General features: G+C 49.7%; 2 protein-coding genes across 4 annotated transcripts; both read left to right on the top strand.

Annotated features, from left to right (window-relative positions):
- Nucleotides 1-76,890: 76,890 nt before the first annotated feature.
- LOC100352912 (uncharacterized) lies at nt 76,891-85,606 on the top strand. 2 transcript variants are annotated; one of them, XM_089307374.1, is made up of 2 exons: nt 76,891-77,143; nt 85,345-85,606. In XM_089307374.1, the coding sequence occupies exons 1-2, from the start codon at nt 76,904-76,906 to the stop codon at nt 85,453-85,455; spliced, it is 351 nt and encodes a 116-aa protein (XP_089163500.1). In that variant the 5' UTR covers nt 76,891-76,903; the 3' UTR covers nt 85,456-85,606. The 2 variants fall into 2 exon arrangements, 1 of the variants encoding a protein (XP_089163500.1); XR_016216040.1 differs by lacking the exon at nt 76,891-77,143 and adding an exon at nt 77,919-78,057 and having other exon boundaries at nt 85,345-85,472.
- Nucleotides 85,607-85,617: 11 nt separating this feature from the next.
- NKX2-2 (NK2 homeobox 2) lies at nt 85,618-142,023 on the top strand. Of its 2 annotated transcripts, XM_089307373.1 has the most exons (3): nt 85,618-86,021; nt 86,879-87,190; nt 141,882-142,023. In XM_089307373.1, exons 1-3 carry the CDS (start codon nt 85,763-85,765, stop codon nt 141,905-141,907), a joined length of 597 nt encoding a protein of 198 aa, XP_089163499.1. In that variant the 5' UTR covers nt 85,618-85,762; the 3' UTR covers nt 141,908-142,023. The 2 variants fall into 2 exon arrangements, with proteins under 2 accessions (XP_089163499.1, XP_069907540.1); XM_070051439.2 differs by lacking the exon at nt 141,882-142,023 and having other exon boundaries at nt 86,879-87,578.
- Nucleotides 142,024-142,670: the final 647 nt, after the last annotated feature.

Genomic DNA, 142,670 nt, shown 5'->3' with positions numbered 1-142,670 from the left:
TCCTTGGGCACCTGCACCTGCGTGGGAGACCCAAAGGAAGCTCCTGGCTCCTGGCTTTGGATTGGCGCAGCTCCGGCCTTTATGGCCAACTGGGGAGTGAACCAGTGGATGGAAGCCCTCTCTCTCTCTCTCTCTCTCTCTCTCTCTCTCTCTGCCTCTGCCTCTCTGTAACTCTGCCTTTCAATAAATAAATAAATAAATCTTTTTTAAAAATGCCATTGTACATGGCAACTGTGAGCCATTCAAGAGGGCCCAGGCTTGGCTATTTGCACATGAATATCCCCTCTGCAGGCCTGACAAACCAGTGTGCTGTGTGGCTCAATAAGATGTGCTTACTTGGTGTTTCTATTACTGTTATCACGGTGGATCAAAACAGACAGAGGCACTGACTGGTTTCCCTCTACCGATAATCAAAAGAAACAGTTTATAAAATCAGATTATATGAAAAATTGCCTAATGATAATAATTTATAAGCTCATTGTGGAATAATGATGTATTCAAGAGTCGTCGTTGTAGGATGAAAGAAAGGTAATATGAAAGATTTTCCCTGTGAAGAATGACTACGGATGAATTGCACTGAGATACAATTCTCTGATACGGGACAATGAGATCCTCTAGAACACTTAATAACAGACTACTCAGGGTGAATTGAGGATTGCAATAAAAGCCTATAAATTAAAAAGTTTCCATATGATTTCTGATAAAAGACACGCCAAGGTGAAATAAAGAATCACTGGAATCAACCGATATCCTGCCTATAGCCAGGAGGTCGTGTTGGGGAAATTTCTAGGAAACCCAGTAAAATATATTTTTTTAAGCTTGCAGTTTTCCAAATCGAGGTTTTGACTGCACCTGCTTAGAATTCTTTTGCTGATGAAAATCTTAGAAAAGAAGTAGCAAAATGCTCCCCTTCTCATGTCTACCTCAAGCCCTGGGAAAACTTGGTAGGTAGACCCTGTACCACAAGTGCATCTTGTTGATGTATGGGCTGTGGATGGCTTCAACAAGCTCACATGTTCACAGGGTACCAGTGAGGAAACCAACATACCAGGGAAGCTGAGCAACAAGTCCAAGGTCACAATGTAGACCCAGGCAGGTTAACAGTATGTAGGTCAAGGATTTGTAATCACTGCTCTACAGTTGCCTGCATGGGACCCACCTGTTCCATGCCCCGCTATGCAGCTGATAATAGGAAGTGGTAGAAGCAGACATTCTCATGGGGGAAGTTGCCCAAAGCATCAAGTTAAGAGAAAAAAAATAAAACAGGTAAGGAAAGGAAGTTACAGAACCAGCATATGACCAAACACAAGAATCAAATAAATCCTGAAAGCAGGACTGTGCTTTTTCTACGTACATATTTGTGTATGCAAATACATAGAAAATGCATATCCACCAAATATCTAGACCATTCACCAAAATGTAACAGCAGGTACCTCTGAGAAGGGCAGCAGAGAGAGAGAGAGAGAGGGTCGAGTGGGATTTTCGCTTCTTGCTCTGCCTTGTTTTTATTGTATGATTTCTTCTGCAATGATACATTCTCAAATTAAGTGTGAATTAAAAGAATAGCACATATTCACAAGTAGTTATTTATATATCTGAACAAAAGTCACAAACTCTTTCAAAACAGTGCTCATTTGTATAAAAGAGATAAACAACACCCCATGACCTGCCGGACAGTACAATTCTTCCAGCCAAGTTAGCAGCACTTTGTCCACGTGCAGGTCCGACCAAGGGAGGGGTGAGATGGTTCAGAGAAGCACGGACTAGAACAGGCCCAGGCCCTGTCATGGCGCCCTTGCCTCCAGGACCTTCTCTGTGCAACAGGAAGCGGTAATCACTGCCCAGCAAGAAGTCTGGCACCCAGGTCTTGAAATCATGGGAAGGTAGCAGCAGGTGTTTCCTGGAGTAGTCTGGGCTGTGTGGTAGACCAGCTGGCCCTCCTGCTCTCCTAGAGAATCTTGACCTATTTCTTTATTTATTTTATCTACTTGAAAGGCAGAGTGACAAAGAGATACCAGTTATTCATCTGTTGGTTCACTCCCCAAATGCTCACAACAGCCAGAGTCGAGCCAGGCCAAAGTCGGAAACCTGGAATACCACCCAAGCACTTGAGCCACCATCTGCTGCCTCCCAGGATGAATTAGCAGGAAGCTGGATCAGAAGCAGAGGAACTGGGACTTAAATCAGCACTCCCATATGGGAGGCAAGCGCCCCAAGCGGTGGCTTAACACCCTGTGCTGTAACACCCATCGTAAACTACCTATTTTAAGAAATCTTTAATTCAAGATCTTTCGATCTCATCATTACAGATACGGGGTGAGGCAGAGGGGGCTGTGGCATATACCATAGGATGTTTATTTGCCAGCATTGGTAGTTTCTACCCACAAGGTGCCAATACCATCCTTCTCACTTGTGATGATCAAAAATGTCACCAGACATTCCCCATTCCCAATTGTCTCCTGGGAAACAAAATATTAGTTAAGAACCACCGCCTTAGGTTATTATTTGGGAGTGCTTCAAAGCACTCGATGAAGCAAGCTTTGGGGAAGACACTGATGGGGATGCAATCACCAGGTGCAAACATCTGAGTGTCAGAGTTCAATGCCAGGCTCAGCTCCTGCCTATGGATCCCTGTGGATGCACACTATGAGGGGCAGCAGGCAATGGCTCCAGTAGTTGAGTCCCTGCCACCCACATGGGAGTCCTGGATCAAATTCCCAGTTTCCAGTTTTGGTCCCCAGTCCAGCCCAACCCAGGCCAGCTCAGCTCAGCTCAGCTCAGGGCCATTGCAGAAATGTGAAGACTGAACTAGATTTGGGAATTCATTCTTTTTCTCCCCCTTCAAAGAAATAAATTTTAAAAAATTGAAAAAGAATTCACAGGCATAGGGGATTATAAGTGAATGTGTACTTTCCATGAACTTTTTGAAGACCCTTGGTACCAGCTAAAGTTGCTATCGACCCATCTTCTTTTAAGATTTATTTATTTATTTGAAAGTCAGAGTTACAGAGAGAGGAGAGGCAGAGAGATGGAGAGAGAGAGGTCTTCCATCCGCTGGTTCACTCCCCAATTGGCTGAGACAGCTGGAGCTGAGCTGATCCGAAGCCAGAACCAGAAACTTCTTCCAGGTTTCCCACGTGGGTGCAGAGGCCCAAGGACTTGAGCCATCTTCTAGTGCTATCTCAGGCCATAGCAGAGAGCGGCATGGGAAGAGGAGCAGCCAGGACCCGAACCGGCATCCATATGGGATGCCAGCACTTCAGGCCAGGGTGCTAATCCACTGCACCACAGCACCGGTCCCGTTATCAACCCATCTTTGTGCAACCTCCTGAGAAGAAGATCCCATTCTTAACCCCATAACTAAATGCAAAACTGCTTCCAAGCAGAAATACGTGGTGCCGCAGATTTCATGTATCAGCCAAAGTTCAATTCCAGGAAACATAAACCATCAGAACTTAATTTAGCAGAAGCATTTACTTATAGGAATTGGGGATTTCGAACACTTTTGCAAGGGCTGAAGAAGCAGAATCTGAGCTGGGCCTCCAAGAGATCCTCTGCCCAACACCAAGGATCTGTTTCACCAGGGCCAGCACCAAAGCTGTAGGGATCAGGATGACAGGGAATTCTGCTGCCTCCAGCCCATGCTGTGGTGCAGTGGGCCAAGCCTCCACCTGCAGTGCCGGCATCCCATATGGGCACTGGTTTGAGTCCCGGTTGTATCACTTTCAGTCAAGCTCTCTGCTGTGGCCCGGGAGGGCAGTGGAGGATGGCCCAAGTGCTTGGGCCCCTGCACCCTTGTAGGAGACCCGGAGGAAGCTCCTGGCTTCTGGCTTCGGATCAGCTCAGCTCCAGCCATTGTGGCCAATTGGGGAGTGAACCAGCAGATGGAAGGGTTCTCTCTCTGTATTTCTCTCTCTCTGCCTCTCAAATAAATAAATAAAAAATTTTAAAAAATAAAACTTGTCCAGGAGCACACCACCTTGTCCATGATGTGTTTTAGACCATTTTTCTTTTTTTGACAGGCAGAGTGGACAGTGAGAGAGAGAGACAGAGAGAAAGGTCTTCCTTTGCCGTTGGTTCACCCTCCAATGGCTGTCGCGGCTGGCGCGCTGTGGCCGGCGTACCACGCTGATCCGATGGCAGGAGCCAGGTACTTATCCTGGTCTTCCATGGGTGCAGGGCCCAAGTACTTGGGCCATCCTCCACTGCACTCCCTGGCCACAGCAGAGAGCTGGCCTGGAAGAGGGGCAACCGGGACAGAATCCGGCGCCCCGACCGGGACAAGAACCCGGTGTGCCAGCGCCGCAAGGCGGAGGATTGTCCTAGTGAGCCGCGGCGCCGGCCCATTTTAGACCATTCTACATCATTACCCCTGAACATTGGAAAGCCGGACTTCTCAGGGCCCAGATTGGGGTCCCCTGGATTGAGGCTTCCCCCATGCTAGCAGCCAGCAGCCATGGTGCCATTCCCAGCCCTGCTACCACCATTCTGGGTGCAATCTTCCCCCTCATCCTTGTGCTTCTTCAACTGGATATGACAAAGCCCTGCAGGCTCAGCTCAGATGCAGTCGTCAAGGTGCCATCCCGAGTCCTTCGGAAATACAACAGGTCCATTCACGAAAACAGCAAGTGAGGCCGGTGCCGCAGCTCACTAGGCTAATCCTCCGCCTGCGGTGCCGGCACCCAGGGTTCTAGTCCTGGTTGGGGCGCCGGATTCTGTCCTGGTTGCTCTTCTTCCAGTCCAGCTCTCTGCTGTGGCCAGGGAGTGCAGTGGAGGATGGCCCAAGTTCTTGGGCCCTGCACCCCATGGGAGACCAGGAGGAAGCACCTGGCTCCTGGCTTCCGATCGGCGCAGCCATTTGGGGGATGAACCAATGGAAAAAGGAAGACCTTTCTCTCTCTCTCACTGTCTAACTCTGCCCGTCAAAGAAAAGAAAAGAAAAGAGCAAGTGAGACAAAGGAGAGGCAGAGGATGACTTTAAAATCAGAGCAGCCTGTGGGGGTGATTCCAGCTCCCCTGGGCAAAGGGGCAGAGAGAGAGCAGGAACACAAGAGGTAAAGCGTTCGACGGGAGGGTCTCACGTCCTTTCTGTGCTGGCGAAGGCCGTGTTTGCTCATGGCCAACCAGTCAGGGAGGAGAATGATTTATTAGAAGCTGTTGCAGAATATATTATGCATGGTACAGGCATGGAAAGGTCTTTGATATGTATCTGAAGGAGCGTCAAACCCATAAAAGAGATAAATTTGGTATGAAGAGTGTCACTGCAGGGCCGGGGGTGGGGGTGGGGGGGCAGGGTCTCCAACACGTCTTCATGTCCCGGGGAGTAAGGAAGGGCTGCTCCGCACATGCAAACCAGGCGCTAATTTCACTCAGAGGCCGGCGTTAGCATACTGAGGTACCTGTCTTCCCGCTAGAGGCCATCTGTAGTGACCATTGTCAAGGCCTTGGTCCATGGTCAAGGTGCAGAGTGGGTGTTTTCTTGATGGTTTCACCTCCAAATGCTGATGTGACCTCTGAGTCCTTTTTTTTTTTTTAATTTTATTTAAGGAATACAAGCTTCATGCATTTCATATATACAAATTTAGGAACATAGTGATTCTTCCCATCATACCTCCCTCCCACCTGTTTTCTCATCCTTCTCCCTCCTCCCTCTCCTATCCCCATTCTTATTTTTACAAAGATCTATTTTTCGGGCCAGCACTATGGCACAGCAGGTTAGAGCCCTGGTCTGCAGTGCCGGTGTCCCATATGGGTGTTGGTTCTAGTCCCGGCTGTTCCTCTTCTGATCCAGCTCTCTGCTATGGCCTGGGAAAGCAGTAGAAGATGACCAAAGGCCTTGGACCCCTGCACATGTGGGAGACCTGGAAGAAGCTCCTGGCTCCTGGCTTTGGATTGGTGCAGCTCCAACCATTGCGGCCATCTGGAGAGAGAACCAGTGGATGGAAGACCTCTCTCTGTGTCTCTACCTCTCTCTGTAACTCTGTCTTTCAAATAAATAAAATAAATCTTTAAAAAATTAAAAAGATCTATTTTCAGCTAACTGTATACTCTAACCCTACCTGAAGTTGAGAGTTCAACAAACAGTATGAAAAAAAAGCAAAAAAAGCAAAAACAAATGAAAAAACATTGTTCTGCATTAGTCAAGACAAGGGCTGTTCAAAATCATTGCTTCACAAAGAGCCAATTTCACTCCTATAGATGACCTTTTAGGTACCCTGAATCCTTTCAATCCTTCAAAACCGCAGTATGAGCCCAGCAAACTCATTTCTTTTGCTTTTCTCCTAACTCACAGCTTCTGTGTAATTCCCAGATTCTCACCAAACCTCCTGGAACACAAGCTCCCGTGGCCTGGGGCCTGGGTATGTTTTTCAGCTTCAATGTCATCTCTTGACTCGTTTAAGGGCCTGCTGGCAGGGCCCTGGGTCCCCAAGATCTGCCTCCTACAATCCAGTCTTCTTTCTCTGGCCAAGCTTTAGGTACAGGAGGTAAGAGCTCTCCGAAGGCAGCCTGCGGCTCTCTGGCTCACAACTGGTTACTGGGCAGTCAATATACTATTTGTCAGGAGCACCTCTTGTTCTTGAATTGTGGTTTTCTGCTCCAGGCTGCTGCCACTGTGTAAATGGGGCTGCACCTAATTATGGTTTTATTTGCTTTAATAAAGAGACATCCAAGTGTGTGGAGAGTTGCACATGAGACAATAATATCAATGATAACAGTAAAGTGTCCCTGAACACATCTGCAATTAAGGCATCCACTGTTAATTGTGTTCATTAACCTCACCCAAGAGGCAGCTGGTGAGGTTTCCACCAGGAAGAGAAGAGAAAGAGAATCCCCAGAAGAGACTGGGTTTGCAGCTTGCTTGGGGAGCCCACCCAGGGGATGCCAGTCCCCTGTGCTTTCCAACGGAGACACATTTCTGCTGACCTGTCAATCATCCAAGGACCAGGACCAAACTTCCCTGCTGCAGGCAGCATGGAGCATCAAACCCAAAGCACCCCCAGGCCACAGAAGCCTGGAGATCACTGAGGTCCTACTGAGACCCTGGTCACAACAGTAACAACGAAGTGTGACACTGATTCATCCACTACAGCCCCAGGGGCAATCCACTTCTTGCAGGTGGCCACAATGGCCAGGGCTGATCCAGGCTGAATTCCAGAGCCAGGAACTCCATCCAAATCTCTGAGGTGGGTGGCAGGAGCCCAAGTACTTGGACCATCCTCAGCTGCCTTCCCAGGTGCATTCGCAGGGAGCTGGATTGGAAACGGAGCAGCTGACGCTCTGATTTGGGATGCTAGCGTGGCAAGCATTGGCTCATGCCACTGCACCTCAAGGCCGGCCCCGAATCCCAAGCTTTCCCAGGGCATTAACATGATGTTAGCACTGTGCAGAGGCACAGAAGTCATGTCACATCCTCACAGGTCCCAGAGGCACCTGGGCATATGATTTACCTGGGCAAATGGGAAAAACAGCACAACAAGGAGGCATCCACCCTGGCTGAAGACACAGAGTCACTCAGAGCTGGTGACCTGAGTGAGCCTTTGTTTCATGCCCAAGGAGCAGGATTCCAGATTAATCAAAATGTTTTTCTGCATCCAATATAGCAGCCAGAATACTCATTCTCCACATTTGGTACCTTGGCTAACATTAAATGCATTCCATCGGTTAACGATCAAATAACGTAGAGAACGAATTTCATGTTTCAAGTCAACAAATATGTGCTTTGCAGACACATTGTGTCAGGCATTGTCCTAGATACCAGAGGTGCAACAAAAGCAAAATAAAAAGACCTAGGCATGGTACTTCCATGAGGTAGAGGACACCATGAAGAAACTCCCACAGGAGTGTGAACCTACGGCTGGGATAAGCACACAGTCTCCCCTCACCTGCTATAGTTCTCATTTTCAATGGCTTCAGTCTCCCTCAGCCAATCACTGTCTGAAAATAAGGAATGGAGGAGCCAGCACTGTAGCATAGTGGATTAAACCACTACCTGCAGTGCCGTCATTCCATAATGGCACCAGTTCAAGTCCCAGATGCTCCGCTTCCGATCCAGCTCCCTACAATTGTACCTTGGAAAGCAGAGGAAGATGGCCCAAGTGCTTGGGCCCTGGCCACCCATGTGGGAGACCCGGAAGAAGCTTTGGGCTCCTGGCCATTGCAGCCATTTGGGAGCCATTCCAGCGAATGGAAGATCTCTCCCTCTTTCTCTCTCTCTGAAACTCTGCCTTTCAAAATAAATAAAAGTAAATATTTTTTAAAAAAGAAGAAGAAATGAAAATTCTAGAAGTAAACAATTTGCAAGTTTCATTGCATGCTATTCTGAGTGGGGTGATGAAACTTTGCGCTGTCCCACTAGTCCAACAAAGGACCATGACTCATCTCTTTTCCCAGTGTATCCACCCACTAGTCACTTAGTAGCCATCCATTCATCAGACTGGCAGCCATGGGATCACAGTGCTTGTGTTCAACTCACACTTGCAAGGCAGCCTAACGCTGCAACACAATGCCTGTGTCATTCACCCCACTTCATCTCACCACCTGGGCATTGTACCATCTCTCATCATCAGAAGACATATGAGTAAAATATTTTAAGGGCGAGAGAGAGAGAGAGATCACACTTAGACAACTTTTATTATAGGATATTGATGTATTGATTCTATATTATTAATAGATATTGTTTTGAATCTCTTATTGTGTTTAATTTATAAATTAAACTTTACCTTAGGGATGTACATATGGGACAAAGCATAGTCTATATAGAAGTCAGTGCCAGAGAGCTTTCAGATACCCACCAGGGGTCTTGGAACTCATCCCCCAAGGATCAGGGGGCTGGCTCCCTGTACATGGAGAGGTCTACAGACATGTGAGAGGTGTGTGGGCTTGTGAGAGGTGTGACATCACTGAGAAAGTCCTGTGTATATGGGGGAGGGCTGAGCAGGCAAAGAGAGGGAGCCCAGAGCAGTGGGGAAAAGAGACCAGTGAGTGGTGGCACTGACCCCACAGGTCCTGGCCATCCTCGTAACAACAGGAAGTGGTGCTAAGCTGTTGGAGGGTGGAAGCAGGGGGACTCCAGGACCAGGCTAATGTTTGGAGAAGGTCATTCTGATTATGGAATGAAGAATGGATACTGAGAAGCCATCCAGAGAGGGTGTGTGCCCAGAGCAACGGACCCTGAGGGTGGCAGTGAGAAAAAGCAGAAGGCGGCATCAAGAGACCAAAGTGAGAGACTGCACTCATGTGGGAATCAATAGATTTGGTAGAGAGGTAGTGCTGGGAGAGGTGGGGGACAGTGAGGACCCCTAGGTCCATGGGAGTGCTGCTCCCTGTGTTAGGGAGGAAGACTTGGGTGAGGAAGAAAGACGGAGTTGGATTTGGGGCATGAGGAATTTAGGAGCTCCTAAGTCATCCAAGAGGAGACACTGAATCAGATATATGGATTTAGAGTTCCAAGAGACACGTCAGGCAGGACCTGAGTTTGAACATCACCTTGTGGAGATGCAAACTTAAACCTTAGAAGTAGGGGCCAACACTGTGGCGTAGTAGGCTAAGCTTTCTCTACAGTGCCAGCATCTCATATGGGTGCCAGTTCGAGTCCTGGCTGCTCCACTTACTATCCAGCTCTCTGCTATGGCCTAGGAAAGCAGTAGAAGATGGTCCAAGTCCTTGGGCCCCTGCACCTGCATGGGAAACCTGGAAGAAGCTCCTGGCTCCTGACTTCAGATCACCCCAGCTCTGGCCATTTCAGCCATCTGGGGAGTGAACCAGAGCGTGGAAGACCTCTCTCTCTCTCTGTCTGTAATCTGCCTCTCAAATAAATACATAAATAAATCTTTTAAGAAAAGAAAGCACGGAAGTAGATAAGGTAGGTGCCAGGACCAAGTGTGGAGTTCAAAGAAAGGAAGGCTCAGGGCAGAGTCCCAAGCAACTCTGACACTGAATTCTAGGGGAGATGCTGAAGGAGACTTCAAATGACAGAAAGAACGGGGAGCCAGGCAGGTAGCAGAGAGAGCCCACAGGCGTGGCACCCAGCCAGTGAATGTGCCAGGAGCAGGAGACCGAATGGGCTCTAAAGCTCTAAGGAAAGGGACAACTGGGAAATGTCCTTTGGGTCTGATCCCGTGGAGATCACTGGAAAGTCCAGAGAGGGGGAGGGATGGACAGGAAGGGGCCGAGTGGACACAAGGAGAGGGGGTGGGGGGAGCAGGGACAGCGCATCCAGGAGGACCAGGCACGAATGAGAAGGGACCACCCAAAGGGAGGGTACGGGTAGAGGGCAGGTTTGGTTAGATCTCTTTTTTAAGATTTTATTAATTTCTTTGAGAGGTAGAGTTACAGAGAGAGGGAAAGGGAGAGACACACAGAGAGAGAGGTCTTCCATCCACTGGTTCACTCCCCAAATGGCCTCAATGGCAGAGCTGGGCCAACCTGAAGCCAGGAGTCAGAGGCTTCTTCCAGGTTTCCCACATAAGTGCAGGGGCCCAAGGACTTGGGCCATCTTCCACTGCTTTCCCAGGCCATCAGCAAGGAGCTGGATTGGAAGAGGAGCAGCCACGTCTCAAAGCGGCGCCCATATGGGGATGCTGGCACCTCAGGTGGAGACTTAGCCTACTATGCCACAGTGCCAGCCCCTGGTCTAATTTTTTTTAAGAGCAGAGATTTGAGGATGGATAAAAGCTAAGGAAGGAACCTTGCTGAATGGTATAGGTAAGACATACGTGTTTCACTGTTATTGACTTTACTTAACAGAAAAAGAAACAAAAATAATACGGAAACCTACTCAAAGATGCCCATGTGAAATGCTGAGGGAAGAAGTGTGAAATGTCTGCAGCTCATGGTGAAATGCACTTTACAAGAAGAAAAGGGGGGCCGGCGCCATGGTTCACTTGGTTAATCCTCCGCCTGCGGCGCCAGCATCCCATATGGGCGCTGGGTTCTAGTCCTGGTTGCTCCTCTTCCAGTCCAGCTCTCTGCTGTGGCCCGGGAAGGCAGTGGAGGATGGCCCAGGTCCTTGGGCCCTGCACTCCATGGGAGACCAGGAGAAGGACCTGGTTCCTGGCTTCAGATCAGCGCAGCACCAGCCGTAGCGGCCATTTGGGGGTGAACCAGCAGAATAAAGACCTTTCTCTCTGTCTCTCTCTCTCACTGTCTACAATTCTACCTGTCAAATAAATTTTAAAAAAAAAGGACTTGTGGATAGCTGATGAGTAGGTGATGAAGCAATGACCACAAACTCCAGGGGCACCATCTGGGAGGTGAGTGCAAAGGCACTGCCTGTGCTGCTCTTCCCACTTCGCAGAAGGACCAGGAATGGTCCCATTGGCAGAAAAAGGCTATTCAATAGCAAATCAAAAACTGGATGCATGGCGCCGTGGCCCAATAGGCTAATCCTCCGCCTGCGGTGCCGGTACCCCGGGTTCTAGTCCCAGCTGGGGCACCGGATTCTGTCCCGGTTGTTCCTCTTCCAGGCCAGCTCTCTGCTGTGGCCGGGGAGTGGAGTAGAGGATGGCCCAAGTCCTTGGGCCCTGCACCCCATGGGAGATCCGGAGAAGCACCTGGCTCCTGCCATCGGATCAGTGCGGTACGCCGGCTGCAGCAGCCATTGGGGGGTGAACCAACGGAAAAGGAAGACCTTTCTCTCTGTGTCTCTCTCTCACTGTCCACTCTGCCTGTCAAAAAAAAAAAAAAAAAAAAAAAAAAAAAAAAAAAAAAACTGGACGCAGTTTCCCAAGCAGGATGGAGGAGATGAGAACGGTGGAGGCATGCCACTGAGACAGGGAGGTGAGGCGCTTCAAAGAAAAAAGGGAAAGGGGCCAGCGCTGTGGCATAGCGGATAAGGCTGCCGCCTGCAATGCCGCCAACCCATATGGACGCCAGTTCGAGTCCTGGCTGCTCCATGTCCCATTCAGCTCTCTGCTATGGCCTGGGAAAGCAGTAGAAGATGGCCCAAGTCCTTGGGCCCCTGTACCCAGGTGGGAGACCCAGAGGAAACTTCTGGATCCTGGCTTTGGATCGGCACAGCTCCAGCTGTTGCAGTCATTTGGGGAGTGAACCAGTGGAAGGAAGATCTCTCTCTCTCGCTCTCTTGCTCTCTCTCTCTCTCTGCTTCTTCTCTCTCTATGTAACTCTGACTTTCAAATAAATAAATAAATCTTTTAAAAAAAAAAAGGTGTTAAGAGCCTGTTTCCCATTCCCATTGCGAAAACATCAGAGGCCAGGTACTTTATAGGAAGAGAGTCTTGCTTAGCATGCCACCTGTGTTTGAGAGCTGACACTGGCATCCGTGTAGCTCTGGGGAAGCCTCGGTGCTTTGTCCCCTGGAGGTTGACATCAGGGTGACAGCACTTACTTCAGGGAAGGACCCCACAGCAAGGCCAGTCTCAACATCTTCTGCAGGCAGCACCCCCACTGGCCTCATTATCTTGCACCTGGCCCCACCCCCAACGTCTCCACAATGGGGGAACCAAGCTTCCCACTCACCCACCCTTTGGTGCCACACTCAAACCACATCCAAACCATAATGGAGAGTACATCTTCCTGCTGCGGCATCATTAATTCAGCGGTGGAGCCACGGTGGCAGTCCCACAGCTTCATCGACGAGCTGGTTACTTCTTACGTTGAGGATGAGTTGGCATCAAGCCTGCAAGTTAAGGCAAATCCTCCGAGAAACACATCACTCAACATGCCGGAGCCTTTAAGCTCCCCACGGGATGCTCCATCATCCTAACTCCTCTCACTGCCCCTGTCGCAAAAACCAAGGAGTGAAATTCACCCACGCACATCTGAGTTGCTGTTTCTCCACTGTCGGCTCTATGCTCCCACAAGTCACAAGCAGAACAAGATCTGGGACCCACAGACTTGGCCTCAAGTCCCGAGAGGGTCCCTCATTCATTCTGCAACCTCAGTCTCGCTGCTCCTAATATGGGAGCAAGAATCACTCCTACCGCTCCTGCTTACCAATGCGGTTCAATAGCTGGTGGAGGTCTTACATGCATAATGCAATCAGGCCCACTTCCGGCGCCCAGGGAGTGCACACCACAGGGCATTGGTTTCCAACAGTGCAAAGCTACTGCACAATTCATGCACAAGAATGTGCCGTTGTGATCCACAAGACACTTTATAATGTTTGAGAGAGTCGTGGTGCTTACCTTCGGAAATCCCTTTTGCTCTCAGCTCACATTTCAAGCTGCATAAAAAGTGTCCTTTCGGGGATCCCTGATGTCTTAGGTCACGTTGCTCGTCCACATAAAAGCCCATTCGAGAATCATAACAACCCGAGCATCTCTCACCCCTTCTGAGGGGTCCCATGGCTGTCACGGAGAAGTGCCTTGAAGCCTTATTTTCCTCCCCGGGTCAAAGATCCACCTGTGATAATTAACAAGCTTGGTGCTGAGCCCGACAGAGTTGGTGCAGCTCTCCCACCCACGACACCGTGGGACACGCCACAAGGAGAAAGTGTCTCTCTGATTTTTCTGCCCTCTGATCTGAGTGGCCAGCTTCCGTAAGATCCACGGGAAAACTCCAATTCATTAGCTGATTTCAACAGAAAAGAACAAGCTCCCAAGGCCTATTGACAACCGTGGCAGCCATGGTGTAACCTCATCCTTATCTTTCATTATCCTGCTTTTATTAGAAGTGGGGAACAAAAGGCATCTGTTTTCATGGACTTCAAGCTTTCATACCCAAGAAGCGCAAGATAAAACACACGCACAGTTATTGAAGGAACACTAGATACACTTGAAAGTTCCAGGGAAATCTCTCTCTCTTTGTAGAAGTAGTATTTTGCTCATTACGGGCATTAACCGACCTCAGTAGCTCTAGGGTGGGTTCTATGGTTGGGCGAACAGTGTGCGTTTCCCCCAAGGCCCATATGTTAAAACTCTTGATCCCCAGAGAGTTATGTTAATGGTTAATGGATTAGTGTTGATGGATTGATGGTAGAAATTTAATCTGATTATGGTGTCTGAAGGTGGTGGTGGTGGTGATGGGGCCGGGGCGGGGTGGGTGGTGGTGTCTGTGGGAAGTGATTAGATTACACTGATTATCGAGTGAGGCTCTGGGGATTGGATCAGGATGGCTTTAGGAGGAGAGAGAGCACACAGACATGGACCAGGAGCAAGCACCCTGTGTGCCTCCATGGGATCGTCTCTCGATGCACGCCGTGCCATGGCCACCCAGCCTCCCCAGATGGCTGGGAACCTCCCAAACTGTGAGCCAACATAGGCAGTTTGTCTTGGGTATTTAGTTACACAGATGCAAAATCGACTGATGGTCTTGGTTTATGTAGTCTCAGGTTGCAAATACTATCAAGGCAGGCGGTTGGTGCAGAAGTTCAGATGCCACGTGGGATGCCCACATCCCATGTCCCAGCACCTGCTTTCTGGCTCCTTCGCTTCTGCTCCAGCTTCCTGCTGTTGCACACTCTGGGAGGTAGCAGGTGATGGCTCCAGGACTTGGGTCCCTGCCACCCACATGAGAGTCCCAAATTGAATCCCAGCCTCCTGGCTTTGGCCTGGCCCAGCTCTGGCTCTTGTAGGCATCGGGGGAGTGAACCAGAGGGTGGAAGATCTCTGTCTCTCTGCCTTTCAAATAAGTGAAAATAAATCAATAAAAGTTTAAAATATATAGATAGCTCAATGTATGTAAACCCCATGGAAGGTAGAGATTTCAACCTACTACACCTCTATGCTGCCCTCAGTACAGACGAAGTTGGTCCCCAGTATCGGTCCTTTCCTGGAGCAGAAATATTTGGCAGATAATGTTAACAGACAGAAGCAGCAAGCACAAAATACTCAGGGAGGCAGACCACCTGAGCTGCCCCCAGCATCTCGCCTATATCCAAGGTAAGGGACAAGAGCAAACCCAAGTCAAACTTATACTTGTTTCATTTCACTTGCACAATGTTTAAGGCTTATAGATTTTAATTCACTTGTTTATAGTTGAAAATCTCATTATTTCAGATAAAAATCTGAATTTCCAGCTTTCTCATCAAAAATAGGGACTTCTGAGAAAGTAGATTTCCGAGATAACACCAAGAGAGGACACGGTGGTCCTAGACATCCTTGGTCTCCAGCAACACCTTCAACTAAACTTAAGATCTCCGTCTCTATGTGCATCTTCCAGAGAAGTCCCTGATGCCACAGCTGGGCCCCTCCCAAGGGAACGATAACCCCTCCCAGGCTCGAAGTCACAGTGCAAGGGGCAGCTGGAAGGGAGGAGCTGCCCCACAGGCCAGCCTGGCCCCTGGAGGCCACCACTTTTGCAATCTGAGACTGCAGTGATGGACAAAGTAGACAAGGACAGTGTTTTTAAACAGCAGAATTCATGGGTCCAGGACTGTAGCACTGCCTGAGATGAAAGCATCCCCAATGAGTGCCGATTGGAGTCCCAGATGCTCCAATTCCCATCTGGCTCCCTGCTAAGACACCTGGGAAGGCAGTGAAAGATTGCCCAAGTGCTTGGGCCCCTGTCACCCAAGTGGGAGACTCAGATGGAGTTTCTGGCTCCTCCCTTTGACCTGGCCCAGCCCTGGCCATTGCAGTCATTAGGGGAATGAATCAGCTGGTGGAAGTTTCTCTCTCTCTCTCTCTCTCCCTCCCTCTAATTCTGTCTTTCAAATAAATAAATACATATCAATTCACTCAAAATGCAGCCAGTGTGCATTATTGAAGATTCCGTATTTGTGAACTCAACTAGCCCCTAACATTTATCTGTAACCCCATCCCCACTAGACCTCTGTCAACTCTCCAGGCACTTCCTGGTTATTCAAAGACACCTGCAGGGTGCTGGAAGCTCTGAGCTCCCCAGTATGCCCATTTCCAACCCAAGCTGAGCAAGGTGCCACCCTGTCTTCTCGTTCCCAGTTCTCAAACTGCAGGCAAGCGCCCTCTCTTAGCCTGGTTCAAGGGGTTCACAGTATTGTGGATTTGGTGCTTGTTTTAGAGAGTTTGCAATTTGAAATGTCCCCTTGGTGTCACGCTGAAGGGCTGTCCAGTGTTTCCCAAACACGAGAAGGCTGTGACATGGTCTACAGAGAAAATGCCTGTGCCAGGGTGGCGTTGGGAGCAGCAGTTGCGGTGACACTCGGCATGCCCACAGCAGAGTGCCTGGTTCAAGTCTCAGCTCCTCTTTTGGTCCCAGCTTCCTGCTACTGTGCACTCTGGGAGGCAGCAGGAGAGGGCTCAAGTAGTTGCGTCCACGCCACCCACTCGGGAGACCTGGACTGAGTTCCTGGCTCCCAGCTTTGGCCTGGCCGAGCCCTGACTGTATGTCCCTGTTGATGTGTGTATGTGTATGTGTGTGAGTGTGCGTGTGTGTGTGTGTGTTGTATATGTGCCTGTCTTTCAAATACCCTGAAAATAAATAAAGAAAAATCATTTTAAGCCAGCGCTGTGGCGCAGTGGGCTAAGCCTCCACCTGCAGCGCTGGCATCCCATATGGGCACAGCTGGTTCTAGTCCTGGCAGCTCCTCTTCAGATCCAGCTCTCTGCTGTGGCCTGGGAAAGCAGTAGAAGATGGCCAAGTGCTTGGGACCCTGCACACGCATGGGAGACCCAGAAAAAACTGGCTCCTGGCTTCAGATTGGTCCAGCTCTTGCCTTTTGGGACCATTTGGGGAGTGAACCAGCAGATGAAAGATTTCTCTCTCTCTCTCTCTCTGTTGCTCCCTCTCTCTGTCTGTAGCTCTACCTTTCAAATAAATAAGCAAATCTTAAAAATAGTTTTTAAAAATGTTAATGCCTGCATGAGATCAATTTCGCTGAGCATGAGTTAAGGACTACAGGCTGTGAGTTCACTGTAAGTAAATGAACACTGTGTATTGTGAAAGGCATCTTTCAACAGAAGATGAGGATTCTGTATGGACCGGTTCCCAGAATGCGGTGAGCAGGGGCAGGAACCTAACTGGATTCTCACAGGAGCTGTGATTCAGGACAGGGTGACTTACAAAAGTTCATGGGAGAGGAATTAGGAGTCATTTTAGTGCCAAAAATATTGAAATCTGGACACAGAAGAAGTCTTCAGAAAGTTTATGAAAATTTTGCATAGTATGAAAAAAACAGCATGGATTTTGGAATGTTGGTACCAAAATAATCTTTTCATCCCATTTTCCATGAACCTTCCCGAGTCCCCTTGTGTTCACGGTACGCCCATCCATGCTGACTACAGGACACAGCCACTCACCACCACAGCAGCAACGAGTGGAGCTGAAATCTGTGTGCCAGAGAAGTTCACGTTGACACGGAGCAGGAGACATGGGGGATACTGGTGCAGCATCCCAGGAAAATGCCATCCGCCTCAAGACCTTCTCTGCAAGTTTTCAACTGACTTCACATCACCTCAAGGTTTATGCAGACAGCAAAGTCATACCAGTCCTACTACTTCATATGCACTGCAGCTCAAACGTGGGGAAGCCACGGCAGTGACACCACATGGCTAAGTTAGTGGCCCTGGTGTTGACCGTGCAGGTGGACACAACGGCCTCCATGAGTCTGGGACCCAAGGCCAAGTTCAAGGTCCCGGTGGACTTTCCTCTTACTTTCTCTTCTAATTATTAAAGACAAAGATGACCAGGCCTACATCAGAGAGAGTTTCTAGAGATTAATGGCTGAACTCCAAGGTGTCTCAAGGAGTCGCTAGGAAAGCTCTCCACCTGTGATAATTGTACTTCCAGTAACTTCGCAAGCTAAGAAAGCTTAGCTTTGTCACTTAGATAAAGACGTACCCATTAGATTTATGATTTACCTGCACAAGCAGGTGGAGCAGGAATGCATAGCAGCCTCCAGACAGCACAGAACCTGGCAAAAGCTGACTTTCCCTCCCAGCCACTCTTGGCTTACTCTCTCTCTTCTTTGTTTTTTCCAAACATTTATTTACTTAGTTATTTGAAAGGCAGAGTGAAAAAGATCCAGAGAGATCTTCTATTGGATGGTGCACTCCTCAAGCAACTACAATAGCAAAGACTCGACCAGGCAAAAGCCAGGAGTCCGGAATTCCATCCGGATCTCCCACGTGAGTGGCAGGGGCCCGAGCACTTAAGCTGTTTTCTGCTGCCTTCCCTGGCACATTAGCAGGGAGCTGGAACCAAAGTGGAGTGGGAAGTGGTCCAAGATAGGATGCCAGCTTCACAGGCCCTGGCTTAACCCCCTGGACCATGGCCTCGCTCTCTTTTTATAAGGAAAGAACTAAATACCCAAGTCACCTGGGCTGCAATCAAATAGGCTCTAGATTTTATTTCTTCATTTTCCATCAAATTTTGCTGGCTCTTTTTCACTAGCGTCCAAAGAGGAAGTTGCAGTAGGGAGATGAAGACAATAGAAGGGAAAGATTCTGGAAAGAAAAGTATTTGGGGCTGGCACTGTGGTGTAACAGGTAAAGCCGCCACCTGCAGTGCCAGCATCCATATGGTCGCCAGTTGGAGTCCCAGCTGCTCCATTTCCGATCCAGCTCTCTGCTATGGCCTGGGAAAGCAGCAGAGGATGGCCCAAGTCCTTGGGTCCCTGCACCCACGTGGGAGACCCAGAAGAAGCTCCTGGCTCCTGGCTTCAGATCAGCTCAGCTCTGGCCATTGTGGCCATCTGGGAAGTGAACCAGCGGATGGAAAACCTCTCTCTCTCTGCCTCTGCCTCTCTGTAATGCTGCCTTTCAAATAAAAAAATAAATATTTTTTAAAAAAGAAAAATGTTTGCCAAAAATAGCAATAATAAAATAATAAAAAATATAAAGATAAATAAAGAAAAGAAAAACACTTCCCCTGGGTCCATCTCAGGAATCTTTGTCCATTTGCTTCTTCATTGTTGGAGTTACACTGAGGTCCAATGATCCTTGGCATTGCCAGCAGCTGAAAGATTTTACTTTATTTTATTTTTAAAGATTTATTTATTTATTTATTTGAAAGGCAGAGTTACCCAGAGAGGCAGAGGTAGACACACACACACACACACACAGAAAGAGAGAGAGAGAGAGAGAGAGAGAGAGAGAGAGAGAGAGGTCTTCCATCCGCTGATTCACTCCCCAAATAGCCATAACTGCTGGTACTGAGCAAATCCAAAGCCAGGAGCCAGAAGCTTCTTCCAGATCTCCCTCTTTCCCAGGCCACAGCAGAGAGCTGGATCAGAAGTGGAACATCCGGGACTCGAACCAGCACCCATATGAGATGCCAGCACTGCAGGTGGTGGCTTTACCTGCTACGCCACAGCGCTGGCCCCAAGGACAGATTTATTGTACATGGGGCTCTGTGCTGGTCCTGAGATTACATATATTACACAAATGAGGATTTACCCTCTCTGCAATTATTGAGAGAGGAAGAGAGAGAAAAGAGTGAAATTGCACAATGGACACACCTGAAACACAGGGCACATGTAAGGGCAGAAAATGGCCCTGGGGCAGAAGGCAGCCATGTTCCCCCAGCTGGACCCTGGGCAGACACCCCAAGGGCAGGCAGCCGCCAAGGCAAGCACGTACAGCCAGGAAAGCACAGGGTGTGTGACGAGCACAGGGTGATGCTGGGTGCTTGAGAATCACTTGTGCCCATGGACACAAGTGGACCGCAGGGCTGCAGAGGCAAGACAGAGCACTGGAGCCTGTGGAAGGAGCAGGTCACCCAGGAAGGCATGGGCAGGGAGTGGAGAGGGGAGGGAAGCAGAGGAGAACAGGAGGTGGCAACACGTGGAGGCCAGCCCCACAGGGACAAGAGTGGATGGGACGCAGACAGCTACTTCCTTCTCCAAAATCCCTGTGACGCCCTAAGGCGCACGGAGCCCTGTGGAGGAGCTGCAGAGGAAGGAAGTTGGCAGTTGGTAGGGCATAGACACCGCAGAGTCCCCATCAGGACCTGAAAAGATGTTTGGGGGCTGGCGCTGTAGCATAGTAGATTGAGCCTCCGCCTGCAATGCCAGCATCCCAGATGGGCGCTGGTTCGAGTCCCGGCTGCTCCGCTTCCAATCCAGCTCTCTGCTATGGTCTGGGAAAGCAGTAGAAGATGGCCCAAGTCCTTGGGCCCCTGTACCCAAGTGGGAGACCCGGAAGAAGCTCCTGGCTCCTGGCTTCAGCTTGGTCCAGCTCCAGCTGTTGTGGCCATTTGAGGAGTGAACCCAGCAGATGGAAGATCTCTCTCTTCCCCTCTTTCTATGTATTTCTGACCTTCAAATAAATAAACAAAATATTTTTAAAATAGTTGTATATATAAATTATACAGTAAAGTTTATTACGTTACATAATTATAGGTTCAAAATATGACATATAAATTAACTATTTACCTGAAATTTATAAATATTTTTACATTTGTAAGTATGAAATATATACTCATATACGGTGCCAATTTTATGGAATTATATAAGACGTGTGTCATGTGTACATATATAGCATATGTGTCTACATTTGTGTGTGCACATGTACAAAGGAATGCATATGATATACACATACCATTAGCAGATGCATAGAAACGTGTGGAAAATCCTCCGGGAGTATAGCTAAGTGTGGGGTGATGAAAGGAAACTCAGGCCAGCTTGAGGCTTTTCCTCTTAAAACCTGTGAAAACGGAAATGTTCTGTATTTACAAATTCTCAAGGACGCTTAAGCCATCTCCTGGTGCCTGGCATGACAAGCACTCGACACTAGAGGGCGCCGGAGATCGCGAAATCGTCGCCAAGGCGCTTCGGGACCGGGGGCGCGGGTGCGGGCGGTGTGAACCGGGATCCTGGCACGCCGCGGCACGGCGAGGACCCGGGAACCTTCGGGGAGGACCGAGGAGCGGGCCAGACGCCGACGACTCGAGCGGACCGGGGCGCGCTTCGGCAGTGGGAGCCGATCGCCCAGCGGCGGCCGCGGTTGTGCCGGACTTGGAGCCGGGGAACCGGCTGGCGGCGTTTGGGGCTGCCCGGTGGTAGTGGAAAGAAATGCCGGAGCCTGAGGAGGACGAGAGCGGCTGGAGTTTGCAGGATGCCAGACCTGCAACCGGAAACGCACGCTGGGAGCCCCCTGATCACCTACCCTGGACCCTGACTTTGACCCCTGCCTGTAGCCCACTTGACCTTGAGCGCAGCTGGGCAGATTGTCCAGCCTCAGGCCAGGCCATCTAGGCCATTCGAAAGTCTCCCAGGAGTTTTCCACCGGTTTGCAAAACCACGCCCAATGATGGCCAAGGTATGGTGGCTGAGTCACAGGGACAGGTTATTTGTCCTGGATTTGTGGCTGTCAGGGTCACATCCTCCAAGGACAAACACCTGGCTACTTCATCAGGCGGCCTTGTGCCTAGACACCCACCTGCTGGGGGCTGGAGGGAGCTGTGTGCATATACCTACACACCAAAAGTTACATTTTTCTAATATTGCTGTTGGTTCTCTTCTATTCCAGAAAGAACTTTTTTTAATGATGTGTGTAAGTTGATCATGCTATCTATGAATTTCATTTCCAGCTGGGAATGGAATCATTATGAAATATTTGCCATCTCCAAGGTCATCCTGATGCCTTCTGACTGCTGAGAACTTTGATTGCCATCACCCCAAATAGCTTCCTCTCCTGGAGCCGAGTTTCCTCCCGGGAGCTCTGAACAGCCAGCCGTCTGCACCTCCCCACCCCACCCCCCAGCCAGAGATGCCAGTGACCTTGGCCTTGGACGCAGTCAGGGCACTGGAATTTTTTTCCATCCCCAAGTTGAACACCGTGTCTATGCACATCTTCAGACATTGTGCACGAACACCCCCATAGCCACTGCCGCTCCAGGTATGGTGTGGACACTCGCCTTGCCGGCACCACGGGAACCTGTGAGAAATTCAAAATCTCGGCCTGGCACTGTAGCACAGCAGGCAAAGCCACTACCTGCAGTGCCTGCAACCCATATGGGCACTGGTTCGAGCCCCAGCTGCTCCTCTTCCGATCCAGTTCCCTGCTAATGTGCCTGGGAAAGCAGTAGAAGATGGCCCAAGTCCTTGGACCCCTACACCCATGTGGGAGACCCACATAAAGCTCCTGGCTCCTGCCTTGATCCTGGCCCAGCCCTGACCATCTCAGCCATTTGAAGAGTGAACCAGAGAATGGAAGATAACTCTGTCTCTCCCTCTCTCTCTCTCTCTCTATCTGTAAGTCTGCCTTTCAAATAAATAAAATACATCTTTAAAAAAAAAGAAATTCAGATCTGGACACAGATACCAGTTGAATCTGCGTGTCTGAGGGTGATGCCTAGGAACCTGGATTGCTGCCTCCCCCACTGGTTTGCTTTTAATTTAGTTTTAAACTAAGCTTGCAAAATGGAAACCATCAGAGGAGCAGAGTGTTAAGGGAAATGATTTGAGGGAGAAGGAGGTTGGGAGGGGAATAAGACAAGCTCTTCCTTGTTAGTTCTGAGTTGCAAACACTATCTTCCTCCCACTATGTTTTCAGGATTCCTAGATCCCACAACCGATCTTGGCTGCCACCATCAGACAGATCCGACTGCTGAGGCCGTCTACCACGCAAATCTTAGCAGCAGTGAGTTCTCCAGATCTGTCAACTAGATGCAGGAGTGTTTGTTTGTTTTAACTACTTTTGCATGATGAAGTTCCTGCTCACACACACACACACACACACACACACACCTCAGCCTGGGTATTTGTAACTTACCAAAGGAGTCCCAGAGATTTCGTCTCCAGCCACACTTTCCTTCTTAGACCAACACCAGGGCATTTGTAAGAACCAGACCCAAAGCCTTGCTTCTCGCCATGCCTCAGTGGAGAAACGCACCTCCCCAGGAATGAATCCAGCACCAGGAACACCTCCTGCCGCTCTCAGCATCACTCAGGCGTTGTGGAGGAGCGCACGGCCTCTCGCCACCAGCTGCATCTCTCCAGACAAGCCACCAGCCCTGTACTTGGCCGGGCGTTCAGAAGCCGCTGAAGTGTGCCCCTCCTCCAGCCAATGTCTCCTGTCTACCCCCCCGGGGAGGCTGTGCCCTCTGGCACAAGAGCGGCAGTAACCATTCATGCTTTACTGATGCCAGCTTCCTGCACATTGAGCCCACTCATCAGTGTCTGACGCCTCTACAATGGCCAACACTGCAGGGGGACAAAGTATGACTGGCAAAGGAGGCAAAATGCCAGGTCTTCTCCAGCGTGGCCAAGCTGCCACCTCCCACCGTCCTGGCTGACCCTGGAATCAGTTCCTGGCAGGTAACTTGCAAACGCCCACACTCCCCCCCCCAAAAAAAAAAAAAAAGCCTCTTGACCCATCATGGCTCATTTTTAAAATGCTTTTTCCAACACTTCACGAGTAAGCTTGAATTTTGGATTTTTTGTTTCTTTTGGATTTTGCAAACAGGACTACAAATAGACATAAACCTGAAACAGTAATTGGCACATAGTAGGCACTCAATAGTTTGTTGAAATACTGAATTAAAACGTGCATGTGGGCCCAGCGCTGTGGCATAAAAAGTAAAGCTGCTGCCTGCAGTGCCAACATCCCACATGGGCGCCGGTTCAAGTCCCGGCTGCTCCACTTCTGATCCAGCTCTCTGCTATGGCCTGGGAAAGCAGTGGAAGGTGGCCCAAATCCTTGGGCCTCTGTACCCATGTGGGAGACACAGAAGAAGCTCCTGGTTCCTGACTTCAGATCAGCCCAGCTCTGGCCATTGTGGCCATTTGGGGAGTGAACCAGAGTATGGAAGACTTCTCTCTCTCTTTCTCTCTTTCCTTCTCTTTCTCTCCTCTTCCCTCCCTTTCTCTATAACTCTGCCTTTAAAATAAATCTTTAAAAAAAGGCGTGTGTATGTATCTATACACCAGCTCTGTTTATGTGTTCATACATCTGTACTAGGGCATTTCAAAAAGTTTGTGGAAATGGAGCAAGTGTTTGGTGCACAGATTCCACCAAATCACATATCTGAGTACCTGGGTTCAGGTTCCAGCAGCAGCTGATGCCTCAAGTAGTTGGGTCCCTGGCACCCACATAGGGAGACCCTAATTGGATTCTGGACTCCTAGTTTCAGCCCAGCTCAGCCCGGGTTGTTGCAGGCATTTGGAGAGTGACCCAGCGGATGGAAGATCACTCTGTCTCTGTCTCTCTGCCTTTCAAATACATAAATAAGAATTTATTTTCAAATAAAGTTCATAGAAAGTGGACTAAAAAGATGAAGTTCACTTTGATGCAAAAAATTAAATCCATGCCTAGCTTTTGCATAAAGAAACACAATTTTGTGACCTTTTTGAAGACTCCTTTTATGCATGTATTTCAAACTTCTTGCACCAAAATAAATTTATCTTTAATTCCATATGTCCATTAACTTTTTAGGGTTTATACACACACACACACACACACACACACACACACTCATACACTCTGGCCCATGTGACCTACTAGTCAAGTTAATGAGCCCCCATTCTGAGCTGTCCAAGGACATCCATGCATTCCTGCTGTGTTTCATTGGAGTCTTACAACAAAGCCACATACTGACAGTATCCCCTGGGGCCTCATAAAACCATTCAAGAAACATGTTCCAGAGGGAATCAAAGCTGGCCATGGCAGGACATGAGGCATCAGTGCAAAGATTTCCAGGGATACTGGAGGGGTCCCCAACTGAGAATTATTGATTGCATGATTGATCGCAGGTAGGACAAATCACCCAGTGTAGGGGAGGTTTAGGCTTTGGGCCACCTGGATTCGATTTCCAGTTTGCTGGGGTCTTCAGTGCTTCTTCCTCCTGTGCACCTGCTTCCTGGGTCACTCCCTGCAGCCGCAGAGGGGCTGGGGGGAAGGGAGGAGCTCCCTGGAGGAAACTTGGTAATGGAATCAGTCTTTTGTAAGACACCTTGGCCTTGTCAAGAAAGCACACGGGAAACCTGGTTGGGGGAAGCAAGCCATCTTCTCTCATTTTCTAAAGGAAGTTTGCCCTTTCTCCTGACTGCCTCCAAAGAACTCAGTAGGAGCCCCCCATCAGAAGTGGCTGCTTTGTTCATGGTTCGTTTGTCCAGCAAAAAATGAGGTGCGTAGAGGTGTCAGCCTTGATCTCATTTCAACCCAGGCATCTCATCCATCTGCTGTTGACAGCTGCTAAATTCTTGCTTTAGGTGCGTTAAAGGCCACACTGGATTTTTGCCTCTTGTTAAATCCCCGGTCCCTAGCACTGAGCCTGGCCCACAATAGGTGCTCAGTAGATACTTGAGTGAGCTATTGAATTATTAATGTATGATCATAAAACATCATTACCATGTACCATAGCTGTCATCACACACCCAGCTCTCGGGGCTGAAAACTCAGCTGAGGGCTAATTGCTTTCCAAACAGGTGCTGCCTTTACTTCATTTGCCTCCAGGAGGCATCGAGACCATGAAACACACCCCTATGTCAGGGCAGTAAAGAGATGGGCACAGAATAGCACAGCCTATAGCCACAGCCAAGATGCCTACTGGAGATAACCTGTCTCTGGGAGGATTTTGTAATGAAACCTTCCAATTAATTATATAATTTTTGCAAAGTTGTATTTTAGGTGATTTTTATCTATTTGTGACCATCCATTTTATAGGTGCATCATTGTAATTTTACACTGCTAGAATTTTGTAAGGCTGATACTGTATGTAAATTTTAGTATAATGATAGGAATGGCCTTTTTTATGTAATAGGGTGGCACATGTGTAAATTTCACAACCTATAAGTGAGAAATAATGTCAAATCTTGCAGAGTATCTTCCAGAAAATAAAGAGGATGTGTTCTTTAACTCATCTTATGACTTGATGCCAAAATTCATATTAGAAGGGAGGAAAATTACCTACACATGAATATTTATATGAATGTAGGTACAAAAATTCTAAACAAAAAAAGCAATCTGAACCCAGTGATATAAAATAAGAAGATACCTAACTAATAAATTCAGTTTATTTCAAGAATGCAAAGTTGGCTTAGTGTTAGAAAAACAGTCATTGCAATTTATCACATTAAGAATATGAAGCAGGGGCCAGTGCTCTGGCATAGAAGGTGAAGCCTCCGCCTTCAGTGCCGGCATCCCATATGGGCACCGATTCAAGTCCCAGCTACTCCACTTCCAATGCAGCTCTCTGCTATGGCCTGGGAAAGCAGCAGAAAATGGCCCAAGTACTTGGGACCCTGCACCCACGTGGGAGACCCAGAAGAATCTCCTGGCTCTTGGCTTCAAATTGGCCCAACTTCAGTCATTGCATCACTGGGGAGAGAACCAGTGGATGGAAGACTGACTCTCTCTCTCTCTCTCTCTCTCTCTCTCTCTCCTCCCCCCTTCTCTCTCCATATCTCTGCCTTTCAAATAAATAAATCTTTTTTAAAAAGATACAAAGCAAAAACTTCATGATTGTGCCATAGATGCAAAAAATCAATTTATAAAGTGTAACATCCATTTATTACTTAAGATAAACAATGTCAACAAGCTAGAAAATGAGGAGAGCTTATTAACTTGATAAAAGGTAGTTAAAATAAACCTTCAGCAAACATCAAACTTTGTGAAATATTAAATGTGTTTCTTGGGACTCAGAGTGGGGACAAAGATGCCTACAACATCTACCTCCCTTCAACAAAATTATGGTGGAAGTTTTAATCAATATAGTAGGGCAAGAAAAAATATTTAAAAGTGTAAGAATTTAAAATGGAAGGGTCAAAACAAATGCTATTTCCCAGGTACGATTGTAAACATAGAAGATAGAAAGAATCAATAAGATGCCAGAAGGTATAAGAGAGTTTCACAAGGTTATTCATCCCAAAATCAATATGCAAAAATCAATTGCATTTTTCTGTATGATTAACAAACAGCTAAAATGCAAAATTAAAAGAAACCATTTACATTCACATCAGAAAAAATCAAGTAAACAGGAATAAATCTGACAAGACTTCTATGCAGAAAATGACACATTTTTTTCTTAAGAAACACTGAAACAAATGAGGAGCAACACCATGTTCATAACTGAAAGACTCCATGTCATAATAATACCAATCCCACCCTAAACTGGCATATAGTTTCATTGTAGTCCCTATTAAAAGACCAGCCAGTAAATTCTAAAATTTACATGGAAAAGGATCAAAAACAGCTGACATCATCTTTCTTTTAAAAAAATATTTATTTGTAAGTTAGATTTACAGAGAGAGAGACAGACAGACAGACAGACAGACAGAGACAGAGAGAGAGAGAAAGACAGAGAGGTCTTCCATCCACTGGTTCACACCCCAAATGGCTGCAATGGCCAGAGCTGAGCTGATCTGAAGCCAGGAGCCAGGGGTCTCTTTCAGGTCTCCCATGCGGGTGCAGGGGTCCAAGGACTTGGGCCATCTTCCATGCTTTCCCAGGCCATAGCAGAGAGCTGGATCAGAAGTGGAGCAGCCAGGACTAGAACCAGTGACCATATGGGATGCCAATACTGCCGGCCAGGGCTTTAACCTGCTGCACCACAGCGTCAACCCCAGAAACGTTTCTTAAAACAAGACTGACTCAAAAGTACTAAGCATAAACAAATAAACAACAAGAACAAAAAGCTGAATTCTTTGACATTACACACAGGAAGTATGGGCATTTGGTGTCGCAGCTGCAATGCCACTTGGGAGATATCCCAGAGTTCCATGCAGCTCTGGAGTCTCTGCCACAGCCGCCATTGCAAGGCCGCAGCCATGAGTCCACGTTGGCCGATGGCCATGGTCCTCAACAAAGGCCACAGGCTGAGGTGCAGCCCTGGCTAGAGGCGTCTCACACCGAGTGTGCCAAGTTCCTGCGAGACAGGATCCGGAAGCTGTGCGGGCTGAGGCGAAACAGCACCTGCGCCATATTGCTGCTGGGGGACTCCCAAAGGCGAATGGGCTCTCGGGTTCATCAAGGATGGAGCCGCACATCGGCACTAGGAGGAAGCCAGAGGGGCTGAGCGGCGTCCTGGCCGCTGAGGAAAGTGGCCGCCCAGGAGGGAGCCTCTCACCTTGTAGGAAACCCTTCCAGTCCCTCTTGGGGGCTGGAACACGACCCGTGTTGGAATGCCCTGCCTGGGTTAGAGTCCAGCCTCTGCTTCTGATTCCAGCTTCCTGCTAATGAGCACCCTGCAGGCAGCAGTGATGGCTCAACCAGTTGGGTCCCGGTCACTCGTGTGACAAACCTGAGTCCCTGGCTCCTGGCTTCCCCATGGCCGAGCCCCAACTATTGCACACATTGGAGAAGGAAAGCAGCGGCTGGAAGCTCTCTCCGCCTTTCGAAGAAATCAAACAAAAATTGTTTAAAAAAAAAAAAAAAAAACTTCTCCCATCAAGAGACGACAATAAGGGTAAAAGAGAAAATATTTGGAGCACATATAATTAATAGAGTTCAAACTAGTTAAGAATTGCCTCTAAATCAATAGAAAAGACAGAAAATAGAAAAATTGACTGCCAAGAAACTCAACGTATAGAAGGCACTGGAGCACAGCAGGTTAAGCCGAGGCTTGGGACACCTGCATCCCATGTTGGAGTACGGTTGGAGTCCCGGCTGCTCTACTTCCAGTCCAAATCCATGATGATGCACCTGGGAAGGCAGTCGAAGATGACCCGAGTAATTGGTCCCTTCCACCTATGTGAGAGACCAGAATGGAGTCCCTGGCTCCTGGCTTCAACATGGCCGAGCCCTGGCTGTTGGGGCCATTTGAGGAGTGAACCAGCAGATGAAAGGTCGCTCTCTCTCTCTGTCTCTGTCTCTCTGTCACTCTCTCTTTCAAATAAATCTGAAAAATATAAATGGGAACCCCAATAGACATATAAAAGATGCCTAATCCACATAGTGATCAAGGAAATGCAATTTTTTTTAAAAAGATTTATTTATTTATGTGAAAGGCAGAGTTATAGAGAGGCAGAGGCAGAGAGAAAAAGGTCTTCTATCATCTGTGTTCACTCCCCAAATGGCCACAATGGCTGGAGCTGTACCCATCCGAAGTCAGGAGCCAGGAGTTTCTTCCAAGTCTCCCACACGGGTGGAGGGGCCCAAGCACTTGGGCCATCTTCCACTGCTTTCCCAGGCCACAGCAGAGAGCTGGATCAGAAGTGGGGTAGCTGGGACTCGAACCAGCACCCATATGGGATGCTGGCATTGCAGATGGCAACCTTACCCACTACACCACAGCACCAGCCCCAAGAAAATGCAATTTAATATAATGTTAATATTAGTTAAAAACTGGAGCTCCAATACCCATGAACTGTAGAATGCATAGATAAATTGAGGCCTGGTTACACAATACAATACTATGCAAACAGTAAAAGCACATGAACAATAGCCACAGTACAATAATATGGATGAATCTCAAAAAAAAGTTTAGTTTTTTTTAAAAAAAGATGTGAAGTTGTACATAGTTTATGGTTTTATTTCTAGAAAGCTTCAAATGAAGCAAAATATATTTAGGAATGCATATTCCGTTGATGAAACTGCAAATAAATGTGAATAAATGATTATAATAACAGCCGGGATAGTGGTTACATGGGGAGGAGGACTGGGAGAGGGTTGGAATCACAAGAGTGAATACAGATGCCAGGGATAGCAATCGATGTTCAATTTCTTTATCAAGTGGTGATTGCTGGGTTTCTGTGGGTTGCTAACTCCTGTTCCACTGGTCTATTTGCCTATTCTTGTGCTGACATCACAATTTATGCAGTTTTCTGATAATTATTGCTACCTAAGAGATCGAGTTCCCCAGTATTACTCTTTTTAAGGATCACTTTGACTAGTTCTATCTTTTCTTTCTTTTTTTTTTTTTTTTTTTTTTTTTAAGATTTATTCGAGGGCCCGGCACTGTGGCTCACTGTGTTAATCCTCCAGCTGTGGCCCAGGCATCCCATATGGGCACCAGGTTCTAGTCCCGGTTGCTCCTCTTCCAGTCCAGCTCTCTGCTGTGGCCCGGGAGTGCAGTGGAGGATGGCCCAAGTGCTTGGGCCCTGCACCCGCACGGGAGACCAGGAAGAAGCACCTGGCTCCTGGCTTCGGATTGGTGCAGCTCCAGCTGTGGTGGCCATTTGCGGAGTAAACCAATGGAAGGAAGACCTTTGTCTCTGTCTCTGTCTCTGTCTCTCTCTCTCTCTCTCTCTCTCACTGTTCTACCTGTCAAATAAATAAATAAATAATCTTTAAAAAAAAAAAGATTTATTTGAGAGAGAGAGAGAGAGATGGAGGGGGAGATATCTTCCATCTTCTGGTTCACTCCCCAAATGGCTGAAATGTCCAGGACTGGGCCAGGCTGAAGCCAGGAGCCTAGAACTCCATCTGTGTCTCCCATATGATTGACAGGGTTGCAAGTACTTGAATCATCTTCAGCTGCCTTTCTAGATGCATCTGCAGGGAGCTGGATTGGAAGCAGAGTTGCCAAGACTCAAACCAGCACTCTGATATGGGGTGTTGGAGTCACAAGTATTGGCTTAACCCACCGTGCCACAACACCAGCTCCTCTACCATCTTAATATAAGGACTTTTGTCATTCATAGACAGCCCTTGTCCGAATACCTGTGGATCCTGTTAGAAGACAGTCCACATTTTCTAGAAAACTAAATAATACCTGACTTCAAGTCTTCTTGTTGCTTCACTTGTTCAGGCTAATGTTGTTGTTCCAACAGTCCTGCGAGCCAGGGACATGCCAGGGGAGGGTTGTGAGGCAGGGTGGACAGGAAAGTTAAAAACAACACTTTTTGTTGCTTCTTCTTGTCACCATGGCCCATCAGCTCTTGAAATGATAGCAATACAAATTCCTCTCCAAAGAGCAAAGTAAATCTGTTGTTGATCAAAGTCCTGAGTAATCACCCATGATTAGTCAGCCGTTGGATCCAGAGCTCAACCATGGATGAAAAATGTAACGAAGGCTACAGTGGCTGTATCTGTTGCTGTTATTCCCTGAATAATTCAGTATAACAACTACCTACTCAACACTCACATTCTATTAGGCATTTTAAATAATCTAGAAAACATACAGGAGGGTGTGGTAGGTTCTATGCAAATACTGTCATTTGATTTATTTTTTATGATTTATTTAAAAACTGTTGAGGCGGAGCCGGCACTGTGGTACAGCTGTGGTGTATGCCTGCACTGCCGGCATCCTATATCAGCACCTGGCTTCCGATCCAGCTCTCTGCTATGGCCTGGGAAAGCAATAGAAGATGGCCCAAATCCTTGGGCCCCTGCATCTACATGGGAGACCTGGAAGAAGCTCCTTTAAAAAAAAAAAAAAAAGATTTCTTTTATTTGAAAGACAGAGTGACAGGCAGGGAGAGATAGAAAATGAGACATCTTCCCTCCACTGGTTCACAACAGCCGGGACTGGCCAAGGCTGAAGCCAGGAACCTAGAGTTCCTGGGTGGCAGAGGGCTCAAGCACTTGGGTCATCTTCTGCTGCTTCCTCGGGTGCATTAGCAGGGAGCTGGATGGGAAACACAACAGCCAAGATTCAGACCAGTGCTCCTGTATGGGCTGCAGGCATCTGAAGCAGTAGCTTAACCAGCTGCACCACACAACACCATCCCCAGTAAGTCATTTTTTTGAAAGATTTTATTTATTTATTTATTTATTTGAGAGGCAGAGTTACACACGAGAGGGAGAGACAGAGAGAGAGAGAGAGAGAGAGAGGTCTTCCATCCACTGGTTCACTCCCCAAATGGACACAATGGCCAGAGCTGAACTGATCCGAAGCCAGGAGCCATGAGCTTTTTCTGGGTCTCCCATATGGGTGCAGGCACATGCACTTTTGCCATCTTCTTCTGCTTTCCCAGGCCATAGCAGAGAGCTGGATCATAAAAGGAGCAGCTGAGACATGAACTGGCACCTCATGGGATGCCGGTGCTGCAAGCAGAGGCTTAGCCTAGGAAGCCACAGCACCAGCCCCCAGTAAGTCATTTTATTCAAAGCACTTGAGCACTGGCCAACTTTGGGGTCTGTACCATTAATTCTCCATGGGTACATCAAGTCTGTCTTTCTTTCTTTCTTTCTTTCTTTCTTTCTTTCTTTCTTTCTTTCTTTCTTTTTTAAGATTTACAGAGTTACACAGAGAGAAGGAGAGGCAGAGCGCGAGAGAGGTCTTCCATCCACTGGTTCACTCCCCAATTGGCTGCAATGGCCGGAGCTGTGCTGATCCGAAGCCAGAAGCCAGGAGCCAGGAGCTTCTTCCGGGTCTCCCACATGGGTGCAGGGGCCCAAGGACTTGTGCCATCTTCTACTGCTTTCCCAGGCCACAGGAGAGAGCTGGATTGGAAGTAGAGCAGCCAGGACTTGAACCAGCGCCCATATGGGATGCCAGCACTGCAGACAGCGGCTTTACCCGCTAAGCCACAGCACCAGCCCCCATCCAGTTTTCATTGGACATAAATGTAAGCTGCAGATTCACATATTTTAATCACATATCCTTTAAGACACAGTTAATTCAGACAATTCTGGTTACGCAGTCAGACCCTGGTCTACGTGCACACTGGCTGTTTCCAAAGCGAGTTCGGTGGCTGCGCTGCGTTGTGTTGCTTCAGCCGCAATCCATTGTCTCCAACTCCAGGGGTGCTGCGCAGTCGCCCACCGGGGGCAGATTCCAAGCAAACAATGACCTGCAGGGTCCCACATGGACAGAGGCTAGGAAGCCAAACTTGAGTTGCTTCAGCTCCCTCCATCTCTGCAACCACTTGGAGGTTTTATTTTCATGGTTCAAATCCAAATAATGAAACAAGATAGCAAACTGTGAGATGACTGGTTTTGGTTGGGCAGATGCAAAATTGAGTTGGTGCCTAAAAATTGGACCAAATGTGAATAATATTTTTTAAAGGTGCAGCACCCCAAAATGTTAGGGTTTTCTTTTTTAAAAAATTATTTCTATAAGGTGAATAAACTGCACGTATTTCAGATACACAGGTTTTAGTGGTGCCTCCCACACTCCCTCCTCCTTCCTCTCTTTTCATTTTCACAATGACGTACTTTCAGTCTATTTTATAATCACAAGCTTAACCCTCCACTAAATAAGGAATTTAACGAATAGTGGGTAGGAAAAACAACTATAAACAACAATCAAATCTCAAAATGTCAATGTTGCTCATATTGAATAAGGGAAACTGATTCTCGGGTTTTAAATGTGTGTTCAGGAACTAAAGAGACAAATCAAGAAACGTGGGCTGGTGATTCCCTGAGGATTCCATTAGTGATTGTGTCACACAATGGGATGTGTGTTCCAGGTGACACAGCAGATACATGGAATGGTGACTCTCTCCTTTCTGGTGAGTCTGCTGCCATTTCACACACCACCAGTCTGGTAGAGAGAGCTGAAGGCAAGGGGACCCCACAGTCCAAGCCTTACCCAGGCACTCTGAGTTCTGCTAAAGCCTCTGCACCGGCCAGAGCCCCTACCTGGCTCTCCCAGATGCCCTTGCACCCACATCTGCAGGTGCATCCTGGACCCCACGGGGCATGGGTGGTGATTGCCTATCAGGACAGTGTTTTGCGCTGGTGAGCTCAAGAGGAAGTAACTTTATACAAACACTGACCACAGCTAAAATGCTTCAGTGTGAAAATAGGAGGTCAGAGTCCAACATGATGCATGGTGAAATGCAGTTGGCTGGAAACTGGGGACAGGGACAGGGTCTCTGTCTATTTCTGGTTCCCAGCCCTTGAAAGAAGCCATTAGACAACATCCCTGAGGGACAGAGGCTCCATCTTTGCTACACACTGTTGTTCTCTGCTCCGTGGCTGTCTCCGAGGTGTCCCAAGGACCGTCTGCCATGGTTGTGAGAGCCCCCTCCCTGCCCTCCAAGGACAAATGGCCCCACAAGCTAGAAAGGACAGCTAACACCCCAGAATCAGTCTTCAGCCCATAAGTGATCTGGCCATTTAATAGCCCAGCTTGCCAGTCCCTCAAGAGTTAAACAATGACCTGCACATTTTATCTTGTCCCCTAGAGTTTCCTAGAGGGACCTGGGTTCAGTTGCCCATAGCAGTGACCTGCTCAATAAGACATTCTATGCCTCTGCCCCTCCCTGTCTCAGGGCCCCACTCCCCAGCCCTGGGCATCACCTCCTCACTTAACCACTTGCACTTGAACCCTGATCTCAGGGTTGGCTTCCATGTCTCCCAAACTCAGACAAGGTTTCATACATCTCCGTATACTCAGTGCCTAGTGCCTGATCCATAGTCGCTCAATAAATTCTCCCATCAGACCACAAAGCAATAGTCTGAGACTTAACCCTTTCATCCTGGCCCTTGGCTGCAAGTGCCTCAACAGGCTCTCAGTGAGGTCCAGACACCAGAGGGCACTGCCTATGGCTGACTTCTTCACTGGAGGTGATTGGTGAATACAGCAAAAATCCAGCAAGCTCTGCAGGAATGACCAAAAGAAAGACAATGCTGGGACCAGCGCCATGGTGCAGTAGGTTAATCCTCCACTTGTGGCACCAGCATCCCCTATGGGTGCCGGTTCTAGTCCCGGCTGCTCCGCTTCTGATCCAGCTCTCTGCTATGGTCTAGGAAAGCAGTGGAGGATGGCCCACATGCTTGGGACCCTGCACCCATGTGGGAGACCCAGAAGAGGCACCTGGCTCCTGGCTTCATATCAGCACAGCTCCAGCCATTGCGGCCATTTGGGGAGTGAACCAGTGATGGAAGACCTTTCTCTCTGTCTCTCCCTCTCACTGTTTGTAACTCTACCTCTCAAATAAATAAATAAAATCTTAAAAATAAAAAGGAAGGGAAGGGGAGGGGAGGGGAGGGGAGGGGAGGGGAGGGGAGGGGAGGGGAGGCAAAAAAGAAAGACAATACTGTCCCTCAGCCATGGAGCTTAAGGGAGTTCCAGGGTAGGAAAATCTGTCCCACCCCAGGGAGGTTCATGTCCCCAGAAACCGCGAGCATCCCCTAGTGCCAGCAAGGGGGACGTTACTGCTCTTCTTGTTTTGCTTAGAGACAGAGAGTTTCCAGGCTGGTGGCCCTCATGATTTGGAAAAGCTCTTAACTAGAAGGGTCTTCTTTTTTAGGATAAGGCACCCAGATGCCCCTGGGGGGACTTTCCCACACCTATAGATAAAGAAATAGATTTCGGCCCCAACAATTTGGAACTTCTCCCCGTGATGAATGGTGGCTACTGTGAAGCAAATCCCACTGCCCTGGAGCGGGGAGACCCAGAGGCTCCTCTGGCTGTCACGTGGGAAGGGTGGGCCTGAAATGACCTTCACATTCACGGAGAAGCCATCGTGACCTTGAACACGGATTCTTAAGGAGCACCAGGGACACACGTTGTTTCCTGGATAATGAGAGAGTGGGCTTCGAGCAGGGCCCTCAGCATGCTTGAGGCCAGCTCCACCCTGGGCCTCGGTCCCCAGTGAATCTGCTGCACCTGCTCACAATAGCCTTGGCCCACATCCATGACAATCCTAGCCGCCACCCCCTGGACCACGTTCCTGCTGAATCTGTGAGCCGAGTGCTTTGTAAAGACCTCCTTCAGGGTTTGTGCTTCTGTAACCACGTCTCTGTGGGAGGGATCCTCTGACAATCAGAGAACTGCGCCTGCGCAAGCAAGCCCCGCCGAACGTGCAGCCGTGGGGGTGGCATCGGAGAGTCCTCAGCTGATAATCGCTTGCCCAGAGCCGCCACACCCAGGGATGGCCTCGCCTGGGAAGACAGCTCCAGAATCGTGCGATGTGATGGGAATACAGTGAAACGTACGCCTTTCGGGTTCTTTGTGGCTTACTTGTTTTTGTTGCTGTTATTTTGACATTTTTTTAAATTCTGGTAAAAAATACATGTATTCTGGTTTAATACATAAAATGTATCACTCTCACCATACAATTCAGTGGCATGAATTATAGACATCTTGCAAAATTGAAAGTCTGCCCAAAGAATCAGCCCCCTCTGTACCTCGCCCCAACCCCTGTCTGTGTGGATCTGACCAGGCATGGGCTTTTGCTAATGACATTGGCATGACGTGGGGCCGGGAAAGGTCCAAATGAGGGCGAGCTGTCCCTCCCACTCCAGGAGTGAGTTTGGGATTTACATATCTAGGGCCAATCAGCCCCAAAACGGGGCTGTAAGTGTGAGTTTTGCTCCACGCTGTGTTTTGTGGTTGTGTATTCCGGCATCCCTAGTGTGGTGGATTTGGATTCAGAACACACAACGTTGAAAACTCAACCCTAAAATCTCCACTTCCAACACAGCTTCTTGCTAAGGTACCTGGGAAGGCAGCAGAAGATGGCTCAAGTGCCTGGGCCCCTGCCACCCTCATGGGAGACCAGGATGGAGTTCCTGGCTCCTGGTTTTCTGCCCCACCCGGCCTCCTGTGTTGCAGCCATTTGGGGAGTGAACCAGAGGATGGACGATATCTCTTTTTCTGCCTCTCCTCCTCTATTGCTCTGCTTTTCAAATAAATAAATCTTTTTTAAAAAGAGATAGAAAAAGAAAAATCTCAATCCTGCATTACCTTGGAGAAATCAATCTCTCTACATCCCTTAAACTGATTTCTATCTCAAAAGTCAGATTCTGTATACACATCGAAACTTTTGAATTCTCTTGAAAAATACAAAAATTGAAACAAACATCCAATTGTTTGAAATGAGGGAAAACTTGGAGTAAGCCTTTCCTGAGAGAAAGACATCCAAGAAGCCAAAAAACCCAAGCAGAAATGCCCAACATTGTTAGGGAAATGCAAATTCAAACCATGACCATGACTTGGACACCTTCTGGAATGACTACGCCAATAAAACCGACAATACCATGTGCTCGCAAGCTCAGGGAACACCTGGAACTCATACAGAAACAGTCCGACTGCATCTTATAAAGTTAAACGTGCACTTACCATATGTCCCTAGCTTCTCTTCCCTGAACTACACATCCTCAAGCAATGAAAAACTATGTTCACACAGGATCATACAACACACACATGTTTATGGCAGCTATATTCATAATACCAATATATTCATAGTTGGAAACAAGGCAGATGTCTTTCAACAGATGGATGGAGGGGCTGGTGCTGTGGCGTAGTAGGTAAAGCCACAGCCTGCAGCACTAGCATCCCATATGGGCGCCGGTTCAAGTCCTGGCTGCTCTACTTCCGGTCCAGCTCCCTGCTAATGCACCTGGGAAAGCAGCAGAAGATGGCCAAGTCCATGGGCCCCTGTACCCACTTGAGAGACCCAGATGAAGCTCGTGGTTCTTGGCTTCAGACTGCCCAGCCCTGGCCATTGTGGCCATTTGGGGAATGAACCAGTGGATAGAAAATCTCTCTCTCTGTCTGCCTCTGCCTATCCTTTTCTGTAACTCTGATTTTCAAATAAATAAATTTTTTTAAAAGTAGGTAATTAGAGAAACACACTGGTCCACCCATACCATGGAAAACTCCCCAGTAGTGTAAAGAACTGGTGATATGAACAACCACACAGGTGAATTGCAAATGCCTCATGCCAAGAGTAAGAAGCCAGACTCAAATGCTACCCACTATCCAATCCCACTTCCATAACAGCTAGAAAAGGCTCTCTGCCTTTTGGAAGTTGCCAAGGGCTTGGAATAGAAGGGGGTTCCTCGAAATGGGCATAAGAAAACTTCAGAGGTCAAGGGCAGTGACATAATTGCTCTGTTTATTTTGGCGGTGGCTACAAAACTATTTCATGCATTTGTCAAAAACAGTTATAAAACTGCACACACGGCCAGCGCCACGGCTCACTAGGCTAATCCTCCACCTTGCGGCGCTGGCACACTGGGTTCTAGTCCCAGTCGGGGCGCCAGATTCTGTCCCGGTTGCCCCTCTTCCAGGCCAGCTCTCTGCTGTGGCCAGGGAGTGCAGTGGAGGATGGCCCAAGTGCTTGGGCCCTGCACCCCGTGGGAGACCAGGAGAAGTACCTGGCTCCTGCCATCGGATCAGCACGGTGCGCCGGCCACAGCACACCGGCCGCGGCGGCCATTGGAGGGTGAACCAATGGCAAAAGGAAGACCCCTTTTTCTCTGTCTTTCTCTCTCACTGTCCACTCTGCCTGTAAAAAAAAAAAAAAAAAAAAAAAAAAAAAAAAAAAAAAAAAAAAACCTGCACACACAAAAACTGTGAATTGTGCAGTAAATAAATTATACCCCAATAATACCCACTCTCTCCCCCAAAATATCCAGCATCCCTGGTCACAGCTTCCTGAGTGTCTACAGTGACCTGAGCAGGAAAGAGGTGGGCCTTTGAGCAAAGGAGCTCACCTTGCCATGCCCTGGGGTTAGAGCAAGGAGCTTTGTCTGGTAAGGGGAGAACCACAGAGGACTCTGGGAGGGGACAGCATGGACACTGCCTTGGCTTCTGTCTTCTCTTCACCCTGCCCCCCAAGTCCAGCCAGGTCTGTCCCTCCAGCCCTCTTCTCTGTCAGACCTGCCTTTCTCCTACCCATTTCCTTCAACCCTTTCCTGCACTCCCTGGTGGCCCTGTTGGTTTTTGCACTGCCTCAGCTTCCAAGTGTTCCCAGCCTGAAGCTCATTTGCATGCCCAAGCCTGGAGCCTGAGAAAGAAAGAAGTCACTGAGAGATGGGGGAGGGACCATCACCGATGTTGCACTCTTTCAGTAGCCAAGAGTACAAAGAAGCAGGAAAAAGAAGAGGAATCCACAGGTAGGAAAACAAGAACAAGGAACAGAATTCCTTTTGGGCTGAAAACATGGTGTTTTGTGTGGATATACTATGAGTCCACCCAACAATTCTGGTCCCCCGAGGCAGAGAGATGACCTGTCCATGCCTTTATGTTCTGTGCCTAATGTCAAAAGCTATCCTAATTGGTGGCCACCTTGAGCCATCTTGGGCCCTGGGGGTGAGTTGTCCCAAGCTATTTCCTTCTGAATTGTCAGTTCTTTCTACTGAGGGACAAAAAGGACCAAGGCCAAGGCTCACAAAGAGTCAAATGCTGTCTTCTTTCACTCCCACTGTCTTCTAAACCAATGTCTGCCGTCCTGGAGAGAACCCAACATTCCACAGTGCTGTCCTCTTGGCTCATAGACTGGAAAATGTCAGCTCAAGGTCAAAATTGCTTCTGTGTCCTGGAGGGCTGAGTCCCAAGTTGGTCAGGGTTCTGTGGAGAGAATTGATAGGTATTGGTTACAGAGGGATGAAGGGGGGTGGTTATTGAGTGACTTGGCTCACATGGTTTTGGCAGCTGAGAAATCTCAAGGCAGGTCACCTGCAGGCTGGAGACCCCAGCATGCTGGTACTGTGGCTCAGCCCAAATCCAGAGGAACCAGGGAAGCTGGGGATGTACCCAGAGACTATCCAGAGAGGAGGTCTTAGAGTTTGAAGATCAGCAAGTGTGGGGTTCTGATGTCCAAGGGCAGGAGTCAGCAAGAGAAGCCAAATTCACCTTGTGGATCTATTCTGGCCATGTCCTAGCTGATTGATGGTGCTGCCCACCTCAACCACTAAGACTCATGCTAATCCCTTCTAGACACACCCATGCAAACACAACCAAAAGAATGACTTGCCAGCTCTTAGATAGTCCTTAATCCTGCCAACTTGACACCCATTGACATCTACGGTCAAGTTGACCATCACAGTCCCAACAGGCCCTTCCTAGAAGAGCAGAAAACCCCATCCTCCCCAAGGAGACAGAAAAAGGCCTCCCAGGCTCTACTCCAAGTGTACAGCTCAGCCCCCGAACCACCTGCCCTAGTGGTGGAGGAAGTGCCTGGGCTTGGGAGTGAGCCGGGGTGCATGGCTGCCCGTGCTGGGCCAGCACCAGGGCGTCCAAACAAACCCAGCTTTGAAGAAGAGCATGCCCAGTGCCATGGAGCGTGTGTGCACACACACACACGGCTGTGGGTCCCTGAATCCACTTCCTGTGAAACTGCTTAGGCTGCTTGCCTGGGAATCATAGCAGCATTTGACTTGAGAGAAGAGGCAGACCAAATCAAGTGAGAGGGCTCGATTTTATTTCTTACTGTGTCTTGTGCACAGTACAGAGAAGGTAGGAAGGCAAAGAAATAGCACTGTTTCATGCAGCTTAAGCTTTAAAGATCATATTAAAGATACAGCCTCGTTGTTGGGGGGGAAAATCCGGGAGAAGCCTCACCAGATGAACTTACTGCGAACAGGATGCTTTTATAGAATCGCCAACATTGGCATTGTTCAGGCTGAATTGCCCATATTTTTGTATTCATTGCAGACAATGAGTTCTTGTGACATTCTGGCATACATTATCGCGGGGTGGGGGCAAGAAAAACCAACCTGCTTTATTTGTTCCATTTTCTGCTTTTAGACGTAATGGAAATGTTAACACGCTTAACACCCGCGGCCTCTCGTCCAGCGTCGCTTCACTTTTTGTAGTTGTCGGGAGTCTTGGTGAGGGGAGTCTGCATTTCCAGACAAGAGGAAATGCATGCTAATGCAAGCTCGCAAGCTGGCCTATGAACACATCTCCCTCGCCACGCGAACTCCGTGTGCATTCTCCTGAAGACTTGCACAGGATACAATCTCCATTACGATTACAATGATCTCAACCGTCCTTCAGAAAAGAATGTCGGGCTTTTGACGACGTGAACCAGTTCAAGGAAAATCTCCCCGGAGTCCAGGACATGAAGATCACCTTGTTGAACCCCTTTTATGTGCTTTCAATTCCACCTCGTTTTAGAGCCGGCTCATCCCCCCCTCCACTGGATGGGTTTCTCGTACATTAATTGATAACACTATAAGTGTTTAATTTAGAGTTCACACATAAGGTGAGAGCTATATAAATCAAATGTTTCAGTACCATGGGAAGAGCAAGAGACAAAAATACTCTCATGTTTTTTTTTTTAATCCTATATAGGACCAGAATTTGCAACAGACTGCCCATTAATCCCAGTACCTGTGTTACCTAAGAAGTATATGAGACTTTCTTTTTTTGTTCGTTTTTTTTTTTCTATTTATTTGAGAGGTAGAATTATAGAGAGAGAGAGGGAGAGACAGAGAGAGAGGTCTTCCATCTGCTGGTTCACTTCCCAAATGGCTGCAATGGCCAGAGCTTGGCAGATCAGAAGCCAAGATCCAGGAGCTTCTTCCGGGTCTCCCACATGGGTGCAGGGGCCCAAGGACTTCGGTCATCTTCTGCTGCTTTCCCATGTGTGTTAGCAGGGAGCTGGATTGGAAGTGGAGCAGCCAGGACTGAAACCAGCACCACAGGCAGAGGTTTAACCTACTATGCCATAGTGCCGGCCCCAAGATAATTTTTTTTAAAAGTGTTCAAACTCTACATTTTTTAAAAGGGCAACATATCACTGGATATTTGCCTTTGCAGTTACCCTTTTTGCCTGTTTTTTGCCATCTCTGTGCTGTTACGGATTCCTCCGCCACCAGCAAACAGAGAGAGAATCCATTCTCCTGAGAGACCCAATACACAGATTTGCCTTCTGATAAAACTCAGAGGAAGTGCAACAGCGCTTAGCCCAGCCAGCACCTCATGGAGGAGTGTGAAGAGAGCTCCCACCCTCCCTGGGGGTCCCAGGAGGCGCAGGTGTGGAGCCGGTGATGAAGGTGCTGACAGCACTACCTGGTCGCCTGAAGCTGAATTCTGGGAGTCCAGGCTGGCTCCCAGGTTCAGCAGGTACCTCCACGAACTGAGAAACCCCAGAGGGGCCCCACAGGGGGACTTCGCAGTAGGCCAGGAATGCAGACAGGCATGGACATTCTGACCGGAAGAGTCAGAATGTGCCTTGCTATGATAATCATATAAAATTAGGATTTACAAAATCTTTTACTGCAAAAACAGATGAAAAAGAGTGTGCCGGAAGTGAAGTCAGATACAAAGGAATGGGTCATGTGGGATCCGCTTTCATACAGCACCTAGCGTAGTCAAACGCCCTGAGGCAGAAAGTAGGACGGAGGTTACCAGGGGTTGATTCAATCAACAAACGGGAGCTGCCGTGTAATAGGTAGTTTGAGTTTGGGGAGACGGAAAGCTCCGGAAGTGGACCGTGCAGCAGTGCAAATGTATGTTAACGTCATGGAACCACATGCTTAGTCCCAGTGAGTTTTGTGTTGTGCACACTCTACCATAACATACATGCAAAGAGAAAGTGAACAGGACAGGCAACTCACCAGTCACTGCCACCGGCACTTAACACAGGAACCCAGATGTCAAGACAACCGTCCGCTCCTTTGGGGTGGCCCAGAGTTCCAGACCCAGAGGTCACCCACCTCTGAGAATGATCAGACTGTCCCCCCACCCTCACACACACCATGACCTCTCTGGGCCTCTCTAGTGGCCCCTCTGCCCTACTCAGGAGGCCTCTGCCTTGACCCCCTGCAGACCCATCAATCCCAAGACATCTTCATCTGCTCATGAGAATGATTTGCTGTCCAATAGACCAAAGAGAAGAGACAATGTTCCTTTTTCATCTGTTTTTGCAGTAAAAGATTTTGTAAATCCTAATTTTATATGATTATCATAGCAAGGCACATTAAACAGTTTTTAAATCCAGCCACATTAACAATAAAAATTATTTAGAATAAAAATAATAGTCCAAGCTGTCACAAAAGTTTTCTCATTATGCCCTACATTGTCAAAAGGGTAGAAAGGAACCAGCATTGTAGTGTAGCAGGTAAAGCCATAGCCTGCGACACCAGCCTCCCATATGGGCAGTGGTTCGAGTCCTGGCTGCTCCACTTCCGATTCAGCTCCATGCTAATGCATGGAGAAAGCAGTTGAAGATGGCCCAAGTCCTTGGGCCCTTGCACCCATGTGGGAGACCTGGGAGAAGTTCCTGGCTCCTGGCTTCGTCCTGGCCCAGCCCTGGCTATTGCTGTCGTGGCTATTTGGAGAGTGAACCAGCATATGGAAGACCTCTCTCTCTCTCTCTCTTTCTCTCCCCCCCCCCCGTAACTCTGCCTTTAAAAGAAATAAAATATTTTTTAAAAAGGCAGAAAACCCAATACTTCTCATAAACCATGGTAGAGTAAGCCTTTCTGGGTACAATTTGGTAATACACGCACACACACACACAAAAACAAAACAAAACAAAAAACCTTAAAAGTCAGTACTCGTTCTAGCCCATTTACTTACTTTATAGCAATAGCTTACAGGAATTGATAGTGAAAAAAATTGCTGTTGGCTTTGTATCTCTTCTGCCAAGCACAAAGACACAGCACAATAACTGTTTGCACATGGAATAGTATTTACATGTATTATATCATAATACAAGAGTACTTCTAAAAGTCTATGCATCATCATTAAAAAAAAAAATAAGTTGGGGAGGCAGCTATTTGGCCTAGGGCTTAAGATGCCCACAAGCCACAGCCCGCACGAGTGCCTGTAGTCAATACCTGGCTGCAGCTCCTGACTCCTGCTTTCTGCTTGTGGGTGATCCTGTGCCTGGCTGGGGGATTGCCTGCCCAGCCCCTGCAGGAGGTTAGGAGGCCGTGGTACACCGTGGTCCCGGGATAGCCCGACTGCTGGCAGACGGCAGGATCCCCAGGTGCATTTCCCCCACCTCTGCTCCCTGTTGAAGGGTCTTGTCATTACCAATCAGGTAAACAGCTCCCGGGTGTGGCCCAGGCCCGTTAGGACCACCTGGAAAACTACCGTAGTCTACGTGACCTTCAAGCTGATTGGAGAAGCATAGCGGCACCAGCATCGGCTTTATCCTATGGATTTAGTGTTGCCCTGAATTAGCTATGCCCCCCTCTGCCTGCCCTTTAAAAGCTTATGCTTGATCTGTTAATAAACGGACATGGTCACCAAAACTTGACCCTGGTGCTTCTTGTCGAAGCAGGCTGTCACCCCACCATCCCGGCAGTGTGGACCTCGCAGGACGAGTCCGCACCTGCTAAGGCGGGAAGACCCTGGGAGGCAACAGTGATGGCTCAAGTAATTGGGTTCCTTCCTGTCCCTGACTTGGGAGATGGAGATGGCTTCAGCTTTGGCCCAGTGTTGGCCATTGTGGGTATTTGCGGAGTGCTATAGCAGATGGGATGTCTCTGTGTGTGTGTATGTGTGTGTGTCTCTCTGCCTGGCTCTCTCTCTCAAATAAATAAATAAATATCTTTTAAAGGGATAAATTGTAAAAAGCTTTTAAAATCCATACATTTTTTTTCATAATATACATTTTCCAGGAACTTTTTTAAGATGCCTGATGTAGTTATTAATAGTAGTATAATAATAGTATATATTAATTATACTACTATAGTTAATTATAGTAGTATAATATAGTAGTATAATATAATTATACTACTATAATTAGTAATACTATATTATACTATCCAAATAATGTATGCTTTTTTAAAAGATCTATTCATTTATCTGAAAGGCAGAGTTACAGAGAGAGAAGTCTTCCATCTACTAGTTCACTCTCCAAATAGCCACAACAACAAAAGCTAGAGCTGGGCCAATCCATAGCCAGAAGCTAGGAGCCTCCTCCAGGTCTCCCACGTGGGTGCAGGGGCTCAAGCACTTGGTTAGGTCATCTTCTACTGCTTTCCCAGGCCATAGCAGGGAGCAGCTGGGACTCAAACCAGTGCCGATATGGGATGCTGGCGCCACTGACCACTATACCACAGCACCGGCCCAGAAATGATGTGTGCTTTACAGCTTCCACAAGCTGTGTTAAGAGGCACGTCTATTCGTACCACTAGAGCAGACACTATTTATCCAAAAGCAGCAGCTGCCTAGGGCACCACAGTTTTCAAAGCAACTTCAGGTGCACCCCTCCTTCACTCCTCACAGCCCCACGGAAGACATTACCAACCCATTTTACAGATGGAGAAATCAACACCTCGGGGAGATTAAGTGACTTGTGAAAGACATTTGACTTTGAAAGAGCCTTAAAATCACTTGTTCATGTGGTCCAAGCCCCCATCTTCCTGACAGCCCAGTCGCTGGCTTCTCTTATCTCCTCCCTGAGTCGGCTGCAGCTCCTGGGTCACAACAGCGAGCGTCTAGGTTCCACCCTGACTCCCCTATTGTTTCTTCCTAAGCGAGTTCGTTTCCAGTGGAAATGAGGTAGAGTTCAGCTCCCCTGCGTGCAGTATCCTATGTGCTTCCAGGCGTCTGAATTCCCTTCCTACTACTCCCCATACTTAATTTGAGAATATTTGTTCAATTTGAGTATGTTTTTGACCTGCCAGGTATCTGTGAAACAAAATAACTCCTACTGATAGTTTCTTATCAAGAGTAATTTAAAACATCCATCATCTACTGCTGAATGTCAAAATAAAGGTTGAGAGAAATTCCTGTTTCCCTAAATATGTTTTCTTTTTCACTCTTGTCAGCATCATTGTCAATCCTGAAATTACAGGGTGCCATGGGAGACCTCAGAAACGGAGGCTTCAGAAATTGTTACAATGAGAACATACAAATCAGCCTGTGGTTCCCGGAGGCCCTAGGCAAAGTCGCCCCTGCTGAGCAGCCTGGGTCCCATGCATGGCGGGCACTCCGTAGGGGTTCAGTGGGGCTCATTTGGAGCGGAGAGCAAAATGAGCACCCTGGAGGGGCTGCTGTCCCTCACTGCTGTCCCTCACTGCAGTCCAGGCTAGAAGCTCGGCATTGAATTAGGCATTCCAGAGCTACCTCCACCTGCAGATTTCTACCATCCTCCGGATGAAGATTAACCAGAACGAGGGAGAAAAGGACACATAGGTATTAATAACCCCTGGTATTTAAACAATGCTGGGATTTTTTTTTAAGTTCCTTCTATCTCTAAGTCGGCTACTATCTCTGGGTGCACCTGCTGGCAGACTCAGCAGGAGACACAGCTTAAGAGGGAGGGCCATGAGCTCGAAGCATCCAGCCCTGAAAGGTGAGGTCGCTTTCTCTGCCGTCTGGAAGAAAAGCCCATTTCCCATTCCCAATGTCCTGGAACAACCTGGAAATGTGTGAAAACGAAAGAGGAGTGGGAACCAGTTGCTTCGGAAAGTCTGCAAGTATGTACTAAGCACAAGCGAAATGCAAGGTATGCCTGCAGGTCGAGAACCACGTGCACAACACACTCTCTCTTTGTGGGAGTTGTCACCGGCAAAGGCCTGGGAAGTGGAGGACAGGCCCAGGCAGGCTGGGCACACAGCTTTCCCCGAATTCTGCCTGTGGTATCTGGGCATTGTCTGGCTTTTGATGGCCAGTTGTACGAGATGTATTGACTGGCTGAGCCTGCCCATACTGATCACCCTCTTCTCCCAGCCACTTGGCAGCCAGCAATGCTCATAGGATTGAGCTCTGGTTGCTGCCAGAGAGCTGTCTGCTGGGCGGGGCTTCCAGACAAGCTTTGCATTCTCATTGAATAGAGAGGCTCAGCCAGTACACTTTTTTTTTTTTTTTTTTTTTTTTTTAGATTTATTTGAAAGAGTTACACAGAGAGAAAGGAGAGGCAGAGGGAGAGAGAGGTCTTCTATCAACTTGTTCACTCCCCAATTGGCCGTAATAGCCAGAGCTGCACCCATTGGAAGCCAAGAGCCAGGAGCTCCCTCTGGGTCTCTCAAACAAGTACAGGGGCCCAAGGACTTGGGCCATCTTCTACTGCTTTCCCAGGTTATAGCAGAGAGCTGGATCAGAAGTAGAGCAGCCGGGACTCGAACTGGTACCCATATGGGATGCTGGCAATGCAGGCAGCAGCTTTACCTGCTATGCCACAGCGCCGACCCCCCACCAGTACACTTCTATGTACTTCAGTGTGGCCTTCAACGTGGTAAACAAACACCTCCAAAGTAATGTGAGTTCATGTTCCAAAGCCCTAGGGATGGTGGAATTGAAACATAGAAATTTTCCACCCAACTTCTTACTGGGAAAGGGAAAAATCCCAAGCAGGCAGGAGTCCCTCTTGCAGCCAAGTTCATCCTCACATAGATACCAACACATTTCAAGTTATACAAGCAATAGACATGGAAGAAGGGAGGAAGCCACTGGAAGAAGAAATTTCCATTGTCTTAAGCTAACCGTGACCTTGACAAGAATGTTACCTGCTTCTTCAAATTATGGAAAAGTATGACTAAAGGGAAAGGATTTGCAAATTCTCAGGGCAAGAGCAGGTGCAATGGTGAGCAACTCGGTGATTTTGATTTCATGACAAACAGGTGGCATTTAATGCACCAGGCTCCATTGGCACCTAGGCTGCGATGTGGCCAACAGGGAGTGGCTTTACTCACTGAACTGCTCTACCCCATGCAGCCTGTATTTGGCCTTTCCTAAGATGGGTCCCTATCTCCTCCAGGTGTCACTCATTGTATTGCTCAGTTTTGTGTTGCTACAACTAAATGCTTGAGGCAACCGCTTAATAAAGAGAAAAGTGTATATAACTCCCAGTTTGAAAAGTCCTAGTCCAGGATCAAGCAGGCTCCCTTATTTTGGCCTCTAGTGAAGAATTCCTGGCTGGTAGAACCTCGAGGTAGCAAAGAGCATCAGGTGACAAAGGGGAGCAGGTGTCTGCCTCCATCTGTCCTTGTAAAACCAACTTGAGTCAATCCTGAGACCTCCAGCCTAACAGCCTAATCCAGATGTATCACTTCCCAGAGGCTCCACCCCTAAACACCATCATTGGATTAACTTTTCACCCTCTAAGTACTGTGAATTTTGGCTTTGGGGTGTCAACATCTACATGAGTTTGGGAATCAAGTTAAGTTCAAAGCGTAACACCCACTTCTTCTGTCCGGGGGTCTCCTGAGTTCATTCTCACTGAGAAGCCAGGCTCCCCATGCAAAAACCAGAGAAGCAGTCTGGAGGTGTGAGTTTCATCTACACTAAGAACTTGGAACAACACCAGGACACTTTCTCCTTGTTTAGTTGTTAAGGTTGTCCTATTTTTAATTGTGGTGCTAAAAACACAATATGGAATTTACAGCCCTAACTAATTATTTTTAAGATTTATTTTGTTTATTTGAAAGAGTTACAGAGAGAGGTAGAGTCAAACAGACAGGTCTTCCATCCACTGGTTCACTCCCCAAATGGCCACAATGGATGGAACTGAGCCAATCTGAAGCCAGGAGCCAGGAACTGCTTCTGCATCTCCCACATGGGTACAAGGGCACAAGCACTTAAGCCATCTTCTACTGCTTTCCCAGGCACATTAGCAGGGAATTGGATCAGAAGCAGAGCATCCGGGACTCTAATTGGCACCCATATGGGATGCCAGCACTGCAGGCTGGCGCTTTAACCTGCTGCCCCTATCCCTAACTGCTTCTAAGTGTATCGTAGTGTTGAGTGTCCCTACATTGTTGGGAAACAGATCTCCACAAGTCTTTCATCTCGCAAAACTAAAGTTCTGCACCCATTGAACAACAACTGCCCCTGTGCCCAGCCCTGAGCAGTCACCATTCCACTTTCTCCTGTGAGTTTGACTTCTCTGGATTTCATGTAAGTGGACTCCAGTCTTTGTCTTTTTGTGACTGGCTCATTTCACTTTGCTTACTGTCCTCAAAGTATGCCTGTGTGGCAGGATGTGACAGCATCTTCTTTCCTTTTAAGGCTGAATAATAATCCATCATATGACATTAAACATTTTCTCTACCCAATGAGTGATAGACATTTGGGTGAGTTGTTTGATCAAGTTGTTATTTCTTTCATCTTTCAACCATCAGCCCCTCCTGGGTCTTCCACTTGAATAAAGACCATTGATTTCCAACTACTATTTCCACTTGAGCGCACTCATTCAAAGGCAAGATGCTTGGACATTCAGGTGGGATAGGATTTATACTTCAGTCATCACAGGCCAAAAACAGGGTGCCTGCAGAGGTGAGAGCACCATGCATGGCAGGGTGGGCACCCACATACATCACCTACAGATCACAAGGAAATTAATCCAACATTTCAAGATGGCATTTGAGAAGATTATTCTCTGCCCCAGTCCATGAGGCAGCTGTAGATGGTTTAAAACATGGCTGTGAGATCCTGTGCTTCCTTCTATCAAAGGACAAAGCTAATTCCCCTCCTCTGGCCTTGGCCAATGGAATGCAGCACATTCCAGTTCTTGGGCTTCAGCAGAGCCTCCTACTTCCACCCTGGCTCTCATGGAACGCTCTTGGAATGCTGCTGGAAACTTCTATATATGGCAGAGGGTGGACCCCTAGAGTGGTGGTGGAGACCACAGCTAGAGGGCTGTACAATGCTCACAAAATCATGTGGTCTGGCCCTGCTGAGACAACCATAGGAGGGATTCAAAACTCAATAAACCTATAACACTAATTTTGGGGCAGGCATCGTAGTATAGCAGGTAAAGCTGCAGCCTGCAACACCAACATCCCAAATAGACACTGGTTCGAGTGCCAGCTGCTCCACTTCCGATCCAGCTCCCTGATAATGGCCTGGGAAAACAGTAGAAGATGGCCCAGGTGCTTGGGCCCCTGCTACCCTCCTGGGAGCCTGGGGGAAGCTCCTGGAGAACCAAGCAGGCAGTACCAAGTGTAATGTGAATGAGGTCATCTTAGATCTGCCAGCCAAGCCAAGTTCAAGCTGAACACGGCCATATGAGCATCCAAAGGAACCCAGCAAAGAGCACATCCAGCCAAGCCACAAATCACCAAAAATAATAAATCACTGCTGTCACATGCCACTGTGCTTTAGGGGTGGTTTGTTACAGGGCGGAAGATAATGGATCTCCTGTGAGGGCGTTGCAAAAGGTTTGTGGAAAATGGAATTAAAAAATAAGTTTAGGGGTTGGACTGTGGTGCAGTGGGTTAGGCTGCTTTGCAAGCCTGGCATCCCACATCAGAGCACCCAAATTCTCTGCTGCCAATTCAGCCCCCTGCTAATGCACCTGTGAAGGCAGCAGCACCATGTACTTGAGCACCTGCCATCCACGTGGGAGAGTTCCTGGCTTCATCCTGGCCCAGACTTGGCTGTTGCAAGCCATTTGGGGAGTGAACCAGCAGAGGGAAGATCTTTCTCTCTCTCTCTCTCTCTCTCTCTCTCTCTTTCTCTCTTTCTCTCTTTCTCTCTTTCTCTCTTTCTCTCTTTCTCTCTTGTCTGGCATTCTGCATTTCAAATAAATACAGATTTCTAATGTAAAGGATAAGTTTATTTTGGTTTAAATGTTTTTAAATTCTTGCATAACTTTTGCACAATATGTGTTTTTCCATGAACATATTGAAGGACCTTCGTATATAGACATTGTCTTCTCAATACCAAATGTTACTTTTTAAATAAACTTTATTTGATTTTTTGACTAAACAATAATATATTTTGTGTTTTTTTAAAAGGAGAGGCAAAAAGATTTTAAAAACTAAGACCAGGGATGGGTGCTATGGTGTAGTAGTAAAGCCGCCACCTGAAGTGCTGGCATCCCATATGGACGCAGGTTTGAGTCACAGCTTCTCTGCTTCCAATCCAGCTCTCTGCTATGACCTGGGAATAAAGTAGAAGATGGTCCAAGTCCTTGGGCCCCTGCACCCATGTGGGAGACCTGGAGGAAGTTCCTGGCTCCTGGCTTTGGATTGGCACAGGTCTGGACGTTGCGGCCATCTGGGGAGTGAATCAGCAGACGGAAGACCTCCCTCTCTCTCTCTCTCTCTCTCTCTCCTTCTGCCTCTCTGTAACTCTGACTTTCAAATAAATAAATGAAAAAAAAAAAACTAAGACTACTAACAGCTATTAACCAATGTTAACAGTTTATTATTAACATTCTTTTCTTGTACACATGGTTCATTATTTTTTCATTGAGATTAATAAGCCACACAAGAAAACTGTTTGATTTCCAGAAATGTATGTGCTCTGTGCAATTCATTTAATCAAACACTGTGTACTGAGCACTTGCTAGTGCCAAGATCCAGGTGTACCAGCTGCAAACGTTGGGATCAGACAAACCTGGATGTCTTTACCATTGCACCAGCCAGGGCTTGAGCAAGGCGCCTTGCTAAGTCTCAGTTTTCCCATCTGTGAAAAGGAGGTGAACATCACCAGATGTGCAGAATTGCTGAAATGATCAGTGTGATGATGCAGGGAGATCATAGAGGAATGAACACCTGTCACTACATGGAGAAAAGGGGAGACAGACAACCAGGGCAACACTGCCGGGAAATCTCAACCAATGACCGCGCAGCCCAGAGCTGACTTACTCCGGTAACAGGGGGCTCACAGCCTGCAAGGCACCTCGGAGCAGCTGTTTCTGGTTGGAAGTTTTTCCTAAGACAAAGCTAAAGCTCTCTGGCTCAAATGTGCAACTATTTCTCATCGTTATGGCAACCCTTGAATGGGGTGGGTGGTCTTCCATGCAGGGGTCCTTCCTGTGATGCGGGAACCTTCCACATTTGTGCATCCAATTAATAGGCACTGGGCACATGTGGCTATTGCCCATTCCAAATGTGACTACTGCAACGAAGGGACTGCATTTTTAATTTCATCTAATTTTAATTAACTATAATTTAAATAGTCTCATGTAGCTTATGGCTTCATATTGGTCAGCCCAGTTTAAGAAATTTAAAAAAAATTAGCAGGAGCAAGTATCCACTACTTTTTCTTCACTGGGCCAAACATCCTCCATTCCCCTCAACGTTGGTCATGGATGTCATCTGGGTCTCTCACATAACCTGTTCTGAACGCAGGGATTCAGTCTAACTGTCCACATCCCCATGAAAGTGTTATATCAGGGGGCCGGTGCTGTGGCACGGTAGGTTAATCCTCCACCTGCAGCGCCGGCATCCCATATGGGTGCCAGTTCTAGACCTGGCTGCTCCTCTTCCAATCCAGCTCTCTGCTGTGGCCTGAGAAAGCAGTAGAAGATGGCCCAAGTCCTTGGGCCCCTGCACCTATGTGGGAGACCTGGAAGAAGCACCTGTCTCCTGGCTTCGGATCGGTCCAGCTCCAGCCATTGCAGCCATCTGGGGAGTGAACCAACGGATGGAAGACCTCTCTCTGTTTCTCCCTCTCACTGTCTGCAACTCTACCTCTCAAACAAATAAATAAAATCCTTTAAAAAAAAGTGTTATATCGGGATCAAATCCCTCAGTAGTTATCCAAAATGGGAACACCGTATTCCAAGTAATAGAAAAATAGCATCTCCAGGCCAGCACTGCACCATTCACTTTTGTGTTCCTAGTATCCATCTGAAGTGATAGCCCACTGATACCCGCAATGGATAAATACATTTCCCCTGCAGGGTGGAATACAATGGAACTCTCACTTCCGTTGTTCTAGACATGAATTTCCATGAATGGAATCTAAGAACACATTCAACTCTTAACTTTTTATTTATTTTGGCATTTCTTTAAAGGTTAGATGTGATTGATGCTCTTTAATTTGTTTATAATTTGAGAGACAGAGACAGAGAAAGAAAGACAGAGAGCTCCTATCTGTTGATTCACTCCCCCAAATGCCTGCAGTGGCTACAGCTTGGTCAGGCCAAAGTAGCTGGGAATTCAATCCTGGTCTACCACCCCCTGCTTTTTTTAAATGTTTAGGTGATCTGTGTTTTTAACTCTTTGTTCACTCTGCCTTGTTTGATAATTAAATGTGTTGACTTTCTGCACTCTGGAATATACTTGTGGAGGTATTTTTGTGGCTTAAAACATGGCCCATTTTAGCTATTTTAACATAGGTGTCTGAATTACATTGTGGAGATTTTTATATAGATATGAAGTATGGGTGACCTGTCATGTAAAACACTTCTGTTATTATCAATATATTTTTTAAATATTTATCTATTTATTTGAAAGTCAGAGTTACACAGAGAGAGAAAGAGAGGCCAGGGTGGGGGGTGTCTTCCATCCACTGGTTTACTCCCCAATTGGCCACAATGCCCAGAGCTATGCAGATCTGAAGCCAGGAGTCAGGAGCTTCCTTGGGGTCTTCCACTCAGGTACAGGGTCCCAAGGACTCAGGCCATCTTCCACTGCCCTCCCAGGCCACAACAGAGAGCTGGATCAGAAGTAGAGCAGCCAAAACTCAAACCAGCGCCCACATGGGATGCTGGCACTGCAGGCAGCGGCTTCACCTGCTACACCACAGTGCCAGCCCCTTATTATCAATATTTTTACTTTTTATTTTGAAAAGATGGAAAAGTGCAGCAACATTGTCAGGATATGTCAGTGTATTCCCACACACTCTTCACTGGCCCTTGAGCTCTGCCACTTGGCTTGTGTGTGTTTGTGTGTCCACGTGTGTCCACGTACGTGTCACACCCATGTATGTGTGTGTATATATGCGAATGCATGTGGATGCGTGTATGTGTGTGGTGCGTGGGAACCATCCAAGAGGTAGTCATTGTCATAATGACACTTTTACCTTAGATTCTTCACTATGGGTTTCCTAAGAACAGGAACCAACTCTGTAAGCCACAGAGCAAATATTTAATCCAGGAAATTGGATATTGAAACAACACTGTTACATAATATTAAACATAGCTAATATTATCTTTCTTCACATTTCATCAGTTTTCCTAGTACTCTCCTCCAGAGCAATAATTTTTTTCCATCTGGAATCCAATTCAAGGCCCTTATGTTTTGTTCTTCTGAAGCCAAAATTGAGATCTTTTTAAATGTTTATTTATTTATTTTACTTGAAAGGCACAGTAAGAGAGAGAGAGAGAGAGAAAATCTTCCACCTACTGGTTCACTTCTCAAACGTGTGTAACAGCTAGAACTGGGCCGGGATCCAGGAACTCCATCTGGGTCGCCCACATGGATGGCTGGGCCCAAGCACTTGAGCCATCACCTGACCTTTAGGATGCATTAACAGGGAACTGGATCAGAGCAGAGGACCAGCAACTCAGATATGGGATCCCAAGGCAAGGTTTAACCTGCTGGGTACCATATCCAGTCCTGAGATTGAGATCTGAGAGATCGGGGAAAGCCTTTCACAGCATTGTGGCTTTTTGCTTCTTTCCTTGTGTTTTTTAAAGATTTATTGATTTATTTGAAAGGCAGGGTTATAGAGAGAGAAGGAGAGACGGAGGGAGAAAGAGAGAAAGAGGTTTTCTATCCGTTGGTTCATTCCCCAAATGGCCACAACGACTAGGGTTGGGCCAAGCTGAAACCAGGGGCCAGGAGCTTCCTCTGGGTCTCCCACATGGGTGCAGAGGCCCAAACCTTTGGGCCATCCTACACTACCTTCCCAGGCAGGTGCATTAGTAGGGAGCTGGATTAGAAGTGGAGCAGCTGGGACTCGAACTAGTGCCCATATGGGATGCTGGTGCTGCAGGCCAGGGATTGAACCTGCTGCACCTCTTCATGTTTCTTAGGTGCCTCGCTCTCCTCACTTTCACCCTGCACCATTACATAAGCCCTGGGGCTCTAGGTTTGGTAGTGAGCAGTAACCCAGCAGAGGACACCGCCCTCCGCAGTAAGGGCCATCTTGGGGTGAGTCCAGTTCATCAGCTGACTTCTCCCAGGGCTCCCCTGTGAGCAGACTAGCTTGGGAAACCTATGTGACAGCAGCTGGGGGGTGGGGGGGGCGTTGTCCTCACATACCCCCTAGGGAATTCCTTCTGCCTCAAGGATATCCCTGGATCTGGAACTCAGTTGAGGGGGGGGAGGCTTACCTACTCAGTAAGGACAAAGAGAATAACTTTTTAAAAATTTCAAACCGAAACAAATGAACTTCATTTTACTTTAAATGAATAACACCACCACACTGGGGATAAGCAACATTTGAAAACAGCTCTCTGGTGGTGGTGGTGGTGGTGGTGGTGGTGGTGGTGGTGGTAGTGGACCTCCGTTGTAGAGGCGACACCACCAAACAGACCAGGAAGCTCAGGCTCCTTAATAAATACGGACCCACTCTGGCACCTCCCTGCAGAAAATGGTGAAGAAAATGGAAATCAGCCAGCACCCCAAGCACACTTCCTCCTCCAGCAGTAGAACCAAGAGGAAGAGACAAACTCTGGGCATGCAGCCCTGTGGGCCATGCGTGGAAATTGAGGCTGCAGCACCACTTCCACTGTCACAGTGAAGCCAGCAGTCAGCAGGTAGAAGGAACTGGAAGACCAGTAGACGTTCCATCATTTGAGGCACTGCCAGCCAAGGGGGTAAATTTATGTAACAAAATTTCAAAATTTTCAAAACCAATACCAAAACACCTAGTCTCAGTAACTCTGAAGGTAGTACCCTGTTTACCCCAATCTAAAACCCAAAAGAACCAATTAGATAATTTTTTTAAAGATTTATTTATTTGGGGCCACTGCCTGCAGTGCCGGCATCCCATATGGGCACCAGTTCGAGACCCAGCTGCTCCACTTCTGATCCAGCTCTCTGCTATGGCCTGGGAAAGCAGTAGAAGATGGTCCAAGTCCTTGGGCCCCTGCACCCATGTGGGAGACCTGGAAGAAGCTCCTGGCTCCTGGCTTGGGATAGGCACAACTCTGGCCGTTGCAGTCATCTGGGGAGTGAACCAGCAGATGGAAGACCTCTGTGTGTGTGTGTGTGTGTGTGTGTAACTCTTTCAAATAAATAATAAAATAAATCTTTAAAAAAAAAGTACTCTCTTTAAAAAAAGATTTATTTATTTATTTGAAAGGCAGAGCGAAAGAGAGGCGGGGGGAGGGAAGGGCATGGGGAGATCGAAAGAAAGATTTTCTATCCGCTGGTTAACTCCCCAAATGGTCACAGCGTCCAGAGCCAGGCCAATTCTAAGCCAGGAACCCCCTCCAGGTCTCCCACATGGGTGCAGAGGCCCAAGTACTTGAGCCATCTTCTGCTGCTTTCCCAAGATCATTAGCAAAGAGCTGGATTAGAAGTGGAACAACCGGGACTCAAACCAGCACCCACATGGGATGCTGGTGCAGCAGGCCGGGGCTTTACCTACTACACCACAAGTGCTGGTCCCCCAACTATATACTGAACACCAATTATGCTGCTTGTTTATCTTGGTGGCACGGGTTGGAACACTGAAGCTTTTTCTGCATCATGTAGTATTGACCAAATCCATAAATAATGGAAGCCAGGTTTTCCCACCTTGAGTGAGTTAAACAGTGAACTGTATGGAGTCTGAATGCAATAGGAACTTTCAGATAGACTCGTGGATTTTAACATAGACAGGTGGCTGTATAGACAAACCGAAAGGTAGAAGGAGAAAGACAAAAGGAAGGAGGGAGGAAATGACACAGCCCAAAAGGCCCTGGAGACGCCCAGAACCTGTACAGCCTGCCTCTTGGCTCCTAAACCCCCATCCCCATGCGGAACAATCAGGACTTCCTGCAAACACAACTGTTTCTAAGGAAATTTCAAGACAAGTCTTGGGGAGCAGGTGCTTTAGCACAGTAGGCTAAGCCTCCATCTGTGGCACTGGCACCCCCTCTGGGCACTGGTTCAAGTCCCGGCTGCTCCACTTCCGATCCAGCTCTCTGCTATGGCCTGGGAAAGCAGTAGAAGATGGCTCTCTGCTGTGGCCTGTGAAAGTGGTAGAAGATGGCTCCAGTCCATGGATCCCTGCACCAGTGTGGGAGATTCAGAAGAAGCTCCTGGTTCCTGGCTTCAGATTGGCGAAACTCCAGCCATTGCGGCCATCTAGGGAGTGAACACGCAGATGGAAGACCTCTCTCTCTCCTTCTCTCTCTCTCTGCCTCTGCCTCTCTATAACTCTGCCTTTCAAATAAATAAATAAATAAATATTTAACCAACCAAACAAAAAAAAAACCTAGAGTACCCAAAGTCTCTAAGAAATATCCTTTAGGTAGCTGAACTAAATGCTAAGAACAGAGACAGTGTTGGGTTATTCTCCTCCAGAGAATCCTGAAGGGCAGGACCAGGGACCAAGGTGCCCAGTTTCTGGTGTCGGGAAAGACAGCTACAGTCAGAGCCTTGGCTCACCCCTCAGGCTAGCCTGCGGCATCCCTGCAGGGGGCAGTGTTCAGTTCCCCAGCAGTGCTGATTAAAAGCAACATCCTGAGCCTGCTGGCCCAGCCCTGCCTCTGCTCAGTGTGACACAGTTTTCTGTTGCCCTGTAATCAGTTATCCCTAATGTGGCCACTGAAGGCCCACTTAACCCAGGCACAGCTTACAGGGTCTTTCCACTCAGTTCGACCCAGACTGCAACAAGGTGTCAGTTAGCCTGGGGCTGTTCTCTTGCCTGCATCTAAGGGTCTTCCTCCAAGCTCACCAGTTGCAGGCTGAATTCACTTCCTTGTGGTTGTTCCAGCAGAGGACCTTTCAGACCCTGGCCATGTGGCCCCGTAGCCATTCCCAACAGGGCTGTGTGTTTTCTTCTTGATCAGCACCACAGCATCCCTGTTGCTCTGGTCTCTTTGAAAGGAATTGGGAAATTGGTCAGATCCACCCAGATGATCTCCCCTGCGAAGAAAAAAAAAAAAAGAAGGAAATGTCTGTGTGTATCAGTGTTGCTGCAAAAAGTTTTGTCAAACTATTTTATATCTTTGCCAAACCAGTATTTACGAGTGGTACACTACTATGATTTAAATGATCTGTGATTAATTTTTATTTTACTGTATATGAAAGAAATGGTCTTTTTTTATTTGATTATTGCTTATAGCCCTTGTCTATTTCACGCTGAACTAAGGTTTGCTTGTTTTACTTTTTTATTTGTCAAATTCTATTTAGTGGAGTATTAAGTCTTTGACTATAATGTAAATTAAAACTATGTTATCTCAAAAATTGAAAGAAACAAGAAAAAGAGAGAGAAGGGAAGAAAGAAAAAAGGAAAGGAGGAGGGGAGGAAAGATGGAGGGAGGGAGGGAATATTATTACATTCTTAGAATTGTATCTATGAACTACATGGAATTTGTTCTGTTCATATTAATATCACATTTATATGAGAATTGATGACAAAGAAAATAAATAAAACACATCCAAAAAAGATTTTTAAGCAAAAAAACTCACAGTGAACCAATCAGAAACCCAGTCCCAACACTGGCATCCCACCATGTTCACACACCCAGAGAAGGGGCTCTACAGGTGTGCAAACCCAGGGGCTAGAGCCTGGAGCCACCTTAGCATGATGGAGCTGTGAGTGAAGCTGCCACCTGCGGTGCCAACACCCCATGTGACTGCTGGTTTGATTCCCAGCTGCTCCACTTCCAACCCGTCTTCCTATCACCATGCTTAGGAAAGCAACAGAAGATTTGTCTATACATTTGGACCCCTGCCACCACATAGGAGACTTAGATGGAGGTCCAGGCTCCTGGCTCTTGGCTCCTGGCTTCAGCTTAGTCCAGCTCTGGCCATTGCTGCCATTTGGGGAGTGAACCAGTGGGTAGAATATTCTCTCTCTCTCCCTCTCTCTCTTCCTCTCTCTGTAACTCTACCTCTCAAATAAATAAAATAAAATCTTTTAAAAACACTAAGGCATGTACAAAATAGTGCCTGAAATGCTAATTATAAAACTGGAAAATTCAAAAACAACCAAATACCTGTCTCTGGAAGACTAGTGAGACCAATCGCAGAGTATGCTTTTAATGCCAGATCTGTATTTACTGATGTGGGAACATGTCCTAGAAACATAGGCAAATGAAATAGCAGCTCACAGAGCAGCGGTGCAGAATGACCCCACTTATTTTATTTACATATTTTATTTTTATATCTAATTATATCTATGCACTTTTTTAAAAGATTTATTTATTTATTTGAAAGTCAAAGTTACACAGAGGGAGCAGAGAGAGAGAGAGAGGTCTACCATCCGCTTGTTCACTCCCCAATTGGCGGCAATGGCTGGAGCTGCACTGATCCGAAGCCAAGAGCCAGGAGCTTCTTCTGGGTCTCCCACGTGAGTGCAGAGGCCCAAGGACTGGAGCCATCTTCTACCACTTTCTCAGGCCACAGCAGAGAGCTGGATTGGAAGTGGAGCAGCCGGGTCTCGAACCTGCACCCATATGGGATACCAGCACTGCAGGTGGCGGCTTTACCCGCTACACCACAGCGCCAGCCCCTCTATGCACTTTTTTTAAAAGATTTTTTATTTATTTATTTATTTTTAAATATTTTATTTATTTATTTGAAAGTCAGAGTTACGAAGAGAGAGAGAGAGAGAGAGAGAGGTCTTCCATCTGATGGTTCACTCCCCAGATGGCCGCAACGGCCAGAGCTGTGCTGATCTGAAGCCAGGAACCAGGAGCTTCCTCCAGGTTTCCCACGCAGGTACAGGGGCCCAAGCACCTGGGCCATCCTCCACTGCCTTCCCAGGCCACAGCAGAGAGCTAGACCGGAAGTGGAGCAGCCGGGTCCCGAACCGACGCCCATATGGGATGCTGGCGCTTCAGGCCAGGGTGTTAACTCACTGCACCACAGCGCCGGCCCCTATTTATTTATTTATTTGACAGGTAGAGTTACAGACAGTGAGGGGGAGAGACAGAGAGAAATGTCTTCCTTCCGTTGGTTTACCCATCAAATGGCTGCTACCGCCGGAGCTACACCGATCCGAAGCCAGGAGCCAGGTGCTTCTTCCTGGTCTCCCAAGCGGGTGCAGGCGCACAAGCACTTGGGCCATCCTCAACTGCACTCCCGGGCCACAGCAGAGAGCTGGACTGGAAGAGGAGCAACCAGGACTAGAACCCAGGGCCCATATGGGATTCTGATGCCACAGGCAGAGGATTAGCCAAGTGAGCCACGGCACCGGCCCTCCTTCTATGCACTTTTAAATCAAGCACTGTATGGCTCAAACTTCTCATGGTTGTAGTCTCTGTGGCATGGGATGACAGAGGTACATTCACATTATATTTTACACCCCTGCATTCCTTAAATTATTTTCTTACAATTAGCAGCAAACGTTAAGCTATTGCTACTTTCAGAGAAAAAGTGAGGAATCTTAGGGGAAAGGGGTTATTTTCTCTTTCCGTCACTAAAAGGACAATGCAACCTCTTTTTCTCTCCATCTTCAACTTTTCATACCACCTTGTCAAACAATATAAAATTGATTGTCTTTTAAGAAAAGAAAATTTGAGTTTCTTGCAGATGAGTGACAAGTCTTGAAATATATAAAATGCACGCAGCTGTAGGACATGTGGAATAAATTGCACACAAAGTAAAAGACCATAATACATCTCCCTAGACTAACATGGCGATAATCGCAAGCTAAGCCAAAATCATTTATGTACTACAAATGTATTACTCGCTTATCAGTTTCTGATTCATTTACTTTTGAAATTTGCTTATTCCTTCTGTTAAAACATTGCTAAAACCATCAGCCAGTTCATCTTTAAGAAAATGCACACTGGCTCCCGTGTCATATTGATTTCTCAATGTGTCATTACGGTTAAGTTATTCTACACTGAACAATGCTAATACTCTGAAATAATAATAGATTGTGGTCTTGCTCGAGTATTTAGCTTCCACCGTGTAGCTGTCTTTGCATGTTAAGAATTGATACACACCGCTAGGAACCTCTCGTCAGCCTGTCTCCCAGGTTCTCACACACAGGCTATGTGCTTGTCAGCCAGACATATTTCATCCAAATTATTTCGCACAGTAGCTGTATTTTGGAAATGTCGCATATGAGAATATATGGTCTTCGTGTACGGTATGGTTGGGGTGCTGCCCAAAGTCCCACGTGTTGAAGCCTTGGTCTCTAAACTCTTGTGTTAATGGTTAATGCACTAGGAGTGGATGCTTAATCCAATTACAGTACTCACACTGGATTAGGTTGTGGAGCTGAAGCCCTCAGGAGAAAATCCTGTTGGTGCAATAAAGAGAGACCACGTGGGCACGGGCCAGAGTGCTTCCTCTCTGCTTCCTGCACAACCAGGTGATGCTTCCTCCCCACAGCCTCTGCCAACGCCAGCCTCAACACACAGCTAAACCAATGCAGCCCACCCGACCTTGGACTGTGAACCTCCGAAACCGTGAGCCAAAAGAAAACCTCCTCCTGTACAAGTTAGCATCTCTGGGGCATCTCAACTGTAACGCAGTGTCTGCAGGTGGCCACTCTGGCTGCTGGAAGCAACAGAAACACAAGACCCAGACAAGCAGTAGCTGTCCCCCAGGACACTCCCAGCAGGGAGCTCCAATGACAGACAATGCCCTGGAAATAACTCATTAAGGGTCATTTGTAAGTCACTTCTCTTGGGAAATCGCAGCGGTCCTCACTTCCTCTGTGAAGAGCTATGTGAGTGCTTTACCCCACCAGCGTGGTGTCATGCCTTCTAGGGACACAATCCCCTGTTTGACTGCGAGAGTCAGCCACTGTCCTTGACGGTTCAGCTTGCCGTTCAGGCAGACCCACGACAACAATAGCACCAGGGCACCATCTGTTCTGCCCAGCTGTGTGTGCTCTGCTCAGCTGGCTGCGTAAGATGGGGGTGGGGGATGTTAGTGTCTCAGCTTCTGTTTGGTTTCCCAAACGCTCCTGAGGGGCTCAAGAGCATGGTTTGGTGCCTGGTGCTATTATGCCATTTTGCATGAGGGCAGGTTCCCCACGAGTGTGTTTGTGCCTGGGAGCAACAGTGTCTTTGCCTCCGTCCAGGTGAGATCAGACCTGTGAGTTCCTGGCGAAAAGACTTCGGTGCTCCAAAGTCAGAGCTCCATCCAGAGCTCCCCTCTCCTTCGGCTTCTGTGTTCTTGGTGGAGAGCTACAGCTTCACAACAAGCAGGAATGAGGCTGGCCAACGCTGGAAAGAACGTGAAAGCCGGGATTCTCCATCTAGCGGCTGTGACTCTGCCTAAAGGTGGGCGTTTAGCCCAGTGGTTAAGTCACTGGTTAGGATACTCATGTCCCACATCAGAGTGCATGGGTTCAATTCCCAGCTCTGGCTCCTGACTCCAGGTTCCTGCTAACGCGGGCCCTTGGAGGCAGTGGTAATGGCTCAAGGAATTGGGTTCCTGCCTCCTGTGTTATAGACCTGGATTGAGTTCCTGACTCCTGGCTTCAGCCTCAGACCAATGGTAGCCATTGCAGGCATCTGGGGAATGAACTAGCAGATGGTAATTCTCTCTCTCTCTCTCTCTCTCTCTCTCTCTCTCTCTTTCTCTGCCTTTCAAATAAATAAAATAAAGTTTTGGCCGGCGCCGCAGCTCAATAGACTAATCCTCCGCCTGTGGCGCCGGCACACCAGGTTCTAGACCTGGTTGGGGCACCGGATTCTGTCCCGGTTGCTCCTCTCCCAGTCCAGCTCTCTGCTGTGGCCCAGGAAGGCAGTGGAGGATGGCCCAAGTCCTTGGACCCTGCACCTGCATGGGAGACCAGGAGAAGCACCTGGCTCCTGGCTTTGGATCAGCGCAGTGCGCCAGCCGTAGCAGCCATTGAGGGGTGAACCAACAGAAAAGGAAGACCTTTCTCTCTCTCTCTCTCTCTCTCTCTCTCACTGTCCACTCTGCCTGTCAAAATAAAATGAAAAAGAAAGTTTTAATTGAGGCTGGGCCAGCACTGTGACATAGTGAATAAAGTCACCACCTCCAGTGCCGGCATTCCATGTGGGCACCAGTTCGAGTCCCGGCTGCTCTACTTCCAATCCAGCTCTCTCCTGTGGCCTGGGAAAGCAGTAGAAGATGGCCCAAGTCCTTGGGCCCCTGCACCTGTGTGGGAGACCCAGAAGAAGCTCCTGGCTCCTGGCTTCGGATTGACACAGCTCTGGACTTTGCGGCCAACTGGGGAGTGAACCAATGGATGGAAGACCTCTCTCTCTCTCTCTCTCTCTCTCTCTCTCTCTCTCTCTGTGTGTGTGTGTGTGTGTGTGTAACTCTGACTTTCAAATAAATAAATAAATCTTAAAAAAAAAAAAAAAAAAGAGTAGACAACAGGACTGGCTGCTTCTCTGTTTCCACATCGCGGTATCTTCAGGATCCGAACAGACTCACAAATGTTGCATTAAAATAATCTCCCCAGGGCAGGTGTTTAGCCTAGGGGGTACACTCACATCCGGTATCAGAGCGTCTCGGTTCAAGTCCTGGCTCCACTCTTGATTCCAGCTTCCTGCTGATTAGTTTGGCCTCTGTCACCTACTTGGGGGACCTGGATTGAGGCTACCAGCTGTGGCCTGGCCCAGCCCTAGCCTTCGCAGGTATTTGGGGAGTGCACCAATGGATGTGATTCTCTCTCTCTCTCTTTTTCAAATACTTCTCTCTCTCTTCCTTTCAAATAAATAGAAATGAAATATAACAGCTTTCTAGGACAACACATGTGCACACACACACACATACACATACACACACTGTGTACTGCATATCTCAGAATATTGAAAAGCCCAGCAGTGAATAACACCAGCAATAGCATTGGCATTAAGGACAAGTGAACTCAAGTAAACAGACTGTATTGATCTCAGATCACTCCTAATTACGGAACTGCATGGTCCTGTCTCCTGGTATTGTCCCTTCCTTTGTCTGGTGGCATTTTTTTTCCTAGTGCCTCCTACTCAGCCACTCATTTCTTCAATATCATCTTCCAAACTCCCTGCTCTCCAACACACACCCTCTGCGCTGGGTTCTTGACTCTTTCCTGGGTCACACACCAAGCCCAGGGTCAGCTCTTTGGATCCTGTCATGTGCTCCTGGCCCCTGCTCCATTACCCTGGCCACTTCCATTCTGTTTCCTCTTCTCCCAGGACCCTTGGCACTGGTGCCTTCTTTCCTCTCCCCTGAGCTTAAGCCAGGGCAACTCTACCCACCTCCTCTCCCCTCCCCACCCCCAGATCCTGTTAGTTTCCAGAGAACTCGAAGTAATGACTTTGCAAGGGCAGTGAAGTTCTTAGCATAAACACACAGTAACAAGGCAATGCCAGAAACATAGAAAGCAGTTGCCAGCTGCCTGCCTCTCCTGCGAGCGGACCCTGCTCACTGTACCTGTTTACAAATGCTGGTTCAGGCAAGGAAGAGAGTGATAGCACAGCTATGGGAAGAAGGAAGGGAGCTCTTTCTATTTTTATGTTTTTAATTTTTTAATTTTATTTGAGAGGCAGGCTTACAGAGAGGGGGTGGGGTATTCCATCTGCTTGTTCACTCCCCAGATGGCCACAATGGCCAGAGTTGGGCCAATCCAGAGCCAGGAGCCAGGAGCTTCTTCCAAATCTCCCACGTGGGTGCAGGGTCCCAAGCACTTGAGTCATCTTCTACTGCTTTCCCAAGCCACAGCAGAGAACTGGACCAGAAGAGGAGCAGCAAGGGACCCAAACCCACCGGCCCTCCAAGGGAGCTCTTTTGTAATACTGTGAAGAGATTGTTGGAACCCTCAGAGATTTAATTATTCATCTCTTTCTAAGATCTACTTTCTTCAGGAACTAAATTATTGACCAGCAAGTGGACACACAGACAAGTGTCTTAGACTGTCAGTATGTCTAGAAAGTTAAATTAAGCCTTTTAATGAGGAATTTCCTCTTCTAGGAAACAAACCCAAATAAATACTCTCCTGTGGATTTAGGATTCCAAAGAAAGCTTCTTTTGAGGGGGGAGGAGTATTTATTACAATGACATTTGGACACAACTTAATGTCTGTCATTAAGACCGAACATATTGTGATGCATTGTTCTTGTGGACTATCATGCAGCCATTAAGAAGAAGGAGGGAGTGGCCTGCGTTGTGTTGCCACAGGTTAACCCTGCTTGCAACACCAGCATCTCAGAGTGCTTAAAAGTCTTAAAAGCCTTAAAAAAAAAAAAAAGTCACCTGCCTTCAAAGTACTTTATTCCCTTCTGTTGGGAAACTTTCATAAAAAATAAATTAATTCTTCAAAAAATTAAAACTGAAACATACGTGTTCCTTCTAAGACCGCTTGGGAAGTGATGTTCCAGGCGTAGGCATAGCTCCTGCAGGAATTTAGAGGATGGGAACTGAGCTAAGAGGAGTCCCCCAGGGCGGGCCGTTTGAGACTTTCACCTCTTAGAGAGAAGTGAGACCCCATGAACAGCACAGACCTGCTCATATAAGGGATAAACAACTACATGACCCACCCCAAAGACAGGAAAGCCAGATTATGCCCCAGCATTAGGATATGGTATAATTATCACACTCGCCTTATCTTGGAAAACTGTGTACCAACTCCAGAAAATGCAAGATCCTAGAATATTTTTTTAAGATTTTTATTTATTTATTTCAGAGGTAGAGTTAAAAACAAAGAGGGAGAAATAGAGGGAATGGTCTTCCATCCACTGATTCACTGACCAAATGGCTGCAACAGCCAGAACTAAGCTGATCTGAAGCCAGGAGCCAGGAGCTTCTTCAGGGTCTCCCAGGTGGGTGCAGGAGCCCAAATACTTGGACCGTCTTCTGCTGCTTTCCCAGGCCATAAGCAGAGAGCTAGATCAGAAGAAGAGCAGCGGGGACACACACTGGTACCCACATGAGATTCCAGCACCACACAGGCAGAGGCTTAGCCTACTACACCATAGCAACACACACACACACACACACACACACACATGGACCCAGAATGCTTCTTAAAATGCTCCATTTTCCTTCATCACTTAGAAAAAATGTGGATGAATACTTTCTAGAAATATTTCCAACACCAGATTAAAATGAAATAATTCACTCTAAGTTAAATTATAAACATGATCATCAGGGCCAGTGCTGTGGCAGAGCAGGTTAACACCCTGGCCTGAAGTGCCAGCATCCCATATGGGCGCCAGTTCAAGACCTGGCTGCTCCACTTCCAATCCAGCTCTCTGCTATGGCCTGGGAAAGTAGTAGAAGATGGCCCAAGTCCTCAGGCCCCTGCACCTGTGTGGGAGACCCAGAAGAAGCTCCTGGCTCCTGGATTCAGATCGGCACAGCTCCGGCTGTTGCAGCCAATTGGGGAGTGAACCATCGGATGGGGTTCATACGATGAGAGAGGAAGACCTCTCTCTCTCTCTCTCCCTGCCTCTCTTCTCTGTGTAACTCTGACTTTCATATAAATAAATAAATCTTTTTTTAAAAAAATGATCATCATAAAACCCTCATACTTCCAGTACTCATTTAAATTTAGGTTTAACTTAACTTTACTCTTTTAAAATTTTTTTTATTTATTTGAAAGAAAAAAAAAAAGAGTCAAGACATAGAGTCTCTTCCATCCTTGGCTCCTTTTCAAGTGCCTCCAGTAGCCAGGGCTGGATCAGGTAAAGTTAGGAGCCTGGTATTCAATCTGGGTCTCCCACATGAGTGGCAGGGGCCCAAGTCCCTGAGCCATCACCACGGCCTCCCACAGTGTGCACTAGCAGGAAGCTGGAATCAGAAGTGGAGTCAGGACTTCAACCCCGGCACTGCAACATGGGGTATGGAATCCCAGCAGCATAATTTTTTTTAAGATTTTATTTATTTACTTATTTGAAAGGCAGAGAGAGAGAGAGAGAGAGAGAGATCCTTCATCTACTGGCTCAGTCCCCTCAATGGCCACAATGCCAGGAGCTGTGCCAACCTGAAGCCAGGAGCCAGGAACTTCTTCCAGGTCTCCCATGTGGATTCAGGGGCCCAAGGACTTGGGCCATCTTCTACTGCTTTTCCAGGAGCACCAGCAGAGAGCTGGATCAAAAGTGGAGCAGCTGGGACTAGAACCAGCACCCATATGGGATGCCAGCACTGCAGGTGGCAACTTAACCCGCTACATCACAGCACAGACCCCTCCAAGGGGCATTGTAACCTCTGTACCAAACATCTGCCCCAGAGTCTTTCCTCTAAAAATGGTGGTCAATAAGAAGGATAAAAAAAAAATAATGAACATTTGATCCAGAAACTCACTAATGACGTGGAGCTTGGGTTAAAGAAAAGAAAACACCTTTTAAAAGCTCTGAACATTTCACAAAGTACTTGATACTGAACTTGAGAGCATCTTCCCTCAGGAAAGACAAGACGTAGGTTTGGAAGCCTTGTAATGCAGAAACCAACCCGCAAGACGTGGTTCCCCCTCCCCCACCCCAGCCAGTTGCCTCACAGTTTCACCATCTGAAATTCTTCCCATCATTCTCCAAATCAGCATTTAACACCCCAGAGGCAAAGGCCGTGGGAACACTTTTCCATATTGATCAGCCTTCGCTTGCTGGAACACCTTGTCACCTCCGGGTTCTTCAGCTGGCCCCCAAACAAGCTTCCCTTCCCTCGGGCCTCACCAGGGGCAGCAAGCAGGAGTCTCCCACCTTTCCTGCCTCTCATCTTGTATATGATACTTGAAAGGGTTAGGATGGTGCCCTGCCCTCTCCAGGAAAGAGAAGCCCACCACAGCAAAGGGAACACAGATACACTTCAGTTTTCTGCGAGATAGAAAAAGCACTCCTCCACCATCCTCCGTGACACAAATAAGCAGCAGGTGTCCCGCCCAGCTCGAATGAATAATACTGGACGTCCGTGTGGACAAAGGGTTCCTGCAAATCCCAAGAGCCAGCCTGCACATGCATCCTTTGCAGCATCTCCATATTGATGCCGTGTTTTCCAGGTGAGCCCTCAGCAGCCCACGTCTGTCTTTCCCCCTCCAGCCTACCAAGCACAAACACTTCTACGTGTGAGATCTGCAGACGGCCATACTGTATATTCAGATGTCTCCTCCTACGCACAAATCATCTGTCCCTGCCGTGAGGGGCTGTGGGAAGCACAACACCGTCATCACACCTTCTCCACGTGAACACGCACCTACACCACCTCCCAGTTCTGCAGACCTGGGCCAAGAGACAAGGTGTGCACAACATCTGGCTACAAACAACTCCAGGGCTGTAACAATGAAACGGTATTCCGCACCCCTCCCCGCCCCCCAGGGCAGAAACACGTGCTCTGGAGGATAAACAAACCTCTGAATGCTATCTGTAACAGCTCCATCTGCTGGTTCCCAGATAATGTTACAGATCTGACAGGTGGTCATCGATCATATTGATCCAATAATAAACAGTGCATTATAATAGAAGTTTTGTCGTTTTTCTTCGCAATTCATGCAGAACTGCTCCTGCCCTAGACAGCAGCCAGCATGCACAAACAGCAGCCGGGGATGCAAAAACAGACTGCAAGGGTTGCTTTGGAAGATAATTTAGCTAAACAGGAACTCTCTAGAATAAAGGATATGATAAAAGGACAGCATGGCCCTTTCTGTCCCTCTTTGTGGCAGTAAACAATGGATCTCCCTATCCTCCTCCTTGGGTCCTCCTCTCCCGAGACGGAAGCAGTGATACTTGTCACTGGGGTCCAGGTGACGATAAGAGGATTACAACCATGAGGCCATGCTCAGTGTGCTGAGAGATCCGGAAAGTCATGAGCCAGGAGGACAGAGGTGTTATATGCCTTCATATTCACCAGAAGTTCTTATGAAGTCTAAAATCTTCCGTAAATCCAGGAAGAATTAGCTAGCTACCAGAGACATGCAGTCAGGTGGTGCGAAGTCAACAATAAAAGTGGGTTTGCAGAACACAGATGCACAAGAGTGTCAGCAGGCACAGTTCAAATAGTCACAAGTTCTTGGTGATTTCACCGCAGGAAAAACAGTCCTGGGAAACTTTCTTGTGTTTCCTAAGCTGTCTGACATACAAATGCCCATTTTCCTAAAGGGATTGCTAGTTAATGTGATTCTCACCCACCTAGCAATCATATATGCAGGCCAGCATTGCAACACAGCAGGTTAAGCCGCCACCGGCAATGCCAGCCTCCCATATGAGTGCCAGTTTGAGTCTCGGCTGCTCCACTTCTGATCCAACTCCCTGCTAATGCACCTGGGAAAAGAAACATAGAATGGCCCAAGTGCTTGGGCCCCTGCCACCCTAGTGGAAGACCTCAATGGAGTTTGGGTTCCTAGCATCAGCCTGGCCCAGCCCCATCCATTGCGGCCATTTGGAGAGTGAACAAGCAGATGGAAGACCTTGCTCTCGCTCTCTCTTGTTCTCTGTAACTCTGCCTTTCAAGTAAATTTTTTTAAAAGGGTTATTTATTTACTTGAAATGCAGAGTTACACAGAGAGAGAAGGAGAGGCAGAGAGAGAGAGGTCTTCCATCCATTGGTTCACTCCCCAGATGGCTACAATGGCCAGAGCTGCTCCGATCTGAAGCCAGGAGCCAGGAGCTTCTTCCGAGTCTCCCACGCTTGTGCAGGGGCCCAAGGACTTGGGCCATCCTCTACTGCTTTCCCAAGCCATAGCAGAGACCTGGATCAGAAGCAGAGCAGCCAGGACTACAACCAGCACCCATATGGGATGCCGGCACCACAAGCAGCAGCCTTACCCTCTACAATAAAAGTCAATAAAGTCAATAAAGCTTTAAGTGCCATACGCCCACCATCACACTGCACCCCCAAAGACAAGGCCTTTATACTCAGGGGCTGCAGTGGAATTGGACTTAACTTCGGCATCACTGGGGCATGGCTAGGAGGCTTTGGGCCTCTCATGAGCTTTGTCACCCCCACTCTAAACCCATTCAAAGTGGTATGGGTTCAGTTGTGTCCCCTAGAAAGAGATGTGCCGGAATCCCAATCCCCAGGACTCTGAATGTGGGCCTATTTTAAAGTTAGGAACTGCAAAGAGGTAAATCCAGCTAACAGGAAGTCGTGAGGGTGGTGACTAATCTCTTCTGATGGTGTCTTTATACAAAGGGGACATTGGGAAAGACGGACAGATTCACAGAGAGATGTTGTGAAGACACGGGGAGAAGACGGCCAGCTGCAGGCTAAGGAGAAGGGCCGGGGGCAGAAACCCCTTCCCCACCATTGAAGGTGCCAACCCTGCCCACACCACCATTCTGGTTCCAGAACCATGAGACCAAATTGCTGTTTTGTCAGCCCTTCAGTTTGTGGTACTGATGACTTCAGCCCTGGCAAAATGAATATCCCCCCTAAACATACAGTCTAAAAGTTCATATGCAAGCAATTTTAATTCTCAAACCCAAGAAGATTTACAAATTCTCAGGTGATCTCTAACTTGACAAGAGGGGGGAAAAAAGAAAAAAGAAAGAAACCTTTTCCTCATTGCCAAGTCCTTTATCAAGTTCGCTTCCATGGTGCTCCCCATTGAAATTGAAAACTGTCAAAGGATCGCCGAGATGTATGATGAGTTGTTTCTTTCCCCAACAGCAACATCAGCACCAGTTAAAATTTGACAACCACAATCTAGATGACAATTTTGTGATTGGGTCCAAATGTAATTTTTTTTCCTCTGCTGCTATAATTGCCCAGACCTTATCATTACTTTATTGTGAGATCAGCCATGATACCTTTTCTTCCCAAAAGATCACTCAAAGAGCTAAACTCACTAGGGTCAAATAAATATTAACTTCTCAAAGAAAACCCTAGAGGGCTCAAATGCAACCTTGTAATTCAGCCGACGGATTGCCCGTCACCTATGGAAAGCTACTCAGGATGGGGAACGTATAACCAAGTACAATTTCCTATCTTCTTTCTCCAATTCCTAACACGTGAACGCGTCAGAGAGGCAGTGACCATGAATCCACAGTAATGAGAGGAAATGTCAGTCCACCCACTCTCCATAGCCTTTCCTAAGTGTTTTACTTCCAACATCACAGTGAGGCCAGACGCCTTCTAGGAAAGCACAGGCTACTGGTTTCTCCATGCTGTACCTGCCCAAGCCATATGCCCTCCCTGGTGTTCCCTTTCTTAGCAAGAAACACAGGGTCTCCAAGAGTAGGGAGAACTTAGAAGCACTGATTACACCCCGGAGAATGAAGAAGTAGAGGAAACCCATGGCAAACCCACTGTGATGAGAAAGACAGCAGCCCCGCACTCCAAGCCACCTTGATCTTGGCCTTCATCTAACCAAAGGATTCAGTGCAACCCAATCCCTACCTGTGTGATGACTTTCTGTCCATCAGGGAAACAAATCCTGGGGACAAACTCTCCAGCCAGGTACTAAAGAATCACATTAAAAAAAAAAAAAAGATTGATGTATTTATTTGTCTGAAAGGCAGAGTTAGAGACAGAGAGACAGAGGGAGATAGGAGACAGAGAGAGATCTTCCAACTGCTGGTTCACTCCCCAAATGGCCACAAAAACCAGGGCTGTTCCAGGTAAAAGCCAAGAGCCTGGAATTTCATCAGGGTCTCTCCCATATGAATGGCAGGGGCCCAAGCACTTGAGTCATCTTTCACTGTTTTCCCAGGCACATTAACAGGGAGCTGGATCAAGAGTGGAGCAGCCAGGACTCAAATCGGGGCTCAAATAGGATGTTGGCATTGCAGGAGGCAGCTTAACCCACTGCACCATAATGCCAGCCCCCAGACTCACCTTTAAAATGTAATGCTTGCAGCTGGCATTTCGCCTAGAAATGAAGACTCTGGCTTAGATGCTGACATGCCCTGTCAGAGTGCCTGACTTCGAAGCCTTCTGATAGGCCCCCTGGGAGGCAATACTGCTGACTTAGGCAGTTGGGGCACCCACATGGGAGACCTGGATTGCATTCCAGGCTTTAGACTCAGTACTGTCCCTGCCACGGTGAATGTGAACCACGTGGATAAAAACAAACTGTAATTTAAAAAACAACAAATCCCAATACTTCTCTATACCAATGCCATCGGAAAGTGACATGGTTTTCCACTTGCAGCTTCCGAAGGCTTCTCCCATTACTTTTTGTTGGAAAGCGACAAAATGACCCATGAACTAGGTATTGACTTGGTCCTGAATACAAGCAGCCAAAACACACCGTATCCCTCCTTGGCACCAATGCAAGAACCAAAGAGAATAAAATGTTATGGGGGAAAATGAAATAAAAAGAAGTGGAAATGGAGGAGAGAAACCTAGTACATGCAGAAGGAATGGTAGAATTCAGGCAATGGATGCTGGAAACTACAGGCTAGGACCTCCCAGGGGAGCATGGGAAATGTCATCCAATGACAAAGAATACTGAAACAATGCCAGGGATTTCACATCCCTCAGATCGGGGACTAATAAACCGCTACGAACTCACTTGGGGCGATCCTTTAACAAATGTCCAACTCAGCCTCGCTCAGAGGGCCATGGTTTGCCTCAGAATGAAGCTCACAGTGAGGCACACAACACATGTGGCATCCTTACCCCAGGGGTGTGGCAGGCATTCACTGGGGACCCAGGATATGACATCAGTAGATGGATACCCAGAGAGTAGAGGAGCGAGGCGAATGACACCAGCAGCAAGCAGTCTGGCAAATCCAGGATGTGGCATGTTCCACAAATGCTCTCAGCTCTCCCCAGAAGGAAGAAAGGGACAGGAAAAGGAGTATAAATTAAAAGAAAAATATTTTAAAATCCAATACAGTGCATGAAACTTGAACAGGCCCTACACCTGGGGGGAAAAACTGTCCTATAATCATTTATTCTGAGGGCCAGCACTGTGACAGAGCTGGTAAAGCCATCACCTGCAGCTCTGGCATCCCATGTGGGCACCAGTTCGACTCCTGGCTGCTCCACTTCTGACTAGCTCTCTGCTGTAGCCTAAGAAAGCAGTGAAAGATGGCTCAGGTCCTTGGGCCCCTGCACCCATGTGGGAGACCCAGAAGAAGCACCTGGCTCCTGGCTTTGGATTGGCACAGCTCTGGCTGTTGTGGCCATTTGAGGAGTGAACCAACAGAAGGAAGACCTTTCTCTCTGTCTCTCCCTCTCACTGTCTGTAACTCTACCTCTCAAATAAATAAATAAAATCTTTTTTTTTTTTTTGACAGGCAGAGTTAGACAGTGAGAGAGAGAGAGAGACTGAGAGAAAGGTCTTCCTTCCATTGGTTCACCTTCCAAATGGCCGCTACAGCTGGAGTTACGCCAATCTGAAGCCAGGAGTCAGGTGCTTTCTCCTGGTCTCCCATGCAGGTGCAGGAGCCCAAGCACTTGGGCCATCCTCCACTGCCTTCCTGGGCCACAGCAGAGAGCTGGACTGGAAGAGGAGCAACCAGGACAGAATCCGGCACCCCGACCGGGACTAGAACCCAGGGTACCAGCACCGCAGGCGGAGGATTAGTCTAGTGAGCCACAGCACCGGCCAATAAATAAAATCTTTTTTTCTTTTACCATTTTCTTTTTTTAAAAACTTTTATTTAATGAATATAAATTTCCAAAGTACAGCTTATGGATTACAATGGCTTCCCCCCCATAACTTCCCTCCCACCCGCAACCCTCCCCTTTCTCGCTCCTTCTCCCCTTCCATTAACATCGAGATTCATTTTCATTTCTCTTATATACAGAAGATCAGTTTAGAAATATTAAGTAAAGATTTCAACAGTTTGCACCCACATAAAAACACAAAGTGAAAAATACTGTTTGAGTACTAGTTAAGCATTAAATCACAATGTACGGCACATTAAGGACCGAGATCCTACATGAGGAGTAAGTGCACAGTGACTCCTGTTGTTGACTTAACAATTTGACACTCTTGTTTATGGCGTCAGTAATCACCCTAGGCTCCAGTCATGAGTTGCCAAGGCTATGGAAGCCTTTTGAGTTCACCGACTCTTATCATATTTAGACAAGATCATAGTCAAAGTGGAAGTTCTCTCCTCCCTTCAGAGAAAGGTACCTCCTTCTTTGATGACCCGTTCTTTTCACTGGGATCTCACTCGTGGAGATCTTTCATTTAGGTGTGGTTTTGTTTTTTGATTTTTTTTTTTTTTTTTTTTTTTTGCCAGAGTGTCTTGGCTTTCCATGCCTGAAATACTCTCATGGGCTTTTCAGCGGATCCGAATGCCCTAAGGCATTCAGAAACCACCTAAAATCACGTGTCTCCCAGAACTTCCATCCCCTGCTCACTTCCAGTCCAGATAAAGACATGCATATGTTTTTCCGTTTTGCTTTGTTGCTGTTTTTGTTGTTGTTTTGTTTTGTTTTTGTTTTCATTTGAGAGGCAGAAAAGCCAACAAAGACAGAGATTTCCCTCCACTGGTTCATTTCCCTAAGTGCCCTCAACAACTAGGGCCAGACCTGGCTGAAAGCAGGAGCCTGAAACTCAATCAGACCTTTCATGTGGGTGACAGGGACGCAATTACTTGAGCCGTCACCTGCTGCTTCCCGGAGCGCACATTAGCAGGAAGCTGGATCAGAAGCAGAGTGGCCGGGACTCAGTCCCAGGCCCTCCAACATGGGATGCAGGTGCCTTCTTACCTGCCAGACCAAACAACTGCCCCACACTGCTTTTTGAAACAGCCTTATTGAGATGTAATTCCTACACCTACAGTTCCTCCATTCAATGCATACAATTCAGTGGCTTTTCATATACTCATAAAGTTGTGCAAATACTCCCACGACCCATGTAGGGGTCTTCAAAAAGAAGCCCCCCATCTCTACCTGCCCCCATCTCTGCATCCTCCCCCACCCCCCACTCCCGGCCACCACTTATCTCCCTTGGGTCTCTAGCTGCCTTTGATTTGTCTCCTTGAAGATCTGACACTTGTCACCCAATTCTGCAGCTGCTGGCCAAGTCTTTTCACAAAAGAATCTGTGTCCTGGTGTTTGCTCACTGAGGTTCTCTGAGATAAGAGGGAAGTGGTATTACCCTTGGCTTCTGGGAGTCCAGGGGCCTCAGAAGCCTACTTCTGCTCTGTGCTCTGAAGGAAAAAAAAAAAAAAAAAAAAAAAAAAAGCCGAGCTGCTTCCCAATAAAGCAAAGCACGATTCCACATCAGACAAGCACAGCCTGCCTTTTCCATGGGGTTTGAGGACACTGCATGGGGTGTGGCCTGTCTTTAGCATGTCATTGTGCATCTGATGCTGTGTACAGATGCACACAGCTTCCAGACAGCCCTGCTATTGGGGGGTGGACATACAGGCTTCCCCCAGAGCCCATTTCAGCTGTTATCTCAGTGGGAGCCCATCTGGATTCTACACAGGATGCCCAAAGCATGAGCAAGGTGCCTTGCTTCCTTGAGTGGTTCAACTATGCAGCCACCCAAGCAGCTATAAAAAGCAAAGAACTTCTCTAGGATAGAAACCACAGTGTGACTCTTCGGTGGACAACACCATTACATTCTAGCTCAGCTCAAAACATTCTGGAGTATTGTTTCAGTCTGTTGTCTGTGAGTTCTGAGAACGGGGCAGTCCCAGATGCCTGCCACACTTTTAGCAGCCTGTGCAAGAAAGGTCCTCCCAGGGTGAAAAGCCCAGAAACTTTGAGTTCATGGACAGGACAGGAGTGTTTCTAAAGTAATAATAGCAGAAAAGACCATGCAATTTGCAAGTCCATGAGGGTGCTTGGTGTATCTACTTTAACCCAGACTGGAAAATGATTACTAAGAGAAGTACTAAGAGAAGGCATGTGAGTTGTATCTAAGCAGTAGCATTTCATTTAAATCTTGCTTCCTGCTGCATCTTTGTAGTGGATTTTTATTATCCCTTACCTACTGGGTGGCCTGGCACATTCATTGGCTGTCCTTAAGTGATGTTTCCTAGGGCGGGCAATGAGTAGAGCAGTTTAGATACAACTTGGTCTGTTCACATCCCGTAGATTTGAGGCCCAGCACCACTTCTGAGTCCAGCTTCTGGCTAATGCATTCCCTGGGAGGTAGCAGGTGATGCCCCAAGTATTTGAGTCCCTGCCACCCATGTGGGAGACCCAGGTTGAGCTCTTGGCTCCTGGCTTTGGCCTGGCCCAACTCTTGATGTTTCAGGCATTTGGGGAATAGCCCTCCCCCCTCTGTTTCTGCCTTTCAAATAAATAGGCTTTTTTTTTTTTTTTAAGACAAAGCATTTCCTAAATAAGGAACAATCTAAAGCCTGACTTGAGGCATCCTCTGCTTTGTGTCTCACTTTTCCAACCCAGAACCACTACACTCTGGCTCTCTAAGCTCCTTACCTGCACCTCAGCCTGCTGTCTAGCAGGTGCAAGGAAAAAACCATGGGTTGTGTTTCAGGCTCAGCAACTCCAGCAGGCTTGAGGACAACTCCAGATTTTTCTGCAGTTAACTAGAGATTGCTGGGAGCTCACATGGCCTTAGCCACAGAGAGCAAATCCAGAGAGACATCCATTGTGCCCCGCATTGAAGGTGAGCAGGTTCCCTTTCTGGAACTTTCTGGCACCTGTTGAATGGGGGTCCTCCTGCCCACTCCCAGCCCACCTGCGTGCTTGCCTTCTCTCCCACCTCCTCTAAACAGCAACATTTTCCCACCCTTAACAGCCACCTAAGGACAGTCATCCAGTGAACACAGACCCAGGATAAGTTGTAATAGTAAAAGGCAAATGCGTATGTTTTTCCCTGCAGTAGGCCAGCATTTGCCATCTCTTATTTTCCTTGGCCAGAAGGGAGCTGTCATTCAGGGAACCCCAGGTGCTTTGAAGATGAAAAGAAAGGCAGGGGGCCTGGCTCAGTGCTTATTAACCACAGAGAGAATTTGGTTCACTTCAAGAAATAGTAAAATAATGGCACGGGAGAGACAATGACTTGTAATGAATTCATGTGAGTAAAAAAGTGCGAGGGGACCAGTTGCCCGAGGCTGCCCGAATGAGGAGAAAAAAAACAAAACAATTGTTTCCTATCACGACACACATTGTCTGGCTCCCTCGCTCTCGCTTCTCTCCCAGGACCCTGGCTGCCGTGTAATTTAAACCAGGCGGGCCGCATGAGACACTGGGGCGCACGGCTTCCAAGGAGTCAGGAGTCATTATTCAGGGGCGCCCTCAGACAGGTGACCTGCTCCCCTGGAGTCTGCCGCCTCCACGCCACCAAAAAAAAAAAAATTCACCCCTTGGAAGTCAGGGTGCCCTCCACCTTCAAATCCCACCCACCCTCAGGGTTGAGAGATCAGAAAATAAAGACCTTTTTAAAAAGGGGGGGAGGGGTGCGTGGAGCAGAGAGCAGGCGAGCTGCAGAAATCGCCCCCAGAGGCGGTCTCTAATCCTGCACAGGTGGCACCCTGGCACAGGTGTCCCGCAATCACGCCCTTCCTGGGCTGAATCTCCTGCCGCCCCGGGGACACCGACCCCGCTCCGTCGCGGGAGCGCGGCGTGCCGGGCGCGAGGGCCGTGACCTCCCGCGAAGCCCTGCTCCGGGCCGCGGATCCGCGTATCTAGTGTAAACGCGGCTTCACACATAAATAACGTGCCACATCTGGCCCTCTGCTTTTATGGCGTCTTAGCGACCGAGCAATTTATAGATGGCGACCTTGTTAACCAAGCAGCCCGGGCTCGCCAGGAGCTGCAGGGTCCCGGGCGCTGAGGCCGGAGAGGAGGGGGCGAGGGAAAGGAAGAGCCGGGGTCCCGCTCTACGGCTCAGAACGCCGCTAAGGAGGACCCCGACCCCTGCGTTTTGGGGGGCGGGGGCCGAGGCAGGTGGAAGCCCCCTCCCCTCCCAGCGGGCCATGTGGCAGCTGAAAGAGCCATCCAAGCCCAAGTGTGTTTGCGCTCGTACCCAATTTATTACCGCTGAACATATGGCCAATATTTTGACTCACGTCAGTCGGGCAAGGAAAACAAACAGAGCGCGCGGCGCGGGGGAGCGGCCCCCTCCGCCGGGAGCCGGGAGCCGGGAGCCGGGCGGGGGAGCGCGCGCTGGCCGCGCCGCGCACAGCCGGAGCCCGCGCCTCCGCGGCCGCCTGCGGCTCGGGATACGCCGCGGCCGGGGATCTGCGCGCTCGCCGAGGCGGGGCTCCCGCGGCGCAGCCGCGCTCCAGGTGAGCCTCCCGCTCGCGTGCGTTTCCGGTGCGTGTCCTCGGCGGATGCGGGGACCCGGGTCGAGCCCTGTGGAGGCGATGGGGCACCCGCGGCTCCAGCTCCGGTTGTGGACTCGGACTGCCCAGTCCTCCCGGCCTCCGCATGGGTCTCGGCAGCCGCCGGAACGCGCTCCAGGACGGTTCCCGGCCCGCGGGCCAGCGGAGAGGAGGGGGTGCTTCGGGCCCCCGCCGTGCCCGCAGAACTGTGTCAGGGTTCGGGGGTCCTCCCCCCGCGCTCCTCCTCCCTCTCGCTGCTCCCGACTCGGCTCAGCCCCCAAGCTGCGGAGTCTGGAAGCATCAGGTGGGCAAGTGCGGGACATCCGAAGTCTTCTCCGGACGACGGAAGTCATGGTGGGAGGGGGCTCACTGGAGAAAGAGCAGGTCCTCCCATCCACCCGCCCACTCACCCTACCTGTCGCGCCTGCCGGCAGGAAAAGTTTTACCTGTCCCCGAACCCAGGTGACCCGGTCGCCGCGCACTCCCCCACACTGCCCGGGAAAGCGGGACTGTCTCAAGGCTGGGCAGGTGCTGAAGAACGAGAGTGGGGGGCGGGGGGGAGATGATGGGAGGGGCGCAGAGCCCGCTGCGGCCCGAGCCCGCGCCCGCCTGGAGAGCCGCGGACTCTCAAGCCCCGCCCGGGAGGGCGCGCGGTGGGGGGAAGGGCGCAGCGGCAGGGGGGCCCGGGTAGGTGGGGGACTAGATAAAGACGCGCCTGGATGTGCAGCGGGGCTGTCGCCGCAGCGCCCGGCAGAGGGAGGCGGAGCGGGCGCGCCGCGCGCCTCGCCAGCCTCCTCCGCGCGGCCCGGTGCCGGGATGCTCCCGGACTACCGGGGCCGCGGTCAGGAAGGGCCCGCCGCTGCACCTGCCGCCGCCGGGTGAGTCTCCCCCGATTGCGCCGTGCCTGGGGCGGGGAGGTGGAGGCAGGGGCGAGAGTCGCGACGATAATTTGGAGACCGGCGGCGCCTGGGAGAGGAGAGGGGGTTCTGGGGCGCAACTGGGACGTGACTGAGCCGGGTTGGCGTGGAGGGTGGCGGGGGTCGAGAGAGGCTGAGGAGCGAGAGGATCAGTGGAGGGAGCCCCGTCCAGTCGGACCGGTATAGGGGTCGCTGGAGAGAGGACTCAAGCCAGGAGTTTGGGGGGCGAGTGTCGTCGCCCGGGCCGCGCCCGGAGCCCGACAGTTCTCTTTTGAGTCAGCAGAGATCGCCCGAGGATCAGAAATGAGCCTGGGTGGGGTCTGCTGAGGTCTTGGTCTCCTGGGGGCGCCCCCTCCCCGCGGTACACACACAGGCGCGCCTCGCGCCTTCTCCACCGCGGCGGCGCCTGGGCTGGGGGGTAGGGGAAGGGGCCGTTGGGTCCGGGGAAGATCGGGGGAACCCCGGATGCCCAGACTGGAGAGATCGACCAGAGACGGAGCGCCGAGACGCCCCGGACTCCGTGGCCCAAGGACCCCCGGTGCGCGGCGCATTCCTCGTCCTCTGCCCAGGCTGAGTGCGTGGCTCCCCGGCGCCCGCGGCGGCTGAGTCTACGCAGCCCGGCTCTGGGCGCGCTGAACGCGAACGCGTTAGGCAAGGCCGCTTGTTTTCCCAAGTCCGCGGTAAGGATTCTGTCACGTGTTGAGAAGTAAATTCAGATAAAGTGCTTCCAGAGCTGCGTTTCTTGCTGAAACCCCAATCTCCCGCATGGTGCTCGCCCTTATCTGGGCTCGGCTGGGGAACGTTCCTCGAGGCGACGCTGATGCTGCGTAATCTCATTGTACCATATTTAATCATTAGAGCCGCGAGAACGAATAAAGCAAAGGGGTTCGCCCCGGGGGGACGCGGCGTTCGGTTCCCCCATAAACCGGCGGTAATGGCTTGGCTGGGACAGGCTCCTTTGGCCTGCGGGCAGCTCATAGCTGCGATTTGAAGGAAAATATTGGAGGGAGGCTGGTTCCATTTTGCAGTGCGCCCGGAGCTACGTTCTATGTTCAGTTTAACATCCGTGAGAGTTAAACGGCTTTCCTTGCCTTTTCTTTTATTGGATGCATTTTCAAAGATCTCATTAAAGCACATTTATCAAAGTCCTAACATAGGACTGCAGGGTCCAAAGCCCACACAATGAGACTGATTAATAAAAAGAGAAATCCTAATTTCTATTACAATTTATGTCCTTGGGAGATATCTGCCCTTTGAGGTGGCGGGAGGCAGACAATTGGGAAAGCACTGTGGATTTTTGCCTTGGGAAAGAATGGAGAAAGGCAGCCCACTTCCATGCCTTCCTCCTTCACCCAGAGTTGATGGGGAAGGGGCAGCCGACTCATCGCTCTCCCTAGCTTTCTCTGGCCTCTTTGCCACCCTGGAGGAAGGCAGGAGCGAGTTTGTCCCGAGACTCAGCCAGTACTCAACTCTGGGCCTGAAACGCCTGTTTAGCCAATTCTTTCTTGGTGATCTGGGGGAATTGTCCATCTGGACAATTGTCCCCTCCTGGTGCAATCTTAAGAGTCAGTCCCACGATATGGACCTAGGAAAGGAAATTAAATAAAATAACTCACCTTGATCTTGAACCCCAAGTAGGCTAAGGTGTTCTTTCCCTTCATACTAACCCTCCCGCCTTTCTGGTCCACCTGTCCCACAGCAGTGGGTCTCTTTTGCTAGAGATCTGCTGCTGTCCTGCCCTGGCCTCCCTCCCCAAAGTCACACATCCACAGGCTGCAGGCTCCCCCAGCCGAGGCCACCACTGCCACCCCACAGGTGGCCACAATTTCCAGTGACCTCAGTTTTCCTTCTTCTGGGTGGAGATGAGACAGCTTGAAAGCTTCATCTTCGTTTTCTGATTAGGAAGAGTCCTCTCTTGGGGTGGCGGTGCTTCTGGGCCACCTCTTCCATTTTTTTTTTTCACGCCGGTGCCAAAGCTGACACTCCTGCCTCCCCTACCAGGAACCCCAAGCCGCCATGAGGCCGATTTGGAGGTACACGCGTTTAAGGTGAACGTTTTTATCAGCGTCCCATGAGGCCCTAGAGGAGGCGACGTCTCCCTGTCCCGCATTGATTTCAAGTGCGTGCTACACCGGGGAGTCTCGAGCCTGAGATAAAATAATGCTTCCTCCTCCTGCCAAAGCTTTGTGTGGGCGCCGCTCACCCTGACTGGAGCAGGAAGGTGCTCCACGCTTTGTTTCGGGAGTGAATGAAGACAAACAGCGCTGGCACCTTGGCGCTAACCAGACAATAAACTAACCCACTTGAAGGCTGTTATCTGGGATGGGTTGTGCAGGGACCCAGAGCTCTACCGCACACTGCACCAGGAGAGGAGTTTCTTTTCAACCCCTTTTCATTCCAAGAAAAAAAAGAAAAGAAAGAAATGAAATGAAGTCAAACAAATTCATGTTTCCAAATAAAGGGGAAAGACCTTGTGCGTTTCATGATGATGGGAGGTGCTTTTGTGGGTGGGAGGGCAAGAGGTGCAGCCGGGGCTTAGGCTTCTCAAGGCCACCCCCACTTTAGAAACCAGCCCCAAATGCCCCCTCCCCCACCCAAGACTTTCTCTGCCCTGAGCGCCCCTGGAGGATGCACCTATCCAACAGGCTTTCTGCAGCCTGGAAGGAGAAGCAAAGCACCTCCCAAGAAACACCCCGAAAGCCAGCAGCAGAGATGGGGGCAGGATGGGTGCCATTGGAGGCTGCCTCCTGGATCTGAGGCAGGTTGACAGAGGCCCCTTGTCTATGCCTAGGCCTTGACTCACAAACACACACACACACACACAAAAGAACTTCCCTGCTAGCTTGCCTTGTGGTTGTTTGCTTTCAGAGTTCATTCTCCACTCCCCCCCCCCAACCCCTGCACACTTATATACTGGGGACAGAAACTGGATGCAGAGGAGTGAGAAGATGCAAAGGAAAAATGAATAAGGTCCCCACCCCCACCTCCAACTCCACCCCCACCCCCCCACCCGAGCACAGAAAAGGCGCTCATGTTTAAGCTACCTGGGAAAGTAAACAGGTAAACACTGTTCGGATTTAGAGGGCCACTTGTCCTGGAGTGGGGCCACTTAGCCTGTGTACATTCGCCTCCTCTCCTGGGCCTCTGGGATTATTCAGCCCTACCACCCATGGCAGCCGCCTGCACTGGGAGCTGGAGTCTGTCCCGGAACCCAGCACTGCCGAGGTGAACTCAGCATCCCAAGAGGGGGTTCTCCTGTATGAGAGAGAGAGAGAGAGAGAAGAGGAGGCTCTCTTCCTCCTCTTCCACCTCCCGTTGGGCTGCCACCCAGTGCACCTGTTCAAAGTGTAGGAAGAGTTAGAGATGTGTAGGTGACCTGGAGCCCCAGCGCTGGGAATAAAGACGTGTATGTTGGCAGGGGAAGGCGATTGAGCTCTTCTGGTGCGTGGTGCTCCTCAGGGCAGTGAGCAGGCACCAAGCAGGTGTCCTCCTGGTGCCCCAGGCCATGCTGGGTTCAGAACTTCCCGCACCCGCCTCAACTTCCGCCTCAAGTCTGCACGAGCAGGAGGCCCATGGCAGAGCTCTCTCAGATTCCCTCACAGAGGGCAGCTGAGCCCACATGCAAACCCCAGCTGGCTGGAACTGAGGACACTGTGTGTCTCAGCTGCGAGACAGGAGCTGGAGAGTTTGCTGGAGAAATCTTGAGTGGAACTGAGACCAGCTTGAGCAGGTGCTGATGGGGAGGGGGGCTCTGGAGATGGGGGAGGGGGCGCAGGGTTGGATCTTACAGAGCAGCAGCTCCCCCCTCTCCTCAAGGCCATGCCAGGGCACTCTCAGCCAGGCCTCTTGGGGGAATCATCAGGGTGTGGTCACCTGCTTAATCTTGGCAGCATCAGTGCATTTGGAACCTGGCACCACTGCTCTTCAGGACGGGCCCACGAAATCAAGGAGGCCACCACTGTACTTGTCCCCAGGCTGCCAGCTGGGCCCTGCGCAGGCCACCAGGCATCCGAAGGCCGCTCCTGGGGGACTTGTATTTGATGATCTTCCTCTAACAAGCCCAGTTTCTCCCCTGCAATTATGGGCCTCCCAGCGGGCTCCCCGTGCCTTTTCAATTGCAAATGTTAACGCTTTGGAAGCCTAGGCGGGAGCAACACGGGCAACGAAGAGATGGGGAAAATGGACTCGCTAGGTCCCGGGAGAGAGACTCTGAGCAACGTGGATTCGGCTGCGCGGGGCTGGGTGGTGGGAGACAAGGCCTTCACCGTCTATAGCTCCTTGCCTCCCTGTTTTGCTGCCCTGAACCTGGCGGGGAGGGAAAATTGGAGCAGGAGCAAGAGCTGCAGAGATGGGACCGAGCTGGGAGTGGCGACTGGGCAGGTAGACAAGGGTGGCCCTTCAAGGGTCCCTAGAAGGAGACCCCGCCAGCTGAGACACAAGGGTTCCAGCTGCCTTGGTGAACTGGGCAGGGGGCCTCTTGGTCAGAAGTCCTGAGACAGCACTCTGCTTCCCTTAATCGGTTCCTGAAGCAAAAACCATTGTGTGTCAGGTGCCGGGCACACCTTGCAAGGCTCCCCGGGGGTGAGGGGAGGGGGTGGGGATTAGATCCTGGGAGGAAAGGGCCACAGTGCTGGGGGAAGGGCCGCTGGGGTTGGGCATTGGACAGTAACTGGCTCTGGAGTAGATCTCAGGAGTGACACCTCCCCCTCCAAGGATTGCTCTGCGGGTGCACAGCAAGGGGTACCTCTCACCGAAAGACCCCTTCTCCATTGAACCCAAGCATCGGCCTAGCCCAACCCGGGCTGCATTCTGGCCCCAGACTCCATCCTTGAAAGCTGCCCTGGTGCCCTAGAACCAGAGAATGAGAGGCGAGACAAAAGCACGGTCCTTTTTGCAAATGCTTGGGATGAGGAACTTTTTCCTTGCGGGTTATTTATTTAGCAGCTGAGTAACAATGGCTAGGGCAGCCCCCCCACTCCCATCCCCCACCCCTGTCCAAACTCGAGGCTGCCTGGCTCCTGGAGAACCAACGGGGCAGGGCAATAAGTCCCCACGTGAAAGTGGGAAGGAAGAGGCCACGGGGAGGGAGGCTGAGAAAGACAGGCTGGAGAGAGGAAAGAAAAGAAAACACGAAAAGTAATGGGTTCGAGGAACAAGATTCAAACCAGTTAGCGATTCTTGCAGGGGGAGAAAGGAGAAAGAAAAAAAAGTAGGAGGCGAAAGCGTGGACACCAAGGCGTTTCCTTAATACTGTGGACGGATTCAGAAATGAATGAAGAGATAGTCCGTTGAAAAGGGTTGAATGCCATGACAACTAGGGACAACCTTAGATTTATTCCAAACAGTTAGGGCACATTGAAAGAGACCGTCAATCATGTATTATTTCGCCACTGAAATAAATGCAAAAACCGAGCCGGGACAAAGGCTTCCAACGGGAGCGGGACATTTGTCTACATTTCGCTCATTGTCCGCAGCTTAGCAATCGGTTTGTATTTGTGTTTGCCCGGGTCCGACCACCCAGGACGCGCCGACGAGGGGCTCGCTCCAACCTGGGCCATTGTCACCCACGTCACATACTGGGGGCGAAGCAGCGAGGGCTGCAGAAAGCTGCCGGGCGGCTCGGGGAGAGGCGCCCTCAGCCGGCACAGGCAACCCCGGGGGCGGCGGGGGCGCGCCGGCGGCCGCGGCAGCTGCGCGCGAGGAGGGACCCGGCGCCCGCGCGCTGCGCTTGGCCCGCGCCGAGCCAGCCGGGGCCTGGGGGCCCAGGGTGAGACGATCCCCGGGCGCCCGCAAGCGGTCTCCTCTGCCCCTCCGCGCCGCCCCCGGGGAGAGAGAGCCCCTCGTGGACCCTCTTCTGGGGGCGAGCCGGCAACCAGGTAGCCACCCCCCCTCCCCACTCACCCACCCCGGAGCCACATTGTCATCTGGCAGGAGTGGGGGAGGAGGCACTGCCCCGGGAAAGTTCGGTCCCCAGGCCGCGGAGACGCTGCAAACTTCCCGGTTAGCCGAACTCGAGCGGCCAACCTGCTGTGCGTCCTCGGATCGCGCCGTGGGAGCGTCCAAAAGGAGAAGACGGGAAAGAACCCGCTCCGGAGGAGACGCTGCCGCCTCCGCCCGCCCTTCAGCCCTCGCCCCTGCTACTCTCGGGGTTCCCCACCCCAACCCGAGACCCTGCGCCCCCTCCCCTCGCCTATCACCGCGCGCCTCTCCCTTCCCGCCGCTGCAGGAAGGGGACTGGAGACCGAGGGACAGCGGAGGGCAGCAGAGCGCGGGGCCGTGTGCCCTGCCCGCCGTCCGCAGAGAGCGGCCTGCGAGGGCCCCCTCCTCCCCGCTCCCGCCTCGCACCGACCCGGCCCAGCCCAGCCCGGCCCGGCCGGCCGGCAGAGCAGAAAGCGAACGGCTCGGTCTCCACGACCGCGAAGAACTGGTGTGGTGCATGGGGTGCGGGGTGCAGGAAATAAGCGAGTGTTTAGCGAATCCAGGGCGGCTACCGGGCCGGCTCTCGCGCGCGGGGCTCGTCCTCGGTTAACTGGAATCAATTACTTGCCGTGTCACTTCTACCACTCATGCTTAAGCCTCTACCAAAATATTGACCTAGGGGGCTTACAGAAGTTGGGCCCTTGCCATTTGAACCGGATCTTGTTTGGGGAGCCCCCACCAGTCCTGGGAAGCAGAGATTCCTGCGACTCGGCCCCCACCCCTCCCCCTCCCCAATTTTCCGGCTCGCGAGGGCGCGCGGGGGCACTCGGGCTGGAAGGGGGGTGGGCGCGCGGGTGGGCTGGGCTGCGGGCGCTTGGAGGTGGGAGACGGTGAGCCGCTCGGACGATTCTCTTCCCTTCTCCTGGTGTCTGTCTGGTTTTGTTCTATGCCACCCCCTCCCCAGCTTTTTAAGATGCAATTTGTTAAAAAAAAAAAGGGGGGGGGGGAAGGCCCCTTTCACGCGGTGGTCCTTTGTATGTAAATACTGGGTTAAAAAAAAAAAAACAGCTCGCCTAGTCTTTGCAATTAATTGACACGTCGCAGCACTCTTCTTGCTCTGGAGGGCCGTCAGCCCGGAGCGCGGAGCTCCCCAAAACCCGCAATTTCACATCCGCAAATACTGTTTTCATCCACTTGACTCCCAAGACCCGCCCACACGTGGCCAACCTTGGCGTTTTTAACGTCTCTGCCCCTTTTTCTTCCACCCCCTCCCCTCCGCTCCCACTCCCTTCCCCCTCCCCTCCCCTGCTCTCCCCCTCCCCTCCCCAGGTTCGTGAGTGGCGCCCGGCCTTATATGGACTGATCGCTCGGGCAATGGCCCAGTTCTTCCTCGCCACCAGCCGCCACCGCGCGCCCAGCGGCCGCCGCAGCCAGAGCTAACGCCGCCCGGGCACCCCCTCCTGGAATTACAAACCGAGGAGCTCCCGCGTCCGCTCCGCGCTCGCCCGCAGACCACACGCGGGCTCTGGGTCGGCCTTTATTTTATTTCCCTCCTCCCCTTCCCCGCTGTTTCTCTCTCTCTCTCTCTCTCTCTCTTTTTAAATAATAATTATCCCAATAATTAAAGCCCACCCCTCCCTCCCCCACCCCTTCTCCCTGGCCGCCCCTCCCCCCTCCCCGCGCGCCCGGGGCCGCGGAGCGCCACGGAGTGACCGCGTGAAGCCACAACTTTGCGGGGTCCCGAACCATGTCGCTGACCAACACAAAGACGGGGTTTTCGGTCAAGGACATCCTGGACTTGCCGGACACGAACGATGAGGAGGGCTCGGTGGCCGAAGGGCCGGAGGAGGAGAGCGAGGGGCCAGAGCCCGCCAAGAGGGCTGGGCCGCTGGGGCAGGGCGCCCTGGACGCGGTGCAGAGCCTGCCGCTCAAGAGCCCCTTCTACGACAGCGGCGACAACCCCTACACGCGCTGGCTGGCCAGCACCGAGGGCCTGCAGTATTCGCGTGAGTAGCCAAACTTGGCAGCCTCCAGTCCTGCGGCCGGCAGCGGGGAGGGGTCGTGTCAGCTCGGATCCCGCGTCCGGGCTCCCCGGGAAGGCTCCCACCGCCGGCCCGCGATGCCCTCCTGCCGCAGCCCCGCTGGTGCAGGGGAAAGCCTTGGTTTCTTTCAATGATGAAATGAGGAAGGGACCACCTCCCAGGGACTGGTGACCGCGGGGCCCAGGCCGGAGCCCCCCACCCCCACCCCAGACTCGGCCCTCCGGGAGGGCCTGGCCCACCAGCCTCGTCCGGATCCGGATGGAGCGCGGGGCGGCTTCGCGCGGCTTGGGTATAAATAGCTCACCCTGCCCCCCGTGCGCTCATAGAGGATGCTTTGTGCGCTTCAGGGGATATCCAGAAAGCCCCAAAAAACAAAAAACGAAAGCCCCCAAAAACCTGCCTTCAATGGCCAAGCCGATCAATGCCGGGATTGTGGGGTTTTTCTTTTAAAAATCTGCCCACGTCTCTCCAAAGAGGAAACGGCTTAAGGGGGCCAGAGCCCTTAACCTGCAATGGTGCTGCTTTTTTTTTCCCATGCGCTACTCTCTTTCCCTTACCCCCGCCTCGAAATCTGCACCCACACCGTGCGAACCCCTAGAAACGCGAGCTCCGAGCCCCCACCCCCACCCCCGCCGACTCTTCTTTACCCTGAGAGACCTCGACGGCTTCCTCGGGCGCGGAGCAGCGCTGGGATCGCCGTGGAGGCTGCTGGGCCGGGTTGTGGGGCGCGCTGGGCCAGAGGCGCACTGGGGATCCGAGGTGCTCAGGGTCCTGCGCCTGACGCCTTTCTCTTCCCCCCTGCGCCTCCACCCCCTCCGCAGTGCACGGGCTGGCGACCGGCGCGCCCCCGCAAGACTCCAGATCCAAGTCCCCGGAGCCCTCGGCTGATGAGTCGCCGGACAATGACAAGGAGACCCCGGGCGGCGGGGGGGATGCAGGCAAGAAGCGGAAACGGCGCGTGCTCTTCTCCAAGGCGCAGACCTACGAGCTGGAGCGGCGCTTCCGGCAGCAGCGGTACCTGTCGGCGCCTGAGCGCGAGCACCTGGCCAGCCTGATCCGCCTGACGCCCACGCAGGTCAAGATCTGGTTCCAGAACCACCGCTACAAGATGAAGCGCGCGCGGGCCGAGAAAGGTATGGAGGTGACGCCCCTGCCCTCGCCGCGCCGGGTGGCCGTGCCCGTCTTGGTCAGGGACGGCAAACCGTGCCACGCGCTCAAAGCCCAGGACCTGGCAGCCGCCACCTTCCAGGCTGGCATCCCCTTCTCGGCCTACAGCGCCCAGTCGCTACAGCACATGCAGTACAACGCGCAGTACAGCTCGGCCAGCACCCCTCAGTACCCGACAGCACACCCCCTGGTGCAGGCCCAGCAGTGGACTTGGTGAGCGCCGCCCCGCCGAGACTCGCGGCCCCAGGCGCGGGCCCCACCCAGGCGGCGGCGTGGAGGACTCGGTCCTGACCGTGGCTATCATTATTATTATTATTATAATTATTATTGCCGAGTCGAGTTGACTCTCGGCTCCGCTGGGGAGGCCTCCTTAGGGTGGCAGAGCCCACCCAGCGCCCCCGGGATCCCCAGTCTCCGTCCAGTCGCGCCCCCGGAGGGGGTAGAACCCTCAGCGGTGTTTACAAAATGCGCGTCCTCACTTGAAAAACCAGAAAAAGACCGACCCCTCTCCCTCTCCCCTTCCATCCCTCTCGCTTTCGTGAATTTTGTAAAAATATGTTTGTGTGGGTAGCGATGTTGTCACCTGTCTTCTTCTAAAGCAAGTGGAGAACACTTTAAAAAAATAGAGGATTTTTTCTCTTCCTTTTTTTTAAAAAAATAAGAAAATGCTCAATATTTATGGCCATGGAAACGTTCTGACAACTGGTTGCAGATTTCGGTTTTTTCGTTGTAAATAGCGCTGGCGTTTTGGCTAAAAATGATCTTCGCCGCGAGCCTGCTCTGCCTCGGGCCCAACTCCTTTCTTTGTGGTTTGTTTTTGGTTTTGGTTATTGGTTATGTTTGGGTAACCCCCCTCCCTACGCCCCTCGGGTGGTTTTTTTTTTTTTTTTTTTGTCTTTTTCTTTCTTATTTTGTTCGGTGCAAACATTTCTCAAACAGGAAAAAAAAAAATGTAAGCGAGAAGCCACCCCGACCCCCCTTGGCAGGCCCCAGAACGTGGAGCTGAGCGCTTCCGCGCGGGTCCCCCCAGAGCGCCGGGCGCTAGCAGCTTTCCATTTTTTAAATAAGAATTTTAATAAAAATCCTGTGTTTAAAAAAGAAAGGAAGAAAAAGAAAGAAAACAAACCCAGTGCTCCCCTGTTTGTCTCACTTCGTAGCCCTGGAGCCAGCCCGCAGGCCCGGAACAAGTCACTGGCCAGGCCCCGCTTGCTGGCGCCCGGGCTCTGGGCGCAGAGGCCTTGGCGGTGCCGGGGGTCGCTGGAGGGGCTCCCTGGACAGGCCTCGCTCGGCCTCACGGGCCGAACCCTGAGCCTGGAGCACGGGTCCGGGCGGGAGCGCCGGGCTTCTGGCCCTGTCCGCGCCGGCGGCTGGCCTGGGTCCCTGGGTGGCCTTTTGCCTTGCGGGCGTCTGCCTGCGCCTCGCGCGCTGAGCTCCCGGCGGTTGGCTGCGTCCGGCCGGGAAAGGCAAAGGCCAGGAGAGCAAGCCCCCCTCGCTCGCCCCAACCTACGAGTGGCTCCTTCAGCCTGAAAAGCTGTTGAGGCCACTACACTCGATGACTTTCACTTTGTTGCGGCTGCCGGACCTCGCGCTAAAGAAGAGGGGGAGGGGGAGAAGGGGTGACCGACCATCTGAGCTCGGGACCGGGCTGCTTCCTTTCTGTTCGCCACCCTCTCTCCAAAATCTGCCCAAGGCCCTGGGGACCGCTACAAGGCCTGGGCGCGGGGTGGCGGGGTGCGGGGCACGCGAGACTTTGGCCGTCAGCGGAGCCAGGGTGCGGAGTCTTCCTCTGAGCTCCTTGGACCCAGGAAGCGGGAGTCGGCAGCAGGCAGCAGTCGCAGCCACCGGACTCTGGCCTCCTCCTCGGGCCTCCATCCTCCTCCGGTTTCCAGTCCACTCTCCTGGAACAGGGTCCCGTGCCGCAGGGCCACGCGCAGTCCCCCCCCCCAGGCGAGTTCTTGGGCGTGCGGCTGCGTGGATTTGTTAGAGTAGAGGTCGGAGGTGGAGTGGGAGCGCCCCGGCTTTTCGGGCAGGGGTAGGGGGAGCGGAAAGTGGACAGGCAGACGCCCCCCCACACACACACAACTCCCACCCCGGGTGCGTCCATAGTCCCTCATCCCAAATCTTGTCTGGGGAACAGATCTCGTTATCGGATGCTGGCGCACGCTTGACCACGCGGGGGAGCGTCTCTGGGGCTCAGGCGAACTGGGAGGGGGGGACGCCTTTTTCCTCTGTCATCTCGCGGATTGCCGAAAATACCTGCGCCTCTGCGGCTTAGAGCCCAGCGTGCGCTCTGAGGCGTCTGGGGGACTGCGGGCCCACGCGTTTGGAAGCCGTGTCTCTCCCAGGCTTCTTTCTGCAGCTCCAACATCAAGGCTGAGGGCTGGGGGCGGGAGGAGGGGGGTAGACAAGGAGGCCGGGCAAAGGGAGCGTCCCAGCTGACTTTGCTGCTCCCTCTAGTTGACGATCAGATTTAATTCAATATCTAAAGCAAACATGATTATCCGTGGGACCAAATCTGCGCGTAGATAGCACTCAGCACAACAGGCCCAGAGACCTGCTGACACTTTATTCCCGTGTTGCACACCACCCCCCTGGAAAATGGAGCAGCGGCCACTCTTCCTAATACCCCCTCCCCCGCCAAGGGCCTTGGCTATGTCCAGGTTCTGGGAGGGTGGGGCGGGGTGGGGGCAGTTCCCCTTAAACGCTGAGGAATCTCCCTTTGTTCTGCACACTAGCCAGGGGGCGTGTGTGTCTTGTTTGTAAAGGCCAGAGAATTGCTCCCAGATCGTGTGTGGCGCTGTAATTAAAAAGCCCACTGTGCCTGGGCACCAACCACCCAACATGTCTCTTGCGACTTCCCTTCTCCCCCCTGATCCTTTGGGGAAGGAGCCTCTGGGATAGGGGGTGTAAAGAGGCCTGGGCGGCTGCCCGCTAGACTTCGGGTGATTTGGACTGTTCCAGGCCCCAAGGCGTCCAGGGGCTGAGGATGAGTGTCGGAGGAAGGCGGAGGCTGGTGAGGCCCAAACTCTTGTAGGTTCCCACCCTGTGCATGTTGAGGGTGCTTTTGGGGGTGCTGGCCAGGCCCGCAGGTCTCCAGACCCGGCGTGTGCTGGCACGGCCGGGAGCCGGGGAGGTGGGCCTGGCGCCCGCCTCTCTCTCTCTGTCCTCGGGTCCCCGTGGAGTCAATAAAAGCGCCCGCGGAGCCCTGTGTGGCCCTAACCCCAGCGCCCTGGGAGCGCGCCCGGCGCGGGGTCCCGTTGGGCAGTCTATCTTCGCCCAATCTACAGCGGGCCGCACAAAACGGCACAATGCGCGCGCTGGGAGCCGGAGATGTTAGAGGCGTGCATATTAAAAAGGGACAGAGAAAGGATGGCAGGGGACCGAGCGAGGGGAAGAGGGAGAAGGAGCCCGCCCCACCCCGCACCATTCAGCGCGCTTATCGGGGGCAGTGAATCCCGGAGTCAGGCAGAAGTCTTCTTGGGGTTTTGTTGGGCCTGTCACTGGGTCCCTTTGTCATCCGCGGACTCCATGCTGGATTCCATATGGCCAGCTGGGCCGAGGGAGCGCGAGGAGGGACCCGCACAAAACCCAAATTGTGTCCGGCTTTCAAACCCGGTATTGTTGTCTGTGAAAGGAAGACGCATTAAAAATTCGTGCTATATCTATTGGGGAGGAGGAGGGAGGAGGGGAAAAAAAGCCATCCCTGTGTTTGACGGCTGCAGAGGGCGCTGGCCCCGCCTAGGCCCCGTGACACTCTGGGAGCTGGAGCTCTCTTCCCCCACCACCACCCCACCCCGCCCTCAAACTCGGCCGCAGTGCGCGCAGGCTGGGTTCTGAGTGCGGTGCGACCTCGGGTGTGGGCCCCGGGCGCGCACTGTGCGCGGTTCCCTGGTGTCAGCGCCCGTCGCCAGGCCCCTGCGGCCCGGGAGCACCTCGGCGCAGCCAATCGGCCGTCCCAGAGCTCCGGTGCAACCCGGGGATGCCAGCGCCCGCGAGCTTCGCGGCTCCTGGGTGGATGAAAATCCAGGCCCGCGGCTCGCGCAGCGCAGCCCCAGCGCAGCGGTCTCCGAGAGGCCCGGGGCGCCCCTCCCTCACCCCCACCTCCCCTGCTCAGTCTCGGGCCCAGTTGGCTTCTCGCCCCGGGCCAGTTTCTAAGGCCACTCTGGCCTGGCGGGGTCACTCGGTGACCGCCCCGCCACAGCCGAATTTGAATTTCGCGCGGGGCTCCTAGTGGTGTCTTAGACGCAAAATCAATGCCGAAACTTCCGCCAGCAGCCGCCGCTCCCCGTGCTGGAGGAGGGCTTCCTCTTTTCATTTTCCACATCTCCTGCTTGCAAAATTCAGGCTTGGGGGCGCGGAGAGGCGTGCCAGGAATTTGCTCGATGGTTTGTTTTGTTTTGTTTTGTTTACCTCTCCTGAGCAGGACAGGGTTTGGGGCACGCCTTCTCCCCGCCGCGGCCAGGACGGAATTCCCATGGCGCACTGCCCCCCCCCCCCATCATAGATGGGCACTCAGCACAAAGTGTGAGCCCCGTGGAAATACAGGCAAACCCCAAAGGTGGCTCCTGGGGTGCTGGCGCACAGTCCTTTAAGGGGCACAGCCGAGTGGGTGGAAATTCCAACTCCGGCGACACGCGGGCGCCCCCTGCCCCTCTGCCAGCTCAGCGCTGTTGCCCAGATTGGCTGGCACCAAATCGCGGGATGCGCAAACGCTCGCCGCCCCCGGCCGGGGAAGCCACTTACTTTCCTTACCTATTGACTGTTGGGCTTAGTGGAGACCTGGTGTGGGTTTCTTGAGCCTTTTCGAGAGCCTGGTCATTGAAAAGCTAATCCAATATTTACCGAGCGTCACGACAGTCCTCAGACGTATTTATCAAGGCCCATCGCGGGCCAAACAAAGGCCCGGCGAGACGCGCATAGGGGAGATGCCGCCCGGGCGCGCCCGCCTCACCCACTGCTCGGAAGCCGGCCGTGAACTTGGGAGCAGCGAGGCCCCGCATCGCCCCCGCGCCCGCCCGGCGCTCAAGTGGCGTGCGGCTCCGATACGGCGTGGGGTGCTATTTCAGGAAATGTGTACTTGTGGCTTCCTGAGAGGCCAGGCGCACTGACACTCTAAACCGTCTCGATCTATCATCTTTTATCCAGGATCTGCAAATAAACCCCTGGTCCCCTCGGCGCATTATAAAGCCGCCGCTATCTCGCCGAGGAAGCGATCCGAGTTTATTGCTTTCCCCGACGCCGCGCGCGCATGCATGCACGCATGCACCCGTGTGCGCTGCGCTCCTGCCCCGTCTGGTCTTTCAAAGCTCCTTGGTCCTCCCCTCGCGGGGCATCCGAGCGTGGGCCCCAGCGCCGCCCTCCACGCCAGTGCAGAAACGCGCGCCTGCAGGCCTCCGGCCAGAGCACTGCCTGCGGGCCGAGAAACCAGCGCATCCCGCGCGCGCCGCCTCCGCCGCCAGGAGGCGCCCGAGCCCCGCGCGCCAGCGCCGTGCCGCAGGCCCTGTGCTCAGTCCTCGGGAGACTCTGGCTGCGCATCCGTGGCAACGCTGTCCCGGGTCCACAGGGGCCCCAGCACCGTCAGACTCTCCTGGCGCTCGGGTGTAAGCCTTCACCCCGCACCGCACTTGCGTGCCACCTGCTGTTCCCCCCTCTTATGCTGGGGCAGACATAACTGCAAACTGGCCCTGAGGTCCAGGAGCGCAGGAGGGTTCCACGAGGCGTCCCGGGGCGCGATCGTCTGTGCACACGCTCGGAAGGGTTCGGCGTGGGTGCTGCAGGTGGACGCACGGTGGGCAGTTGCGGAAGGGCGCGGTCGGTGGGCGTCCAGGTTGTCCCAAGGAGCGATGCAAGGGATTCTGGTGGCGCACCAGGAAGTCAAGACCCTCACCTAACAGCCACCATCGAGGCAGGGCTCCAGCTACGCCTGGACAAGCAGGCCACCACTGGGACCGCGGGCCCTGGAGTGCGGAGAAGCGGCGGTCCCCGGCCACTGCGCGCGATGCAGTGACGCCGCCTGGCCGCCAGGGGGAGACGATGCGCCGACGCCGGACCTTGGTGGGGGTCTAAGCGAGACCCTCAGAGGTAACCTGGGCTTGGAGACCAAGAGTGGGGCGCGCAAGCTACGCCTTCCGGCTCCAACCGCGGCCTGGCACCTAGGACGCCGAGGGTGGGGCCGTGGCAAGGGGCCTAGGGGCTCGTGCCTGGACGCCTGCTGCCCCTCCCAGGAAGCCAGAGCCTGCAATTGCAGCTCGGTTCGCCACCCACCCGCATCCAGGCCGTCTTGGCTCCGCGCGGGGATTCAGCCTGCGGAGCGGGGGCGTGCGGTTCTCGCGCTGTCCGCGGGGTGGCGCGATTGGATAAGGAAAGATTTCCCCCTCGGTTAACAGCCCGGGGCCCTGGAGCGCAGCTGGGACACTTGTGGGATTTCAGAGAGGTGGGGGGTCGGGGGACGGTGTCTGAAACCAGTACGGCAACCTCCCAGGAATTGGAACTCCCTGACCTGGCACTCGGCGCCCGGGTCTTTCTATGCACACTACCAGAACAGCTACCTGTGCACCTGCTGGAATGGAGAAGGCAGTTTCTTAACAAAAGTTTTTATGGTAGAGGAGGAATCTGCCCTGTGTCCCGTCCTTTTTCAGGGAAAGAGGGGGCCCCCGGAATGGGGTGAGGACAAGGAACCTCCCCCCTTGCACAGAAGGCAGCAGGGGCACAAGCTTTGCCTGTTCCCCCCTTGACAGCCCACCTAAGCCCCAGCTGGGATGGGGCACACACTGAGCCCATGGCCCCGTCTCCTTGGTTCTGATGACACAGCGGATTGCCCAGGAAGCTGAAAGGAAAACTCTTGATCTCCAACCGCCAATGGAGCTTCTTCCCTCTTTATTTAAAGGATTATTTGTCTTCTCTCAAATATGGGGAAAAGGAAAAATACCAGGGCACTTCTGAAAGTCCGTGGAAAATGGAATTGAAGGATCCAGTTTATTTTGTTGCAAAACACCTGGAGCTCATGCATAATTTTTCATAATATATATATTTTCACAAACTTTGGAGGGCAGAAGGACACAGAGAGGAGGAGAGAGAAAGTGGGTGGGGGCACCTCCATCCTCTGGTTCACTCCCCAAATGTCCAAACAGCCAAGTCTGGGTGAGGCCAAAGCCAGGAGTCAGGAACTCCATCTGGGTCTCCCACATGGGTGGCAGGGGCTCAAGCACTTGGGCCGTCCTCCACTGCTTTTCCCAGGCACATTAGCAGGGAACTGGATGGGAAGTGGAGCAGCCAGGATTTGAACTGGTGCCCATGTGTGGATGCCCCCTCTTCAAGTGACATCTTAACCCACCTGCCCCACAATGTCGGCCACACATGAACTTTTTAAAGACACTTTGTTTACATAGACTTCAAAAAAATTGCAACAAAATAAACTTACCTTCTAATCACATTTTCCATGGATTGTTCTTAAGTACCCTTCTGTATTAACATGGTTCTTTAAAAAATAAAAGATTTATTTATTTACTTGCTAGTAGAGTTACAGAGAGAGAGGAAGAGACAGAGAGAGGTCTCTATCTGCTGGTTCACTCCCCAAATGGCCACAATGACCAGACCTGGGCTAATCCCAAGCCAGACACTTCTTCTGGGTCTCCCACATGGGTGTGGGGGCCCAAGCACTTGGGCCATCTTCTACTGCGTTCCCAGGCCATAGCAGAGAGCTGGATAGGAATTGGAACAGCCAGGACTTGAACCAGCGCCCATATGGGATGCTGGCCCTGCAGGTGGATGCTTAACTTACTACACCAGAGCACTGGCCCCTAACGTGGTTCTTTTTTGGTGTAGTGATGAGCTGTCTAATCTGAGAGTGGTATAAGAATTACAAGGAATTTTACTGAAGTGTGTACTTCCAGACCCTTCCATGTCTTTTTAATCCTGCCAGTTGCAGAATAGAAAAGTGCTTCACTGATGTCTTTGGGGAAAGCTGGACTGTATGGAATGGATGTAAAAGAGGGAGAAGTTGGAGCTATGGATGGGGGTGGGGGGAACCAGAGGAATCGGAGCCTGGATCAGATGCTGTTGATCTGGCCATGGAGGCTCCTTTCAGACATCAGGAGCTCGTTCCCAGCGGTGAGTACATCAGTGCCTGCCGCAGGCTGCATCCCAGTGCCCACAGCCGCTGTGCCAATGGCTTGCACTGCCAGCACCTGCAAGCCTCTGCCTGCAGGGGGCGCAGGAGGGTGCTAGGCCCTGGGACAGGTGGCAAGCGCTGGCTGCTTGCTCCAAGGGAGACACCTGTGAGGCACACTCAATCCCGCCTCCCCGCCCCCCAACCCTGAGCCCCAGGCGCCCTCAGCAGCTCTCTGCTCATGAGCACTCCCGTTCCAGCTCCTTCCCCTCCCCTATCTCACTTTGTATCCTGGACCTGGCTCAGGTCTCTGACAGCCCACCCCAACAGCCCTCTCCTTGGGACTGTCTACCACAAACACATCTTTCTGTACTGGGGAGAGTTTGGGGTGGTGAGAGAGAGCAGTGAGTGCAGGTGACACGGACACTGGTCAGCCGCCAGCTGCTCTGGCTCCTCATGCCGTGGCTGGGGACACAGCCGTCCTGAGGCCCACCTGGCCCTGGGACTCTTGCCTGAGGCCAGAGGCTGGGTTTTCTCTGAGTGGGCTGCCAGCCCCTCCTCTCCAGAGGCAGCCCCCAGCAGAGTTCCTCTGGTTTGCAGAGCCTCCGTTGAGTCAGGTGCTGGCTCCAGAACACTTCTCCAAAGTCCTCATGTTTGCTTTGGGCTTGCACACGTCAGCCAAAGAAGAGTGAGCCTTGTCCAAGGGACGGATGGTAAAATCATCCAAGACCCCTAGCAATGTGCATACGCAGAGGTTCACGTTGGAAAACAATCAGTAGGCATAACACACCTTATGACCGAAAAAATATCAGAGGAAAACAGACAATGAACAGTCACAAAGGGCCAGCGTTGCGGTGTGGCGGGTTAAACCTCCAGTTGCATTGCTGGCATCCCACATCGGAGTTGCTGTTGGAGTCCCAGCTGCTCCACTTCCCACCGGGCTCTCTGCTGATGCACCTGGGAAAGCAGCAGAGGATGGCCCAAGAGCTTGGGCCCCAGCACCCATGTGGGAGACCTGGAGGAAGCTCCTGGCTCCTGGCTTCCTCTCAGTCCAACTCTTGCCGTTACGGCCATTTGTGGAATGAACCGGTGGATAGAATCTCTCTCTCTCTCTCTCTCTCTCTCTCTCTCTCTCTCTGTCACTCTTTCAAATAAATAATTTTTTTTTAAAAAAACTAACAGTCTTTGATTAATAGAAGAGTACTTCTGTTAGAAGTTTGTGGAAGGGGAAATGAAAAGATAAATTTATTTTGGTGCCAAACATTTTTGAAATCCATGCAATGGGAGAGCCTTCAGGCTGCTCCTACACACCGCCCCTCCGGGCTGTCCCAGCAGCCTCCAGGAGCAGGTGGGTGGTGCCTGAGAGCCCCTCCCCCACCTGGACTCCGTGCCAAGCTTCTGTGCCTATGCAAAGGGCGCCCTGGGGTTCTGCACCCCATATACCTCCTGGCCTCTGCCCCAGGCCGAAGCAGCCACTTCAAACATTTCAACTTGATGAAATCCTGTTCCTCCTGCCCTCATGGAGAGGGACATCACGCTTCTTTAAGCCTTGTAGGAACATTGCTCAGAGACTCGCAGCCACACTGCACTAGTCCACCTGGCTCCAACTGTCTCCTGCGGAAAGAGTACTTTTATTTATTTTTTAAAAGGTTTATTTATGTATTTAATAGAGTTACTGAGAGAGAGGGAGAGGTCTTCCATCTGCTGGTTCACTCCCCAGATGGCTGCAATGGCTGGGGCTGGAACCAGGAACTCCATCTGGGTCTCCCACGTGGGTGGCAGGGGCCCAAGTACTTAGACCATCTTCTGCTGCCGTCCCAGGTGTATTGGCAGGGAACTGGATTGGAAACAGAGGTGCCAGGACTCTGATATGGGATGCAGGCATCTAAGCAGCAGCTTAACCAGCTATGCCACAATGAAATTTGGCATTTCCAGCAAGTGTGCGGACGCAGGATCACCATGTGGGGACCATGGACCTAGAAGCACATCCAAATACCTCAGCAGAGCTGACATCCTGTGACGTCATCAGCAGGAAACCTGCTGGAATGACTGCCACTCCAAAATGGGGCCAGAGAATCTTTTAAAAGTGGCCTTTGGGGGCCAGAGTTGTGGCATACCAAGTTAAAATTCCGCCTGTGGCACCAGCATCCCATATGGGTGCCAGTTCAAGTCCCGGCCACTCCACTTTTGATCCAGCTCCCTGCTAATGCACTTGGGAAAGCAGTAGAAGATGGCCTGAGTATTTGGGTCCCTGCACCCACATGGGAGACCCAGAGGAAGCTCCTGGCTCCTGGCTTCAGATGGGCCCAGCTCTGGCCATTGTGGCCATTTGGGGAGTGAACTAGCAGATGGAAGATGTCTCTCTCTGTCTTTGTTTCTCCTCCTCTCTCTGTAACTCAGCCTTTTGAATAAATTTTAAAAAATCATAAAAAACTTTTTTTTTTTTTTGACAGGCAGAGTGGACAGTGAGAGAGAGAGACAGAGAGAGAAAGGTCTTCCTTTGCCGTTGGTTCACCCTCCAATGGCCGCCGCTGCAGCCGGCGCACCGTGCTGATCCGATGGCAGGAGCCAGGATCCAGGTGCTTTTTCCTGGTCTCCCATGGGGTGCAGGGCCCAAGCACCTGGGCCATCCTCCACTGCACTCCCTGGCCATAGCAGAGAGCTGGCCTGGAAGAGGGGCAACCGGGACAGAATCCGGCGCCCTGACCGGGACTAGAACCCGGTGTGCCGGCGCCGCAAGGTGGAGGATTAACCTATTGAGCCACGGCGCCGGCCATAAAAAACTTTTTAAAATGGCCTTTGAATCCTTTGGGAAATCAAGAGCCATGGCTGTAAAATGTAACCTAAGCACATGTCCATGGTTGCAACCCAGGCAGATCTTCGTTTCATCCCCTCCCCTCATCGCGATGAGGTCCCTGAGGCCACAAAGCCAGGTGACCTATGGCAGGGGGAGGCTCCTGGCTGGCTCTCCCTGCTCCAGTCCCAGTGGGCTTCCCCCAGCAGTGCCCAGCTCAGCAGACGTAGCAGGTGCTGGACTGAATCAGCTTCACAACTCAAACCACACGGCAGCTGCAAATACAGCGTGCAAACCCTGAGAAGAGCCTGCAGCGCACAACAGATGGGGGTTTGAGTCTGTGCTCGAGAGGGAGAGAAAGGGAGAAAGGGAGGGAGGGAAGGAGACAGATAGGGAGGGGGGAGAGAGGGAAAGAGAAAAGGGAGAGAGCAAAGGAACAGAAGGAAGGAAAGAAGGTAGCAGGTAGTTGATCGAGAGATAGCTCTAGCTAGATGCTGGGGTAATAGAGATGACTGACAGATGAGAGATGATAGGTAGATGGGTGATAGATAGATAAGACCTTCATCATTCGTAGGGACCCCCTGGAGGAGTTCCTGTGTTGAACCATTTCGAAATGTTGAAGCTGAACTTATTTCAGAAAGACATCGCCCATGCCTTTTCATGGCCAAGATGTCAGTGAAAGGAGAGACGGAGACTCAAACATGGGGAGGGGCCGGCACTGTGGCGTAGTGGATAAAGCTGCTGCCTGCAGTGCCGGCATCCCATATGGGTGCCGGTTCCAGTCCCGGCTGCTCCACTTCCAATCCAGCTCTCTGCTATAGCCTGGGATAGCAGAAGATGGCCCAAGTCCTTGGGCCCCTGCACCCACATGGGAGACGTGAAAGAAACTCCTGGCTCCTGGCTTCAGATCAGCATATTTCCGGCCAGTTGGGGAGTGAACCAGTGGATGGAAGACCTCTCTCTCTCCCTCTCTCTCTCTCTGCCTCTCCTCTCTGACTTTCAAATAAATAAAATAAAATCTAAAACAAAAAACACAGGGAGATGAGTGCCCATGGGAGGCAGAGGGGTTAGGGCACACCCAGGCTGGGCTACGGAGAGAGTGGTGGGCAGAGCACAGGGGCAGAAGTGCCCTTGTCCACGGTGCTCTCAGGCATGGCAGCCATGAGCCACGCATGGCTCTCAAGTAGTGGAAATGCGGCCCCTCTCCAAGCTGTCCCCTTTTGCCAACTCTGGAGGAACCTAGAGAGGAGCCGCCTTCCCTGCAAGGTGTGACTGCCGGGCACTGCAGAGTGTCTGGCCACGCCACGTGGGGCAGGGGGAGGAGCAGTCCTGGGGGCACGACACCCCACAGTAGTATTCTGGTTTTCCTGGACGCAGGGTCCAGGTGAGGGGCTAAGTGGGTGCTGCCGCATTTGCTCCGATGTGACCCTGCCCCCACTCTCATCTCCCTCCCTCCAGTGCACATCATGACATTCCACAAAACCAGCCATGCTGTCGGCAACCACGAAAAAACAATTTAACAGGGCAAATTGCAATGCCACTCTGCATGCAAACACCCTTTCCAGGTTTACTGACCCAATCCTGTGCAATTAGCCAGAGCAATTGCGAGCACCACTGTCAAGCACACTCCCCAGGCCCACGGGCTGAGATGAGAGAGCCCTAATGGACGCTGGGCCCATCAGCCTGGAGAGGCCACGTGTGCTGGGGGTGCTGGAGCAATTATCACAGCCGGGTTAATTATTCGGATGAGGAAATGGGCTAAAAATCCAGCTCGCAGAAGTAGCCCGGAGTTCAAATGCAAAGATGGCAAAATAAACGGCGGTGCATCCTTGGCTGCATTTTTCCCTGTCAAGTTAGAGAATGGTGTGCTGATTGGAGTTCAGCTGTGTGGCTGAGAAGCAAGAGAGAGTGATGAGGATGGATATTTTCATAAGGACCCTAGAATCCTCCACTGGTGACGTCACATCCAGACAGGAATTTGCTCATCCCCAGGCTCTTTTTGTTTTTTCTTTTTCTTCCCCCAGCCTCCATAATCTACATCAGAGTGCTTCACAGTTCACAGGAAAATGCAATTAAAAGATGAGTTGCTTTTGGTGCAATAAAACTTTTTGAAATCCAGCCACAGCATTCTTGAAATACACATTTTCTATGAATATTTTGAGGACTTTGACACATACATTTCAGGGTATTTTCTTGGCACCAAATAAATGGATCTTTTAAATTGTTTTCCACGAAGTTTTTAAAATACCCCTGCATGCTATAACCTTCATGGACCCTAATCCTCCGCCTGTGGCGCCGACACCCCAGGTTCTAGTCCCGGTCGGGGCGCCGGATTCTGTCCCGGCTGCTCCTCTTTCAGTCCAGCTCTCTGCTGTGGCCCGGGAGGGCAGTGGAGGATGGCCCAAGTGCTTGGGCCCTGCACCCGCATGGGAGACCAGGAGAGGCACCTGGCTCCTGGCTTTGGATCAGCCCGGTGCGCCGGCCGCAGCGGCCATTGAGGGGTGAACCAACGGAAAAAGGAAGACCTTTCTCTCTGTCTCTCTCTCTCATTATTCACTCTGCCTGTCAAAATTTTTTTGTCCTTTTTTTTTTTTTACGATTTCTTTATTTATTTGAAAGGCAGAGCTACAAAGAGGGAGGAGAGGCAGAGAGAGAGGGGTCTTCCATCTGCTAGTTCACTCCCCAATTGGCTGCAATGACCGGAGCTAGCTGACCCGAAGGCAGGAGCCAGGAGCTTCCTCCAGGTTTCACACACGGGTGCAGGGGCCCAAGGACTTGGGCCATCTACCACTGCCTTCCCAAGCCATAGCAGAGAGCTGGATGGGAAGTGGAGCAGCCAGGACTCGAACCAGCACCCATGTGGGATGCGGGCGTTGCAGCCGTTTACCTGTTATGCCGTGGTGCTAGCCCCAAGATAGAAGGATCTAGAAGGAAAAATGTGTAGGGAAGTCAAGGCTGCCCAAGAATTACAAGTTGCTCAAAAGCCACAAGGAGAGTAAGGATGGCTTTGATTTTTCCCAGAAGACATTTGCAGAGAAAGGGGGTTGAGCTCAGCACATGGTCTGCCCAGCCAGCTGCCATCCAGAGTCTTGATTCTGAAGGAACCCGTCCCCTTGCTGTGTGAGCTCTCAATACTGAAGAAGGGAGGCGGTATGGGAACACCAGGGCAGGAAAGTCCGCCCCGATCCACAGGGAGAAGACAGATCCACCTTGCCATGCTCTGAACGTTGGGTCCTGAGGCCCTGTGTGATGGGATTCATAGATGGCAGCTTCAGGACGCTATGGGGTCAGGAGGGCTCCCGGCCCTTACGAGGGGGTGGCAGGAGTGCGATCGTTTCCTCCACTCCTCTGCTCTCCCAGCGCACGAGGGGCAAGAGTCTGTCTCCTCTGCAGGCTGCAGCACAAGTAGAGCAGCCGTCCCCCTGTGGGACGCCGGCATCTCGGGCTCTGGCCCAGCCCATGGGGCCGGCCCCTGTCATTTTCCCACCCTTCCCCTTCATTGGGAGTTTTCCTTGCACTTTTTTTTTTAAAGATTTATTTTATTTATTTGAAAGACAGAGTTATAGAAAGAGTTGGAGACACAGAGAGAGAGGTCTTCCATCCGCTAGTTCACTCCAGATGGCCACAACAGCTGGAGCTGAGCCGATCTGAACTTAGAAACCAGGAGCTTCTTCCAGGTCTCCGACGTGGGTGGAGGGGCCCAAGGAGTTGGGCCATCTTCTACTGCTTTCCCAGGCCACAGCAGAGAGCTGGATGGGAAGCAGAGCACTGGGTCTCAAACCGGAGCCCATATGGGATGCTGGCACTTCGGGCCAGGGCTTTAACCCATTACGCCACAGCGCCGGCCCCTTTCTTACACTTTATAAGCCCAGCAAAAGTCTACCAGCTCCACATGGAAGCTGAGATCACTTTCCTGCCAAAAGTGGAAGTGACTCTCATGTTTCTGTGCCTGTGGAATGTCACGCAGGGTGTTTGAATGTGTGGTAGACTGTGTTATTATTGTCCAGGAAACACTCACTCCTCCCGCCTCCCCAGGGGACCAGGCTTTTCTCTTTCCCATTGCTGTAAATCTTGGCTGGATGACTTGTTTTCCAATACAGGCAGAGGCCAACAGTGTGCCACTTCCAAGAAGACGTTGTAAAAGGTACCGGACTTCTGCCAGTTGTTTTGAACTCCCACCCATTGCCATAAAAGGAATGTGTCCACATAGCCATTGCTCATTTATCTTGGGAGCTTCTTCTGGGTCTCTCAAGTGGGTGCAGGGGCCCAAGCACTTGGGCCATCTTCCACTGCTTTCCCAGGTGCATTAGCAGGGAGCTGGATCAGAAGTGGAGCAGCCAGGACTAGAACCAGCACCCATATGGGATGCCGGTGCTGCAGGCAGAAGCTTAACCCTGTACCCCATAGCATCAGGCCCTCCACTCTGTTCTTGCTGAGAAGCCAAGTGCAATCTTATCTTTGCTTCTCTACAGGCATTTTTTATTCTGACTTCTTTTAGAATTTTTTTTAAAAAAGATTTATTTCTTTATTTGAAAGTCAGAGTTACACAGAGAGAGGAGAAGCAGAAAAAGAGAAATCTTCCATCCGATGGTTCACTCCAATTGGCTGCAATGGCCGGAACTACGCTGATCTGAAGCCAGGAGCCAGGAGCTTCTTCAGGGTCTCCCATGTGGGTGCAGGGGCCCAAGGACTTGGGCCATCTTCTACTGCTTTTCCAAGCCATAGCAGAGAGCTGGATTGGAAGAGGAGCAGCCGGGACTAGAACCGGCGCCCATATGGGATGCCGGTGCTTCAGGCCAGGGTGTTAGCCCACTGCGCCACAGCACCGGACCCAGGATTTTTTTTTTTCTTTATCTATCATTTTCTGTAGTTTGAGAATTCTAGCTTGGGTTTAGTTTTCCTGGCATTTATCCTGCTTGGTGTTCTCTGAATTTCCTGGACTGGCAGGTTGATGTGAGATATTAAATTGGGAGGAAATTCTCAGTCACTATTATTTCAAATATTTCTGTCTCTTTCTGTCTCTCTTCTCCTTCTGGTATCTGATTACATGTATGTAACACCTTTTGTGGTTGCTCCACACTTCTTGGAAATTGCACTCTTCTTTATTATTATTTGGTCTTTTTCTTTTTTCTCTTTGCTTCATACTTTTGGAGGCTTCTGTTGAGACAACCCCAAGCTCACACATTCTTTCCTCAGCTATGTCAGTTTATAAGCAGTCCCTCCAAAAGCATTCTTGATTTCTGTCATGTGTTTTTTTATCTCTAGTATTTTCTTTCCAATTCTTAGAACTTCCATCTCTTTTCTTAGGTTTCCTGTGCGTTCTTCAACCCTGTCCATTTTATGCATTAAAGTCTGTAGCATATTCATCATAGTTGTTTTAAATTTGTAGTCTGATTAGTTCCATCATCTTGGCCATATCTGAGTATGCTTTGATGCCTTGCAATTTTTGCTTGGGAGCTGGACGTGTCCTTGGTGATGCGGTAGCCAGGTGTCAGGGGAAGTGAAGCATTCTATAACCTCACGATGAGGTCAAGACTGAACCTCTGGATATGGACACCCCAGATGCTTCTTAGAGTTTTTGTTTTTTGATTATCTCCACCCTCGGCTTAGGTGCAACAGGATGGTGGCTGGAGTTGGGTCAGAGTCGGGTATTTCCCTTCCCCCACGTCATTTAGGCAGTGACAAATCTGGCAGGTTTGACTTTGGCTGGCTCCTCCTAGGGCACACCTTGTTAAGGAGAGAACACTCCGGCTGGAAGCAGAAGGAGATTGTCCTTTGACATTCTCCATGAAAATCTGACAGAGACCCAGCAGGTAAAACTCACAAAAATGTGCCCCTCGCCTCCAAGGCTGGATTCCCCAGGAGCTGGTGACACTTGCGCACTTGAACCTGCAGTTGTTTGTCTGTTACAGTTCAGGTCTCCCACACCGAGGGATGCTCCTGAGTCTCTGTTCAGGTAAGTTGCGATCTCTGTTACTTATTTGATGGCAGTTTTCCCTTGACCTTGCTTCTTGTATGGATCCAGAAGGCTGTCAACGTTTCTATTTGTTCAACCTTTTGCTTCAGTGGCAACTTTTAATCTCATATTCTGGACCAGAAATGAGCCCAGGAGCAATCTCTTCTATATACTGTGGCTATTATATAGAGAGAGGTTATGTTTATACCAAGCAAATTATTATCACACAGTAAACGTGGGCTCACTTCAGTCATATTTTACAAGAATGTAATACAGTAACAAGTCTATAGTTGCCCGAGTAGTATTGTCCCAAGGTCAATTTCCTGGTTTTGACAATGTGCTGTGGTTATATAAGATATTATCAGGGAGGGAGGCTTGGTGAAGGCTACTCTCTGTATTATTTTATATATTTACTTAAAGATGTATTTATTTATTTATTTGAAAGTAGGAGTTTCACAGAGAAGGAGAGGCAAAGAGAGAGAGAGAGAGAGAGGTCTTCCATCCGATGGCTTACTCCCCAATTGGCCACAATGGCTGGAGCTGCACCAATCCAAAGCCAGGAGCCAGGAGCTTCTTCCAGGTCTCCCACATGGGTGCAGGGGCCCAAGCACTTGGACCATCTTCCACTGCTTTCCCAGGCCACAGCAGAGAGCTAGATCAGAAGTAGAGCAGCCGGTACTCCAGCTGGTGCCCATATGGGATGCTGGTACTGCAGATGGCAGCTTTACCTGCTACACCACAATGCCGGTCCCCAGGAGCTTAGTCTTTAAGGGTTGAAGAAAACTTATCCTCTGGGAAAAAATAAAGTGGAAATTAACACTCTAAAGAAAAGAGGCCATGGGACCGGCGCCGTGGTTCACTTGGTTAATCCTCCACCTGCGGCGCCGCCAGCATCCCATATGGGCACTGGCTCTAGTCCCAGTTGCTCCTCTTCCAGTCCAGCTCTCTGCTGTGGCCCGGGGGGGCAGTGGAGGATGGCCCAAGTGCTTGAGCCCCTGCACCTGCATGGGAGACCAGGAAGAAGCACCTGGCTCCTGGCTTTGGATCGGCGCAGCTCCAGCCGTGGCGGCCATCTGGGGAGTGAACCAACGGAAGGAAGACCTCTCTCTGTTTCTCTCTCTCACTGACTACCTGTCAAATAAAAAAAAAAAAAAGAAACAAAAGAAAAGAGGCCAAAGTCCCAGGCCACATTGTGGCACAGTGGGTTAAGCCTCCCCTTGCGATGCCAGCATCCCATACTGAACTCTGGTTCAAGTCTCAGTTGTTCTGTTTCCTATCCGTCTCCCTGCCAATGCTGTGGAGGCTGGGAAGTGCTAGACCCAGGGGCTGGCATTTTGTGTCTGCTGACAGCCTTCCTGCTGCATCCCCGAGCAGAGAAGGTGGAAGGATAAGAAAGCTTGCCAGAGGGGCCGGCGGGTTAAAGCCCTGGCCTGAAGCACCAGCATCCCATATGGGCACCGTTTCAAGTCCTGGTTGCTCCACTTCTGATCCAGCTCTCTGCTATGGCCTGGGAAAGCAGTAAAGATGGCCCAAGTGCTTGGGCTCCTGCACCCACGTGGGAGACCCAGAAGAAATTCTTGGCTTCAGATCGGCACAGCTCCGGCCGTAGCAGCCATCTGGAGAGTGAACCAGTGAATGGAAGACCTCTCTCTCTGTCTCTACCTCTCTGTAACTGTCTTTCAAATAAACAAAATAAATCTTAAAAAAAAAAAAAGAAATCTTGCCAGAAGCTTCTTTCATACTCTCCTTAATGAGGAAGAAGCCCTCATGGTCTAATTGCCTCTTAGAGGTCTCACCTCGCATCATGATCACAATGGCAACACCTAAATTTTGGAGGCAACACATTTCAAATCAGAGCAGTGTTAACCACTTGGAGGGTGTTCTGACAGGAAGGGGGGAAAGGAAACTATGGAGAAAAGCGGTTCCAAGGTGACCAAAGAGACAGGTGACTGGCCGATACCGCACAATCCCACGGAGACATGAACTGGAGGCTCTGTCTAAAGAGCCAGCACCAATAAGCAAGAACAAGCGCAGCACAGCCGCAGGTCCACGGTGCAGCAGAGCTGGCCGGCTTCAGCCTTGCGCACCTGGATAAGCTGAGGGTGTTCAGAGGGAACGTGAGCGTACCTTTTTATCCTTGTGCATACAGCAGAGCCTTCTTAGGCATGAAATGAAGCCAGAAATCCCCCCCAAAATGTCTAGCTGTTCATTTCACTTTGTATTTTTTTTAAGATTTATTATATTGTGGCACAGCCGGTTAAGCCGCCACCTATGATGCTGGCATCCCATATGGGAGCTGGTTCAAGACCCGGCTGCTCCACTTCCGATCTAGCTCCTTGCTAATCTACCTGGGAAAGCAGCGGAAGATGGCTCAAGTGCTTGGGCCCTTGCATGCATGCAGGAGAACCAGAAGAAGCTCCTGGCTCCTGGCTTCAGCCTGGCCCAGTCCTGACCAACGGCAGCCAGTTAGGGAGTGAACCAGCAGATGGAAGATCTCTCTCTCTCTGCTTCTCTGAAACTCTGCTTTTCAAATAAGTGAATAACTCTTCATTCCAGGTTGTGTGGATGTGGAGCACCTGACTCTGAGACAGGGAATGACAATATTCCACCCACCCTGGACTGTTCGGTGGCATTCACTAAAGCAGCCACTCCTGTTTTGTCATCCAGTAATTCTGCTTAGAGCCACACATATGCATGTGCTAGTAGGTGCATAATAGCTGTGTGCATTGTAGCCAAACACTAGAAACCCCCCCAAGTGCACCCACGAGGGAATGACTAGAGAAATTGCGGTCCATTCATTCCATGTAATACTACACAGCAATAAAAAGTGCAAACTACCCATGCAGGAATGTATCTCATCCTTTGGATGACTCTCCGAGCCATTAACTTGAGTGAAAGAAACTCGACACAAAAGCACACATATTGCGTGATTGCATTCACACACAGGTTCCGAAACAGGTAAGGAGAACTTGACGATGATGGAAGTCAGAGCAGTGGCTGCCTCCGGTGGGAGTCTAGCGGGAACTAGGAAGACCTCTCTGGGGTAATGGAAATGTTCTCTATCTAGAGCCGAGAGGTGGTTACACTATACAGGTAAAAATTCATGGAGCTATACATGTAAGATTACGCACTGCCTGTTAGTACTAGCTTGAAAGAAAAGAGAGGAAAAGAATGAATGGGGGTGGGGAGGGAGGAATGATGGATTAGAGAGAAAGAAAGAACCAAAGCCAAGGCTGCGTTTTCTCTCAGCCCCTGGGGGCTGCTAGGAGCGGCAGATGCCTACATAAGAAGGCAGGTGTTAAAAGAAGTTCAAGTCCAGTGGACGAGACCACTAGAAAAGCTAGGAGCCTCATAAACTCCCCCAGTGGTGATAGAGTCAAAACAAGGACAGCATTTATCACCTGGCCACAAAGCAAAAACAGCAGTGGCTCATTCGTATCCCCAGGCTCCTCCTTGAAATTCCGATGTGGTGGCACCGGCTGTGATACTGACTCGGCACCAAGAGTACTTGCCTGTGCAGCACCGAGTACACATCTGCCAGGGGCTGAAAGACTTGACGGAAGCTGATCTGCAGCCGCCACTTCCAGGGCTCAGAGCACGGCGGAAGTATAGCTATCAGGATTGTGTAGGGGCACAAAACTCCCAGGGACTGCAGCGTACGTGATTGCCAAGTGTGGGTGTCAACTTGACTGGGCTAAGGGATGCCCAGAGAGCTGGGGAAAGGCTATTTTGGGCGTGTCTCTGAAGGGATCTCCACTGGAGATTTCGTCTCAGTCTGCAGACCCTGGGAAGACCGTCACCCCCCGCGGTGTGCAGGGCGCCATTCGACCCACTGCGGGACTACAGAAAGCAAAAAGGGGTGGCGGAAGGTGACTCTTCTGCCCTTGGGCACCAGTGTTCCTGGTTCTCAGGGCCACCAAATACACCCTCTGACTCAGGCTGAACTACACCTGGGTTTCCTGGGTCTCCCACCTACAGAGAGCAGACCGGGAGACTTCTCCACCTGCATCACGTGAGCCAATTCCTAAAGTAAGTCACTCTGTCTCTGTTTTTGTCAATTTTTCTCTTTGATTCTTCTTTTTTTTTTTTTCAAAGATTTATTTATTTATTTAAAAGTTAGCGTAGGCGGGCGCCGCTGCTCACTAGGCTAATCCTCCGCCTTGTGGCGCCAGCACACCGGGTTCTAGTCCCGGTCGGGGCACCGGATTCTGTCCCGGTTGCCCCTCTTCCAGGCCAGCTCTCTGCTGTGGCCAGGGAGTGCAGTGGAGGATGGTCCAAGTGCTTGGGCCCTGCACCCCATGGGAGACCAGGAGAAGCACCTGGCTCCTGCCATCGGATCGGCGCAGTACGCCGGCCGCGGCGGCCACTGGAGGTTGAGGCAACGGCAAAAGGAAGACCTTTCTCTCTGTCTCTCTCTCACTGTCCACTCTGCCTGTCAAAAAATAAATTAATTTAAAAAAGTTAGAGTAACACAGAGAGAGGAGAGGCAGAGAGAGAGAGTGGTCTTCCATTCGCTGGTTCACTCCCCAGTTGGCTGCAATGGCCAGAGCTGTGCCAATCAGAAGCCAGGAGCCAGGAGCCTCCTCTGGGTCTTTCCACATGGATGCAGGAGCACAAGGACTTGGGCCATCCTCTACTGCTCTCCCAGGCCATAGCAGAGAGTGGATTGGAAGTGGAGCAGCTGGGACTTGAACTGGCGCCCATATGGGATGCCGGCACTGCAGGAGGCAGCTTTAGTAGCTACACCACGGCACCAACCTCTCTTCTTGCCTACACACACACACACACACACACACACGGGTACTTCAAAAAGTTTGTGGAAACAGGATTAAAATATATATTTCTTCTGGTGTCCAAAACTTTTGCAATCCATGCAAAAAAAATGAGCTTTTTTTAAAAAAAAAATTACGTATTTATATGAAAGGCAGAGTTACACAGAAAGAGAGAGAAACAGACAGAGAAGTCTTCTATCCAGCAATTCACTCCCCAAATGGCTGCAACCACAGGAGCTGGGCTGATCCGAAGCCAGGAGCCAAGAGCTTCTTCCGGGTCTCCCACATGGGTACAGGGGCCCAAGCACTTGGGCCATCTTCCTCTGCTTTCCCAGGTCCATTAGCAGGGAGCTGAATTGGAATTGGAGCAGCCAGGACTCGAACCGGGTGCCCATATGGGAAGCTGGTGCCACAGGCAGCAGCTTTACCTGCTATGCCACAGTGCCAGCCCCTATGCAAAAAATGGAAATCCATACATATAAGGGGCCTTTGAACAGTTCATGGAGAATGCATGTCATGAAAAACTTATGCATGAATTTCAAAAATATTTTGAATCAAAATAAACATAATTTATATTCCATTTTCTGTGATATTTTTGAAGTATATACATATATACACTTCATATATATGTACTGTGTGTGTGTACCAATATATACAGATGCTCCTCTATTTACAATGGGGCTACATCTTGATAAATTTATTACAAGTTGAAAGTGCATTTAGTGTTCTGGGACTGGCATTGTGGGTAAGGCACCACTTAAAACACCCACATCAGTGTCTGGCACTGTGGCTTACTGGCCTAAGCCTCTGTCTGCAATATGGGCGCCAGTTTGAGTCCCAGCTGCTCCACTTGTAATACAGCTCTCTGCTATGGCCTGGGAAAGCAGCTGAAGATGGCCCAAGTCCTTGGGCCCCTGCACCCATGTGAGAGACCCGGAAGAAGCTCCTGGTTCCTGGCTTTGGATCAGCGCAGCTCGGGCTGTTGCAGCCAATTAGGCAGTGAATCATCAGATGGAAGACCTCTCTCTCTCTCTGCCTCTCCTTCTCTCTGTGTGTAATTCTGACTTTCAAATAAATAAATCTTAAAAAAAAACACACACACACTTCCCACATTGGAGTCCAGATAGAGGACTGGCTTCTTCACATCTAATCCAGCTCCCTGCTGCTGCACACGGAAAGGCAGCAGAAGATGGCTCAAGTGCTTGGGTTCCTGTCGCATACATGGGAGACCAGGATAGATTTCCTGGCTCCTGCCTTTGGCCTGGCCCAGCCCCAGTTATTGCAGGCATTTGGGGAGTGAATCAGCAAGCTCTCTCTCTCTCTCTCCTCTCTCTCTCTCTCTCTCACTCTCTCTCTTGTTCTGTGTGTGTCTCTCCCTGTCACTCTGTCTTTCAAATAAATAAATAAACCTTCTTAAAAAATACCCTAACCTGCCGAACACCATAGCTTAGCAACATAGTACATTATAGAGTGGTGGTTGTATCTTCTCCTGAGTGTGGGGCTGTATGGGGAGCGTGGCTTGCTGCTACACAGGGTACAGTGCCACGCAGTGAATTCAGGAAAAGGTCAGAATTCAAAGTCCAGTTTCCAGTGAATGTACATCACTTTCACAACATCATAAAGTCAAACAACCATAAATTGAATTATCATTAGTTAGGAGCTGTCTGCATAGATGTAGAAGATATTTACATGTCTGTTCACTTGGCCCTTTATCTGTTGGCTTGACCATGAATTCAACCAACCACAGACCAAAAATATTTGGAAAACATGGGGCTGGGGCCAGTGCTGCGGCACAGCAGGTTAAGCCTCGGCTTGCAGCACCAGCACCCCATATGGGCACCAGTTTGAATCCCAGCTGCTCCACTTCCGATCCAGCTCCTGCTAATGCACCTGGGAAAGCAACAGAAGATGGCCTAAGTGCTTGGGCCCTGGCATTCTCATGGGAGACCAGAAAGAAGCTCCTTGCTCCTGGCTTTGGATTGGCCCAGCCCCTGCCATTTCAGCCATTTGGGGAGTGAACCAGTGGATGGAAGATGTCTCTCTCTCTCTCTCTCTCTCTGTGTGTGTGTGTAACTCTGCATTTTTTTCTAATACATAATAAAAATAAATATTTTTTAAAAAACCATATGGCTTCCTATACGGGTGCTGGTTCATGTCCCAGCTGCTCCACTTCTGATCCAGCTCCCTGCTAATGGCCTGGGAAAGCAGTGGAAGACGGCCCAAGTGCTTGGGCCTCTGCACCCGCGTGGGAGACCTGGAAGAAGCTTCTGACTCCTGACTTCAGTCTGGCCCAGTGCTGGCTCTTGTGGCCATTTGGAGAGTGAATGAGGAGATGGGAGCTCTCTCTCTCTCTCTCTCTCTCTCTCTTTCCCTGTAACTCTGCTTTTCAAAATAAATCTTAAAAAACATTTTTGCAAAACAAAAATATCTGCACTGAACATGCACAGATTTTTTTCTCATTGTAATAATACACAATAAGTTTACATGGCATTTACATGATGGAAGTATGATACTCTAAAGGTGATTTAAAGGGTAAGGGCATGTGTGCATAGGTTATATGCAAACACCACACCGTTGTATACAAGGGGCTCAAGCATCCTTGGATTCGGGTATCTGTAGGAGATCCTACTAACCCCACAAATAGTATGGGATGACGTGTGTGTGTGTGTGTATGTGTGTGTGTGACTGTGCATCTTTTCTTGCTTCTATCTCAATGCAGAGCCCTGAGTAAGTTATTTAAGTAAGATGGTTCAAGGCAGGCCAACTCCAGAAAGTCATGGGGAACCCAGCTCCCTGAGGCTCTCTGTCCTACTGTTCCCCAGGATAACCCTTTTCTCAGGACCCAAGACAGTGGTCAGAAGCCCAGCCATCACACCCTCATCCCAGGCTAGCTGGAGGAGTAAATCACAAAGAACAATGTCCCTTGCCCTTGAAGAACTATCACGCTACCTGTCTCCCTTCAGTTCGTGGCCCCAACCCTGAGCCCATGGCGCACCTAGCCAGGAAGCTGGTAAATGGAGCCTTCTGGTGGGCCGTACGTTTGCTCTAAACAAGATCACGTTTCTGTTATGGAGGAGCGAGGGGAGAAGAGATGGTGGTGGGAAAACAGGAGTCTTGCCCAGAAACTGATAGATGTGAGGGGTTCCCACTCCTTTCCTCCACAATGCACATGTCTGTCTAGGAACACAGGGCAGGACCTGTTTCCAGAACCCCTCTGTGGCTGGCTGGCCACCCTTGGAAAAGGGGCTCACACTTGTTTTGCTCTTAAAAGGAGTCTTGCAGAATTGAAGCCAGGCATTTATCTTATTAGCACTCACAAGTCTGAAATTTTCAAATTTCCAATGAATCTGATTTTTTAAGCAATTTTTGACAATTTCATTTTTGGATCGTTTGTATCACAAAAGACCAAACACCTTGCTCGATTCAGGTGGGCTGATGGATAATGGGAGAAGGACATGTGAGGGAGGCTTAATTTGCATTCTTTTCTCACATGGAAAGAAGATATGCCATCTATCTCACCTTTTCTTTTTCTTGTTTTTTTAAAGATTTATTTAAGGGCTGGCACTGTGGTACAGTGGACTAAGCCTCTGTCTGCAGTGCCAGCCTCCCATATGGGTGACGGTTCATGTCCTGGTTGCTCCTCTTCTGATCCAGCTCTCTGCTATGCTCTGGGAAAGCAGCAGAAGATGGCCCAAGTCCTTGGGCTCCTGCACCCACATGGGAGACCTGGAGGAAGCTCCTGGCTCCTGGCTTCAATTTGGGGAATTGAACCAGCAGATGGAAGATCTCTCTCTCTCTGTCTCCCTGTAACTCCATCTTTCAAATAAATAAATAAATAAATAATTCTCTTTTTTTAAAAAAAAAAAGAGAATTATTTATTTGAGAGGTAGAGTTACAAATACAGAGAGAGAGAGACAGAGAGAAAAATCTTTCATCCTTTGGTTCACTCCCCAAATGGCTGCAATGGCCAGAGCTGTGCCAATCTGAAGCCAGGAGCCAGGAGCTTCTTCTAGGTCTCTGACATAGGTGTAGGAGCCCAAGCACTTGGGCCATATTCTGCTGCTGGATTGGAAGTGGAGCACCCAGGACTTGAACTGGTGCCCATATGGGATGCCAGCACCACAGGCAGAGGCTTAACACTCTATGCCACAGTGCTAGCCCCCAAACAAATAAATCTTTAACCTGTAGTGCCACAATGCCTCCTCCATGTCACTTTTTCAAAAAACAATTTTTTGTAAAGAAAACTGCATGATCTGAATAAGAACCAAGACCCTCTTTCTTCTATTTATTTGAGGAAGAAGTGAAATTTGGGGAAATCAAGGACAGTGAAGTTCAGTTCAGCCAAACCCTTATGTAGACCCAGTTTTTTAAAAAATATATTTATTTTATTTATTTAAAAGACAGAGTTACAGAAAGAGGTAGAGACACACACACACACACAGAGAGGTCTTCCATCCACTGGTTCATTCCCCAAATGGTCACAACTGTTGGAGCTGGGCCAGTCTGAAGCCAGGAACCAGAAGCTTCTTCCAGGTCTCCCAAATGGCTGCAGGGGCCCAAGCATTTGGGCCGTCTGCTGCTTTCCCAGGCACACTAGCAGGGAGCTGGATGGGAAATGGAGCAGCCGGGATTTGAACCAGTGCCAAAATAGGATGCTGGTGCTGCAGGCCAGGGCTTTAACTGGCGGCCCTGTAGCCACAGTTTCGAAGATTGGCACAAGCAATTGTAGCTTTTTGATGATGGCAATGGTGCTTTGGCCACCCTTTCTGTTTTAGATAGAGCCCATCTATTCTCCTTGCGACTCATATTATAGCTTTACCAACGCCTAAGTCTCTGGTGCTTCCCTCTCTCCTTAAGGCAGAAGTCCTTGGTCAGACTGAGAGCAGGGTCAGAGCTGGCGACAGTTTCCCTTTCAGCAGTGGTTGTTTGTGACTTCTGCGCTCCGCCTGCCCTAAACTCTACTATCATTTAAGCAAATTTACTTTCAACTCTCCACTGAGTTCACCAAAGACAGTAATCCTCGTGCAACTGGCAGGGCTGCCGGCTAAGCCACCCTGAACAACGCCGTGTATCCCAGGGTTCAGCTGCTGGACAGCAGCTCCTGTTTGCTACAGCTGCTCCTCCAGGTCCGTGGGCTCCCAGCCCTGCCCCGAAGGAGGATTTGTATCCCTTATTAGCATTCCTCTAGCTGGTGGGGATTCGGCGGCATATACTGCTGTCAGGCTGAGTCACCGCATTATGAGATTAGGACTGCAAATTTCACCCTTCTGCTGTTGGTGGCACCCGCTAGGGCCAGGTCTCTGAGCAGCTGCGTCCGTTTTCCAAGGGCAAGCTGGAGTGGGGACCAGTAAAGCAGGGTAAACACCCAGGGTTGATTAACATGGCTATCAGGTTTGAAATCAGGGATTCCATTGGAAATCTGGACCCCAAACAGGTACAGATGAACCTGATTTGCAGGGTCTTTAGTTTGGTGATGTCTTCTCAAAGAGAGGCTGCCAATATGGTGGCAATGTGATACATCAGTTCATCTTTCCTGCATTGTAAACAACCTCCAGAAAGACTTGAGCAGAACACAATAATGGGCACTCTTTGAGCTCACAAATCTTGGATAGCCTGGGCAGTTCTTTTTTTAAAAAAATATTTATTCTATTTATTTGAAAGTCAGAGTTACAGAGGAAGGGGAGGCAGAAAGAGAGAGAGCGTGAGAGAGAGAGAAAGAGAGCAAGAGAGAGTGAGAGAGAGAGAATATATTCCATCCACTGGTTCACTCTCCAAATGGCAGCAATAGCCATGGCTGGGCTGATCTAAAGCCAGGAGCCAGGAGCTTCTTCCAGGTCTCCTATGTGGGTACAGGCACCCCAGCACTTGGGCCATCTTCTACTGATTTCCCAGGCACATTAGCAGAGAGCTGGATCAGAAGTGCAGTAGCCAGGACTCAAACCGGTGCCCTTATGGGATGCCAGCACTGCAGAGGTTTAACCTGCTGTGCCACAGCACCAGCCCAAGGCCCACTGACTTCAACTGGGTTCACTCGTATGGCTGGGCATTGATAAATCCAGGCTAAGCTTGACTCACTTCAATTGGCTCCATAGGCTCTCCCTCTCCTTCTGAGTCTGCCAGCTGCCTTTAGAACTTGGCCTAGGTGTGTTCCACCCAGGACGATGGTGGAAGCAAAAGAGCAAGATTTCCCAAGTTCTGCCCAAGCTCTTGCTTGTTTCTCATCAGTCAACCAGTCTGTTGGCCGGAACCAGCCGAGGTGTATGAAGTACGCTCAGCACTGCAAAGCTACGCAGCGAAGGGCACCAATTTTACTGCAATCTGTCAGATGGGATAAACAGACTTAAAATATAACTTGGATTAAAGATGAAGAAAGAAAATGAGCTGATAAATAACTAGGTCCTTCATTTAAAGAACATTACTAATACAGGGCCGGCGCTGTGGCATAGCGGGTAAAGCTGTTGCCTGCAGTGCCGGCATCCCATATGGGCACCGGTTCGAGTCCTGGCTCCCCCACTTCCCATCCAGCTCTTTGCTATGGCCTGGGAATGCAGTGGAAAATGGCTGAAGTCCTTGGGCCCCTGCACCCACGTGGGAGACCTGGAGGAAGCTCCTGGCTCCTAGCTTCAGATAGACACAGCTCCGACTGTTGCAACCAATCGGGGAGTGAACCAGCAGATGGAAGACCTCTCCCTCTCTCTCTCTCTCTCTCTCTTTGCCTCTCCTTCTCTCTGTGTAACTCTTTCAAGTATATAAATAAAAATCTTAAAAAAAAAAACAAATATTACGAATAGAAGGCTGCTAGCTACCTAGGTAGCTAGGTAGAATGGAATGTGACAGCTGGAACTGAATTTAGGGCCTTCTAGACCTGTGGTTCTTGGCCTGTCTGTAGTCTGAATTCATCAACATATGCATAAACAAACATTTCACCAGCACGCCAGAGGACTCTCTGCAAACCACCGTGAGCACCCCGGGGAAATCCGTGATCCCAGGTGAACATTGCATCCTGGGGACATCTCATTGTTCTGTTATTACAATTTTGTTACATTGTTACATGTTACAATGGGAACCAACTGAGTTGAAGGATGACCATTTTATGCTCGAAGAGATCTTTTAGCTACTGCAAAACCTGTGTGTTTCTGTGCATTGAGTACGGCACTGAAGTGGACAGGACCCAGACGGTAGCATTCTACTGCTTCAAACGCTCAGAAAGCACAGACTAAAATGCTTACTCCTTACCATGGACTTCAAGGCCCTCAAGGGCTGCTCCCTGCTCAGCCTCCCAACCTGGCTTTTATCTCACTCCCAGCATCCAGCCAGGCAGCCATCTGTGCTGTTTTGTTGTTGTTGTTGTTGTTGTTGTTTTCTTTGCACCTATCAAGATTGGGATGCCTGCAATTGCTGTTCCCTTTGCCTGGAATGTCCTTTATCTGCAGATTCGAACTGATCTCTCCTTTGCTTCGGTTAGGATTACATGGAAATACAGACCTTCATTGGATATGTGTGAAATATCAGCCCTCAATCACTCCTGCTCTATGTGTAATTTCAGTAATTCTTTTTTTTTTTTTTTCACTCCGTTTCAGGTAAATCTTTGTTTATTTTGTCCCCTAACTCAGCATCTACCCAGGTGCTTGGGTAGGCATTAAATAATCCTACAAAATGTACTTCCCAGAGAAGAAATTACACTGGAACACATTCCACAACCAAATCTTGCGAAGAATGGGGAGTCCTCCCACTAGTCCTTGGGATGACTTTATGTAAGAGCCTTAGTGTTAAATATCAAAGTAAATAATGAAAGGTCATCAATTCAAACCAGTAGCCAAAGCTGATTACCTCTACCAAAGACTTTTTTTTTTAAGATTTATTTTATTTATTTGAAAGAAAGTTACAGAGAAAAGTAGAGGCAGAGAGAGAGAGAGAGACCATGTCACCTTTTATGACCTAGCCTCAAAAGTCAAGCAACATCCCTTCCACTGAATTCTTTTTTTTAAAAGATTTATTTATTTATTTGAAAGTCAGAGTTACACAGAGAGAAGGAGAGGCAGAGAGAGAGAGAAAGAGAGATCTTCCATCTGCTGTTCACTCCCCAAGCTTCCTCTGGGTCTCCCACATGGGTGCAGGGACCCAAGCACGTGGGCCATTTTCTGCTGCTTTCCCAGGCCACAGCAGAGAGCTGGATCGGAAGTAGAGCATCTGGCATCTGGGACTCAAACCAGCGCCCATATGGGATGCCAGCGCCGCAGCCCAGGGCTTTAACCTGCTATGCCACAGTGCCAGCCCCCTCTACCAGGGATTTTGTAGTTTTTATTGCTTAGTAACAGATTTGTTGGTACAAGTGAGAATGTTGTCTGAAGTAAAGCTTTGGAGAAAGACCTTGTTGTTGAGGATTGAGGAGTATGTTGGTCCCTTTCCAAGTGGCCCCCGTAAGGCTGCTGCTTGGTGAGTGGCTCTCTTCTGTATCAGTGGCCTGAGGTGAGAGCATCTTATACAACACAGAATGGCGATGGTGAGCCGGCTGTGAGGACACTGTAAGGCGTCCTGAGCTGTGATTTACGGAGGCTCCGATTTCAGTGGTTCACAAAGATTTGCTCTGGGTTTATGTACCCTTTTCCAAAGTCATTCTGAGCGGACAGATAAACATGGAGGCCTCTCTGTTGCACTCTTCCCTGGGTAGGTACAGCTGGATGAAAATCAGCCACAGAGGGGATCCTGGTGTTGGCGTGAACGGTGACTTCGTGTTAACAGATGCTGTGTACATATTGAGGGAGCTGCTTAATTCCTCTCTTGCAAATGTGAAGCCTCTTAAAACTATGATGTACTAAACACTGTCCGAAAAAAAATTCTGCTCTTTTGTAACACAGTCCTCCTTCAGGGAGAGCAGCAGTTTAGAAAGAGAAGAATAAAAGAGGAACACAAATGAAGAAAGTACTATATCTATTACTTTGTGTTCAGCGTGATTATGGTGAAGAGAGCAACAACAGGGAGACTTAGGTATTGCCTGTACTAAAAACAAGCCCCACAGGGCTGATGCTGTGGCATAATCATCCCATATGGGCGCTGGTTCTAGTCCCGGCTGCTCCATTTCCGATCCAGCTCTCTGCTATGGCCTGGGAAAGCAGTGGAAGATGGCCCAAGCCCTTGGGCCCCTCCACCCACATGGGAGACCCAAAAAAATCTCCTAGCTCCTGGCTTCAGATCGGCACAGCTCTGACCATTGCAGCCAATAGGGGAGTGAACCAGCAGATAGAAGACCTCTCTTTCTCTCCCTCTCTCTGCTTCTCCTTCTCTCTCTGTGTAATTCTGCCTTTCAAATAAATAAATAAATCTTTAAAAAAAAAAAAAAAGCCCTTATGAATAGGCCCTGAGCAAGTGGAGAGAAATCAGGGTGGAGCCAAGGTTTTGCCTCCTGACGTTTGCAAGCAAGCAGTCTCCACGCACTTACCTGGGAAGAGGAACAGAGCAGGTGACCAACGGTCAGAACTCTGCCACAGAGTGGGGGAAAGTGACTTCCTTCCATTCACCATCTGGTCGACTCAGCCTAGTTTTCAGGCAAAAGATCAGTGGTGTCTTAGGTACGTAGGCCCCAATTCTCCCTGTGGCCCAGCACACACAAGCACGCACACAGAGTTCTGCAGTCCTAACAGTATTTCTTTAGGTTTTTCTTTTCTCTAGAAATATGAATGAATTCCATGTTTATTTAGCTCATGTACTCATACCATCCCTTTTCCCAGTAAATAGGAGACTTTCCTTAAGATCATACAAAGAAGGTTGTATATGGGAGAGCTTGTACATTGGGATAACCATTTTGGAAAGACATGGCAATTTTGTCAACATTTCAAACATTGTGCCCCAAAACTTCACTCTAGGAATCTATTCCTTTAAAAAAAAAAAAAACAAAGATTTGCCGGCGCCGTGGCTCAATAGGCTAATCCTCTGCCTTGCGGTGCTGGCACACCGGGTTCTAGTCCCGGATAGGGCGCCGGATTCTGTCCCAGTTGCCCCTCTTCCAGGCCAGCTCTCTGCTGTGGCCCAGGAGTGCAGTGGAGGATGGCCCAAGTGCTTGGGCCCTGCACCCTATGGGAGACCAGGAGAAGCACCTGGCTCCTGCCTTTGGATCAGTGCGGTGCGCCGGCCACAGCGTGCCGGCCGTGGCGGCCATTGGAGGGTGAACCAACGGCAAAAGAAGACCTTTTTCTCTGTCTCTCTCTCTCTCTCTCACTGTCCACTCTGCCTGTAAAAATAAATAAATAAATAAAAATGATTGATTGATTTGAAAAGCAGAGATAGAGAGAAGAAGGAGAGATCTTCCATCTACTGGTTCACTCCCCAAATGGCCACAAAGGCTGGGTCTGAACCATGCTGAAGCCAGCAGCCAGGAGCTTCTTCCAGGATCCCCACACGTGTGGCAGGGCCCCAAGCACTTGGGCCATCTTCTGCTGCTTTCCCCGGCACATTAGTAGGGAGCTGGATGGGAAGTGGTGCAGCTGGGACTCAAACCAGTGCCCATATGAGATGCCGGCACTGCAGCCAGAGGCTTAACCTATTACGCTACAGCGTCAGCCCCCGGAATCTATTCTTAAATAGTTCAAAAATCATAAAATGGCACATCACAAAAATGCATTTTCATAATGGCAGCAATGAAAGCAAGCCCATATCCTTATAGAATGTTATTTTTACATGAGTCATTATAAATTACCTAATAAAACTTTTAAAGTATTAGCATTAGGAAGATCACATAATAACATGAAGACATTTTTGCTGGTTGTTCAACAAAGAAGGAATGTCAAATTGTATATCAGACAAATTCGTGTCCTTATAAGTTATGAATGTGAAAAAGACTAAGAAATGGATCACAAATTTTTGGTCAAAAACCAAAGGCTATAGAAGGAAAGGTACCAGCTGCAGAGTAATTGTTTTCCTCAGTAAGCACCAGCGAGCAGATTTTGACAGAGTTCTCTGCACATTGGGCCACTTTGTTAGCACACTTGCTTTTGCCCCTGCGTTAGGGGGTCCAAGCATAGAAGTCCCTCCATCATCCTGTTCCCAAGGAACCTACAGAATCTCAGCACAAGGAGAGGGAACATGGGAAAGTAGAAGCCAAACACACTCTCATAGGTGTTTCATGTAAAAACGAATCCCCAGCACAACGGAGGCTAGGGGGGAAGATGTCCTTGCAATCTGTCCCCAGCGAGGCCCTTGTACCTTGCAATTCCTCCAGCGTTGCAGCTCGATCTCCAGGAATGCCCACATTTTGAGGGTCAGTGAAAAGACAGCTGAAGTCTGTGGGCTCCAGGCACTGTCACCAGCCACAGAGCAGCACAGAGAGCAGAGGCCAGGCCACATCTGCGCGCTGACAGCCGTCCAGTCTGAGCCACACGCGGCCTGATTCCAACACGATGAAAGAGCTCACTTTTGTTGTTGCTGCTGCCAGTGCCCCACTGCTCAGGTACTGTAAGACAACTTACATAAGATACATTTATTTGGGGCCGGTGCTGTGGCGTAGCGGGTAAAGCTGCCGCCTGCAGTGCCGGCATCCCATATGGGTGCCGGTTCAAGTCCCAGCTGCTCCACTTCTGATCCAGCTCTCTGCTATGGCCTGCGAACACAGTAGAAGGTGGCCCAAGTCCTTGGGCCCCTGCACCCACGTGGGAGACCTGGAAGAAGCTCCTGGCTCCTGGCTTTGGATCAGCGCAGCTCCAGCTGTTGTGGCCAACTGGGGAGTGAACCAACGGATGAAGACCTCTCTCTCTCTGCCTCTTCCTCTCTGCCCCTGCCTCTCTGTAACTCTGCCTTTCAAATAAATACATAGATATTAAAAATATATTTATTCATAATAACCTACCCGCCTCACCCTACCCCCTAGCCAAGATGTCAAATCCTAGTTGAAGGCAGAGCAGAATGTAAAAATTATGTGAGATATGGGGCTGGCGTAGAGCGAGTGAAGAGTTCTTCCCCACGCAGCACCTGTGTCTCGATCCCTGCTCCCAGCCCAGCACTCTGCCAGTCCCTGGGTGCTGCAAAGTCATCAGGCGCATTGTCTGACGTCAAGGTCCCGAGAACCGGGTGGAGAGACACGCGGCGTGTGTGATTGACCTAGCGGGCAGTCTCTGTTCAGCAGGCCACAGACAGGAATTTTCCTCAGCAGCCAAGCAGCGCTAGATCCCCTATTCTGGCCTCTTCCCTCGTGGGCCTGGAGCTTCCTTCCCAGTAGCTGTTGGTTATCAAATCCAGTGGGTAGAATTCCGTCAACATCGCATTTCCCCCCTGAACCCAGTGTGGACTTCAGCAGGGAGCCTGACTGCGTGAGGTAAGAAAGGAATCTGGGCTGGGGGCTGTGGACAGAGCCACACCCCTGTCTCCAGCGGCAGCAGCTGGCATCCTCTCTCCCCTGTGGTCTTCCTCCCCTGGCTGCCAATGGCTGGCTCTGAGGGCCTCCGCCAGGCAGGCTGCAGGTACCAGCTCTCCGGGGCGGGGGTGGGGGGGAGCCTTGAGCTGGTCTGGAGGAGACCCAGCAACACCAGTACCCACTAGAGTTCCCTGGCATGGGAGACACCTGCTAAGAACCGCTGTTCATCCTCCCTTCTTGCAGGCCCCCATCTCTTGTCAGAGGCCCGTGGAAACCTTCCGAACCCCTTCTCCAAGACCTACTGTCCCCTCACTGGAGAGGGCTCTGCTGCCCGCAGGTCCTGCTACCCCTCCAGTGGGGCGGGGTCAGCTTCAGGTAGCAGTTCCGGCTGTGGCTGCAGCTGTCCGCTGCTTTCTTCCAAGTAGAGCAGTCATCCCCAGCCCCCCAGCAGGATCACTTTGGGGAGGTTTTTTTTTTCAATTACCAATGCCTGGACTGGCCATCCCTATACCAAAGACATCAGAATCTCTGGGGGTGAGTCTAGAAACTTGGGTGATTTTTCAAAGGTGGCCTGAACATCACAGTTGGATTCAGAATGATTACAGTGTTATTATGCAGAGCAGAGATTCCCAACTTGGCTGCACACCGGATTAAGTAGAGGGCTTTGAGAATATGGAGTCCCACACCAGAGATGCGGGTATCATTGCCCGGCATTGGGATTTATTTATTTATTTATTTGAGAGGCAGAGTTACAGACAAGAGAGAGGAAGAGACAGAGAGAGAGAGAGAGAGAGACAGAGAGAGGTCTTCCTTCTGTTGGTTCACTCCCCAGATGGTTGCAACTGCTGGAGCTGGGCCAATCTGAAGCCAGGAGCCAGGAGCTTCTTTTGGGTCTCCCGCACAGGTGCAGGGGCCCAAGGGCTTGGGTCATCTTCCACTGCTTTCCCAGTCTGTAGCAGAGAGCTGGATCAGAAGTGGAGCAGCCAGGACACGAACTGGTGCCCATATGAGATGCTAGTGCCACAGAGGGAGGCTTAGCCCACCACGCCACAGCATCAGCCCTGGGATTAAAAAAAAAAAAAAAACAGCTGTGCTGCTTCTAGGAACTCCTGTTCTCTGTGGCTGGCACCATAGGACCCCAAGGAGGAGGCTCAGGAGGAGAGAGGTGGTCAGCCCACCACGGGCATCCAGGCCTGCTGCACTGCAGAGAGTGTCCAACTTCAAGCTCCGTCTCCCTCCTGACACGAGCATTTCCAATAATCCTTTCATCCCCTTAACATCCACCCACAGCTCCAAAATGCTTTAATTGTACCCTGGCCTGAAACATAAATCTTCCCATCAAATTGCATGATTAGGCTTTTGGCTCATTGTAATGAGGAAGATTAAAGACAGAGGTGGGCTGATGTTGTGGTGTAGTGGGCTAAGCCTCCTCCTGTGGCACTAGCATCTCATATGGCCGCCAGTTCGTATCCTGGCTGCTCCACTTCTGATCCAGCTCTCTGCTATGGGCTGGGAAAGCAGTGGAAGATGGCCCAAGTCCTTGGGCCCCTATATCCACATGGGAGACCCGGAAGAAGCTCCTGGCTTCAGATCGGCCCAGCTCCAGCTGTTGCAGCCATTTGGGGAGTGAACCAGCATATGGAAGACCTTTCTCTCTCTGTCTCTCTCTCTCTCTCTCTCTCTCTCTTTCTCTCTGCCTCTGCCTCTCTGTAACTCTGCCTTTCAAATAAATAAATAAAAATTAACTAATTAATTTTTTAAAAGAAATATTAAGAAAAACAAAGTTCATCAGGAAAAAATTTCAAGTTGTGAAAAATAGAATACCCAGTTTCCACAGTTACCTAAATCATTAGCTGCATCTATTCCTTTTTAGAACCATTGTTTCTTGAAGTGCTTTATTTTTAAAATTTTATTTACTTACGTGAGACAGAGAGAGAGAGAGAGAGATCTTCTATAGTCTGACTCATTCTCCAAATGCCCTCAATGGCAGGGTTAGGGGTGGACAGCACGGCGACAGGGCACCAAGTCAGGTGCCAGGGACTCAATCTGGGTCTCCCATGTCTGGTGGCAGAAACTCAACTACTTGAGCCGCTCCTGTTGCCCACTCCCTCAGGGTGCGCATCAGCAGGAAGCGGGAGTCAGGAACCGGCTGCTGGACCTTGGCACTCAGCTGCGGGCCGGAGGCATCTCAGCCCTTGTCGGGTGTTTACAGCAAACTCCTCCATGCTGTGATACGTATCTCTAAAAAAGCGTGGAGATCTTATTATATAACCACAATGCCATTCTCATGCCAGAAGAAAAAAACTCATTATCTGAGAGTGCTGAGACCCAGATGAGACGGGCAAAGCCAGCAAAGACACGAAGATGAAGGTAGCAGCCCACTCTGGGCCAGGAGCTAGGTGCTTCCTCCCAGTCTCCCATGCGGGTGCAAGGCCCAAGCACTTGGGCCATCCTCCACTGCCCTCCCGGGCCACAGCAGAGGGCTGGACTGGAAGAGGAGCAGCCGGGACTAGTACCTGGCGCCCCAGTGGGGACTAGAACCCGGGGTGCCGGCGCCACAGGTGAAGGATTAGCCAAGTGAGCCACGGCCCAGCCTCCTTACTTGATATTTTTAAAAACTTGTTTCTCTCCTCCTTGCATTTCCTATAAATACTGGGGCACGTGCTCATAGCAATACATTCCAATTTACTCTTTTTTTATTTTTTTATTTTTATTTATTTATTTATTTATTTGACAGGCAGAGTGGACAGAGAGAGAGACAGAGAGAAAGGTCTTCCTTTGCCATTGGTTCACTCTCCAGTGGCCGCCACGGCCGGCGCACTGCGCTGATCCGAAGGCAGGAGCCAGGTGCTTCTCCTGGTCTCCCCTGGGGTGCAGGGCCCAAGTACTTGGGCCATCCTCCACTGCACTCCCTGGCCACAGCAGAGAGCTGGCCTGGAAGAGGGGCAACAGGGACAGAATCCGGCGCCCCGACCAGGATTAGAACCTGGTGTGCTGGCGCCGCAAGGCGGAGGATTAGCCTAGTGAGCCACGGCGCCAGCTCCAATTTACTCTTACTTGATAAAAAAAAAAGCTTTGTTTAATCTATTTTTGTCTAAATATGATAAGAGTTGGTGAACTCAAAAGGCTTCCATAGCCTTGGCAACTCATGACAAGAGCCTAGGGTGAGTACTGATGCCATAAACAAGAGTGTCAATTTGTTAAGTCAACAACAGGAGTCACTGTGCACTTACTCGTCATGTAGGATCTCTGTCCTTAATGTGCTGTACATTGTGATTTAATGCTATAACTAGTACTCAAACAGTATTTTTCACTTTGTGTTTCTATGTGGGTGCAAACTGTTGAAATCTTTACTTAATATATGCTAAACTGATCTTCTGTATATAAAGAGAATTGAAAATGAATCTTGATGTGAATGGAAGGGGGGAGGAAGTGGGAAAGGGGAGGGTTGCGTGTGGGAGGGAAGTTATGGGGGGGAAGCCATTGTAATTCATAAGCTGTACTGTGGAAATTTATATTCATTAAATAAAAGTTTAAAAAATTTATTGGCATGAAATTGCCCATAACACTGTCTTAGAACCCATGTTCTAGCCAGCGCCACGGCTCAATAGGTTAATCCTCTGCCTGTGGTGCCGGCACACCGGGTTCTAGTCCCAGTCGGGGCCCCGGATTCTGTCCTGGTTGCCCCTCTTCCAGGCCAGCTCTCTGCTGTGGCCAGGGAGTGCAGTGGAGGATGGCCCAGGTGCTTGGGCCCTGCACCCCATGGGAGACCAGGAGAAGCACCTGGCTCCTGCCTTCGGATCAGCGCGGTGCGCCGGCCACAGCGGCCATTGGAGGGTGAACCAACGGCAAAGGAAGACCTTTCTCTCTGTCTCTCTCTCTCTCTCTCTCACTGTCCACTCTGCCTGTCAAAAAATTAAAAAAAGAACCCATGTTCTCTGCACCTGTAGTTATATACTTTTTCTCATTTGGAGATCTCTGCTTGTTTCTTGATCACATTGATGTTCAACATTTCAGAACAGCAGCTTAGAATTGCATTGACATGAAATTCAATAACTTTTTTTTTTTTCATTATTTCCTGCCTTCTGCCTTACTGCCTCACCCCTCCCAGAGAAGGAACAGGTCTGCCCATCTGTTTCCAGCTCTGCACCCTAGCGGTCCTGTCCAGGACTCACTGGGTTTTGGTCACAGCTGTGCCCATTCTGCTGCAGGCCTCCCCTGGGGACATCTTGGGCTGCAGTTTCTTCTCTCAGTCAATTCCACAAGCCTTCCATGTTTCCAGGAGTTATCACTGCGGCAGCTAATCCGGCTACACACAAACCATTCAACTTCGTGGCTTAAGATAACATTTGCGGGGCCAGCGCTGTGGCATAGCGGATTAATGCCCTGGCCTGAAGCGCCAGCATCTCATATGGGTTCCAGTTCGAGTCCCGGCTGCTCCTCTTCCGATCCAGCTCTCTGCTATGGCCTGGGAAAGCAGTGGAAGATGGCCCAAGTGCTTGGGCCCCAGCACCTGGCTCTTGGCTTCGGATCGGTGCAGCTCTGAGGGTTGCAGCCAATGAGGGAGTGAACCAGTGGATGGAAGACCTCTCTCTCTCTCTCTCTCTCTGCTTCTCCTCTTTCTGTGTAACTCTGCCTTTCAAATAAATAAATAAATCTTAAAAAAAAAGATAACACTTGCAAGTTGTGTATCCTTTATTCAAAATGCTTGGGACCAGAAGTGCTTCAGATTTTGCCATACATGCATATACATGATGAAATAACTTGGGGTTAGGACCTGAGCCTAAAATGAAATTAATTTGTCCCACATACAGCTTACGCACAGGCTAAAGGTAACTTCATACAATATTTTTAATGATTTTGCAAATGAAGCAGTGTTTGAGCCTTGAACCACCAGAATGCAAAGCTGCTACGATCTCAGCCAGGGCAGAGGACAATGTGAATTTTCCACTTGTGGTGTCATTGTCAGCACTCAACAAGTCGCAGATTCTTAAGCATTTCTGATTTCCTATTGGTGTATTAGGGCTGCTCAGTCTGGTTTAATTTTGCTCAGGAATTTGCAGTGTGTACAGGGTTACACAGGGAGAAGTCCTCGCTGCTCCCCAAGGCACCGGTGTGACGTTGCAATCTCAATGCTAACGGATCTGCTCTTAGCTCTGGATATCAGCTAAGAGCTCCATGGAGCTGGGAGCCACGGGTCCTCTCTGCAGAGCCCTCTTGGGCTTCCTCACAATAGGGTGGCTTTGTCCCAAACACACCTCTCTCCGGAGAGCAGAGCAGAAGTGTGTGGCATTTCTGTGACCTCCCAGATACACTATGGCATCTCTTACACGGTCTTCACTGGTCAAATCCCAGAAGTCTGTCCACGTTCAACGGAAGCAGCTATCACCTCACCTCCGGCTGTGAGGAGTATCCAGACTGCACTGTAGCCAACAGCAGGCAGGAGGCGAGACAGTGTGGCCGTGTTTGGAAAATGCACTCCCTGCCTCCCTGTGATCGGCTTCTGTTTTCCGGTACCACTGTGACTTCCTATTAAATACAACTTCCTGCAATTTCTGGAGGCATGAGCATGTGTTGATGGTAGTTACATGTTATTTGCTCGTCTGATTAAAAATTTGCAGGAAACCTATAATTATTAGTAAGGCTCGTTAACGAGCTAGTAGGTGAGAATTTGTGAGGTTTGGCTTGGTCCTTTAAGCACTGTGGATTAGCCTTTTTTCTCAAAGGTTAGCACATTCTCTTGGAGACAGACAAATACGTGGGTTTTCTTACCAATGGCCATCACCACCTGCGCTCTGTTGGGCTTTCTTCTCCCCTCTAGATTAAGAGAGGGATGGAGAGGGAGACCTGGGGTTTAGAGGTCACTGACACACAGACTGTCTCTCTGCCCTGAGTGATCAGAAGCATAGTTTGAGCCTGTGCCGCCGAACAGAAGGGAACAGTCACTGTGTTTGTCCTTAGACAGCAGGCAGCTATTGCCTCTCATCCTCCTGCTGGCCCCTCTGCCTGCCCCTCCTGCAGGCCCAGTCTCCACCCTTCTCTGCCCTGCATTATTTATTTTTTTTTTAAGATTTATTTATTTATTTGAAAGGCAGAGTTACAGAGACAGAGAGAGAGAGAGAGCGCGCACGCTTCCATCTGCTGGTTCACTCCCCAATTGGCTACAATGATTGGGGCTGGGCCACACCAAAGCCAGGAGCCAGGAGCTTCTTCCAGGTCTCCCACGCGGGTGCAGAGGTCCAAGGACTTGGGCCATCTTCCACTGCTTTCCCAGGCCGTAGCAGAGAGCGTGATCAGAAGTGGGGCAGCCGGGACTCAACTGGCGCCCATATGGGAAGCCGGCACTGCAGGCAGCTACGACACAGCACCAGCCCCTGTTTTTGATATTTTTAAGCATAAAGATAAAAGTTCATAAACTCAGATATGATGATCTTTGTGATTTTTATTCATGTTATGCTTAGGTTTCTCTTCTAGAGATCAGCTAAATATTTATCAAAGGTTGATAAATTTAGTCCTAAATCCATCTGAAATTTAGATAGAATTTTGGCAGAGAAGAAAGTTTTCCCCCAAATATCTTGCCAACTTTCTCGAAGTCCTTTCTTGAGCCATCCACCTTTCCGTATTGATCTGTGACGTCATATGTTGCTTGCCTGGATAAATGCGATCTGTTTGGATGCCACTAACTCTGCTGTGCGTAGCGGGTTAACCATAACCACTCTGTCTTGAATACTGTAGCTTTAGGGCACGCTTGTACATTTCACTTGACAGCCAGTCTCCTACCACTGGCTTGAAATACCTGCCTTTTTATCTTTTTCAGGTGAATTTTAAGGGTTATTTTCTTAAAGGCCTCAAAAACAATCCTAAAGTTGCCTTAAATAAATGATCTAATTTGAGATGAATTGTGTTTCATCATCCAGTTTAGCCACGTAGCCCAGAAACAAACACAAATGTCACTTACTAGACCTCGCTTTTATTTAATCATTGCTGGGATTAAGATTAGATTGATTTTTAAACTCGAAGTGTTGCTAATTCTGTTGTCTGCGATATTGGTAAACCGGATGTTCAATAATGTCTTCGGCTTCCAAAAGATCTGCTGATCTGTTTCCTTGGTTGGCATGCGTGTGTTTCTGTATCAATTTCAATAAAGTCATCTAATTGCTTCTTTTGGGTCCTATTTATATAGTCCAAATACAATGAAGAAACAAATTCAAAAGAAAAATTATGTGAATGCTTCAGATAGGGGAAAAGGCTGCTTGTTTGAACTCGACTGTTGAGATAGGTCTTACAGTAACCTTCCCTAGGTAGACAAACCTGACTAAAACAGACTAGTGAGCTTTGTGAAGTTTAGACGAGTGTAACAGAAGGCACAGAATGGAAAAGTCGAATGCTCAGACTGCTTAATGAACACGGCTTTGCTCCTAATGTCTCTAGTTCCTGGTAATAATTTCTATGTCAAATGGCTTCAAAAGCATTTGGGTTTTACTTTATTTGGGCTGGCTGAGACAATTCTACATTAGAAGCCACTGAAGAGTGTACGTTCTCCACTATGCAAGGATTCATATGAAAAATATAACCCAGTATGTATATGTTTGCTATTATTATATCGTATGATTAATGCCCCAAACTGATTCTGTTTCAGCGTAACTCATTTTCTCTCCAATCTGGTGTTCTTGGAGAACTGTAGGCATGCCTACTTGTTAACAGTGAAGACATGTCTGCTTTATTTACAGAATAGCTGCATGAATTACATCCTACCTTAAAATAAATTTTAATTTATTTTCATTTGATTGAAAGGCAGAGAGATAGAAATCCACATTCTAAAATTTTTTAAAAATTATCTTCACTAACATCTTGGAACTGCGGAAAATAATAGTTCTTTACGTCAGAAAACTTTGATTTTCTTTACTTAAAAGAAACTGTCTTCCAAAACACTTTGCTAAATATGATATGAAATTTGTAAAAAAAAAAAAAAAAAAAAACCAAGCAATGATAATACTTGCACAGTCAATATGGCACATAAGATAAAGTGTTTTACAGTAACACTAGTTTTGAATCCCACATGTTTATGAGTTTATATAAGTTGATGTATATGGGGCTTAATTCCCACAGACATTTTCCTGTGTCTTTCAATGTGCACTGGAATTTTTTACCTCGCATCTCAGCAACTGCGGCTGATGAAGTATTTGATTGTGCTCAGCGATTCTGAAGTTTCCCGACAGTTTGCTCCAGTCCCACTCTGGCACACCGTGATCAGCCTCCACTGACTCTCCTGGTTGGCTGAAGGATGCTCGCAGGGCCCGCACCCCACCTCTGCCTCAGCAAAGGCTGAGCACCAGGCTAGCTGACCTAGGCTCTGGAGGGCCGGACACCGCTTCACAGACATGAGTCCGGGATACGTTTGTCATCCAGGAGACTCACTCACTCTTTTGATGCATTTTAAAGAGGCTGAGCTACGTGGAGTTTCTTGTAAAAAGCTCGACAGGCAGTGATCCAACTTGATTGAAATCCCAAATCATCTTTCAGCCTTTGTCATATTGATCAATACCATTTTTAACGTTCATGACTAGTTTTCTGAATTTCACTTTGACAAAATACTGAGCAGTTCTTTTTTTTCTTTCACTGCCCCTTCAATCTTTAGCACTCGCTGTCTCTAATAGCCTTTTTTTTCCCTCCCAGTTAATAACAGTATTTTTAGGGGTGGCTGTTTGGAGCACTGATTAAAATGCTGCTTGGGGGCCGGCGCCGCAGCTCACTAGGCTAATCCCCGCCTTGCGGCGCCGGCACTCCGGGTTCTAGTCCCGGTTGGGGCACCGGATTCTGTCCCGGTTGCCCCTCTTCCAGGCCAGCTCTCTGCTATGGTCAGGGAGTGCAGTGGAGGATGGCCCAAGTGCTTGGGCCCTGCACCCCATGGGAGACCAGGATAAGTACCTGGCTCCTGGCTTCGGATCAGTGCAGTGCGCCGGCCGCAGCGGCGGCCATTGGAGGGTGAACCAACGGAAAAGGAAGACCTTTCTCTCTGTCTCTCTCTCATTGTCCAATCTGCCTGTCAAAAAAATAAATAAATAAATAAATAAAGATCTTTTAAAAAAAATGCTGCTTGGAATACCTGCCTCCCGTATCAGAGTGGCCTGAGTTTGAGTCCTGGCTCTGCTTCCAATGCAGCTTCCCGCTAAGGGGCACTTTGGGAGGCAGCAGTAATGGATCAGTACTTGGGTCCCTGCCACCCATGTGGGAGACCTGGATCGCGTTCAGGCTCCTGGCTTCAGCCTGGCCCAGCCCTGACTGTTGGGAGGATTTAGGGAATGAACCAGTGGATAGACAATATGTCTGTCTCTGTGTCTCTGCTTTTCAAATAAGTAAATAGTAAACAAATAATTTTTTGAAAAAGACAATGGTGTCTTAGAGATGGATTTTTTAACAAACATATCACAAATAGAGGAGCAGAGTACCTTAAGGCCAGTACATAGAGTCTCTGCTTTGAAGAATGCTTCAGGCTTTTGTTTTATTCTGCATAAATCTTTGAGAAGAAACCAGCGATATGAAATCTTCAAGGTGGTAAAGACTGGAAGCATTTTCTGTGACTGCAGGCATCTCAAAGACAGAAAGGACCATAGTCTTCCTCCATTGATTACCATTTTCCTGACTGTGTTAATCTGAAAACGATTCCATCTTATATATTCTTGGAGTCTCTAGCTAATTCAATTAATATCACCATGGAAACCATCAACAATATTCCCAAACATTTGGGCTGTGTTTCCTCTGTGTCAGGCCCTGTGATCAGTATTTGCACAGATTAATTTATTTAAGCAACACTATAATCCCTTCAGGAAGATGGTATTACCCTCACTGGTAGGTGAGGAGACGGCTAAGCTATTCACTGCAGGAAGTGGTCGCTGGGATAGAGACCCAGGGTAGAACTCCCAGTCTCCCACCTTCATAAGGCTCTACATTGTCCTGCCTTCTGTCTTCAAGTTTCAGCAAGGAATCAAGCTTTGAGTCGCCCTCTCCTCCATCCCCACCACGCACCTACTCAACAAGTCCCATTCACTCTAACTTGGCTTCCGAATCTCCATTTTCTCCATGGCTGAGCTCACGCTATCAGCTCACACCACCTTTCTCTTCCAAAACACCAGCTCCTCCCTGCCTCAGTCTCCCCCACTCCCTGTGCAGGCACAGAGCAAGCACCCAGTCCGTCCAGATTTCACTTCCCCCAAGCAGAGATGCTGCCGTGCCCATCTGCACTGACAACGGGACAAAGTTTCAAGCCTTGAGCACAGTGTTAATGCACTCGGTGTTCCAGGATCCAACAAAGCTTTCCAGCTCAGTCTGCTGCCATTCCCTCCAACCAGCCTAAGCTTCAGTGATAACAAGACCACCGATTAGCCAGAGGACCCGGGGACTTCCCTGCCTCAATACTGTTGCTCCTGCTTGGAGTACCCTCTCCTCCATTCTACCTCTGATCACGTGTTCTGCAGGTCAGAAGCTCAGACTCTCTTCAGGACTTTGCTCAGGTGCTATTCCTTTGCAAAACTTTGATTCCTTGTGTTGGAAGCACCTGCTGTCCTAGGACTCTTTCCAGAGATCTTCACTCCTTCATTCTCTGTTTACGGACCTGAAATGCCCTGCAAACCAAACATTTCTGTTTTTTGTAACTGTGACACACACTTTTTTGGTGGCCTAACCTAACCTGACCTAAGTGTGGCTATTCATGTTCCACTTTAGGAACAATGGCTTCACTTTGAAATCAAAATGGACTTGATGACGGCGTGCTGCCTCAGATCCACCAGAGTGATGTAAAGCATGGTATATGTAGCCCGTCGCCTCACATTTCAAATTCCGCAGCACATCTGGCCCTGAGGCTTCTGGGTGAGGGGATTGTGAACCTAAACCCAGCATTCAACACAGTATTTGGTGTAAGGCTTAGTTGCCATCACCCATATCACCAGCCACCCAAAGGCGGGAGTTACTACATTTCCATCTCCATAGGATCAAGCACATACAGCACCAACAATACACAGCACCACAAGTTTCATGCGACGAGGGGGACCAGGCCTGAATTTCCTGAACTTCTCCTTGCAGTCACCTTCCTGTGGCGACACATAGTACCCACACCTGACCAGGACCACCTCCTGCAGGCTGCTTTTTTGAACCCACTCCTCAAGTCTTGCTTTTTTTTTTTTTTTTTTTTTTTTTTTTTTTTTTTTGGTGACAGGCAGAGTGGACAGTGAGAGAGAGAGAGAGACAGAGAGAAAGGTCTTCCTTTTCCGTTGGTTCACCCCTCCAATGGCCGCCACGGCCGGCGCGCTGCGGCCGGCGCACCGTGCTGATCCGAAGCCAGGAGGCAGGTGCTTCTCCTGGTCTCCCATGGGGTGCAGGGCCCAAGCACTTGGGCCACCCTCCACTGCACTCCCTGGCCACAGCAGAGAGCTGGCCTGGAAGAGGGGCAACCGGGACAGAATCCAGCACCCCGATCGGGACTAGAACCTGGTGTGCCGGGGCCGCAAGGCGGGGATTAGCCTAGTGAGCCACGGCGCCGGCCAAGTCTTGCTTTCAATTTCACCCCGTATTCCCTATGTTTCCCACTGACTCCTCTCTTTCCATCCAGATAAAAACTCAAGTGTGCCTATATTGTTTTTATTTTTTCCACACTGAAATGAATAAGAAGACCTCTTCTTACAGTAATAATCCAATAATAAATGCAAAAGAAATGATTTTTTAGAAAAATTACTATTTTGTGACTGTCTGAGTTGTAACTGAGTCATGGCAAAAACCATCAACTAATACAAAAACCAGTAGGTGATTATCTAACAATAAGTGGCATCTGTACACGGTCTCAAAGTATCTCCCTCAAATTACTTACTAATGACACAGGGATAACAGCTACTTTACAGTGACTGAGTGCCGAGAAACTTGGCAGGCACTACCTGCCAAGTGGTTTAAGTTCGCGTCCCCAGTAAGGAAACAAAACACTAAGTGACCCTGGCTGTGCTGGCCTGAAAAAGGATATAACATCAGTTCTGGAGTATTCCATCACATTTCAAAGGAACGCTATCAGATCCACATTTAGGGACGTGATACGAAGTGCTGAACCCATGTCCCTCAAAAACAAGCTAACATGTTGCAGGGAAGGCATTCAGAGGTGGTTAACATGCCACTTTGCATGCCCACACACCTGGGTTGGAGTCCAGCTCCACTTCCGATTTCAGATTCCTGCTAATGTGCACCCTGGGAGGCATCAACTAATAGTCCAGGCAGTCGGATCCCTGCCACCCATATGGGAGACCCAGATTGAGTTCCTGGATCCTAGCTGTGTCCTGGCACAGCCACAGCATTTGGGGAGTGAACCAGCAGGTGGAAAGCTCCTCTTTCTCTCAAATAAACTTAAAAATAAAGTTAATATCATGAAAGATAAATAAAAGCTCAGAAAATGTTTTAGATTCAAAGAGACCAAAGAGGGGCTGGCGCTGTGGCGTAGCAGGTAAAGCCGCCACCTGCATTGCCGGTATCCCATATGGGCGCCAGTTCGAGACCTGGTTGCTCCACTTCTGATCCAGCTCCCTGTTATGGCCTAGGAAAGCAGTAGATGATGGCCCAAGTGCTTGGGCCTCTGCTACCCAGATGGAGTTCCTGGCTCTTGACTTCAGCCTGGCACAGCCCTGGGTGTTGCAGCCTTTTGAGGGGAGTGAATCAGCAGATGGGAGATCTCTTTCTCAGGCTCTCTCTATTACTCTGTCTTTCAAATAAATAAAATAAATCTTTTTTACAAAGCAAGAAATGGTGAATCTGGTATATTACAGTTTCTGTAATTTGTAAATCTGAGCTACATCTGAATAAAGAGTTCCTCAGATTCTTTAGACTCTCACTTCATGTAAAGCTAACAGCTGGTCCCTCTGCTCACCCACACAGTCTCATTCTCTCTCTCTCTCTCTCTAGATTTCTTTTTATTTATTTGAGAGGTAGAGTTAGAGAGAGGGAGAGATAGAGGAATAGGTCTGCCATCCACTGGTTCACTCTTCAGATGGCTGCAATGCTAGGGCTGGATCAGTCCAAAGCCAGGAGCCAGAGCTTCTTCCGGGTCTCCCACGTGGGCGCAGGGGGCCCAAGCACTTGGACCATCTTTTACTGCTTTCCCAGGAGCATTATCAGGGAGCTGGATTGGAAGTGGAGCAGCCGGGACTTGAACCAGTGCCCATACGGATGCTGGCACTGCGGGCGGAAGCTTAGCCCACAACACCACAGCACCGGCCCCAGCCTCATTGTCTTATACTTACTGATGCCACTGTCTCATTCATGGTCAGTTCAGCTCCAATACTTATTTCCTCTTTTTATTTCTCACCCGTCTTGGTCTCCTTTTAAACACTCCTGACCACCCAGTCCTCTGTGCAATCTGAACTTCCCAAGGACCCCGCAAGACTCTCCTAACTCCATTTTCCCATCTTGGTATAGTCACAGACGGATTCCTCACTAGGGAACTTGCCCCTAGGATCCACCCACACTTTCTCCTCCCACTCACTCCCCTCTCCCGAGGCATCTCATCCATCCCACTGCTGTCACCTGAGCAGTGGCATGCAGCACAGGCTCCCACCCGTGCTCTAGAACCCTGCAGCCAGTAGCCGAAGGCCAAGCTTCTCATTCTCATTGCTGTTCCCAACTTTTCCAAAGTTAAAGGACCTTCTCTCTCCCTTCAAATCGTCTCCATCTTCTGTCGTCCACCTCTGAACCACTAAAACCCCCAGGCACTCGTTCTTCCTCGGAACTGCAAGCTGACCTAACTGCCTCCTTTTCCTTCCCAGTCCCTCCACTCTTGGTCTCCAAGACGGTCTGGGCCTGGCTGCCTGGCAACCTGCTTGAATCCCTGGTACTGAGGACAGCAGCCTCTCACTGAACTTTGGCCCGGGTTCCTTACTGTGAGAGTCAAAGCTCCTCTTCATCCAAGGGCAGCCCCCTCTCCTCCCCTCCCCATATCCTCCCAGGAGCTCCCTGCACTCCCATCATGCTAGGCTCATAACGGCCCCTCATTCAATTCCTCCTCCTTACACACTGTTCTGTCAGCCCGGCCCTAGTCCACCACTGATGATCTGACTCATCTCTGACGCTGCCATTCAAATATCTCTTCCACTGCAAAGTCTTTCCTTACCCCTTCTGCCAGATTAAAACAAACCAGATTTAATTCTCTGTGGTCCCACGGCACTGGGTTTGAACCTTGTTTTAGTGTTATCTGAAAACCAAAGAATATCCCAGTTACTGGTGCACACACAGAGGTTTTCAAAAAGTTTGTGGCAAATGTATGGTTAAGCTACTATAGAAGTCAGTCTGGAGATTCCTCAGAAACCTGAATATAACCCTACCATTCAACCCAGCCATTCCACTACTTGGAATTTACCCAAAGGAAATTAAATTGGCAAACAAAAAAGCTGTCTGCACATTAATGTTTATTGCAGCTCAATTCACAATAGTAAGACCTGGAACCAACCCAAATGCCCATCAACAGTAGACTGGATAAAGAAATTATGGGACAGGTACTCTATAGAATACTATACAGCAGTCAAAAACAATGAAACCCGGTCATTTGCAACAAGATGGAGGAATCTGGAAAACATTATGCTGAGTGAATTAAGCCAGTCCCAAAGGGACAAATATCATATGTTCTCCCTGACTGGCGACAACTAACTGAGCACCAAAGGGGAAACCTGTTGAAGTGAAATGGACACTATGAGAAACAGTGACTTGATCAGCTCTTGTCCTGACTGTTGATGTACAATGTAATACTTTATCCATTTTAGTATTTTTTTTGTTCTAGTACTATTGGTTGAACTTTGTAATTAGCACACAATTATTCTTAGGTGTTTAAATTTTAACTAAAAAGTGATCCCTGTTAAATATAATAGTGGGAATAAGAGAGGGAGGGGATGTACAATTTGGGACATGCTCAATCGGACTTGCCCCAAATGGTGGAGTTAGAAACATGCCAGGGGATTCCAATGCAATCCCATCAAGGTGGCATGCACCAATGCCATCTCACTAGTCCAAGTGATCAACTTCAGTTCACAATTGATCACACTGATAGGTCTAAGAGTCAAAGGGATCACATAAACAAGACTAGTGTCTGCTAATACTAACTGATAGAATCAAAAAGGGAGAGAACGATCCAATAGGGGAAGCGGGATACACAGCAGACTCATAGAATGGCAAATGTCCTAAATAGCACTCTGGCCTCAGAATCAGCCCTTAAGGCATTCAGATCTGGCTGAAGAGCCCATGAGAGTATTTTAGGCATGGAAAGCCAAGACACTCTGGGGAAAAAAAAAAAAGAAGACCTAAATGAAAGATCTCTGCGAGTGAGATCTCAGTGGAAAGAACGGGGCCATCAAAGAAGGAGGTACCTTTCTCTGAAGGGAGGAGAGAACTTCCACTTTGACTATGACCCTGTCGGAATAAGATCAAAGTCGGCGAACCCAACAGGCTTCCACAGCTTGGCAACTCATGACTAGAGCCTAGGGAGATTACTGACGCCATAAACAAGAGTGTCAAATTGTTAAGTCAACAACAGGAGTCACTGTGTACTTACTTCTTATGTGGGATCTGTCCTTAATGTCTGTCCAATGTGAAGTAATGCTATAACTAGTACTGAAACAGTATTTTTACACTTTGTGTTTCTGTGTGGGTGCAAACTGATGAAATCTTTACTTAATATATACTGAATCGATCTTCTGTTTATAAAGATAATTGAAAATGAATCTTGATGTCAATGGAATGGGAGAGGGAGTGGGAGATGGGAGGGGTGCGAGTGGGAGGGAAATTATGAAGGGGGGAAAGCCAATGTAATCCATAAACTGTACTTTGGAAATTTATATTTACTAAATTTAAAAAAAAGAAAAAAAAAAGAAAGAAAAAACCATGCATGGATTTCACAATTTTTTGCACCAAAAATAAACTTACCTTTTAATTCTTGTTTTCCATGAAGTTTCTGAAGTACTGTAGTACTGTCTCTCCTCCACATTTTAAAGTGGAGGGGCCAGCACTGTGGCTTAGCAGGTAAAGCCTCCGCCTGTAATGCGAGCATCCCATATGGCACCAATTTGAGTCCTGGTTGCTCCACTTCCAATTCAGCTCTCTGCTATGGCCTGGGAAAGCAGTAGAAGATGGCCCAAGGCCGTGGGCTCCTGTACCCACATGGGAGACTGGGAAGAAGCACCTGGCTCCTAGCTTCGGATCGGTGCAGTTCCAACCATTGCAGCCATCTGGGGAGTGAACCAGAGGATGGAAGACCTCTCTCTCTCTCTCTCTCTCTGCCTCTGCCTCTCTGTAACTGTGCCTTATAAGTAAATAAATAAATAAATCTTTTTTTAAAAAAATCCTAGGAGACAGAGCTATAGATGATTCATTTTTTTTAATGATTTTTTTAAAGATTCATTTTTTTAAAGTCATTGAGCCGTGGCTCAATAGGCTAATCCTCTGCCTTGCGGCGCTGCCACACTGGGTTCTAGTCCCGGTTACAGCACCGGATTCTGTCCCGGTTGTCCCTCTTCCAGGCCAGCTCTCTGCTGTGGTCATTCTGCACCCGCATGGGAGACCAGGAGAAGCACGTGGCTCCTGCCTTCGGATCAGCGCGGTGCGCCAGCTGCAGTGTGCTGGCCACAGCGGCCATTGGAGGGTGAACCAACGGCAAAGGAAGACCTTTCTCTCTGTCTCTCTTTCTCACTGTCCACTCTGCCTGTCAAAATAAATAAATAAATAAAATTTTTTTAAAAGATATATTTATTCACTTGAAAGGCAGAGTTACACACACCCACCCACCCACACACACACACACACACAGGTCTTCCATCCATTGGTTCACTCCCCCAAATGGCTATAATGGACAGGGCTGGGCCAGTACAAAGCCAGGAGCCAAGAGCTTCTTCCAGGACTCCCACATGAGTGCAGGGACCCAAAGGCTTGGGCCATCTCACACTGCTTTCCCAGGCACATTAGCAGGGAGCTGGATTGGAAGTGGAGCAGCTGGGTCTTGAACCAGCGCCCACATGGGATGCTGGCGCTGCAGGCAGCAGCTTAACCCACTGAGCCACAGCATCAGCCCCATGTATGATTCATTATTTTCTTAATTTATTTGACAGGTAGAGTTATAGACAGTGAGAGAGAGAGACAGAGAGAAAGGTCTTCCTTCCACTCGTTCACTCCCCTAATGGCTGTTACAGCTGGCGCTGTGCCGATCCGAAGCCAGGAGCCAGGTGCTTCCTCCTGGTTTCCCATGCGGGTGCAGGGGCCCAAGCACGTGGGCCATCCTCCACTGCACTCTCAAGCCACAGCAGAGAGCTGGACTGGAAGAGGAGCAACCGGGACTAGAACCGAAGGCCATATGGGATGCTGGTGCTGGAGGTGGAGGATTAACCAAGTGAGCCACGGCGCCAGCCTGTATGATTCATTTTTAATTCTGCAACTCCTATGTATGTGGTAGGCTGTCAGCAAATATCCAAAAGGACTTTCAATTCTGCATGTGTTTGCAATTACACTGGTTTCCATGAGACATCTCTAACAAAGCCTGTCAATCTTATTTTGAAGCGCCTTTGTTGGTGGCCAGGTTATGGCCGTTCGCTCCAGCAGTAAAGAATCAATCACTGAGGCCAGTGTTGTGGCTCAGCGGATTAACGCCGCCCTGGCCTGCAGTGTCGGCATCCCATATGGGTTCTGCTTCAAGTCCCAGCTGCTCCACTCCTGATTCAGCTCTCTTCTATGGCTTGGGAAAGCAGTAGAAGATGACCAAAGTCCTTGGGCCCCTGCACCAATGTGGGAGACATGCAGGAAGCTCTTGGCTCCTGGCTTTGGATCAGCACAGCTCCGGCCGTTGCAGCCAATTGGGAAGTAAGCCATCGGATGGAAGACCTCTCCTGTCTGTCTGTCTGTCTCTCCCTCTCTTTCTCTCTCTCTCTGCCTCTCCTCTCTCTGTGTAACTCTGAATTTCAAATAAATCTCTCTCTTTTTTTTTTTAAAGAATCAATCATCTTTAGCCCCATGTAGAAGGCCTTGGGTTCCACGCTGCTTCTTTATCTGTGCCCTGCTCTGAGTTTTGTCGGTCATCCTGCAGTAGCCTCATGTCCCTCCTGCCTCTTTCCTTCCCTCTTACCTGGAACCTGAGCCTCTGGAAGAGATGGGATCACCTCTTGGCTTGCAAGGATGGGTAGAGGTAGACATTCAATTATCCGCAAAGTCGTTCATCCTCCTCTTTCATCCCCATTCTCCAGGCCTTCTGGGGAGCGGGGGGGGGGGGGGTTAATTCTGCCCTGAGGGAGTTAATTCACACAGGCACTGACTTCAGGTCTCACAGAGAGAACCTTCAACTGAGACTCAAAGGGGTTTGAGCCGACTTGTCCAAGGTCACCTACGCGGCGGGCAGAGGCTTCTGAGTCGAGCATTTTGTCCACTTTGCATTGCCTCTGTGAAGAGAGCTTTACACATCATCACTCATAATGTTTGAAACAGTTTCCCTACGAAGCTCATTTCACAGCCGTAAGTCATCATGTACAGTGTCAGGCAGTCATGTCGCAATAGTTGATTGCTGAATGTATTATATTTTTCTATGTTTGCCAAGTAGGTTTTCATGTAGTGCGAACAATCCAAGGGACAATGTCTCACATGTGAGAACTAACTAAATATTGGCCCTTCCTTTGCCAGATAATTGTAAAATAATAACCACCTGGGGGAAAAAATCAGCTATCGTTTTCTATGCCACATTGTCTGCAATAACACTGGGTTTGATTAACGTGGTGGGGGGAGCTGAAATGAGAAAAAGAAAGGTTATTTACATCGTGGTTTGTTTGTCCTCAAAGAAGCTGTAATGCAGCACAATTTCAATGATTGCCGCAAAATTGGCAGTTCTCAGCAGCACCTAAGATTCTCCATTGACCTGATTGTTCCTGGAATTCATTATAAAGGAAAGATCAGGATAATTTTCCCCGGGATTATTGTCAAGCATCTGATTGTATAAGCAACCACCATTTTCAGAGCAGAAAAACATGGCAAACAGAAAGCTGTGCTTAGGAAGAAATCCACAAAACATGTCATAGTCAAACCCCTTTGTATGTGGCTGTATTGGTTCTATATTCTTTAGAATTCAAAAGTCAAAGATTCCCCTTTACTTAAACTTCCTTCCTGAAGCTCATGTAAATGTTCTTTCTACTTCTTTTTTTAATTTATTTGAAAATATTTTATTTCCAAGAATATTCCAAGGCTTGTAAAATTGCCATTTGTTTTTTTTTTGTATTTCAAGATTTTTATTTATTTATTTATTTTTTAACTTTTATTTAATGAATATAAATTTCCAAAGTACAGCTTATGGATTACTTCTTAATGTTGACATGGGTTAAGTGTTTAATTTTTTTTTAAAAAATCTTCTAAACAGTGCATGAACCATTTTTAAAAGGTTTATTTATTTATTCAAAAGGCAGTCACAGGCAGAGAGAGAGAGAGAGAGAGAGAGAGAGGCGTCTTCCATTCACTGATTCAGTTCCCAAATGGCCACATCGATCTGAAACCAGGAGTAAGGAGCTTCTTCTCCTATGTGAGTGCAGGGGCCCAAGGACTTGGGCCATCTTCTACTGCTTTCTAAGGCCATAGCAGAGAGCTGGATCGGAAGTGGAGCAGCCGGGACTAGAACCGGTGCCCATATGGGACGCCAGCAATGCAGGTGGTGGCTTTACTGGCTACGCCACAGCACCAGCCTCTGCATGAGCCATTTTTAAAATAAAATGTCTTCTTCCTCATCTGTATATTCAATTTCTAACTAATTATGTCTAACGTTAGTGTAATTACACATCCGTCTGAATGATGAGTGTCTCCCTCTCTCTACAGTGAGTGCCAGTGAACACAGATGTTCTGGTTTGGATTCCTACAGAAAAAGACCCCTCTTTTAAACAGATATCTTCTCATTCTGTGTCTGATGTTTGCTGGTGACAGGAGTGAGAATACTCCAACGACGATTAGAATGAGACTAACCTGAGATACTCAGCTGCAACAGTGCGCATCTCCTTCCCAAGAGGGTACAGCTGGAGGTGCACAATGCCTACCTGCCCATGAGGCTGCTCGGTGTGATTACCTGGTCAGCTGTTGCCTAGTTTCTCGATGGAGTAATTACTGAGGTTAATTTTTCTTCTATGAACTGATCAGCATCAGTGAGGAGACAGTTTAAGATCATACAGATGTGCTGCTCCTCATAAAAATTCCTCCCTACGCATCTTGCCTTGATCCCATTTTTACTCTAATGGTTGAAAAACGACAATTTTTCCAAACTCAGCACTCCCTCCACATCGACTACTCAGCGTTCTGTACGCAGGAGGCCTGCCTTTTCCTGTGTGTATTAATTCATCTACTTTATATTATGCATAGGCACTCATGATTTCTACTTTTCTCAATTCGTTACCATACTTAATGATTCTGGTTCTCATGCTGTCCCCAGTTTGACCCATGGGAACTACCTAAGGCTGGCTCCTGTGTCCCTGTGACATTCCTTATTGTTTGTTCAGCACCCTCTCACTCTCTGACCCAAAAAGGTGCTCCATTCCCATCTTGCTCTTACCCTACCCCAGCCCTGGAGTCAACTATTTCTCTAAAGAGGTCTGGTTCCTTTTGAGGGACATTGTATTAGAGACAAAGATCTGGACTCTAGCCTTTCCCATTTGGACTCCACAGGGTGGCTCCTGCAAAGAAGGTGGTGAGAAGACACGCCATTCTGCCATCAGTGAGGCGGTGACCCCAGAGAGCACCGCTGACACTCATAAGCGAGCCATGGAGTGGGCTCCAAGAAGTGTGCCCCTTGGGCTCGCAGGGAGATGTGGAAGTTTTCCGTGAGGAAGATGGGGACTCTAGACATGTGGATTGACATCAGGCTCAACAAAGCTGTCTGGACCAAAGGAATAAGGAACACCTCCTACCACAGTCTTGTGAGATTGTCGAGAAAACAGAATGAGGATGAAGATTCGCCAAGTGAGCTCTACCCCGTCCCCTGTGCACCTGTCACCACTTTCACAAATCTATAGGCAGCCAATGTGCATGAGGGCCGACTGCTGAGTAAAGTTATAAAATTGCCTTTGTGTCTGGTTTTCCTTTCCTAGCAATAACATAATGTACGTCCTAAAGCAGTACCTGATCATGGGATCATTTGGAAAGTTTCCCTCAACAAGGATGTCTGTGTTCCCTTCTCCCCACTCCTTAGAGCTTCATTGTTTGAACAGGGATGGTCTAAGGAGGTTTGAAATAGAAAAAAACAGGGGCCGGTGCTGGGATACAGTGGGTTATAGCCCCAGCCTGGCATCCCATATGGGTCTTAGTTGGAATCCCGGTTGCTCTACTTCTGATCGAGCTCTCTACTATGGCCTGGGAAAGCAGAAGAAAATTGCCCAAGTGCTTGGGCCCTTGAACCCATGTGGGAGACCCAGAGGAAGCTCCTGGCTCCTGGCTTTGAATTGGCCTCAGCTCCGG

Source organism: Oryctolagus cuniculus, chromosome 11, assembly GCF_051225735.1.
Source record: "Oryctolagus cuniculus isolate XC-2025 breed Fujian yellow rabbit chromosome 11, ASM5122573v1, whole genome shotgun sequence".
Taxonomy (NCBI): Eukaryota; Metazoa; Chordata; class Mammalia; order Lagomorpha; family Leporidae; genus Oryctolagus; species Oryctolagus cuniculus.
Note: the sequence above shows the minus strand (reverse complement) of the source record. Positions and strands in the feature narration are given on the sequence as shown.

Bases quoted from the DNA above. Each gene is read 5' to 3' on its own strand.
- NKX2-2 (XM_070051439.2), top strand. From the start codon at position 85,763: ATGTCGCTGACCAACACAAAGACGGGGTTTTCGGTCAAGGACATCCTG. The intron at 86,022-86,878 runs GTGAGTAGCCAA...CCCCCTCCGCAG, and splicing joins CGAGGGCCTGCAGTATTCGC to TGCACGGGCTGGCGACCGGC.
- LOC100352912 (XM_089307374.1), top strand. From the start codon at position 76,904: ATGGCCAATATTTTGACTCACGTCAGTCGGGCAAGGAAAACAAACAGA. The intron at 77,144-85,344 runs GTGAGCCTCCCG...TCCCCTCCCCAG, and splicing joins GCGGCGCAGCCGCGCTCCAG to GTTCGTGAGTGGCGCCCGGC.